General features: G+C 31.7%; 12 protein-coding genes, 2 non-coding genes and 1 pseudogene across 27 annotated transcripts in view; 13 read left to right on the top strand and 2 right to left on the bottom strand.

Annotated features, from left to right (window-relative positions):
- LOC148550267 (uncharacterized) overlaps positions 1-314 on the top strand; it is a 1,875-nt gene extending 1,561 nt beyond the window's left edge. Inside the window, exon 1 of the mRNA XM_088494403.1 lies at positions 1-314. This exon is cut by the window's left edge and continues 1,561 nt beyond it. Coding sequence (XP_088350529.1) covers positions 1-314 — 314 coding nt within the window.
- A 6,793-nt stretch (positions 315-7,107) lies between these two features.
- LOC107609370 (myrcene synthase, chloroplastic) lies at positions 7,108-13,654 on the top strand. The gene is made up of 7 exons (XM_088493635.1): positions 7,108-7,334; positions 7,588-7,843; positions 9,416-9,797; positions 10,280-10,498; positions 10,976-11,117; positions 11,930-12,178; positions 12,866-13,654. Exons 1-7 carry the CDS (start codon positions 7,251-7,253, stop codon positions 13,160-13,162), a joined length of 1,629 nt encoding a protein of 542 aa, XP_088349761.1. The 5' UTR covers positions 7,108-7,250; the 3' UTR covers positions 13,163-13,654.
- A 15,520-nt stretch (positions 13,655-29,174) lies between these two features.
- Positions 29,175-29,806, bottom strand: LOC107608361 (uncharacterized). Its single transcript, XM_016310169.3, has one exon. It carries the CDS (start codon positions 29,712-29,714, stop codon positions 29,271-29,273), a length of 444 nt encoding a protein of 147 aa, XP_016165655.1. The 5' UTR covers positions 29,715-29,806; the 3' UTR covers positions 29,175-29,270.
- A 3,024-nt stretch (positions 29,807-32,830) lies between these two features.
- Positions 32,831-33,277, top strand: LOC107608591 (uncharacterized). The gene has a single exon (XM_016310337.3). The coding sequence runs from the start codon at positions 32,831-32,833 to the stop codon at positions 33,275-33,277; it is 447 nt and encodes a 148-aa protein (XP_016165823.1).
- Positions 33,278-39,180: 5,903 nt separating this feature from the next.
- Positions 39,181-41,208, top strand: LOC148550266 (heavy metal-associated isoprenylated plant protein 47-like). Of its 2 annotated transcripts, XM_088494001.1 has the most exons (3): positions 39,181-39,283; positions 39,399-39,477; positions 40,714-41,208. In XM_088494001.1, the coding sequence occupies exons 1-3, from the start codon at positions 39,269-39,271 to the stop codon at positions 40,986-40,988; spliced, it is 369 nt and encodes a 122-aa protein (XP_088350127.1). In that variant the 5' UTR covers positions 39,181-39,268; the 3' UTR covers positions 40,989-41,208. The 2 variants fall into 2 exon arrangements, with proteins under 2 accessions (XP_088350127.1, XP_088350126.1); XM_088494000.1 differs by lacking the exon at positions 39,181-39,283 and having other exon boundaries at positions 39,299-39,477.
- A 4,753-nt stretch (positions 41,209-45,961) lies between these two features.
- On the top strand, positions 45,962-48,430 carry IQD33 (IQ-domain 33). The gene is made up of 6 exons (XM_016309916.3): positions 45,962-46,212; positions 46,367-46,660; positions 46,789-46,995; positions 47,272-47,385; positions 47,461-47,844; positions 48,058-48,430. Exons 1-6 carry the CDS (start codon positions 46,141-46,143, stop codon positions 48,160-48,162), a joined length of 1,176 nt encoding a protein of 391 aa, XP_016165402.1. The 5' UTR covers positions 45,962-46,140; the 3' UTR covers positions 48,163-48,430.
- Positions 48,431-50,359: 1,929 nt separating this feature from the next.
- Positions 50,360-54,073, top strand: LOC107606694 (lipid-binding serum glycoprotein family protein). The gene is made up of 6 exons (XM_021107661.2): positions 50,360-51,103; positions 51,842-51,981; positions 52,166-52,520; positions 52,620-52,868; positions 53,447-53,572; positions 53,668-54,073. Exons 1-6 carry the CDS (start codon positions 50,696-50,698, stop codon positions 53,863-53,865), a joined length of 1,476 nt encoding a protein of 491 aa, XP_020963320.2. The 5' UTR covers positions 50,360-50,695; the 3' UTR covers positions 53,866-54,073.
- A 16,969-nt stretch (positions 54,074-71,042) lies between these two features.
- LOC148550265 (small nucleolar RNA R71) lies at positions 71,043-71,150 on the top strand. Its single transcript, XR_015892597.1, has one exon. It is a non-coding gene; the product is annotated as a small nucleolar RNA R71 (small nucleolar RNA).
- An 8,020-nt stretch (positions 71,151-79,170) lies between these two features.
- On the top strand, positions 79,171-79,278 carry LOC148550264 (small nucleolar RNA R71). The gene has a single exon (XR_015892596.1). It is a non-coding gene; the product is annotated as a small nucleolar RNA R71 (small nucleolar RNA).
- A 9,727-nt stretch (positions 79,279-89,005) lies between these two features.
- LOC107609845 (uncharacterized) lies at positions 89,006-93,548 on the top strand. Of its 13 annotated transcripts, none has more exons than XR_015892005.1 (6): positions 89,006-89,322; positions 89,391-89,465; positions 89,593-89,667; positions 91,163-91,257; positions 92,044-92,085; positions 93,037-93,548. XR_015892005.1 is itself a non-coding variant. In XM_088492581.1 (5 exons), the coding sequence occupies exons 1-4, from the start codon at positions 89,191-89,193 to the stop codon at positions 91,241-91,243; spliced, it is 363 nt and encodes a 120-aa protein (XP_088348707.1). In that variant the 5' UTR covers positions 89,006-89,190; the 3' UTR covers positions 91,244-91,257; positions 92,044-92,610. The 13 variants fall into 13 exon arrangements, 4 of the variants coding, with proteins under 4 accessions (XP_088348707.1, XP_088348709.1, XP_088348711.1 ...); XR_015892004.1 differs by lacking the exon at positions 93,037-93,548 and adding an exon at positions 92,178-92,610; XR_015892006.1 differs by lacking the exon at positions 93,037-93,548 and adding an exon at positions 92,171-92,610.
- A 1,478-nt stretch (positions 93,549-95,026) lies between these two features.
- Positions 95,027-96,985, top strand: LOC107606695 (protein FAR-RED IMPAIRED RESPONSE 1-like; annotated as a pseudogene).
- Positions 96,986-107,864: 10,879 nt separating this feature from the next.
- On the top strand, positions 107,865-111,508 carry CPZ (Metallo-hydrolase/oxidoreductase superfamily protein). Its single transcript, XM_016310854.3, has 8 exons — positions 107,865-108,405; positions 109,105-109,267; positions 109,338-109,408; positions 109,753-109,848; positions 109,926-110,039; positions 110,189-110,257; positions 110,592-110,666; positions 111,218-111,508. Exons 1-8 carry the CDS (start codon positions 108,013-108,015, stop codon positions 111,305-111,307), a joined length of 1,071 nt encoding a protein of 356 aa, XP_016166340.1. The 5' UTR covers positions 107,865-108,012; the 3' UTR covers positions 111,308-111,508.
- A 12,336-nt stretch (positions 111,509-123,844) lies between these two features.
- On the top strand, positions 123,845-128,471 carry IBR5 (indole-3-butyric acid response 5). The gene is made up of 5 exons (XM_016310855.3): positions 123,845-124,703; positions 126,168-126,267; positions 127,343-127,400; positions 127,502-127,608; positions 127,860-128,471. The coding sequence occupies exons 1-5, from the start codon at positions 124,467-124,469 to the stop codon at positions 128,174-128,176; spliced, it is 819 nt and encodes a 272-aa protein (XP_016166341.1). The 5' UTR covers positions 123,845-124,466; the 3' UTR covers positions 128,177-128,471.
- Positions 128,472-133,115: 4,644 nt separating this feature from the next.
- On the top strand, positions 133,116-133,632 carry LOC107606697 (uncharacterized). The gene is made up of 3 exons (XM_088494402.1): positions 133,116-133,265; positions 133,343-133,474; positions 133,594-133,632. The coding sequence occupies exons 1-3, from the start codon at positions 133,116-133,118 to the stop codon at positions 133,630-133,632; spliced, it is 321 nt and encodes a 106-aa protein (XP_088350528.1).
- A 991-nt stretch (positions 133,633-134,623) lies between these two features.
- On the bottom strand, positions 134,624-136,107 carry LOC107606698 (uncharacterized). The gene is made up of 4 exons (XM_016308731.1): positions 135,640-136,107; positions 135,486-135,539; positions 135,205-135,438; positions 134,624-134,953 (listed from the first exon to the last, which is right to left on the bottom strand). Exons 1-4 carry the CDS (start codon positions 136,105-136,107, stop codon positions 134,624-134,626), a joined length of 1,086 nt encoding a protein of 361 aa, XP_016164217.1.
- Between the last annotated feature and the right edge of the window lie 8,072 nt (positions 136,108-144,179).

Below are 144,179 nucleotides of genomic sequence, written 5' to 3'. Positions count from 1 at the left end.
GGCTGGCTGAGCTATTTGTCCGTAAGGGGAGGGAGGGCGAGGCTCAGATGCGTACCGGACAACAATTCAGTCAATACCTAATAAAGTGTATTGAGGCCAACCTGAAGACAGCCAGGTGCTTCACGGTGACTGTTTATGATAGGGATAACTCGGAGTACACCGTGGCAGAGACGACTCCGACAGGTTCATTCTCACTTGGTACCTACAGGGTCTCACTAGGGTCTCAGACTTGTGATTGTGGATACTTCCAAGCACTTCGTTTCCCGTGTCCTCACGCATTGGCATGCTGTGCTTATTCACGTCTTACTTGGTAGCCCTACGTCCACCAGGTCTATCGCCTTAGTTCGGTTTTCGGTGTCTATCAGATGGGATTTACACCTCCGATTCCGGAAGGTTTCTGGCCACCGTATGCCGGGCCTACCGTTATACCGGATCCGAACATGAGGCGTGCGAAGGAGGGTCCTCCAAGGTCCACACGCATTCGCACCAACATGGATGATGCAGATCCGAACCGGCCAAAGAGATGTGGCCTCTGCAGGCAGCCAGGACACACTCGTCGGAGTTGTCCGCAAGCCGGACGACCCACCGGGACAGCTGGGAATGAGTAGGAGCGTTGGTGCGTCTGTTTTTATTTATTTTATTATCAGCAGATGTATTTTACTTCAGTTATCAAGCAGTGTTCTACGTGGAACTGAGTTGTAATTTATAAGTGATGAAACTTGTAACTCGTACCACATATGTATGTTGAATGTCTTTCTAATTACGGAGTTAACTTACTTAAACAAACTACACAATCTCATGGGATGACTGATAATACATAACATAACATCAAAGCTAAATGCTGGATGAACAAATACATTAACGAAACCATACATAACAATGATAACCAACAAAGAAGGTACATAATATAAACATAACAGAAACGACATACACCACTATCCCTAAATCATCTAAAGAGGTGCGACCCCGTGAAACACCGCCGTGGAACCCGTGTCCTCTGACCTCTCCGTATCATCGGCTCCTCGTCCTCAATGGAGTCGCTGTCGTCATCCGGAGCTGGCTGTGTCGGGGTCCTAGGCGGGACATGGACGGGTCTGGATGATGAAGGGCCGGCAACTGAATGTGACCCCATGGTCTGGGCCGATGCAAGTGTCCCACCAAGGCCAAAAGTAGGCACAGGAGGTACCGTGGCTGGCTCGTTCAGATCTACACCTAGCGGTGCCTGTGTCACTGTCGTGTGAACCCGTCCTGGTGTAGCCTCATCCTCCTGCATGATGGTCCGGATATCCTCAAGGAAATGCGGTCCACCAAACTCGGCGACAACGCCATCACTAGCAAGGAAGTCTGGAAACATGGAGCCCGGACTCACCCATGGAGTACTCTCCTGAAGGGTCTAATCGTCACCGGGAACACCGACGAAATAATCTCCAAGAGGTCCACCCCCAAGCCTAGCGTCAGTGTGACTCGTAGAATCTCCCATACCAGATCCATACCACTCGCCATGATGGGGCCTATCAACCCCCGCTGCGTCACCTCCTCCAGCTGCATCCCCCCAGGCTGATGGGCACCCTCTCTAGGAGCAGCCCCTCTCCTCCTGCCTCGACGACCACGTCGTCTCCCGCCACCCCTAACTGCATCTTCGACGTCATCCATAGCATGCTCCACCCAATTCCACTCACGCTGGCTACGACGTGTCCCGACTCGAGCTCTCCTCTCAATACGACGTCTGTCAGGAACATCATCGACTCGGTCCATCTCTGGAACTCGGCCTGCACCCCTCTACGTCGCCTCCTCTGGAATAGGAATACCTCTCGGATCCCCCAGGAGCATCTCTGGCGATAGGAACCTCTTTCCGTGCTGATGCCACCATGCCAAGAAATCATGCGAGTGACCGAGGTCGGCCACGATGTCGAACTGTAAAATGTGCTCCGCACGCTCCTGCCAGTGAAGATGCCAGTCAGGTAAGTGCGATGGGAACCAACGGTCACCTCCTCTCCCGTCCTTCAACATCAAGAAGTCGATGTTCAGGGCGGGACGTGGTGGGGGCTGAACGCCGCCAAACTGGGGTAGAACTCTATCAACCTGATGCCACTCGACCACCGCGAAATAAATCAGGGACGTCACACACCGCCATAACATCGTATGCTGAGGCTCCAAGACCTCCGGATGGACAACCTGGATGACGTCTACTGCGCTATAGGGCATCCATATGAACTGAAAAAAACCAAGTAAAAACAATTTGATAATTATGGTACAAAATATAAACTGAAAGGACAACTGGATAAAGATATGGGATCAGCGTACTTACATCGCGAGGCTGTAACAAGTCGATCTTCAGGCGAGCCATCTGTACCCGAGGTCCCTTGTTGCTAATCCCAGGATTGTAACCAGACCATCTGCGTAAGAAGTTAAAGATGTTAATGCGTTCATGGGTCACTTTACAATGCATGAAATTGCTTGCATAATCACAAATAAATACAATAAGCAAACATAATACATAACAATAACGGTACCTCGAGGCAAGGGGCCAGCTAAACGCCTCATACCCAGTAGGCCTAAAAGAAGGAAACCTCCAGAAGATCCAAGACTGCAGTAACTGTAAAGGTCCAGCTAACTTCACAACATGTCTGTTGGCGACCCAGCACATGCACCGGTACAACCATGCAAGGGCCGCCGACCCCCAACTGTAGCCACCCATCTCCTCAAGCCGAGCAACATATGGTAGCCATCTGATGTGTATACGATTGCCGGACTTGTCGGCAAACAGCTGCGTGTCCAATAACATCATGATATAGGCACGGGCAAAGCGCCTAACTGTCTCCTCATCAGCCCCCTCGGGACACTCTCCAAATGTCTCCTCGAACCAGGTGCAGTTCACTGCGAATTTCTGAACTTGGTTCTCGGGAGGTAAAACACCAAGCAACTCATGGAACCACTACCAAGCTGGCCTCCCACCCTCAATGTAAAGGTGGAAGTCTGTCAGGCAACCACTGACGTAATGTCCGTCCACTGGCAAACCCAGCTAGTATGCGACGTCCTGAAGCGTGATGGTGCACTCTCCGAACGGCATGTGGAAAGTGTGTGTCTCAGGCCGCCACCTCTCGACGAATGCGCTGACTAGGGGCTCGTCAAGTCGAAACCATCTGTCGTTCAGTCTCGCAAGATGGTACAATCCGGCCATCTGCAAGTACGGAACGTACCTCTCATCAAGACGCATCCCCTGCTGCCGCCTAACGCTGGATATGCAACGCCGAGACTGGGCAGTAGATAAACCGCATAATTAGAACAGATGCACAAACCACTAACATATACAATTTACTTCATACAGAACCAAAAAATAAATCGTGCAACGCAACATATAGTAAACCAGCGATCGACATTGTATACACAGACAGCTAACATAAACCACGTGCAAAAACCATTAACAAATACAACAATCACTAACAAGTAAAACCGTTAACAAAAACCGCTAGCATGTACCTCTATCATAAACCACTAACCTAAACCACTAACTGTCACTAAAACCACTATCCAAAACCATTAACAAAAACCGCTAACAAGAACCAATTACAAAAATCACTAACAGAAACCACTGGCCTGCACCACTATCCTAAACCGCTAACACTCACCTAAACCGCTATATAAAACCATTAACAAAAACCACTTCCATACACCACTATCCTAAACCGCTAACACTAACATAAACCGCTAGTAAAAAACATTAACAAAAACCACTTGCCTACACCAATATCCTAAACCGCTATCACTAACATAAATCGCTATAAAAAATCGTTAAAAAAAACCACTAGCCTAAACCACTATCCTAAACCGCTATGACTATCATAAACCGCTTTCATCAACTACTACCATAAACCACTAACCAAAAAACACTATCAACAGCGCAACATCATAAACCACTAACCTCGTCGTTGATCACCCCGGCGATATGAGCAACTCCATCCAAGCGATAAAGCCTCCCAGGATCGTCCCCCATCGCCTGAATATGCCGCTCCGGTCTAACTCGGCCCGAATGTTGGTCGTTTTCTCTGGGATTTGGTGGGGTATGGGAATGAGAAAGTGATTCGAATGAACTTGGTTCGAACTACTTATATAGCCGAAATCCTTGTAATTCGAATCAAGTAGATTCGAATTACTTTGAGTCACCAAGTTCACCTAATTCGAATCAATTTGATTCGAACCTCACTCGTGTGCCATTCTCCCACTAATTCGAATTGATATAATTCGAACTACACTATCCTAATTCGAAGTTTATTGTCTCGAATTACTAAGGAGTTTTACATGCATAATTCGAATCTTATTGATTCGAATTACGTTGAAATGGTTCTTGAAAGTAATTCGAATCAAATCATTTCGAATTACTTGGAAAATTGATTCAAATCCTATTGATTCGAATTATATAAAAATTAGTTCTAGTGGATTCAGGTTTTAAATTTTGATTTGGTTGATTTGGGACAAAATGAGCTCCCCTTGACTCATTTGGATTTTTTGCCCGAAATTTAATGCGACAGAAATGGCGGGGTTGACGGCAGCATCCTATATATGCATGCGTGGATCCTAATCTCCACATCCATGGTACCTAAAAGAAATTTTAAAACTTAAGAAGACTTGTTAGTGTTGGCTAAAAAATTTAGTTATAAAAGGAACAATATGGTGAAATACCTAAATAAACTATGGTTAAATACGTGAATTTCTTGAATATATTGAAGTTTGGGGTGCTAGAAAAAAAAAGGAAATATAATTTATAAAAAATAAAAAATAAAATGGAAATTTATATATTAATAAATAATAATACGATATATAAAATGATAGATAGATGCTTGTGTATAGAACAAGTAAATAGAATGCTAAGAAATGAGGTAAAGTGTTTTAATTCCTAACAAATAATCCCCATTTTCTCCTACAAGTGGGAAAAAAATTTGTGACATGCTTTTATCAGTTTTATATTATAAAATCATTTCTTTCAAAAATTTAATTTAATAAAAAAATATATAAATAATTAAATTTCTAACACATTTTTGGACAAATTTTTTTTATTTATATAAATTCTTGCATAAGTTTTTTTATTATTTATTTTATATTATTTTTTTCTTTTCATCAGAAATAATAAAAATCGAATTCTAAACTTTTAAGGTTTAGAAATTTTTTTATTATGTTATAAATTATTTTTTAGAAAAACTTAAATTAATAAAAAATCATACCTAAATAATTATATACCTCTAACATATGAAAATTATTTTTTTTCCTAAAAATAATAGTTTGTTCATAAAAATATTAAAACTACCAATGTGTTAGCTGAGCTGCCCTAGTTATAATGAAGTTTCAATTCATGCATGTCTCTTATGAGTTGGTGTCTAAATTTTGCATAACTTACTTTTTATAATAAATTTTGATTTTTTAAAAATAATTTATTATTATATCTTTTAAATTAAATATTATTTTGAGAAAAATCCAAATCAGCCCCTGACAATTACCTCGAAAGACAACGAGGCTCCTGACAAAAAAAAACTCCAACTCGGCCCCTGACAAAAAAAAATCCAACCCGACTCCTGACAATTACTTCGAAAGGACAACGAGGCCCCTGTCAAGGGTCGGATGGGTATTCACTCTATTATTTTTTAACCTGTGGTCCATTGATGACTTGCTAATTGGCTCAACAATGTTTGTCAGATACGCTTGGTGCTCCATTGATGACCCGTGCGCCCGTACAGTTCAGTAATGCATTCAGATGACTTCTCGCCATTTATCATATGAGCCTCCCAATTCTAAATTATACAACACATCTATTTATATACACTAAAAGTTTTATCATTATCCAGCTATAGCTGAGATTCGAACCTGAGATGTGGCTTCTGCGAGGCCAACTAATTGGCCATTGGTGCAATGCCTCGGCCACTCTACTCTAGTGATTAAAGATTATAAAAATGTGTTTTTGGTTTTTTGACTAGGTCTGGAAACATTGCTCTTTTTTTTTTGTCATGAAAACATTCGTTAACATTTAAAACGAGATCACATTAGAAGTGGGCCAGCTAGGTTTTTGGACTTGTATATTGAGATGACACATGAAGCCACCGCGACCATGTTTAATACAATGCTCAGAGATTTTCTTATAAGTTTGACATTTTATTACTCGTGTTGCCCATTTAAAATGCTGCACATTAAACTAAATGTGCCCCTCTTCCTGTCCAAAAATATCTCCCTCTATTTTTTGTTTCCTTCGAAGTTTGTTTGCTTCCTTCCATTACAAAATCGCAAATTGGGTAGCATCCTTGCATGTAAATTATCAGGACTAAAAGGAATTGAAGCTGTCCAATCCATCAAACCCAAAAAAAAAAAAAAGGAATTGAAGCATAATTTATTATTTAATGTACAGTATATTTGGTGTGTTCTTTTGTTGTTAAAAAAAAATAATAATAATAAACACATATATAGATGTTGATAGTTTTTAGAAAAATAATATGAATTATGTTTGTTTTTTACTGAAGTTAGATGGAGTTCACTCACATAAAAACATCTAAAATATCTTTTTTTTTAATAATTAAAATTTAACAAATATAATTGATTATACTATGTTATTTTATCAAAATTAGGCCAAATAAATTAATTTAACTGAAAGAATCGTAAATTAAATTTTGATTTGGTCTAAATTAATATTATTTTTATAAAAAATAACTACAATATTTTTATTATAGAAAATAACTAAAATACTCCTATTATATATATTAATTTTAAGAATCATAAATTTTAGTCCTTTATTTACTTTTCTGTCGTCGTAGGCTTGAAATTTAAAATTATATATATATATATAGGGGTATTTTAATTATTTTTTATAATAGAGATATTGTTGTTGTTTTTTATTAAAAAAATATTAATTTAAACTGGTTCAAAATTTAATTTATTGGCTTTTCAACTAAAGTGATTTATCCGGTCTAATTTTAATAAAAATAATATAATTTAATCGATTATATTTATTGAATTTTAATTATTAAAAAATATCTAAAAAAAAAAGATGTTTTTGGACATTTTTATCTAAGTAGTTTTTAAATTAGATATATTGTATATTTTTTTAATTTACATCCATGGACTAAGAAAAGTCAAAGCCTGGTTATGCTCTTGAAAATCTCTATAAAGGACGATTCACTACTACATACTAGTTCACAGAAAAAACAAACTTCACACAGAGCTAACAATAGCTTTCAAAGTAGCAAGGTCTCAGTCTTTTACATCCATCAATGGCTGCTGAACGAGGATTTGGAGATTTGCAACCTTCCATTTGGAAGTATGAATATATTCAATCACTGAGAAGTGAATATAAGGTATATAGTATTATATATGTTTTTATATCCAACCATTAATATTTATTTAATTAAAATTATAATGACAATAATTAAAATTATTTTATTTAATATTTATATTTTTATGTATATAATATTTATAGATATATGTTTATTATATATATAATCACATAATTATTTTAATAATAATTAATAAATATTAAATAAAATAATTTTAGATTATTTGAACTTATTTGTTTATTATCTCTCAATTATTATTGCAAAATTAATGCAGGAAGAATCATACATAAAGAAAAGGGAAGTGTTAAGGGAAGAAGTAAGAATGATGCTTTACAAAGTGGAAAATCATGTTCATCAACTTGAGCTTATTGATATATTACAAAGACTTGGAGTAGCTTATCATTTTAAAGATGAAATAAAGAGCATTTTGGACAACATTTACAACATGCAAATATTCAATACGAATATTTTGTATACTACAGCACTTGGATTCAGGCTCTTAAGACAGCATGGATATGATATATCTGCAGGTTTTCATTAAACCCTTATATATAATCTGATCCCCTTTTTAAACATGAATAGTTTTTAGAGTCACTAAAAAAATATATTTAGTAGAACAATTTTTATGTTTATTCATTTTTCCAAAAAAATTATATTAGTAGTTTTGACAGTTATTGGTTGTTAAAATAAATATTTAAAAATATTTTTGAATTTATTATTATTAAAATAAAAAATATTTAAAAATATTTTTTCACACTTTTTATCAAAAGTTTTAATAAATTTAAATTAGAGGACATGCCATAAATATGTGGATGTAAATAATAAAAGGAAAAAGATTGAAAATTAATTTTTGTTCAATAATCAATAATATTTTCTTAAAAAAATTCTTTTCTTTTCCTAATTTTTACTCATTTATTACTTTGTTCATCGAATATTATTAGTTAAAGAAAAAAACAGTGTTACATGATTAATAAAATTTTTTTTTTTTGTTAATTAAATTTTAAATTTTAAATTTTGAATACTAAACTTTAATAGTATAAGATTAAGATGTTAGTCTAAAATATTATTAATATTAATAAAAATAATATAATGATTCCTAATATTTTTTAAAAGATATTTTTATTAATAAAACAGATAATAAAATAAGTGAATATATAGCAAATTCCTTGCAATAATAGTGATGGCATGATAGTTGGATATAGTGGATAAAAAACCATGGCAAGTAGCTAGTACAAGTGTTAATTTGTGATCCACACAATTATTGTTGGATATAGTGGATAATATACGTGTGACTGTTCATCAACTATATATAATTAAGGGTCATATGGAGACAATAACAAATTAAAAATGAGTCTAAAATATGTTAAGATTATCTTATTTTATATTTTTTAGTTATTATTTATTTTATTTTATATGTTTGAATATTATTAAAATAATTATGTAATATTAAATATAATAAGTATGTAACTGTTTAAAATGTGGTAAACATTGCAACTAGCTTTCACTTTCTAAATCATTTTACATGGCATCAAAGATTTTTTTACTAAAATATATGAAGTTCAACTCTTGTTAACAATGGTAACATATTGGAGTTTCTTACATGAAATTTATAGGAGCTTCTTACATGAAACATTTATTATATATGCCACACTTTATTAGTAATTTTTAACTATGTTAATGATGGGCTAACATTGAGTGATTCAAATGAAACGTTTGGAACACCAATAGAATGAAAAATAGTTTGAGACAAGATTACTATATACTCCTAATATTTGGAATATAAGTAATAGTTTACCCTTTTTTTTTTTTCGCTTCTATTTTTTATCTATTTTTTCACAATATCTTTTTCATCTTTTTCTGTATAGTTATCAATTTTTTCAAAAGTTACACATTTTCCTATTTAACTACCACATTTTTCCTCAAAATTTTTAATTATTAATTACCATTATTTAAAATTAACTAATTAAAAGTTATTTACCTATATATTTTTTTAATATTTAACTTTATGAAACCCAATTACGGTTGTACGTACAAAAGATATTTAAAAGCAAGTACATAAGTATTAACCTTAATTAAATTACTATCTCTTTTTATTGTTGTAGATGTGTTTGATTTCTTTCTCAAAGAAACAAACAATTTCAACGAACATCAATCTTCACTTGGCATTGAGGGAATTTTGTCACTATATGAAGCCTCATTTTATTTAGTAGAAGAAGAAACTATATTAGATGATGCAAAAAAATATAGTTCAAAAATTCTCAAAGAACATGTAAAAAGAAATGATGATGGTAGCTACACATCCCTCTTAATCAATCATTCATTGGAGTATCCATTGCATTGGAGGGTGCCAAGATGGGAGGCTCTTTGGTTCATCAACACATATGAAAAAAGTCTCAATTTAAATCCTACACTTCTTCAGTTTGCTAAATTGGATTTTAACATCGTTCAAAGCATTTACCAAGAAGAGTTGAAGGATATGTCAAGGTAATAACAAGAGATTATGAATTTAGAAAAGAATCCCACTAGAGAGTCGATGGAATATTTGTACAATGTGTACAATGAGCTATTTATTTAATTTGACCCAATATGAATTAAAAAATGAACTTCCAGGATAAAATACTACTAATTTCTCAAACATAATACACCCATGCTATCCAGAATAACCATCTGGGTATGAAAAATAATAAACATCTGATATCCTACTGAATCGAACATTCCTATACCTCCATTGTACACATTGTATAGATACTCCATTAGCTCCCTATACTTCCTCTTTAGAAAAACACATAAATACTAGCTACTATTTATATTTCTATTATTACAGTATTTTTTAAACTTGTTATTATTTGCTATCATATATAAAATTTTAATAACAAATTTTATTATTTTTCAAATATGAGTTATGATCATTATTTCAAATATTGTGTACTAACCCTAATTATTTTTTTTATTGTATCTTTAATTAGGTGGTGGAAAAGAACCAACTTAGCAGAGAAGTTAAGTTTTGCTAGAGATAGGTTGGTGGAAAACTTCTTTTGGACCGTGGGAATAAATTTTAATCCAGAATTTGGTTCTTTTAGAAGAGCTGTAACAAAAGTCAATTGCTTAGTAAATACAATAGATGATATGTATGAGATCTTTGGCACTTTAGAAGATTTAGAGCTATTTACCAAAGCTATTGAGAGGTAAGTATTATATTATTATTATTATTATTATTATTATTATTATTATTATTGCTAAATGATATTTATTTATAGGTTTAATTACTCTACTGGTCCCTATAGTTTCGCAAAATTTTCAATTAGGTCCCATACTTTTTTTTTCTTTTTTTTTTTTTGGTATTACTTTTTTTTTTCTTTTAATTGAGTTCTTGCACCAATTTTTTTTTTAATTGGGTCCCTACACTTTTTTTTTTCTTTTATTTAGGTCTCTATACCAATTCTTTTTTTTTTTAGTTGGGTCTTTATAAAATTAAGCCAATTACTACTAAGAGGGACTTAATTGAAAAAAAAAATTGGTACAGGGACCCAATTAAAAAGAAAAAAAATATAGGGACCTAATTAAAAATTTTACGAAACTATAAGAACCAACAGAGTAATTAAACCTTATTTATATTATATAAAATTCTTATTAATTCATAAATTTTCGTTCATGAATTCTAGATGGGATATAAGTTTTGGTATGGACAACCTTCCATACCACATGAAAATGTGCTTCCTTGCACTCAATAACTTTGTTAATGAAGTAGCCTTCGAAAGTCTACAAAATAATGAAGTTTATATTGTTCCTTTCCTTAGAAAATCGGTAAGTATATATTATTTAATATAATTTTTGCACAATAATTACCTTTGTTGGTATATATATATATATATATATATATATATATATATATATATATATAATTCGTTAACAAAAGATATAATAAGCCATGCCTGTCATGCAAACCTTTTTACAAATTGAATAACTTTTTTTAATTAATCCAATTGTTGAATCACCTACATTATCTTAACTATTATTAGGCATATATATGTAATAATTTCATAAAATTTGAACATTATAAATAGGATTGTAACCCAATATTTTAAAACCAAATCCTCAATCAAAATAAAGTTTAATTTTATGATGAAGTAGCAAATTACTTTCAAGTTTCGTCAAAATTTATACAACTTTATGGTGAAATTTCTTAATAATTATGATGACATACATATATAACTTCTATGTTGCAATTTCTTAATTAAAAATCTATTTAGGACCTGTTTAAAAAATTTTAAAAATTATTTTTTATTTTTTATTTATGAAAAATAGTAGTATTAATATTTGGTACAATTTTTTAAAATAAAATTATAATTTTTTAAAAAACTATTTAAGTACTTATAGAAAAACTTAAAAAATAACTTCTCTCATAATAAAATTTTTTTATTATATTTTTTTAAAATAAACATTTTTAAAATTAAAAAAATAAATATAAAATAATTTATTTATAAATTATTTTTAATATAAATATTTATTATTTAAATTATTTTTTAAAAAAATTTAATTAAACTGTGTATCTAAACCGGCGTTAATATCATTTTGGGCTTATTTTTACAATTTTTGACCGCTTTTAATTTGTTCAGTGGGCAGATTTATGTAAGGCATATTTTGTTGAGGCAAAATGGTACTATAGTGGTTATATACCGACTTTTGAAGAGTACTTGGAGAATGGTTGGAGATCTATAAGCTCACATGTTCTTTTTCTTCATGCTTATTTCACACTTCCGAATGCATTAAAAAAGGAGCAATTGGATTCCTTAAAAGAATATCCCAACATGATTCGTCTTACGTCATTGTTTTGCCGCCTTGTTAATGACCTTGGTACATATAAGGTACGGAAACTAAAATATCTTCTTCTATTAAAGATGATTATTCATTGGAACAAAAGAATTGTCTTAAAAAAGCAGCACTATCTTCTATTTTACTTGTTAAACTTTTTTATTTTTAACATTTTTTAAGATTTATTTTGGAAGTTTAATTTAATTCATTAATAATTTAAATTTTTTTACCACGCAATCATTCATTTATATATGTTATTTTGAATTGTTATTTATGTAATATATATATATATAAAATAGTTATTATTTGTCATTATAACAATATATAATTAAATAGAAATATAATATTTTTTTATAATAATTAATTATATATTAAAATTAAATTCTCAATTTAAATAATATATTAATAACTGATAATATAAAATATTTTATGCTCTTCTTCGATAATATATACAGTTATGTCCATCATTCCATTTACTTGAATGATAATTCAAATCCTTGAATTTAATTTGTCAGTAATTTAAAATGGTTTAACAATGTTAGTGTATCGATTATGCTACGTTTTTACCGAAATCAGCTACTAAAATTAGTTATTAGTATAAAATGTATATTAAAATACAAATACATATCAAAAATAAATTAAACCACACATATATTTATACACAAATATATTAATGATTGATTTTAGTGACTAATTTTAGCATACGAATAATATTTTGTATTTTCGTTGTTGATGTTTAGCGTGAGAAAGAGACTGGAGATGCTCCTTCATCAATTGAATGCTACATGAACAAAAGTGGAGCTTCAGAGGCAGAGGCATGTGAGCATGTTAGATCAATTATAAATACACTCTGGAAGAACATAAACAAAGAAGCTCATCATTCTTCTCTCTCTCAAGATTTCATAGACTCTATTTTAGGCCTTACAAGAATGGTATTAGCCATGTATGATCATGGAGATTACCATACTTTTCAAGATTCTGAAGCCAAGAGTGGTATATTGTCATTAATCATTCGACCAATTCCTCTTACATGTTAATGTCTTTTGTCTATGAACTACTAAAAAATATAGCAAATTATTTACAAATTTTTGCCTGCGAATTATTTTCACATGAATCTGCAAGTAATTTTTCTGTCAGAGAAAAATATTAGTTGCTGATTTTAATGTGAACAAAATTATAAATAAAAACAAAATTCAAAGGTAAAAATCATAATGTTTCTATTGTTAAATGTGTGTGTGTGTTTAACATTATTTGAATAAGACAAGATATAAAGGAACAAATAAAAGCACATGAGAATTAGATGCAAGAATGGTGGATGAGAGCAAGTAAGATTCTATTTGAAGACTTGCTTCATAAGGTGTTGTTGCTTTATTTGTTTGTCTTTATAATCTTTTTGTATTTTGCATTTAGTTTTTTCATCATTTGTTGTATTGTGGCTTGTGTTCTATCAGTGTATCTATTGTAATACCTGCTCTATAATAAAGATGTATGTTGCTATTACTAAATTAATGTTCACTGAAATTCATAAATTACTTTACTCAATTTAATTAATCATTCTAATCAAGTTCATTTATACTACACAAAGTCAAAATCCTTATTCAATTTTTTTTTTCTATAAAATCGTTACTCTATTTATAAATATTTACAAAACTAAAGAAAATAACCTCACTAAAAAAATTAGAAAAAAGTAAATGAAGAGAGTTTTGTCATGCTAAATTAGATCCGACAATAATACAATTTACATTTGTGAATATTTAATCCACTTCAATATAGTTAAAACAGGTTGATAACTCAATTTATAGCAAGTAGGATTAAGTTTGAATACCAAGCCAATCCTATCCTCTCAATTCACATCTTATTTAATATATAACCTGAATGTTCCTAAAAATATATATATACATATAATAAATGAGTAAATATTTGAATTCAAATTCTTATCTTTTGCATGAATACATCAAATACGATGAGCGAGTAAAGATTTAAATCCAAATTTCTGTCTTTTATACAAATACATAATGCCACTAAGGAAGCAATTGATCAATTCACTAATCATAAATATATAATATTTGATACTATAAATTATGGAAGAAGGACTAAATATTGTATCAGAGTAAAAATAATTTTTTTTTTTTTTGCAAATCGAGTAAAGTAAGATCGAGAGATTTAGAGTGTGAATAAATTTCGAGTTGAGAATTTAAATTCGCTAATAGGATGAAGGTAAAATTTAAGCTCTACTTTATCCTACTTATGTGCCATTTCTATGCTAAATGAAGGATTAAATAATTAATACTTGATATATATATATATATATATATATATATATATATATATATATATATATATATATATATATTGTTTTCGGGTGTGACCTGTAAACTCGATCAACCAACCCAATATGGCTCAATCCAAACACACACTACAAAAAATTATTAGAACAGTGATCGATTTTAGCAACTGAAAAAATTAGTGCTAATAGCGACTGATTTAGCGATCGATATAAGATTTTTAGGACAAAAAAAAATGTTGGTCGTTAAATCGGTCGCTAAGTTTTATTCAGCAATCAATTTTAGCGACCAACAAAAATGGTCACTAATAGCAATCGGTTTGGCAACCAATAATATTTTTCTTTGACCGAAATGAAGTTGGTCACTAAAATTGGTCGCTATTTTTTATTTTAGCGACTGATTTAGCAACCAAAATAGAAAAATTTGTCTTTAGCCACAAAATCGGTCGCTATTTTTAATTTAGCGACCGATTCAGCAACAAAAAAAAAAGGATAAAATTAGCTGGTCGCCAATTTCGTCGCTACGCTAAGTTAGCGACCAATTTTAGTGACCAATTATAAAATGTTGTTATAAAGATGTTGATCGCTAAAGTGGTCGTTATTTCTAAATTTAGCGATCGATTCGGCGACAAAAATATGAAAATAGTGTTATAAACTAATCGGTCGCTAAATCCATCTCTAGTTTAAATAAAAGGGAAAGTACTCAGTTACTCTAGCCCTATCCTAGCCACACTATCTTCAGATTCCTCACACTTCTCACTAACCCTAATGTGACCACCGTCTGAAGCACAACACCCTCTCTATTTGCGCCATTGTCGCCTTAGCTGCCGTCTACTGCCTGAAGCCTTCAACCTTCTTCGTCGCTGGCTCACTATTTCTCACCCTTTTTCTTGATAGCTCACCGTCTCTCACCTTCTTCTCGATGTCAAGCTCTTATGATTTTTCTCATCTCGATCTCACTCTAAAGATCTCTCTCACCTTGATCTCGATCTCACTCTCCACTGTCGCTTCTAACTCGCACCCCTTTTCTTATTTTTCCGTCGTAAGAAGGTATTCTCCTTCTCTTCCCATCGATTTGAGTTTTGCTATGTTTGATATGTTTTTTGTGTGCAATTAATATTTATATCTTTTCGCTGATTTTGAAATTAAACTTCGAATCAGAAAATAAGCATATAATTGTTGTTGCAAAATTTTGCTTCTTGTTGTTGCCTATAATCTAAGGAAGGATTTGGTGCAGCATGGAGAATATGAGTGCTTGCTAAATATCGTAGAAGCATGTGTCATTAAGTTGGTAAGAAGTTAAGAGATTAGGAATTTATCACTTGTCACTTAATACTGATTATTAACTAACTAATTAATTAATTGGACGTTTCTTTAGTTGAGTATGAGGATTGAGGAGTATATGGTTTGTTGAGAAATAATGTTGTTAATATGTAGATGTAGTTACAAATTTTCTTAGTCACTACAAGAAACATCGTTAAAATCGACGGCTTAGCCGTCGATAATATTAATTTTCGACGGTAAAATGAACGGCGGAGGTGGTCACTATAAAGCTTGTCGATTTTTCAAAATTCTAATAAAATCGACGGCTTGCCTAGCCGTCGATAATAATTTAATAAAATCGACTGCGTTACTGTCTATAATATGAGTTTGAGAATTTTATATTCTTACTAAAATCGACAAGGTTGCCGTCGATATTATTATATAAAATCGACAGTGTTTTCGTTCATTATATGCTTACTAAAATCGACAACGTGACTGTCGATATTTGATCCAATAAAATCGACACAGTTGCCGTCGATTTTATTATTTAGATACCGACAAATTCTTTGTCTATATTTAATTTTTCTTGTCTATTTTAAAATTAAAAAGCGACAATCATTCCGTCGATTTTAATAGATATGTTTTAATTATTTTTTCTATTTAAAAAATAGTAAACAATTAATGCAAATAAATATAGAAATAAAATTTATATAGAATATAAATAACAAGACAAATAAACTTTTAAATATAAAAATAAAATTTATACTAAATATTAGATAATGAGTTTACAAACTTATCAAAATAATAAATAATCCTCTAACATAAAAGACTTAAGACAAGATAAATAACTAAACTTAGACTTATATTCGTTTAAATTGCAATCCACTAATAATACAAAATATTCAAAGTAAAATAATTAAATAACCTACTCATACTCGTCTAAATAATCATCCGAGTCATCAAGATCGTCAGAATCATCCGAGTCTAAATAACCTAGGCCTCCCCTTTCGGCCTCGGCCTCGGCCACGGCCACAGCCACAGCCGCAATCTCCGTCTCAAACAACCATATTTATTCCAGCTTTTTAAATTTTTTGATGTGGGGGCTGCTTCTCAATACTGTATTAAAAGGTAAGACAGAAAATTAATGAGATTAATTTATCTAAAAACTAACAAGAATGGTTCATGCAGCTTTGCAAAGGAAAAAAAGCAGCTCCTACAGTAAAATTTAAAAGGATTCAGGTATAATTACAAATAAAACTGCATAATTTCAACAATCAGTAGGCTAACACTAACTGTGATTCATTCATTACCTTGGCAACAAACAGAATAGTCTTTAGTCTTCACCAAGAGCATCTAAAATTGGTTGTGTAATTTTCTCAGCTTCTTCCTACCATTAACAATGACGAGGAAAGGAATTGAGTCAAAAGAGTTTCTTTCTTTGGAGATAAAGTAGAAAAGTAATTTGAACAAAATTCTAACCCTTTTAGGATTTTTCTGATCATCAATGTATAAAAAGTAATCCTCCACAGGAGAAGCTACAACTAAATCACTGAAAAATATAAACCAAGGATTAATACACAGGTTAGTTCAAGTTGCAGAAATGGACCACAAGGAAATAAACCAAGGATTAATACGCAGGTTAGTTCTGGAAACATAAAGTTACAACTTTTTAGTCACAGCCTAAACAAATGGGGCTAAAACTACCATAGTACGGCTAATACAAATTATATAGACATTCGACTACATTAGCAAAAGTATTTGACTCTAGCTCCTACCATCTTAATAGTCTTCCAAATGCAATCAAATAATGTGTATTTTTTAAGCATTTCATACATATGCTTGTACTTTTAATCTTTTATTATGACATCAATAGATGACAATCTCATTAGCAGGTATAACCCTCTTCAATAGGAAAGTCAAATGCAGACTTTGAGATGGAACTCATCTTGCTTTAATGCTATTATATGATTCCAGAGCCTTAATATAAACACAACCAAGAAGGATACAATCAGCAAGAGAAAGATGGTGATAAAGAATGTAAACTTCGGCAATTCGGTCCTTCCAAATTCCAATTGTACTTCACCCTCAACTGGATTTGACTCTTAGGTTTTTCCATTAGTGGACGAACTCATTGAACCTGAAGATAAACCCTTACCTTGAAATAAGACCAGTATTACCCTTCCTCAGCCGAAACTTTATGTACCTGTAATAGAAAAGAATGCAACCTGCAAGCAATCTAGCAGCTAAAATATAACAAAAACAATTCAAATGACATGTGTATAAACACCAGAATCTTAAATTATATCAATAGGCTATAACTGAATTCCACAGCAACATGGCATTGTGGCACCAGTTGCAGTCAACAAGCGCCGTCATTGTTCCCTATCATTAGCACATTCCAAAACATTCATCAATGTTCACAGAAGACAGAACAAACCATAACAGGGATTAACTAACTGCAGTTTCCTTCAACACCAACTCCAATGGCATATATCTAATCAGTTATCAGTTATAACTCCTAGCATCAGGGAACAACCTCTCTTGAACACTTTTACAATATAATTTTCTTGCCTTATTCACATTACAGTTTCAAATAACATTCAGACATCAAAGCATTGTAAGTATCAAAAGTAGGTTTATAAACTCTTTCAATCACATCACACGACACAACACACTGTGAGCATTTTCTTCATCACAAACTAGTAATGCATCAACTATTTACACCATAGAAATTATCAATAAAAGAAATTAAGCTCACAATTCGAGTGATAATGCGATGGAAAGAGGTCATAAGCCTAATATTGTTACCTAAAAATGCAAGATATGATTCTTCCCTGAAAATTTTTTATTGATGAAAAAAATCAATTGAAGAACGAAAGAGAGAGAGTAACTGATTTTGATTGAGCACGGTCAATTGAAGGCAGCAGCAACAACGGCACAGAGAGATGAAGCGATTGATGAAATGTGATGAATTGATTATGCTAACTAGGTTTCAGTGATGCGATTGTTATTAACAAATGCAAATTCAAAATTTCATTATGAAAATAGTAGATACAACAACTGCAAAAATAAGTATAATAATCAGAGAGACTGAGAGGAACTTATATGAACAGGATGGCGCGGCGGCAGGCGCGACAGCGGGCTCGGCGGAGGAGGAGAAGAAGAAGCTCTGCTCTCCGACGAAAGACGGCGGGTTTTCTCAATCGTCGGAGAAGAAGAAGCTCTACTGATCTGCTCTCTGCCTCTCTCCGTGACGGTGACTTCCTCTCTGGTCTCTACTCTCAAGCGTTGGAGAAGAAGAAGCAACAGCAGCTTCACTCTGAACTTTGAGTCTCTGGAGGTTTGGGGTTAATGTTTGGGAAATTGATTGAAACGAAGGACGCGGGTAATAAACGCGGGCATAATTTTTTGTTAGATAAAAATCGACGGCAGGTTCGTCGATTTTAGTTAAAACAAAAATTAACCTATTAACCATCAATTTTATATAATAAATTTAAACCGTTCATCCTATTGTAAAAGAAGATCTCCATCGTTAAAATTTATCGACGGCAAAAAATTGTCGATATTTTAATTATTAAAATAGACGGAAGATCCGTCGATTTTAAAGAAAAACAATTATTATCCGTTCCTTTGTCGGCAATGTGATTGGAGGGAGAAGGTGTTGAAAGTTGCTAAAATAATAGACAGTATTGTCGTCGATTTTAATATTTTATTTTTAATATTTTCTTGTAGTGAGATCGACACTGTTTCTGTTTATAATATGAGTTTGGGAATTTTACATTGTTACTAAAATCGACGCCATTCACGTCGATTTTAATTTGAAAAAAAGTAACGCCTTTAGCGTCTATTTTATACATTAAATCCACACCCTTTCTTTTATTTAAGAAAGCAATCTGAACTGTTTAAATTTATCGACGGAAAGGTTGTCGATATTTTAAATATAAAAATAGACGCAATGTCCGTCGATTTTAAAATAAAAGTATTTTCGCCATCCGGTCCGTTGACAATATGACGATAGTTAATAGGAATTTAATGCATCATAAAAAAATCGACGAACAGGCCGTCGATTTTATTATTTTATTTTTATTTTTTATTTTTTAAAATATCGACAGCAAGCCGTCGAAAAATATCGACGGGAGAGATAGCCGTCGATTTTTTGCGGCGATAAATACGCTTTTTCTTGTAGTGAGTTATTGTTTGCATAATTACCTAATTTTCGTTATACTTATTTTAGTATTCTTTTATTGTAATTGTATGGATTTGTTTGTTGCCGTTGTGTTTATCAATGGTAATTATAATTGAAGCTTAATATGAAAAATTACTAAACCAATATATTTTCCTCTGAGAACATGGTTCTACAGCACACATGAATATTGCTCTCATACCATTAGACTGCTTTATAGTTTACCTCCTTTGCTGTAAAATAATATATCATGATCGCAGGATTTTTCATTTAGATTTTTGGTATGTCAATTTTTTCATTTGGATCTTGATTTTTATGTAATTATTAGATTTTTGTTATTATGTTTTTAATTAACACATTTCGAGAATCTATGCAATTAAATCAAAAACATTATCAGTTAAAGGTATAAATGTTGATCCTGAACCTGATTATAGTTGCATATGGTTATGGTTAATGTTCATCTTAATAATGTGCGATATTGATTAAAATGTGATTCATATTTGGACTAAACTTAAATGTTTTTGTATGGCCTCTCATATGCATTCAGGATTTGTCTTAGGTTCTTCCTTGGCAAATTAGTAATAACATAACACAGTTAGGGCCTGTATTTTTTAGTGATGCAGAATTATCCTATTTTTTAGTTTCTTTCTTTATTTTTTTATTTTTTGGGGGCTTCCTCCCAGATTTGGGTGGATTAGTGATCCTTGTGTTCTTCAACAACATCTATAGATTGGAGCAAATTGCCAGCTAAACAAAAATAACAGTAAATAGGTCATTGATGGGCTGTAATTTCTTATTATCTTTATTCTTAGGTTTTTATTATACATTTTGTTGTACAAACCATTTAGTGCCATCTTAGCTTAATGGTTACTTGCTTATTCCATGCAGTATTTTCTTTCTTATTACAAAACCAAATATCATTTCTTTTTTTTCTCCTTTACTACATAACTCCTTAAGTAACAAATTAGAAGCCAATGGTTATAGATGTCTCAGCTCACAGAAAACTTGCAATCAGATGTGTTAATTTAATTTATTTTGGTTTTCAGACAATGTTTTCTTAAATCATTTGGGAGAAGTTTAAGTTTTGGTTTGCTTTGGTTTATAAAAACATCCCTTTCTATGTTCCTTTTTAAATGTCTATATCAACTTTATTTATTCATTTGATTTAGGGCAAAAAACATAAATAAGTCAAGGGGAGAATAATTTTACACAAATCAGCCAAAGCGAAATTTGATTCATCAATCAACTAAACCACGTTTACATGTAGTTCGAACATACCTGCTTCGAATTTGGATTGCATGTAATTCGAATCACATAGATTCGAATTACTCACTCACACTCAAAGCAACATAATTCGAATTCAGCTGATTCGAATTAGGCAGTAACATGTAATTCGAATCAAGTTGATTCGAACTACTTCCATGCACGCCATTCAACGTAATTCAAAGTGGATTAATTCGAACTACACCTGAGTATTTTTTTTATAAATTTTTTTAATAAATTTATTTAAATTATACCACAAAAAAATATTTTATTCTATACAAAATAATTTAAAAAATGGCTTAAAAGATGTTAGGAGTACTATAAAAATTTGTAATGTTCTAATGACTTAGAATATTAAAGAAATACTCTACATAGTCAACAATAATTTAAAAATTAAAATAAATATAGTTATAACCACTATTTACCTAAATTACTAGAATATTACAAACTTTTATAGTACTCCTAACATTTTTTAAGCCATTTTTTTAAAATTGTTTTGCATAGAAAATGGCTTAAAATGGCTTAAAATGCCCTTTATTCTATGCAAAACAATTTTTAAAAAAATGGCTTAAAAAATGTTAAGAGTACTATAAAAATTTGTAATGTCCTAATGACTTAGGACATTAAAGAAATACTCTACATAGTCAATAATAATTTAAAAATTAAAATAAATATATTTACCTAAATTATTAGAATATTACAAATTTTTATAGTACTCCTAACATTTTTTAAGCTATTTTTTTAAATTATTTTGCATAGAATAAAGGGCATTTTAAGCCATTTTAAACCATTTTCTATGCAAAATAATTTTTAAAAAATAGCTTAAAAATGTTAGGAGTATTATAAAAGTTTGTAATATTCTAGTATTTTAGGTAAATACGGGTTATAACTATATTTATTTTAATTTTTAAATTATTATTGACTATGTAGAGTATTTCTTTAATGTCCTAAGTCATTAGGACATTACAAATTTTTATAGTATTCCTAACATTTTTTAAGCCATTTTTTTTAAATTGTTTTGCATAGAATAAAGGGCATTTTAAGCCATTTTAAGCCATTTTTATGCAAAACAATTTTTAAAAAAATGGCTTAAAAAATGTTAGAAGTACTATAAAAGTTTGTAATATTCTAGTATTTTAGGTAAATACGGGTTATAATTATATTTATTTTAATTTTTAAATTATTGTTGACTATGTAGAGTATTTTTTTAATACCCTAAGTCATTAGGACATTACATATTTTTATAGTACTCCTAACATCTTTTAAGTCATTTTTTTAAATTATTTTGTATAGAATAAAATATTTTTTTGTAGTATAATTTAAATAAATTTATTTAAAAAAATTATAAAAAAATATTTAGGTGTAGTTCGAATTAATCCACTTCGAATTACGTTGAATGGCATGCATGGAAGTAGTTCGAATCAACTTGATTCGAATTACATGTTGCTGCCTAATTCGAATCATGTTGCTTTGAGTGTCAGTGAGTAATTCGAATTTATGTGATTCGAATTACATGCAATCCAAATTCGAAGCAGGTAGATTCGAACTACATATAAACATAGTTTGATTGATTGATGAATCAGATTTTACTTTGGCTGATTTGTGTAAAATTATTCTCCCCTTGCTTATTTATGTTTTTTGCCCTTTGATTTATTCTTAATTTTTAAGAATTAGTAACTTACATGAGCCTTATTCTCTTAATACTTTTCAATACTTCATGTATTTAGTGAAGATTATTTTTTAATGTTTTTGTGTTGTTTTTTATTTGATTTTGATATATTGTTTTGATTTATAACAAAAGCGATTGTTATTATTATTTATTACTGAATTAGGATCCTGCGATCATGAAAAGACGTGATGCCTTTAAAAGAGGCTTAAGTTATACTAGAGTGTATAAGTTAAGATAGATGCAATTGTTTGGTCTAAGTAGATATTAAATAGAGTAGATTTATGTTGTTCATGAATTATTTTTATCATATTTTAGTCTAGATTGTGGATTATAAATTTGATGTATTTAGTAATTTTTAATATTTTAAATTTTATATTTCTATGTAGATATTGTGAGTGTTTTTTGTATTTATTTGAAAAATTAATCTATGTTTAATTCTTTTTTTATACTTTGTGAAAATATAATTATTTATAAAAATTAGGTTTTAATAGTGATAAATGTGAAATTGGTAAAAATTTATAATTATAAGATTAGGAATAGTACTGATTTAGCGACCGATTTAGATTTTTAGTTCCGCCATTAGCGACCGATTTCATCGGCGACTAATTCAGCAACCAAAAAGTTGGTCACCATTTAGCGACCGATTTACTCTGCGACCGATTTAGCGACAGAAAATTTGGCCATCATTTAGTGACAGATTATGTTAGGGACCGATTTAGCAACCGCTACTCTTTGGTGAGAGTTTGGTGATCTTGTTCAAAAATCGGTCGCTAAAATCGGTAGTTAGTCGCTAATTTCTAATTAGCAACCAAGATTTTAGCGACCACCAGAATCAGTCACTAAATTGGTCATTATTCTGGTAATTTTTTGTAGTGAATTAACCTCTCACAAGAAACTATCTCCCTATATGTATACATATTTATTTGTGTTTTATTTAATTATAAATATAAATATAGAATTATTCAATATTTTTAATAGAATCGTTAAAATGGGTTAAATTATTGGGCCAACCTATTTAAATAGGTGAGTTTTGCTTTAAAATTAAGTCGGTTTAAATTTCAGGTTAAATGGACTAGTTTGCAAGCTAAAGAGACCACTCATTTAACTTTTTTTTTTACATTTTTTTTTAAAAAATTAGCACTTTGGGCTAATATTTAATTATTCTGTTGGTTCCTATAGTTTTACCAAATTTGTAATTAGCTAGGTCCCTATACTTTTTTTTTCAATTGAGTCCCTATACTACTTTTAATTTTATAATTAGATCCTTTCTAGTGTAAAAAATATATATTAAATTTAACTGAATATTTCTTTGCAAATTAAAGGTATTCATAATTAAAAATCTAATTAGATTTTTGACCGAATATATTTTAGGAAAAAAAATCTTATTAATTTTAACGTTTTTGGCATGAAAAAGACCTAATTACAAAATTAAAAGTAGTATAAAGACCCAATTAAAAAGAAAAAAGTATAAAGATCTAATTAAAAATTTAGTAAAACTATAAAGACTAACCGAATAATTAATTTTTTTATTTGACCCAAAAATCCAATTCATCAATTAAAAAAGATACTCTTTATTTAAGTTTTTTTTTCAATTAAAGTATTTTTTGTCAAAATATTTTTAAAAATTAAAATAAATAAATAAATAAATTAATACATTTAATTTATCAAATTGGCCATAAATAATCTGAAATAAAAATTTATAGTCCATAAATAAAATAAATCTAAAGGTGTCAGCTTGTTTATTCTATAAATTTAGCTAGGTAGACTAAAACTAAATAAGCTGAATTGACCTGCTTAATTTCTAAGTAACTAATTTTCTGTATTTTTTTTTATATAATATGATACCTTATATTACTTGTGAAGTTTGTCATTTGATTTTCCCTCACAACTGAGTGGAAAGTAATAAAATAGATATAAAAAAAAATAAAGTAAACTTAATTATTTCGAAAACTATGTCAAAAAATAAGAACTGTTTCACGCTTTGGAGTTTAATTTTAGACAATGTATGTAGGACTTAAAAACAGGTGATTTTAGAGAATATGCATAATAAGATTGGCAGACAATCATATTGTTAAACGTATATTTTATTTAATAATGTAAACTTTTAAATAAGTAATTTCATTATATATACTAGCGATTTAACAGTGGGGCGCTTTTTTATTATTTTTAAGAAATTAATTTTATTTTTTTTGTTAATATATTATTTATTTTATAAATTTATTAGATAAATATTTTTTTATTTTAATATTAATGTGACTTTATTTATATCATATTTTATTAAAATTAAAATTATTATAAACTAAAATAAAGTTCAAAAAATAATGATAATAATATTATCCTGATTTAAAAAGAGTATATGTAAATCAAAATACATGTTAATTATTTATAAAATATAATTTTTACTTAAATGTTATAGATATTTATATTTATCTTCATTGTTTTGAAATAGTAGACCAAAATATGGATCTGAATATGAAGAGGCCTTTATTTTTTTATAAATAGTAGAAAAATAGAATAAATGTGAATGCTTATTTTTTTTGTTTTTAAATATCAAATTATAAGAATAATTAATAAACAAAATAGGAGAGTATAAAAATTTTGTATCTGAAAAAAATCCTTTATAATTCATTATACATCTTCTTATTAATAATTTATTGAGTCTTGAAAAATTGTCAGATTTCTTAACCATAAAAATAACTATATAAATGCTTTAAGATTATTCAATTAAAAATTGTGTGCAACAAAATCAAAATAAAAATTTTAAAAAATTATTTACAAATTAACTATTTATAGACGTTATTAAATTTAATTATTTATTTTTAATAGTATTTAATTTGAAACCGAGATAAAAATTTATATTCAAATAAAATACTTTCTATCTTCATGCATAATTCTAATTGTTAAAAAATATTTTATTTTTTTTTAATTTTATATTTAATTTTTTAAATTATCTTTAATTTCATTATTTTTTTAAAATTATTAATTTATATTTTTATTATATTCCATTACTATATCTACTATTATTCTCTATACACATATCTGTCATTATTTGATTGCCATTATTATATTACCTTGTTCTCCTTTTTTCATTTTTTTCTTCTCCTTTCACCTTCTTTTCGTCTGACCGTAATTAATTATCACTAAGTATTATTATCGCAACTTTTAATTTTGTCTATCACTTTGATTTATAACCATCTATTCTATTAACTTTTATGAGTTGTTGAAATTTTGTTAAAGAAGACATAAAACATTTAATTTTTTTTTAAAATTATCAAAATTTGATGTCAGTAATCCTAAAAAATAATATCAAAATATATTATTTTCAACTAAAATAATAAAAAATAATATATTATTATAAGTTTTTTAATTAATAATTATAAATTTAAGTTGCAATTTAATATGATTAATGAGAAGGAGAGATCAAGAAGACTTGGAACTTCTATACTAAATCAAGTAGTGCTGGAAGCAGTGGCTTTTAAGCCTCCGCCTAGGACACGAGCTGGTAAAAGAGGGCGTGTTTACTATTATACACAGGTATGTCCATGTAATGATGCTTGTAATAGTTGCTATTGTATGCCTTTAGCTTAGATGTTTGTATGAATCCCTGTTTGTTGTTCTGTTGCCTTTATTTTTAATGCCGAAGTATTGCCCTTTGCATTTGTTAAGATGTTAAAATGAATAATATATTTTACTGGTAAAAACTTTTACCAATGAGAACATGAATGATATGATTAATTCCAACTGGATCAATTATGAGGTGGGTTGTTTCTGCTTGACATACTCACAAGTCATGCAATTTAATTACTTGTTTCAAATACACTCTTGCTGGGTGTTGTTCCCTTGCAGGCTGCTATGTGGGTGGGGATTTCAAGTGTTTGGTTCATAGAATAAGTCAAGTGATTCTTGCGGATCTGAAATAATTTTAATTGTTCTGTTTTTGGTTGGTTTTGTGTAGTGCAGTTCAAGTTTGAGAAAATTTATGCTATTATGAAATACAACTATTCATATAATTCTAGTATTATATAATTCACATTCTACTATTCACTATTATATAATTCAATTATTTAAATTAGGAAATTACTGCTATCATGAAATTCCCTTGTTTTCAATTTGGCTCTTTTTTTTTTTGTAATTCTGAATTTGTGCACTATGTATAAGAAATGCTTGATTACAAGTAAAGCAAGTTGATTCTGTCTAGTTGGGGTAAAACATACATCTTTTTTATCCTCATTAAGAGCTTCTTTTGGGCATTTCATTAGGAAAAGGGAAACAATGACAAATCTGGAGTGAGTACTATCTGGCAGCATCAAATTTGCACCAATAGGACTAACAAATATGCTCAATAATGGAGGTGTAATTCAAGAAGTGGAATATGTTGAGGGTGTTGCTATGCTCAAGGTTAAGGGTGATGGCCAATTTTTGGCTTACTCAAGTGAACCTCCAAAGAAGTTCCAAGTGAATGGTTCTGATGTGGATTGAGTGGCTTCCTAATGGCAAATTGATGGCTAACTTTTCTTGGATTCAAGAGGATCATGGTGTTTGTGATTTAGCAATTTTCTTCTAGTTTTTATTTTATAGGATTGTGGAGTGGAGTTTCTTATTTTAAAGTCCTAATTTTTCATTTTTAGTTTAGGTCCAGTTTGGGTAAACAACTTAAATAAGTTCTTTTGAAAAAAGAGTTTAACGTATGAGGACTTTTATTAATAGCAGTTTATAAATAAATTATTTTGTATTTGGATTTTTAGTTATAAAAGTTCTTATTTTAAAGTTGTAGCGTTTTAATAAATAATTCAAGAACTTGTTATAACTAACTATAAAAATAATAGCAAGCTATATAAAAATAAAATCACATGTGAAAAAAATAAAATTAAAACTGAGATTTCATATCACACATCATGTTAAATACAAATTTAATAATAAAAATAGAGTGATAAAATGATAAAAAAAAATAATTGGAAGAAATATATGAAGTAGGTGATTCAGATGGAACATTGTTTTAAAATGGTGTTGGAAGGTCAATACTTTCATTAGATAAATCATTACGTGAAAGGTCAAAAGCATCTTCACAGAGCCAAAAATAAAATCAAAGTCAATTTTTCTAGAAAAACGATAAAATGACTTATCGAAGGGGAAGTCATATATTTCTACTTCTTCAAAAAGCTGTGAATTAACTTGAATTAACTTCTCGAAAAGTTAAAAACTTTTTTTTAAATGGTGCCAAACATTCGTATGGTGACTTTTCATAATTCAAAAAAAAAAATAGCTTCTGCTGTTTATAAACAGGCTTAGTCTCGAATTCTGGTTTTGCATAATAATCAATATTGTTCATAGTTTGGGATTGGTATTATATTAAAACCATTCTCTTATGTTGTTTTTATTTTTTATTACTTAATATAAATTATAATTTCTATTTTCTTATCAGCTTGTTTTCACATTATTTCTGCATTTATTTCTTTCTTCACATAAATTGAACAATAAAATTGAACTCAATAAAAACTACATTGTTTGATTTAGAAATTCTTTTTCCTAACAGTATATTTTAGTATCAAATTTTCAATTAAGTCACACATACTTTTCTCTTTTATTTCTTCCTTATAATATCTCCTCCTTAGTGTCAAGTTTTTCTTCGCATTTCCTTCGGTTTTTTTTTTATGCTCAGTTTAAAGATTTCAAAAAATAAGTGTTGGAAATATATTATAATTATAACCCAAAAAATAAGTGTTCATCATCGTTCCTTGTTCCACAAACAAGGTTGCCATCTAGGCATAGACAGCAGCAAAAATGATTCCTGAAGCCCAAATTGGGAACATGCAGAGCAAGATCTTCAGTTCCTCAACTTGTGTCACAGTGCACAGTCTCCATGGATCATGGTAATAATCAATTTTGCTCTCAGCATCAGACACTATAGCTGCTTTATCGAGGCACCTACATTGCATTTAAAACAAAAAACAATTGGAGTTATAGAAGGTGCTGAGCAGGAAAACCTGTTCTGAAGTTAATTGGCCTGTGAAAAATAAAAAGGGCAAAAAGGAAGAATTCTAAAGCAGCTTGGAACACTTGAGCCATTATCAATTGCATATCACTACGTCCCTGCCAGATGAAATACCACACTGCCTCTTTTTAACTACTCTTTTTTCTTCCCTGTTCTTAGCTAATCCAAAATCTCATATCACTAACTGTCAGATGAAATACCACATTAGCATTTTGGCCCTTTTCATGTTCATTTATGATTTACTATTATAACTTTTTCTTATTGACTTTAAGTATTGTTCTTTACAGTTTCAAAAGAAAAAGAAAATAAAAAATAAATATTTAAATTAATTAAATAATAATAAATTATTAAAAGATTAGACTAAAAATTAAAAGAGAACTAGCATTTCTGGTATGAAAAAGTATTGGGAACAACATTTAATATATCATGTATTGCACGTTCACTCCTTCGATACAAAAATGAAGAATAATATAAAACTAAGATTTAATTATTTAAGCAGCATTAGCAAGAAGATTATCATTAGCAGAAGCACCATATGAATATTCATGTTTGACAGCCTTCAAAAGGAGACTATCATGTTCAAGTGCCATCTGAATCGGCAATGATCCAAGTCCGTTCGCCATGGCCAGAAGCATCTTCTTTGTTTCCTTCTTGAACTCATTCTTATCTATCCTCCCATTCATGTCGTGGTCAAATTGCACGAACAGCGATTCGTACACACGCGCCACCTCCTCGGGCTCGCGCTTCACATCCACGCCGAAGTGCGTCTCCATCACCCTCAGCCTCTGCAGTTCCTTCACCATCTCCTTGTAAGACAGAAAGCCATCTTTGTCCGCGTCCAGTTGAGCGAAGAGGTCGTTTACTGACGCGGAGAAGGCCTCCTCATCTTCAACGAAGTTGGCGATGGTGGTGCCGTCTATGATTTCTACGCTCATGGCTGGTGCTTGATTTTCAAAAATCAAAATCAGCTTAATTAGGGATTTTGTAATTGTAACAATAATTAGAACTTAGAAGAGAGACTAGTGAGACTTTTATGTTTTGTTTGATGAAAGGTGGGTCTAATTTAAAGGGTATTTATAGGAATAAGCAAACGTAATATCTTATTCTGAAATTGAATTTAGAAAAAGAAAAAGTATCTGTAATAAAGAATTTCCCTTTTTTAGTTGAAATCTGTTAATCTTTTAAATTTTAAATTTAAATTTTGATCCAAATCAAAACAAAATAAAAAATTGATACAATATAGATCGCAATCTTTTGAAATAAAATTAGATTAGATTGAAAAATTAATTTGTTGAATATGGTTTGGGATGGCGGTTATGAAGCATATACAGGAATGAAAAATGTGTTTGAGAATGTTCCCATCTCGCGTTGAAGAAACGCTTTTGATTTCTTTATTAATGTATTATTGTTCTCAATTCGCATGGTGTGACCGTTGTTTTGTTTTAGTTATAGATTTTGAATTTGAGTTAATTTAATCTAGAGAAAGCTTAGCTTGACGACCAAATTTAATTCAAGCTCAACTTTATATTATTCCTTTGTTCTTTTAATACAGGAGTAGCATTAGGACTTTATTTTTTTATTTTTTAATTATGGGAATCTTTTTTATTTCGTCAGTGTGCACACATTTAATTTTTTTGTTTCGGGAAGGTATTCTAGGATATCATATATATTCTTTGACGATCTTATTATCGCGAAGAACATTTCGTTTTAAATTATTCGATTCATCTGCATTTTAGGCTAACGGAAAATTGAACAGTTAATTTCTTTGGTTGAGTATTGGGAGACAAGCTAATTCAGATCCCCTAATTTAGTCAAATATATATCAAAAAAGTATTCTTTAGTCAAATAAATTGGGAACTTTTGGTAGAAATCAAAATTGTGTAGGCGTAAGTAAAACTTGTCCGTACCTTGCTGAATGCTGAGTTTAGTGGGCTTGATTGCATCTATTAAAAAAAAAAAAATCTAGGAAATAGCAATTTTGTTAAATTTTAGTTATGTAACCAGTAAAAAAAGTAAGTTATTGGATAAAATCTCATACCAATCTCACACCATTAAAATTATTTTGATAGTTATTTGATGATTACAAATCATAAAAATTGTTACCCCCTAAAATTTCTAAAAAAAAATATTGTGTATAGTACCATAGTATAATACCCCGATTCTTTAGTTGGATGTCAACGTGTCAAAAGTCAAAAGACCTTAGTCAATAGTCATCGGAGTAAAATGTGTGCAAACTTAATTTAATTTACTCCCGTTGATTGCCAATCAAATTTGAATGGTATTATTATTAAAAAAAAGTTACATGAACCGTTAATTATTTATAAAACTATTATTTATATAACCAAGTTAGCTGGATTCTGTGATTAACAGTAATTATATACAAATTAATTGTTCATGTAGTATTTGGGTTAATAAACGGATTTTCTTTAATTAATAAAAATGCTTTATTTTTTAAATTAAGGTCTACCGGTGTACCTAATATTAAGATAGTACTAATATTTTGGCAAACATAAACATGTGCAGATTCAGCCAATAGAATTCAACTAACTAGTTAATATTATTACTACCCACTGAATCCTCTCCTGCGTCGCGTCATTTGATGAATCAACGCAGCCGTTCGTCTGTCCTATGGTGATAATAGATATTTTTTTAATGATAAATTTAATGTTTTTTTTATTTTAAGTGGATGTTATTTTATTTTTAGAAAGATATTTTTTTGATTTTAGGGAATTTTTTTTTTTTAAGAATAATATATTTTTTTAAATAAAAATTGTTTCTTTTAGAAGGGTGACGTGAGGGCGAGAGCGCGGTACGATGGAAGATAGCCATGCAAGAGAGGAAGAGGCGACACCGACGATAAAAAAGGAAAAAGAAGATTAGAGTAGAGACATAACAAACAATAGTGTTAAGATTCTGATGTTTCAAATTAATTAAACATTTTTTTTAAATTTGATTTTTAAAATTAATCAAACATTTTTTAATCTGTTTTTTACCTTAAAAGTATAAACATTGTTCTCCTATACTTTTTCTATTATTTCATGCTAAAGTCATATAATTTGATTAGCAATAAAACAATTTTAACTAATATCTAAATAAGTTCGATCAATTAAGAAGTAATATTTTATTTATCACTTGTTTTATTAATTTATAAAATACTATTTCAAACAAGCATATTTGCGATGAAAACACACACATCCAATTCTTAACAAAACTGTTACTTTATGACTTTGGCCAATTGTTTTTGAGAATGCCCACTATAGATTCTTATATAGTGTATGTATTAAAAATATAACGATTAAATAATTGTTAAGGCTTAATGTTGCATTTGCTTGCTAGAAAAACGCGCATATCCTGGTCGACAAACTTTCTAGAGTATCTCAAAATCCAGGACTTAAAGTATAACAACGGTCGCAAAAAGGGAACTTTTTTTTATAACCGAATAAAATAAATTAATTATTTACCGAACTATGTATATTTAAATATTTATATTTTCTTTTTTATTATTATCTTAGTAATAATAACGAGATATTAATACGATTATTGCGTATATTTTAATTTATTGTTACCGTTAACAAGATAATAAGATTATATTTGTACTTTGTAGTATGATTTAGATCAATTTAAAAGATAAAATTTATATAATTTGTTATGATTTTTATGATATCAATTTGATATTTATTTTTTAATCAAATCTAATTTTGTTTTAAAAGATTGCTATGTATATTGTATTAATTTTTGCATTTATTTTGAATCTAATTTGATTGAAAGTATTGTGATTTGGATCAAAATTTAAAAAGATTAATAGATATTAACTAAAAAGAAAAAGATACATTCTTTAATTGAATTCTATTATTAAAGATAATAAGATATTGCGTTTGCTTACGGTGTAACCACCTTCTCCTTATTCCTATAAATACTTCAAATTAGACCCACCTTTCGTCAAACAAAGCAAAAAAGGCTCACTAATTTCTCTTCTAAGTTCTCATTATTGTTATAATTACAAAAATCTTAATTAAGCTGATTTTGATTTTTTGAATATCAACCACCAGCCATGAGCGTAGAAATCATAGACAGCACCACTATCACTAGTTTCGTGGAAGACGAGGAGGCCTTCTCCGCGTCAGTGAGCGACCTCTTTGCTGAACTGGATGCGGACAAAGACGGCTTCCTATCTTACACGGAGATGGTAAAGGAGCTCCAGAGGCTGAGGGTGATGGAGACGCCCTTCGGCGTGGACGTGACGCGCGATCCCGAGGAGGTGGCGCGTGTGTACGAGTCGCTGTTCGTGCAGTTTGACCACGACATGAATGGGAGAGTGGATGGGGATGAATTCAAGAAGGAAACAAAGAAGATGCTTCTGGCCATGGCGAATGGGCTTGGATCGTTGCCGGTTCAGATGGCACTTGAACATGATAGTCTACTCTTGAAGGCTGTCAAACGTGAATATTCCTGTGCTGCTGCTTCTACTAATAATAATCTTCTTGCTAATGCTGCTTAGTTTAATTAATTAAAACACTTGTTTTTGTTATTATTATTCATTACTAATCTAGCTTAGTGTCTTGTTCTTCTATTAGGTGTTTTTGTGATTTCATTATTATTCTTGTTTAATTTTTGTGCTTCTAATAGTGCACGTGACTACTCTTTCATATAATGTTACATACATACAAAGAAATCAAGTTTAAATTTCTTTTCTTGATAATTTAATTTTGATTTTGTTTTTTAAATTTAATTTAATTTTATTCAAAAGATTGCAATGTAAATTATATTTATTTGAATTTTTTATTTTTAGAGTATGTACGAGACAAAATTTGAATTACTAATATTTAGCTTAAGAGAAAGTATAATGGTTTAGGGTGTGTTTGGCAACCACGTTGAAAGAGAAAAAGCACGTTACAGCTTCTTGAACGCTTCCATTTTTGGTTTGGCTAATTTTTCTATTTATAAAGGCAAAAGTGATTTTGGTTACAAAATCACGTTTACAAGAAGCAAGAATTTCTAACTTCTGCGTTGCACTAACTGGCTTTTAGCCATTGACATTTAATCTTTATTTTTCTTTTACCAACTTTATCATTTATATATACTATTGTATTATTTATAGAATTCTTATTATTTTTCTCTACATGAGTTCTTTTTTTCTATTATTTATTATTTATATTTTTATTAATTTTTATTTGACATTATATATTTTTATAATGGTAATTTTTGTGTATTATATTTATTATTATCTTTTTATAATATAATTTATTGATCCCATTAGGTAAAATAAATTAAACAAAAAAATTAACCATAAATAATAATAATAGTAAAAAATTATAGCGTACTAAAAATACTAAAAATATACTATATAAAAATATATAAAAAATAAAATAAATTAAATATATATAAAAAAATAACATTATAATTTAATGTCACGTCCTTTTTAGTAATTATTTATCTAAAAGTGATTTTAACTAATATTATTCAAACAATATTTATTTTATCAAAATCAATTTTAGTATAAAATTGTCAAACATAAATCATGTTGACACAAACTTATTTCTATCCAAAATTAATTTTATAAAATCACTTTTATTCAAACTTAAGTTTTATCAACCACAATATAAACACACACCTAATTGTTAGCTTAAACAACTAATGGTCTAATTGTTAGATTAATCCAAGTTAGTTAGTTCTCTTTTTATTTTTTTGTGGACATAGGGTCTAAAGGCCCAAAAATAAAAAATAAAGATTGCTAATTCTCCAAAGGCCCAGTGTCATATATACGGTTTTCTGACCTAGAAAAAAGGTAAAGTTACGAGGCTCAAAGTATAGGTCCTAAGTTATCCTACAATTAAAACAATATATACACACAAAGGTGGTCATCGTTTAATTCAATTTCAACAATTATTTTGTGAGATTTTAGATACGCTAAGTTTTTGATAAGGGTAATAATGTGTTTTTGTTAAAATTAAACTTTAAAGTCCCATCATAATTATCACTGATATGTAAGTAGGACTGATAATATATACTTTACCTATAGATATTTAATTCGAACCAATTCGTTTGGATAGGGTTGTCTATCTTATTCGCTGTCCTAATATATTATATAATATATATGTAAATGTTATGCATGTAGTGAAGATTGTGAGTTCAAAATCTTTCTCTTATAAAAATTTAAAATAATCACTAAATTAGTTGATGATTATATTATTTGTAATTTTATGTTGAATTTTTTTAAAATTTTATTGTTTTTAATTTTAATTTGAACTTAATTTTTTATTTTTTATTTATTAATATATATAAAATTTGAAATGGTTGAATTTTATATTTATTTAAAATTTTTTTATTTTTCTGCGAGTTGGGTCGGATAGAATAAGGTTTAGAACTTTAGAGCATGGGTAGGGTTAAAGTTGAGATATTCTCAATCCGCGAGTAGAGTATGGTAAAATTTTAAAAAAAATTTTAATCCACGGATAATGTTAAGGTCGAGTCTAAATCCTATCCTACCTTATCCATTGCCAGCCTATATATTAGGTCCCGTGTTGATTTTTTGGTATTATGTATCAATTTAATTAGTATGTTTCTGTGGAAAGTTAATTTTTTTCATTATCAACATGAACAAATAGAACAATGGTAAATCTAAATTCAATTGGAGATAAATTCTTCAATTGAAAATTACATAAAGTTTTTTTTTTTTCATAGGACATACAGTTCTTTTAACATGTAGATTTTTTAACAAAATATACCTGTTGTCAGTTGACGAGTCAATAGATATGGCCATATGGAACATGGAGCACAAACTCTTTTTTTTTTTTTTTGGACAGGTGGAGCACAAACTTTATTTTTTTTTTTTTTTTTTGGTTTTCCACGGTATCCCCCAACCCGGCAGGTCAAGGACTAATCCGTCGCGGTACTGAGCTCCATTTAAGGGTTTGCCGCTGGCCAATGGATTGCTGCATGCACAAGGCGGGATTCGAACCCCCGACACTTGCTTAAGCGGACTAGTGAGCTAACCACTAGACCAACCCAACTTGGTTAGGAGCACAAACTTTATTTACTTTTACTTTTGTTGACGAAGACTATATACTCTGAAAGGCCCATTTTGACTTTGCATTGACCTGACGGAGAAAATACCAGCGAAATAATCTATTGTGATTGAACACCCCCCAATAATAATAATAATAATAATAATAATAATAATAATAATAATAGAAAATTTTACTCTCCTTTTATAAGAGATGTTAAAATGATATTTTTTTCTATATGTAAAATATATATTTTTTTCTTATAATTTTTTAAAAATTTTCTTTTTAATTCATTTTAATTTTTTTTGTGTTAACTAATATTAATTTTATCTATTTTTTTAAAAAAAATTATTTTTTACAAAAATATTCTTTAACAAAAATGTTATTTTTGTGTCATTAAATTTTACTTATCAAAATATTTTTTAATAAATTATTTTTTATTAATTAAATTGTATTTTTACTAAATTATTTTTTTCTAAGATACTCTTTAATAATCTTTTAATTATTAAATTGTGATTTTACCAAAATTTTCGTTAACAATTATTTTTATATTTTATTATTAATTTTTTAATATTAATATATATTATTTTAACATTAAATAAAAAAATCTTACCACTATTAATATGTATAACAATTAATATATATTGATATCAGAAAATAATTTTATCAAAATTTTTTATTTAATATTAAAATAATATATATTGATATCGAAAAATTAATAGTAAAGTATAAAAATAATTGTTAACGTAAATTTTGGTAAATTATAATTTAATAATTAAAAAATTATTGAAGGATATTTTAGAAAAAATAATTTAATTATTAAAATTTTAAAAAATATTTTAGTAAAATACAATTTAATCAATAAAAAATAATTTATTAAAAAGTATTTTGGTAAACAAAATTTAATGATAAAAATAAATTTTTTACTAAACAGTATTTATATAAAAAATAATTATTTTTTTTTTTAAATGAACAAAGTTAACTTTAGTTAACACAAAAAATTTAAAATGGATTAAAGAGAAAGTTTTTTAAAAGATATAAGGGAGAGAAATGTACATTTTATAAATAGAGGAGAGAAGAGTATTATTTTAGCATTTTTTAAGGGAGGAGAGTAAAATTCTCTAATAATAATTTATGGTCTATTCTACTGTGATTGCGGTTTAAATAAATAATATTACTATTTCTGATTAGAAAAAACAATGGTTCCATTTTAATTTTTTTCCTTTCCATGTTATAAAAATTACATAATACTAATTATTTTTTTAGTTAGACCCTTATTATTAAAGGGATTTATTGTCTTTTTGGTGAATTATTATCAAAGAGATGAGAGTTGAATATATGCGTCATGACTTTGTATTTTATTGTTATTATCTATACTACTAGTAATAGTATATTTAACTATTTATACATTGTAGTTTATGGCGTACGGCAAAAGAAAGAGCATGCATGTTGAAAACTCTTCTCTGTTTGAATCAAATTCTGGAATTTGGGAAAAATACAAATAATGGAAGAATATTAGTTGTACAATCGGGGTGGAGTTAGGCCTTATTGAAATGGGGTCAAATTAAAATATTTAGATATCTATTTTTAAATATTAGTCTCATAAGTATATATCTATGAAATAATAAATATACGTATAATTTACCCCTGTTAGTGAGGACGCATCAGACATTCAATGTAAAAAGAAATATTAAAGTTGTAAAATAATAAAAAATTTGTGTGCTATATTTCAAAAATTTATATGTTATATCAAAAAAATTTTATAATTTGTATGTTACAGAAAATGCAAAAGAGGAGAAATAGTATATATGTTCGACATATGCCCATATTTTTTTTACTGGGCTTATCCAATTTAATTAAATTTAGTTACAAAAATATTTATACATATAAGATATAAGATGACTCAAATTTATATTAACTAAATAATCAAGTGTAAAAAAAAAAAAAGGGAAGAGAGGCAACATAAAGAAACTTGTAAAAAAGAAAAGAGACTAGCAAATATGCAAAAAATAATTAAGAAGGGGCCAAAATGAAAAAAATAAGAGGGTCAAAATGAAAATATTAACTATTTACCATAAAAATATTAAAGTTTGGACTCATCATTATATAACTAATTAGATAATTAAAAAAATATTTATTCACGTATTCTTTTATTAATTTAAATTTTAAAATAAATAATTTTAGGATATAATATTAAAATTTTTATAATTAAAAAATTTAAAATTTGATAACTATTGAAAAAATAAAAATATTAGTGTACATAAAAATCGCTTATCATTTATTTATATATAAATATATGTATTATTTAATCTATTTTTAATTATATTTAAATTAAATGACTAATTTAATAATTAATTTTTAATATACATGTAATATAGTGACAAAAAATATCATAACACAAATAAAAAAAATATATATCTAACTAATAATGATCTAACTCAAAGGACTTTGGCCTTTTCATAAAGTCCCATCCACATCCAATGAGAATGAAGTAAACTTAAAATAATAAATTAAATAAAATCAAAGTAATTAGATCTTTTGAAAGAGTCCACATACACTATTACATGCCTTTTATTCTAATAACCATTTTCTTAGCTTCCTCTACCTTTTAGTAATAATAGAATAATAATAATTTTTGTTGGTGCTACTTTTAGCAGTGTTGATTAGCTATACCAATATATTTCCTAACAGGCTAATTTTTTTGGTTATAGAAGAGGGGTAGGTGTTGTATTCGGTTATGGAATGTGGGGGTACTACATTAAATTATGGGAAGGAAGAAATTGGACCCTTCGAATTTTTTGTTTTGAAAATTTTATAAGTAAATCGGAGGATCCGTTTTGCTTGTATACAAAATTCACATGGGAGAAATCGGACTGTGCGATATGTCTTCATCAAAACAGAAGGTCCGTTTTTTTTGTTGGTTTTTTTTATTTTTATTTCGTTATATTAGTCGTTGGGTCCGATTTCTGCTTGAGATGAATTTTTTTTTAATTTACAAAAAATCGGAAGTTCCGAGTTCCCATCAGCAACTCGCAGGGTCCGATTACTGAATTTCTGACACCACAGCCCAATAAAACTCCCCTCCTCTTCATATCTGCATCCTACACTAACGATCCCTCCATAATAAAATTAATTTGCGTTCCTAACAAACACGTTTAATTTCAACGGCATACCACACCTAATCTCCCACCCCAAGTGTAAAACGGAGAATAAAGTCATTAAAGTCTGAAAAATCTAGAAATAAACTATAGTTTCCACGCCTTACGAAATTCCCCATGAAATTACCAATTTACCAATAATATATATAGTCAACAAAAAAATAATACTAAAATTCACTTGACTCATTCTTGATTCATATATATACAACGCACAAATCTCCCTACATACATAATCAACACACAATTATTCCACAAACACATACATAGCTAAGTAGTAGCTAAAATTTCTTTTGCTTCTTCAAATTATATATATATATATCAATAATCATGAGCATGACGAAGGTAGTAAGATCACTTTGCAATGATTAATTACTAAATTAAATTACATATGCTAGCTGGCTATATATATGTGCATGCAATTTTATTTCTAACAATATCCTATGCTACATATATGCAGAAAATAGTAATCCAGGTGCACAATATGGGAAGTGACAAATGCAGAAGTAAAGCCATGAAAATTGCTGCAGTGTGCCAAGGTACGTGTGTGTGTCTATATATATCTATTGAACATAATGGATTCATCCAATATCCGTACCTCTATGTTTCGTATTTAGCTTTTCTATGTTTTCATAATATTACTTTTTAAGGTTGATCACGTTTAATTTTTTCATGAAATTACTTATTAAACTACTCTTTCATTTTAGTCCATAACAACAATAAAAAATTCGTGTGGTCCACAAATTCAACCCAACAGAATACATAAATTCAGTTACAATTTTTGTCTTTATTATTTTATCTTATCTTATCTTTAGTTATTCTTATCTTATCTTTATTTGCTTTTATCTTTCTTAGGCCAATGCTCTATATATATTTAGTTTTACCTTCATAATACAATTTAATTCAATCAATCAAGAAATATAAGTATAATATTCTTCCTCTATTCTTTTCTTATTTTTTTCACAATTTTATCATTACTTACTTACTTTAAAAAATTTAAAGTACATATTTAAATAGGTCTCTAAATAATTTTATGTCAAATGATTTGTCCTAAAAAAATTTAATTATATTGAGATTCTTTAATTTCACAAAAATAAGATATATAAATTCCTATTTTGGTTAAATTCGTATTTTTATTTAGATAAATAGATCTTTAAAAATATATTAAAAGGACCTATATATATATCTTATTTTTATAAAATTTAAGAATTTTTTGGAAGACAAAAATGTCTAACACAAAATTTTTAGGGATCTATTTGAGTATATATTAAAAAATTTAAGTTAATAAGTATGGATCGGACTAAATAGTTATATACATACCTAACACATTTTTTTGTACAAAAATATATTTTTAAACTAGTAGTGTAAATCTTTTTATATATAGTTAAACTTTCTTTCTTTTTCCTTTTTGTTTTGTTTTATATTTATTTTTTTTTTTTATGATTAAGAAAGATCAATAAACTCTTAATCTTTTTAGTCATGCTATGTAGGACAAATTTGATATACAGTTATGTGTAAAGGAAAAATATAGGTAAACCCAGCTTTAAACAACTGCAATTAATACTTGTTGATTTTATATTTTTTCAAAAATAAAATTTAAATAATTATTAATTAATGACAATTTAAATAATAAAAATTATTAATTAATGATAAATTAGTAAATAATTGACTGATTGGGTGTTGGTTATCTAGCGGATCGGAGTTCAAAAATGTAGCCAATTTACATTCATAAAATAATAAACAATGATCGAATTTCTAATAATAAATTGTTACAGGTGTAGAATCAGTGGCAGTAGAAGGCGAAAGCAAAGACCAATTAGTGGTAACTGGAGATGGAGTTGACTCAGTTTGTTTGACTAATCAGATTAGGAAGAAGTTCCGGGGTGCTTCCATTATAAGTGTTGAAGATGTGAAAAAAGAACAAGAACCACAAACTGAAGAACCATCTTTTACTACTTATCATCATCATTATGATTACTATCGTCCACCCCCATATTATCCCTCATGCTACGTCTATGATTCATACCCCAATAGTTCCTTCTTCTTCTAATTAATATTATCAATTAGCTTATTATTGTTGTCATTCTCAACGGTCAAAGACTTCATTTCTATACATCAAAGGGGTGAATCCATGCATCTATACTATACTATACTATATATACACATATATAACTTGTGTGTATAAACAATTTTCATATATAGTATAATAATATCATGTGTTATACATGATGTTTGTGGTGTAATATTCTCCCTTTAATTTTCTTTGTAATCCTTTTACCATCTAGCTATAGCTATAGCTAGTGTAAGAAATGTAATGAAATAGATGCACTTTATTTTCTATAAATTTATTATTATAGTATCAGAGTTCATAGAATTTTGCTGGTACTCACCATAATCAAAACCTTCAATCCAAATAACCAATCTTCTTTTTCTTCTGTCTCACCTACAATAGAAGAATCCACTCACTAGCCATATTTTTTTCCAAGACCCAATCAGTCTTTTCTACATATATTAGGCTATGTTTGAAATTGAGAATAAGATCGAGAAACAAAAATTAAATGATTGATATTAAAAAATTGAGACTAAATTAAGTCTTTATGTTATATTTAATGTAAATTGTATTATATTGAATTATATTTGATTTAAGATAAATATAAAAATTGAACGATAGATTTAGAATTTGAAAAGTTAAATAAGAATATTTTTAAAAAAAAATATTATCAGAATTTTAGTCTTTAGCCTCAAAAATTTTAATCTCCTCCTATTCCACTTTCTAAAAGTACTAAAAAGACTAAAATTTTAGTTTCAGTTTCAGTACCAATCTTTAAAACAAAGATCAAGATCTTCTAAAATGAAAAAATTGGTAAAGTAGTAAAGTGAGGAGTTAATCACTCTTAAATTAAGATAGTGGGGCACACATTTCTTAAAAATTTCAAATCAATAGTAATTAATCCCTCGGTTTATCACTTTATCAACTTTCTCACTTTAGAGGATCTAAATTCTAAAAACAAACACTACATTTAGAGTGAAAATTCTACTTCAGTCTTTGTCATTCACGCCCTCAAAAAAATAACTACCATTTCTAAAGTAGTTCATTTTCTATAATAGTAATTTTCAAAAATAAATTTGGGTTTCTCACTGGCATTGTTATCTTCTTTCTCTTATAATCATTTCTTTTCAGTTTGAGAGAGAAGTAATAACTTGATCGTCTTATAGTTTTTTTTTTTTTATCATTTAAATTGTCATTTATCTCACAACTACTTTTTCAATCTGAATAGATTTTTATGAGTGATCTTTTCAGTTTAGTCTTCTTCGTATAACAGAATTACAAAAAAAAAAAGTGTACGTACTAAAATAAGATATTTATTCTGTCACAAAAATTTTTACTTATCTGAAGACCTTATGGAAGGAACGGGTCTGAAAAATTCAAAGCCCTCTTGATATACACATGCCTAACAAAGAATCACTGGATCCAATATTTCATCATCCAATTTCTAAAGAGACTCAACAAATGCCTTTCAGTATTCAAGTAAGATAAATTTTTAAAATCTAATATAAATTTTTAAAATCTAATATAAGCAATATTAGTTAAAAAGAAAAAATAATAAATTCAAGTAAGATAAATTTGTAAATTTTGAATGATAAAAATAATTTACATTATTTATATGTCACAATATAAATATATCAAATCAAAAGCTCTTATTTACTCATATATATATAGCCACTTGTATATTTTATCCCTTCAGGCCTTCCTTACACAGAAAAGCATCGGTGTATTTGAATTAAGCAACGCAAATAGAACATATGAGAAGTACATAATAACGAGGAAAAAAATAGCATGTTCTCCAATAATTTTGATGTACTTTAAAAGTTAATAACGTACATCATGCTATATATAGTTCTACGGTCCCTATTCTACTACTCTAAGCTAAAAAAGTCCACCTTCTTTAGTATGATGCACATGCTAATTAAACTTTTATATTAATTATTATTATTTTCACAATTCGATAATATTCATGCTAATTCCACACCGTATGCTTAATTAAAAGAGGGCATGGCATGGCAGAACATAAATAACCAATCTTTTGTTTTCCACATGCAATATTCAGAAACAATCATTTTAGATAACGTGGTTCATCAAGAATAAGAGATAATTAATTAGTATATAAAACCTGTAAAGGTTGTGTAGATTAGTAAATTTTCAACATGATTAATACTATTTTGTGACTAAAATTTTATTTTGGTTCCTAAGATTCACGTGATTATTCAATTTGGTTCTTAAAATTTAAAATTATCTATATTAATCATCCAGATTTAAGTTTGGGCACCAATATAGTCTCTCGACTCTTTTCGACAATGATTAGGTAAACAGAGTGCTGAGATGACACTTTTTTTACCATGCTGGATGATGAGTAAACAACGTCGTTTGCACTTGCGCTCAAACAAGTCAGAAATGAAAAATAGTAGAGGTAGAGAAAAAGAATACTTTATTTTGGGTTTTCATCGTTTCTTCTCACTTCGTATACAAAGCGACAACATTTCTGACTTGTTTGGGTACCAAGGATAAATGACATCGTTTACTCATCATCCAGCGTGGCAGGGAGAGTGCCATCTCAGCATTCTGTTTGTCTAGTCATCGTCAGAAAGAATCGAAGAATCACATTGGTGCTCGAATTTAAATCTGGAGAACTAGCATAGATAATTTTATATTTCGGAGACTAAAATGGATAATCGCATAAATTTCAGGAACCAAAATAGAGATTTAGTCTTATTTTGCACAGGAAGCATTATATTTAATTTGTAAGATTGTTTTAAAGATTTATATTTAATAAAAATTTTAAATTATTTCACATAATCTCGTATAAATTTATATGAATACTATTATTACAATTCAGCTTTTGAATTGGAACCAAAAACAACTGTCCAAAAACGTCTTTTTAGGCATTTCAAAAATTTCAACCCATAAAAGACATAATTTATGTCAAATTCACGCAGATTTTGTATACATCTTGTATAAATCTATCTAGATTTTTTTATAAATTTTCTTTTAAACACTATAAAAAATTTAATATGTATTTGTAATTTTTATATCTCTTAGATTATTTATTTATTACTGATTTGAATATGAAAATCTCTAGTAAGTATATTCCATTGGAGTGAGAGCCTCTTGAATGTAAAATTAACATTTTCAAAATAAATTAGTGGTTCACAATTTCAAATAATTATTAACATTTTGTTTTTTTGGGTATTGACATAATTATGAACACTTGTACAAATGTATGGTTAAACACAGCTATAGAGAGATGTGGACTTTTCTTCCTGAGGGGGTAGAGTGTGAGTGTGACAATCCCAAGAGATGCAGAGTTTTTTTTTTGTTTTTTTTTTGGGATCAATTTTAACTTTAAAATTGATTTGGACCACCAATGATGGATTATGTGACACCTTTATTCCAGGCCTATTAATTAATGCCTTTGTTTTTTTTTTCTTTTTTTTTCATCCCTCAGATATCTTTTAATTTCTTAGCCTGAAAATTTTGGCACTTGAGAACTTTCTTCAAAGCAAAAAATTCAGAAATAAACTTGGTTTCATCATAGTGATGCTGTTATTATTATTATTATTATTATTATAAAGGCTATTAATGTTTACCAAAGCTTTAATTTAGAAGATAAGTTAAATCCTTTATTTTATTGCATAGAAAGAGAGGCCTAATCAAGAGTGTATGTGCATTAAGTAATAAGCAACCCTAATTCTCAAATTAGCATGCAGATTATTTGATCCGTACCATGTTCCTGTGCTTAGCTAAAGACAAGCAATAATCAATCATAACATTTTAATAATACCAAAAAGGAAAAGAATCATAGCATTCTAAGATCAAGTTAAATCAATGTTGCTTTAAATAACTATTACACCACATGTTTAATACTTTTTGCAACTTTGTAAAACCTAAACTATATGTGAAAATTTTCAGACTACTTCATTCCTTTATTATTATTATTATTTGATTAATTCTACTCAAAAAATTATAGTAATTTTTTATGGTTCCAACTTTTTTTTTAATTCTAAAATTCCTCATAAAAAGCACTGCACACCACATAAGAAACTTGCCATATGAAGTATAAGCATTTCACATATTTGAACTTTTGCCACTAAATTAGTTTCATTCCAAAATCATGAAACAATCTAAGCACAAAAACATTGCAAAAAATTGACATTAAAGAAGAATCCTTAAGGGAAAAATAAAATAAAATAAAATAAAATTGTATATATGCTAAACCTGTCCCCAAAATAACTGGCATCACCTAAAGTAACCTAAAAAAAAAGCAGCTATCCTTAAAGGACAGAAGAAGAAGAAGAAAAAAGAAACAGTAACAGTAGTACTAGTAACCAGAAAGGAATAAAAGAGAGTACATAACCCCAGCATCAAGCAAAGCTTTTTTAGAAGCCTATCCTCTACAAGCCATGTGCAAAAAGTATATATGCAAAAAAAAGCAATAAAAACATTGCACTTAAATCCATATATCCTTCTTCTTTTTTTATTTTTTTTCTTTTTAACTTTCCAGCTTCTATTATTTTTTCCTTGATTTAGAGCCAGCATTCCAGCTCTGCAAATCCCTGCATATAGATCCCGATCATATTCAATTCTAGCTAACATGTGATTTCACCATATTATATGATAAAGTTAGTAACAATAATAAGTGTCTTTCAAGTTTTGGTGTACATAATAAGAAAATATTAAGACTAAGATTACATTATTATTACAGAGGACAAAGTGGTTCTTGACCATAAAAGAGTTAAAAACGACACCATCCTTCCTTTGTGATAATGGATAAGGACCGAATTAAGTGTTTACTAGAAAAGAAAAAGTTACGTTGTTCTAAACAATGTGACTTACTTTGTAAATCGTAAAATAATTATTAAAGTGAAGGACCGAAATTCTTAATCATAAATATTTATGAAGGAGAGAGTAAATGAGATAGCAGATTGTTGTAAGCTATAAATACAACTTTATTTATTTTTGTCTAATATTGTGAGGACAAGTGAGAATGTAGCTTGGCCTTTATCACTTTACTATCTAATAATGTAGAAATGCTAAAGTTAGTAGCATCATCCTCTATATGCTATATCTTTGCATTGTCCATATTAATATAAATCTCATTCTTATTTCTTCTGATCTCTTCTCAAATTCATAAAGCTAGTAAGATATGGGTTTTACTGGAGAATTGGTAAGAAGTGTCTTCTCCAGAAACCGTTCTGCTGCATCATATGAAAGCAAAGTGAGTCTCTCAAAAATGCTATCTATTTATATATATATATATATATATATATATATATATATATATATATATATATATATATATATATATATATATATATATATATGCTGCAAGAATTCTTGATCATATCACAAATTTTGTTACTTTTTCTCAGGGTAGGCGAAATTCGACAGAAAATCGAAGATGGGGTTCTGTTAGATCATACCTGTGTGGAAATGAATTCAATTCAGTTGTGGCAGAGGAGGATTCAGCTTCACTTAAGAGTTCTGAAGTTACAGTTACACAACCAATAATACAAGAGAACTTGAGTGATAGAGAAGATGCTAAAAGTGAAGAAACTGTGGAGAATGTAATAGAACAAGAAGAAATGCCAATTTCAAGTAGTTCTACATTCTTGAGTGAAGAAGCAGCAGCAATTCGGATTCAATCAGCATATAGAAGCTTTCTGGTTAGCTCAACAAACTTCAATTACATCAATTTGCATATATTCACATCAGTTACATCAATAAATTCACTATTTATGTGATGCATAGTGTTTTTTTCTTCTTCTTATGATTAGTGTGCTGTAAATTTCAGTTAAGGCGTCGAAACGATGAAATTGGAACCAATAATGGTGAAGTTCAGCTCAATTTAGTAACTGAAAGTCCAGATAGAAAGTCCATGGGAACATCAATTGAAGTTCAAACTGCAAATTCGGCTGAAATTTTCTCGGTTGAAGGCGAAAAATTGAGCATTTACCAGCATATTCATCGCCGGACAAGGAGTCATATAACAAAGCAGAAGGTATAACAGAAGACAATGTTAAATTCACGAAACTAGCAAGTAGCAGCTCATGATTTTGTTAGAAGAAAAACAACTAACTTTAGTTCACTTGAAATGTTGTCATAAATTTAAAGACTTGAATTCAGATTAAGCTTAAATAATTCACCAAAGCTCATCTTATTCTTGCATTAATAAAAAAGTGTTAAAAGAGTGATTGAAGGTGCTAAGCTTATCAATTTAGCTATAACTCGCCATCAATCGAATTCTGTTAACTAGCATAGTTCATGAGATTTTCAGGAAGAATGGGATGATAGCACTGTGAGTAGCTATGTATCGAAAATGCGAATGCAGAACAGAATGGAGGCATCAACCAGAAGAGAAAGAGCACTAGCTTATGCTTTCTCTCAACAGGTAAACATCTTAAAACTATTTGCATAGAAGGAATGGATAGTGCAGAAATCAAAACATTGGTTCTGGTTAATGCAGCTAAGAATCTGTTCAAAGAGAAGACCAACAAAATACAACAGCATTGAATCGAATATGAGCTGGAGCTGGCTCGAACGATGGATGGCAACACGTGTTCCAGACACTGCTGCATTATCTGTTGAAAGCCATGCTTTGAAGCAGCATGATCCTCTTAATAGTAATTTCACAATCAAGACTAGATTCTTGGATGCTGCTTCTGGGGAAGAAAAAGAGAGCTGTGGTTCGAATGAAGTGCTGCCTCATTTCGATAGCTATTCAGTAAATTCAAGAGAAGAAAATTGTAGCATCAAATCACCAAGATCAAAGACCAACTTCAAAGCTAGGAGAACTGTGTCAAGGCGAAAAACAGTGCCAAGCTATCAGTTCCTTGAAGAACAGCCAAAGGTTTATAGTTTTGGAATCTTTAGCATATCTATGATTCATGATTTTCCTTCCTCATTGACTTTTAAATTCTTAGATCAATCACCAACACTAAAAGCTATGGCTTCTTTTGGATGTACAACTTGATTTTCTTATATAGTTTATCAGAAATGCATCGATATGTTGCTTGTTCGTTGATTCCTTCAATCGTCTAAATATACTTTTATCGTTTTGCAGGTATGCAAGAAAGAAGGCTCAAACAATGCAAGCAAGGATGTTAAGCAAAAACCAAAAGCAAGTAGAAAGGAAGATGAAACTGAAACTGAAACTTGGCATTCCTAAAAGCTTCAAAATCCCAATGAGTAACTTCTAACATTAATCTGCTAAATAAAGTCATGTGTCTAGTACTTAAGATTTGGTGTAAGCTCTGCATAAATGGTTGGATTCTCTGTGTAGATTTTGTTGATTCATCTTGTGTCTTGTGTGTACAATTTCTCTTCAGTATAGTGCCTCAAATGCATGGAAAGAGATGTTTGTTCCAACTTCCAATGACTTAGGAAGTTATATTATATCCATTCTTAAGCAATAAAAGCAATATATATAAAGAAAATTGCTTGCATAATATAGTTTTTCCTTTCTTGGTAAGACACATTACACACAAATAATTTTGCTACCAAGAAAGAAGAATGCTAAATATTAAAGATCCCACTTTGCATACAATGTCACACAAAAGCAGAACATGTAAATCCAATGAGGTGGACTATTTTCATATCATAAAATAAATCATAACAATAATTTTTCTGTTATTGGAAAAACAGGTAACTGCACTGTAAATAATTATGTTTCAGTTCAAATATTTAATATCCTTACAGAAGGGAGGAGTGAATACAAACTATACAAAGTACTTAAGAGTTTGAGCAGAATGTGCATATATATTGTTCAGCAGTAACTAACTTGGATCCAAAAGAGGTTGATCCAGTAAAACGGGGTTGGTACCTGCAAAAAACTCGACGATCAAGTCAGTTATCGCCCAGAAAATATAAGGATTAAGGAAAAATTGTATCCCTCAGAGTGGATGTTCCATAGAATTCAATCAGCATGCCAGAAGAGGAAGCATTGCCTTTCAATTATAGTTATGGCAGTTAGTAAATTTTCTCTTATAAAAAATAACATTATTTCTTTCTCTATAAAAGTTATTATGGCATTATCATCGAGTATCCTTTATTTTAGAGGACTCAAATAAGAAGTATGTGGATGAATGGAAAGGTTTTGTCGAGCCCCCAAAATTTTGATGGCATCAAATGTAATCTTAAATTGAAGCATAGTAACTAATTAGCATGTCAATAAGCATAAAACTCATCTGGCATGGCTGTCTTTTATGTTATTTGTATAAAAACTTTAACTCAGTTGAAATATACAAATAAGAGAGAGTTTAAAGTTTAAAATTCAAAATATAGGATAAATATTAATTACAATAGAATAAGATGTAAATAATAATTTAACTTGCCATGCCGATGATTAGTTTAAAAGTGATAACTATTAAATTTTCAAGAACAAACATTTTTTATATATGTAATGAACAACAAAAATAATTTGTATTTTATAGAAATTAATTTTTAAATAATTTTTTCATCGATATAATACATCAAAATAGATGATTAAGTCGATGGTAGGTGTAATGCATTATTTTTCGCAACATATAAAATGTCTTTTATATCAGAAAAAATTGGAAACGGATCCTCTGAAGTGGAAAAAACACTTGAAAAAATAAAGTGTGATCTTTTACTTTTAATTTTTAAGTGAGACCAAAATTAAATAGAAGAGAGAAAGCAATGAAAGGTTAGATTATACACTAGATAGCATCCAGTTTTTTTTTTTTCACTGGAGAAAATTTATTTTCGAAAAAATTTCGCATAAAAACATGTCACAATATACCGTGTATGTCCATTTAGAATATGGAAATTACTAATTGTAAATTCATATTCAAATTTCCAAAATTTATAGGCTAATTTTTTTGATAATGGATTGAAGAGGTGTGTTTTACATCGTTATAGAGAATTAGTGTATTTTTTATGAATATGGAGATAATTTTTGTTTAAATTAAAAACTACAAATTAAAGGCTTAAATTTGGGTGAGAATAAAAAATTGAGGATCAAATTTTGGGTAGAGTAAAAAATTGAAGATTAATTTTGAGTAGAAATAAAAAATTGAGGGTAAGATTTTACGTAAAAAAAACAAAAAAAAATTTCAGAAAATCTAAATCGAAAGATTCTATATACATGTTCAAAAATTTTTTAATATCAAAATATAAATTTAAAGGTTAAATTTATAAATTTAAAAAATAAAATAAAATGCATATAAAAAAAAATATACTAACTATTCATATTATTAAACAACATCAGCTGTACTCCAACACAAAATAAAAAGCGAAATTTATAAGCATGTATTTTATTTTTATTTTTATTTCTTAGTAAAATACTAAAATTACAATCCCAATCTTTAGGTATATAGTACAATCTAAATAGCTCAATTATTGATGACAAAAAGTTAAAAGAAACCAAAACCCTACCAATAAAAATAGAAAATTACCAAGCACCAACTCATCTCGGTGAAGGGGGGGATTGGGATTTGGGAACTCAACTTCACCCTCTTCCCTCTCTTCTCTCTTCGATCCCCATTTTTTCACCCTTCTCCCACTTCCAAGTTCCAACAATCACATGCAGGCACAACAAGGATGGGCAATTTTGACATTTCACTCCATTTACAAGTGTTTTGAGTCTTCAGAAAGTTTCATCCAACCCTGCCTCCATTACTCTGTTTCTTCTTTCCCTATGAGAAACTCCAATCTTTTTCCTCACCTACCCATAAACCAAAATGGCACCTTTCGTTATTCTTCTTCTGCTATTCTCCTCTCTGATTCATGGGCATGCTCAAATTGAACCAAAAAACGAAGCTTTCATATCCCTTCTGGTCACCCAAAACGGCCTTGATTTCGTGAAGGAATTGTTGGTGAAAAGGGCGATTTCTTCAATAATCTCACTCCGGTTGCGGGATATTGAAAAAGGAGCAAATTTTCCAGTTGTTGGTAATGTGTATATGTCACTTTCCAACATCACAATATACGAAATCGATGTTGCTTCATCAATTGTGAAGCCAGGGGAAGCAGGGGTTTCAATTGTGGCTTCTGGGGTTACTTGTAATTTGAGCATGAATTGGTATTACTCTTACAGCACTTGGCTTGTTCCTGTGAGGATTTCTGATAGAGGTAGAGCAGAAGTTCAGGTATTGAAGCGATTCTTTGTTTTTAGTTCATATAATGGTGTTTTGAGACTTTTGAACTTAAGAACCTGTTTTTTGTATGATCACTGTTAAGTAGCAATGTATGCTGTTAGAAACATGTATTGATTCTATATTTCATATAATGGTGATTTGAATGTTTAAAACCCCCTTCTTCTTTTTTTGTATGATCACTGTTAAGCACTTTTGTGTTGTTAATTGAAGCATTTCCTTTTATGGACAAGAGTTAGATTGTTTGGTTAACTTTGTTATTTTCTTTGAAATTGGAAGAGTTGTTGCTGCAAATTGGATGCCTTTGTAGCTTTCCCTTTTTCAGTTTGCTTTGTGATGTAAAGAATGCTGTGTCCTTTTCTGTTGTGATACCTGGTATTGTCGTTTTACAATTTTTTGGTAAGTAGATTCCTTGCATTAGTAAATTATTCAAAGAAAAGAGATTTAGGTATAAATGGGCTTAACATACATATACAATCTATGATACGGCACTATGATGTCATTTGATTCATGTAGCCGACCTTAATTAGTGGGATAAGACTTGGTTATTGTAATTGACTAGATGTTTGCAGTAAACCACCCTATATCAGTGACTATTGTCATGTATCATAAGCTCCAAATGATCCCTATTTTTTATTTCTTACTAGTATGTGTATTTATCTATCAGTTTTCTTCTTTGCAAGTCACAACTACTATAGAAAAGGGAATTTAATTAATTCTATTGCTTGAAAGGTTGAAGGCATGCAAGTCGGCCTTACGCTTGGTTTGGAGAATCAAGAAGGGTCTTTGAAGCTGAAACTTGAGGACTGTGGTTCTTATGTTAAAGATATTTCAATAAAATTGGATGGAGGTGCATCTTGGCTTTATCAAGGGTATCGAACTATCTGTATTTGATTATCTCAGGGTTCATATTTCCTCCTTCCTTGTTGCTGGGTGTTGTTTTTCTTTGCTTTATAGAACTTGTGTTAGAAGCCAATAAAGGTTCTTCCTTTTTTCAGTGTAGTTGGTCTTGTCTATGAATACCTTATTGTTGTAATTTTTCCGTTTTACTAACAGGATAGTTGATGCTTTTGAAGAGGAAATCGGGTCAGCAGTAGAAAATGCAGTTACCAAGAAACTTAAAGAAGGGATTTCACAACTGGACTTGTATTTGGGAAGTCTTCCAAAGGAGGTTCCAGTTGATGATCATGCATCTTTGAATGTAACTTTTGTTAATAATGTCTTATTAAGCAATTCATCCATCGGATTCGAAACTAATGGGTTATTCATAGAAAGAAATAATTCTGTCCCTATTCCTAAGTTATGCCATAAGAAATCAGAATTCCCAGTTTCCTGTGCATATTCTTCAAAAATGCTAGGCATAACCATGGATGACGCTGTCTTTAACTCCGCATCGGGATTGTATTATGATGTAAGTACGAATGTTTTAGCTCGTCTTTAATCATAGATTTATTAAATACTACTTTTGCATTTGGGTTAATGTCAATTGAGAAATTGTTTTCGGGTTCAGGCAAAATTTATGCACTGGATAGTGGACAAGATACCAGATCAATCTCTATTGAACACTGCAGGATGGAGATTTATTGTTCCCCAACTATACAGGAAATACCCAAATCATGACATGAACTTGAATATATCTTTATCTTCTCCTCCGGTTGTGGAGATATCAAATCAGAAAGCAGGTGCCAACGTGTTTGCAGACCTAACAATTGATGTTTTGGAAGAACATGAAGTAATACCAGTGGCATGCATCTCATTGGTATAATATTTAATGTTCAAATTTGCTATATTTATTGGGTCTATCTGTTGTTATGGGTTTGGGAATTAGTACTACAGAGAAAATTGGGCTTTGCACCTAATTGCAAAAGTTGGTAGTAGAATCTCACCATATATGGTTTCAGAACACGTAGAGAGAGTTCCAATTAGGAGAGTAGAATAGATGAAGTGTAGTCTATAGCTAGAAGTCAAGGAGTTCTCACCTTTTAGGACCTGTTTGGTTTTGTTTTATTTCCTATTTTCTTTTTTTGTGTTTTCTGCTTTCAAGTTTTTTGTGAAAAAAGAATGTGAAAACAAGAAATACAACCGAAAACCAAACAGGTCATTATAATGTTCATAGTCTCATTAGCCACTAGGTCAGGCTTGTACTTGTTGTGCCACTAATTATTAGTATAAATATTGGACTTTGCATCACATAACACATAATGTCATCAGAATATAGATAATTCGGAATCTAACTTGTAATGTATATACAGCTTAGCACCTTGCTATGAATTGTCCTTTCTTGTTTGTGGTTGTAATTTTGATCCTTTATTGCTCCATCTCATCGCGTTTGCACAGGTGATTAGAGCCTCAGGCTTGGTAAAAATCAACGGAAACAACCTCGTAGGTGCCGTGAAATTGGATGACTTTTCAATGTCATTGAAATGGAGCACCATTGGCAATCTGAGGATGTACCTTGTTCAGGTGCTTTTGTATTCTGTTTTCTACAAGTGCATAACAATTCAAAATCTCATTTTTATTGATTCAAGTTATTGTTATACTTTTTTTTCCCAATGCAGCCAGTTGTGTGGACTCTCATTGAAACTGTGTTCTTGCCATATGCAAATTTACATCTCAGCAAAGGGTTCCCTTTACCCATCATTCATGGCTTCACCTTACAAGAAGCAGAGATAATATTGTCAGATTCAAGAATCACGGTTTGCAGCGACGTGTCGTTTTCCGATTCGAACAAGCTTCTCTTCAAATTCATTCAGTAGAGATAGTGTTTGTTGATGCATGTAAATAGCTCGGTTTAGAAATCTGAATTGTTATCTGCTTGTACAATTTTCATTCATTTGTTAGGATAGTCAACAGTGCAAGTGTGCAACTGTCAATAGAAAAAGAAAAGGGGAAAAATTAAACATTGATATATATGTACTTACACCATAAATTTTTATGTACAATGAAGGTTATATTCGTGATGTACATTGTTTTCCATACATATATTTCATGTCACGAGTCAATAAAGAAGTTATTATATATTTGGATATAAATATACATATTATTTATTTAATTTTAATGTGTATTTTATATTTTACCATGTATTTAATATAAGCAGTTGATTTGATAAATAATTCAGTGTACACGTAATATGATTAATTATGTAATTGCCTAAAATCTGAACATCTTGAGACATCAAGATTTAGTTGTATTTTTTTTTTTACTGTAGATTAAATTCACAAAAGACTGATTATAAGAGTCATTTTTAGTCACAAATGAAAATGATGTGATAATAATTTTATAAATAAAGTTAAAATAAACCAAATCACATCATAACAACTCACAAGCTACAATTCACACGACAAATTAAATTAAATTCAAGTAACAAATAAAATAATCAAACTATTAGAAGCTTAAATTCGTGGTTCTGTTTACATAGTTAGAATTCTCCTAATTGACCAAGCCATAATTTTTTTCAGATCTAATCAGTCTTTTTTACATATATTAAGCTGTGTTTGAGATGGAGAATGAGATCGAGAGACAAAGATTAAATGATTAATACTGAGAAACTGAAATTAAATTAAGTTTTTATATTGTATTTGATAAATGTAAAATGTATTAGACTAAATTATGTTTAGTTTAAGATAAATAAATATAAAGATTGAATAGTAGATTTAGAATTTGAAAATTTAAATAAAAGTATTTTTTTAAAAAAATATTATTAAAGTTTCAATTTTCAGTCTAAAAAATTTTAATTCCCTCCTATTCTACTTTCTGAAAATATTAAAGGAACTGTATGTAATTTTGTATTCCAAAACTGAAACTTTAATTATAGTCTTAGCTCCAATCTTTAAAAACAAACATTATCTTAAAGTGAGAATTCTACCCCTCTTTATCATTCATGTCCTCGAGAAAACAACTATCATTTCTGAAATCATTCATTTTCTATAATAGTAAATTTCAAAAATAAATTTGAGTTTCTCACTAGTAATGTTATCTTCTCTTCTTTCTCTTATGACCAATTTTTTCCGGTTTGAGATGAGAGAAGCAATAACTTAATCCTCTTATAGTTTTTTCATTTTTTTTTCTATCATTTAAAATGTCAAGATTTAATTGTATTTTTTTTACTGTAGATTAAATTCACAAAAGACTGATTATAAGAGTCATTTTTAGTCACAAATGAAAATGATGTGATAATAATTTTATAAATAAAGTTAAAATAAACCAAATCACATCATAAAATAATCAAACTAATAGAAGTTTAAATTCGTGGTTCTGTCTACATAGTTAGAATTCTCCTAATTGACCACATAAAAATTGAATTAAATTCAAGAAACAACTAAAATAACTAAACTATTAAAAGGGTACGGTTCTATCTACATGGTCAGAATTCTCCTAATCATCTGAGCTCATCGACGAGGATGACGATGACGATGTGGGAGAAGGATCATTTCGTGGCCATGGTTTAATTATTTTCTGTACTTCTTTTCTTATTAGAACGTCATCTTATCTCTGGTTGTTAGGTTGCCGAGGATTCAGTCTTGCCAGGGATGGTGCAGATATCTATGTGGACTCTAATATTAGCTTTACGCAAGTGAGTCCTAAAATACTTACTCTTTTAGAACAGTTTTAATTTTTAACTTGTGTTATACAAATTATAAAGAGTTATGTAGCTTTTTTTAATTCTTGAAGTTGAAATTATTTCAAACTTTAAATTGTGATAAGGTTGAAAATAAATCAAATTGTAGTTAATGAAAGAAATTCAAAGTAAAAATTATTTTCTATAGAAGAATAGGTGAAGTTTTGCAGATAAACAGATTTAAAACATATAAAGAAATCTTAGAATCCTGCTTCCCATTGGAAAGGGATTCCTTTTTTCATGAGTTTAAAGGAAGGAATTGCCTTTTGGGCCGACGCGCCGAGAAACCGGGATAATGTGGTTAGTCGGCCGGTGAGTTTCTGGCTATTTTGAGGTTTTTTGGGCTTGTCATTTCGAGGCCGGCTCTACATTTTTTGAGGTCGTGATAAGAACCGACTTCTTTGGAGGAAAGGTCGGTACAGAGTGAGGATCAATCCTTTGGATTGAGCCTCTCATTGGATCCTGAGCCTTAGCATTGAGGCAGGGTATGAACAGTGCCCAAGTGGAAGGAACATGAAGATTTGAATTTTGGGAATCTCAGCATGGGCGCGCACGCGTACCTGCGGGTGCGGACAGCTGGAAGCGGCGCGCGAAGATCAGCGCATCCGCGCGGATTAGAGAAATCCACCCCGACGCGCACGCATACATGGCGCGCGTGGATCGCAAAATCAATCGGCCCACACGCGTGCATGGCGCGTACGCGCGACAGCTCATCGACGAGGATGACGATGACGATGTGGGAGAAGGATTACTTGGAAATTGAAGGCCTTCATAGTGATCCAGGATCTCTTCCTCAAGAAAAACACAGGGACAATATAATTAACAATTTCACTGTAGGGAATGGTGTAAAAACCTTCATCCCCCACCTTGTGCCGAAACTATTCTAAAATATCCAATTCCCATTAGCATCATATCCAATTAATACTATGGCATGAGAACTATCAGGTCGAATGCTTTTGTCACATACATATGACATTTCCATCCTTCGCGCATAGAAATCCCCGTTTATCCAAATGATCGCAAACATCCACATTCCTGGATGTATTCTTTGACTTCTTCAATTCCTTCGTCAGTGACACCGGATAAATCACGGACGGCTTGGATTTCAAACCGTTTGGACCACGGCCTCCTATGGACTCATCGTCCATCTTGAGTCAACTTTCTAACTTTAATGCCTTATCGCATCACCTACCTAGCCGCAAAGTGAACCTTATAGGTTTTAGCCCCCATTCCTGATATTAAATCTTGAACGTTAAGTTCAAGGAGATCTTTGTCTTTATCATTTGAGGCTTCCAGCCTGATTCTGCTCTCACAGGATATCCTAAAGGTATGGGCAGTGCAAGTCTCTGTTTTAAAATAAATTAGAATAATAAGATTTTAATTAAAAAAATTATGAAATAATTAATAAAAAAATAAATAATTAAAGTTACCTTTCTTCCTTTGATTCTCTACATTAGGAAGGATCTTTACTCCTCTAGCACCATTCGTTCTTTTCTTCAAATGAAACATCCTTCTCAAGGTTGAGTCAAATTCTGTCGTAACTTTATAAAAGAATAGGACAAGAAGAAAATGAAGAGGCCAAAGGTTGAGCCAATGCAACCATATCTTTGTAGAAGAATAGGAGAATGAGGAGAAAAAAAAATGCACAAATGAAGAGGAGACTCTGCAGCAGTGTTTTGTAGAAAATGAAATGTGAGAATGCTTCATGTACTATGCACTCTGCTAATGGGGAGGGAGGGAATGCTTCATGTACTATACACTCTGCTAACGGGGAAGGAGGGAATCGGCTACGGCACATCTTTTTTTTCATTTCATTTCCACCCTCATTATTTTCTCATATCTCAATTAGCTTTAACTTAGAATTTTATTTGAACAAGAAATTTATATACTAGCTACTTTTTAATTCAAATATTAATTTTACTGATGAAAATAGTGTGCATATGTTTCAAAAATATTAAAATAACGTAGATGTAGTGAAACAAATTAAATAAATCGTACTGGTTCATCAAACCATCAACATTACAGTTTGAACAATTTATATACTATGTACTCTTTATGTACACTTACTAAAAAAATAATTACTGGTTCGTCTGAACACTAGGGAGGCCGAGCTTAAGCGCTTCCGAGTGAGTCGTCACTAAGGAGGAAGAGCTTTACGTCGGCCGAAGTCAAACACCGCGGCGGGAATACCTGCACAAGATACTCGGACGCTCAAGTCAATAGTGATTCACGGTGAGTGAGTTAAGAGAAAAGAGTGAGAGAATAAGAGTGATAGAACCTGAGACCTAGCCGAGCATATTAGCTAGGTTTTATAGGAGTTGGTTTCTACCCGTTTAGTGGATAAGACCTAGTTTGTAGGTTGGTTATGATCTTCTGTTTTGTTGAGCACGTTTCCTATTTCTTCGGATGGGCGAAGCCGAGCTTATCTGCTCACGTGCCGAGTATTCTGGGCGGCTGGTACGGTGCTCACGTGCCGAGTATTCTGGGCGGCTGGTACGGGGCCGAGCTTTATGATGCACGTGTCTTTTTATTCGAACAGGTGAGGCCGAGCTTACCTGCTCTTGTTTCGAGTTTGTTTGATGTGATGCCAGCCTCAGATATTTGCGTGCCGAGCATTGCGGTTGACCGAGGATAAGGGTGACGTATCAATTACAATGGTTTGATGGTTTGATGAACTAGAAAGAATTAAGAGAGGGAGAGAAATAAGTTCTTCTCATTGTTGAAGAGAATGAAAAATCCCCCTTAGAAAATATTTGTTGAATTATTACACCTTATAAATTATGTACTCTTTATGTACTCTTATTAAAAAAATAATTACAATGGTAAGCCTATTATTGATAAAGAAATAATCTACATAATATATAACAACTAAAATAACTAAGCTATTAGAAGGGTAGGCGCGGTTCTGTCTACATAGTCAGAATTCTCCTAACCATCTGAGCTCACCGACGAGGATGACTATGACGATGTCGTAGATGTCGTAGTTGGAGGTGGAGAAGGATCACTTGGAAATTGAAGAATTTCATAGTGATCCAGGATCTCTTCCTCAAGAAAAACAGGGACGATATAATTAACAATCTCACTCTAGGGAATGGTGCAGAAACTCTCATTCCCCCACCTTGTGCCGAAACCATAGTTAGCAAAACCGGACCGGATCGGTCAGTTCGACCGGAAAACCGGTGAACCGGACCTAACACCGGTCCGGTCCAAACTTCTAACCGCTTAAGGTAGAGAACCGGAACGAACCGATCAAACCCGTACTAAACCGGCGAAAACCGGTCAAACCCGGTGAGCATCGGTCGAACCGCTCGGTCGCAATTGAAGGAGAACCTACGGCGCACCAGCGTTCCGCAACTCCACTGTGCTCCATATGCTCATTCGCTGCCAAACTAAAGATAGCAAAAACGCTAGCATGACCACCAGGCTGCAATGCTTCTTGTCATTATATGTACAAATTATAATACATATAGAATGTTTTAGTTTACTTATATTCAATTTATTTTCATTTTAATGTCACTCATTTTTAAATAATTTATATTTTATTTAACTATACTTTTATATTTAATATAAATTTAAAAGATAAATAAATAAATTTTATTAATCACAATTTATTTATTTTTTCATGATTATACGATATCTATTAATATTATTTTTTCAACAAATATTTATAGTATATAATAATAGGTAAAGACTCACATACATTTGTCTTCATATGAAGTTGATAATTGAAAATCGTTAAATGATAATTTAGTCAAACTTGTCAAATCATCTAACGATTCTTAAATATAAACTTCACATGAAAACAACTATACGGGAACAATGACAGAGACAGAGACAGAAATTGACAAAGATCAACTCCTGATTAGGAATTTAGGATGGCTTCATCAAATACTGATCATGCATGGGGCCATTTGTTCAATGCGGTTAATTCAGCTTATTTTCATTGTGTTAAATTGAGTTGTTTATGTAATAGACTAATGGTACTAACAAATTTTATGTTTATTTTGGTATTACTACTTATTTTTAGGATTTGAGACTTAATGTTTATTAAAATGTTATTGGAGATATGTTTTTTAACTGTTAATTTTTAAGTTTTTAGCTATTTTATATGTTTTATTTATGCGGGACCGGGTTAACCGGTTCAACCAGTGATCCACCGGTTGAACCAGTGACCCAATAACCTAATAGTCTGACCGGTTCGATCACCGGTTCGGTTCTGACAACTATGGCCAAAACTATTCTGAAATATCCAATTCCCATTAGCATCATATCCAATTAGTGGTATGGCATGAGGATCATAAGGTCGAATGCTTTTGTCACGTATATACCGCATTTTCTCACCCTTCGCCCATAGAAGTCTCTGTTTATCCAAATGGTCGCAAACACTGCTACACATTCTCTGATATATATACTATGTACTCTTTAGTCTTTATATACTCTTACTAAAAAAATAATTACAATGATAAGTCTATTATTAATAAAGAAATAATCTAGGTAACATGTTGAATTATTACACTTTATATACTATATACTCTTTATGTACTCTCAAAAAAATAATTACAATAGTAAACCTATTATTGATAAAGAAATAATTTAAGTAACACGTACATACCACATTTTCACCCTTCCTACATACCAAATGGTCACAAATACTGCTCCACATCCCCGAATGTATTCTTTGACTTCTTCAATTCCTTCGTTAGTGACACTGGGTAAATCATGGACAGCTTGGATTTTAAACCGTTTGGATCACGGTCTCCTATGGACTCATCGTCCATCTTGAGTCAACTTTCTAGTTTTAACGCCTTCTTGCATCACGTACCTAGCCACAAAGTGAACCTTATAGGTTTTAGCCCCCATTCCTGATATTAAATCTTTAACGTTAAGTTCAAGGAGATCTCTGTCTTCGTCATTTGAGGCTTCCAACCTGATTCTTCTCTAGCAGGAAATTCTAAAGACATGGGCAGTGCAAGTCTCTGTTTCAAAGTAAATTAGAATAATAAGATTTTAATTAAAAAAATTATGATATAATTAATAAAAGATAAATAATTAAAGTTACCTTTTTTTCTTTGATTCTCTATATTAGGAAGGATCTTTACTCCTCTAGCACTATCCGTTCTTTTCTTCCAATGAAACATCCTTCTCAAAGTTGAGCCAAATTCTGCCGTGTCTTTATAGAAGAATAGGAGAAGAAGAAAATGAAGAGGCTAAAGGTTGAGCCAATGCAACCGTATCTTTGTAGAAGAATAGGAGATTGAGAAGAAGAAGAGATGAACAAATGAAGAGGAGACTCTGCAGTCGTGTCTTATAGAAAATGAAATGTGGAAATGCTTCATGTACTATGCACTCTGCTAATAAGGAGGAAGAAAAGTGGCTACGACAAATCTTTTTTCCAATTTCATTTCCACCCTTATTATTTTCTCATATCTCAATTAGCTTTAACTTAGAATTTTATTTAAACAAGAAATTTATATACTAGCTACTTTTTAATTCAAATATTAATTTTACCCATGAAAATAATGTGCATATGTTTCAAAAATATTAAAATAACGTAGATGTAGTGAAAGAAATTAAATAAATGGTACTGATTCATCAAATCATTAACATCACACTTTGAACAGTTTATATACTATGTACTCTTTATGTACTCTTACTAAAAAATAATTATAATGGTAAGCCTATTATTGATAAAGAAATAATCTAAATAACAAAGCTGTTCAAACTGTGATATTGATAGTTTGATGAACCAGGAGAAATTAAGAGAGGGATAGAAATAAGTTCTTCTCATTGCTGAAGAAAATGAAAAATTTCCCTTAAAAAATATTTGTTGAATTATTAGACCTTATATACTATGTACTCTTTATGTACTGTTACTAAAAAATTAATTACAATAGTAAGCCTATTATTGATAAAGAAATAATTTAGATAACATGTAACAACTAAAATAACTAAACTATTAGAAGAGTATGCGCGTTTCTGTCTACATAGTCACAATTCTCCTAATCATCTGAACTCACCGATGAGGATGACGATGACCATGACGATGTCGTAGTTGGAGGTGGAGAATGATCACTTGGGAATTGAAAACCTTCATAGTGATCCAGGATCTCTTCCTCAAGAAAAATAGGGACGATATAATTAACAATCTCACTGTTGGAAATGGTGCAGAAATCTTCATCCCCATCTTGTGCCGAAACTATTCTAAAATATCCAATTTTCATTAGCATCATATCCAATTAGTGCTATGGCATGAGGACTATCAGGTCGAATGCTTTTGTCAAGTACATACCGCATTTTCACCCTTCGTCCATAGAAGTCCCTGTTTATCCAAATGATCGCAAACACTGCTCCACATTCCCGGATATATATAGTATGTACTTTTTATGTACTCTCACTAAAAAAAAGTTTATTATTAATAAAGAAATAATTTAGATAACATGTTGAATTATTATACCTTATATACTATGTACTCTTACAAAAAAAAATAATTACAATGGTAAACCTATTATTAATAAAGAAATAATCTAAATAACACGTACATACAACATTTCCACGCTTCGCGCTTAAAAGTCCCCGTTTATCCAAATAGTCGTAAACACTGCTCCACATTTTTTGGATGTATTCTTTGACTTCTTCAATTCCTTCATTAGTGATATGGGTAAGTCACGGACAGCTTGGATTTTAAACCGTTTGGAACACGGTCTCCTATGGGCTCATCGTCCATCTTGATACATACCTAGCCGCAAAGTGAACTATATAGGTTTTAGTTCCCATTTCTGATATTAAATCTTTAACGTTAAGTTCAAGGAGATCTCTGTCTTCATCATTTGAGGCTTCTCTCGCAGGATATCTTAAAGGCATGGGCAGTGCAAGTCTCTGTTTCAAAATAAATTAGAATAATAAGATTTTAATTAAAAAATTATGAAATAATTAATAAAAAATAAATAATTAAAGTTACCTTTTTTCCTTGATTCTCTACATTAGGAAGGATCTTTACTCCTCTAGCACCATCCGTTCTTTTCTTCCAATGAAATATCCTTCTCAATAAATGCTGTGGCATGAGGACCATCAGGTCGAATGCTTTTGTTACGTATTGTTATCTAGATTATTTCTTTATTAATAATAGGTTTACTATTGTAATTATTTTTTTAGTGAGAGTATATAAAGAGTACATAGTATATAAGGTGTAATAATTCAACAAATATTTTTTAAGGAAATTTTTCATTCTCTTCAACAATGTGAAGAACTTATTTCTCTCCCTCTTTTAATTCCTTCTACTTCATCAAACCATCATCATAGGTTGAACAACTTTGTTATCTAGATTATTTCTTTATGAGTAATAAACTTACTATTGTAATTATTTTTTAGTGAGAGTACATAAAGAGTACATAGTATATAAGAAGTTATTTAGGAGCTTATAGAGAATTTTAAAAAAAATGACTTCTCTCATAATATTACTACTTTTTTTTGTCACATTTTTATAAAATAAGCACTTTTAGAACTAAAAATCCAAACACAAAATAACTTATTTATAAGTTATTTTTAATATAATCATTTATTATTTAAATTATTTTTTCAAAAGAACATTATTTAAGCTCTTTATTCAAACTAGACCTACATCTATTAATTTTCTCGTTAGTTATAATTGATTATAATTGATTTAGGATTTATTGTGATATATGCATTAATTAAATTAATTAGTTGTATAATTTATTTTTTATAATTGATTTGATTTAATTTATTTATTACAATTAATTAGTTGATATAAATTATAATAAATTGTGTGATACTTAAATATTTAATTAAATTAATTAATTAATATAATTAATTTATTATAATAAATTAAATTTAATAAATAAATAATACTCTCAGATACGTTAACTATTCAACTCTATAATTAAGTATAAAAATTTAATTTTTATATAATAAAATAGATAAAATAGATAATTACTACCAATACACCACATTAGCATATCTGTTCATTAGTCATTACCTTCATCAAGTGAAGTACACTGTAACAAGCCTGCAGCAAATGTAAATTTTGTCCCCTAATAGAACACTTGTCATCCAATAAGACCATATATTACATTTCTACACATATAGACAATAATTTATACACTGAAGAATTCACTAAAAAATATAAGCCCCAACACCCTACCCACCCTCAACGCTAACTCATAGCAAGTTTTGGTGAATAGTTGGACTTCTCTTCGTCATCTTCTCATAGAACACAACTTCTTCATCAAGTTCTTGTTTTATTTGTTGATAGCAAATTCAATAGGATATGGTGTTAGGTGCGACAATTTTTAGAGGTTTTTAGAATGGATGATTTGAATTAATGAGGTTAGTGATGATTCTAATATGAATGTTGTTTCTGAGTCCTTTTTGATTGGGTTGGGCCTGTTTGGCCCGTACCATTTCCAAAAAAGTTAAAAAGAAATACTTTTTTAGAATTTATAATAGCTTCACTAAAAAAAAAAAATTTATAACAGATTTAAGGGTAATTTACTATAATAACCCAAGGCGGGAGAAAATTTACACTAATCAGCTAAAAGCAAAATTGGTTCATGAATCAATCAAGACACATTTTTATGTAGTTTGAATTAACCTAATTCGAATTTCAAACTCTATGTAATTCGAATCAGTCTGATTCAAATTACATACACAGGCACACACCCACTAATTCGAATCAATTTGATTCGAATTACACACACGCAATCCAAAGTAATTCAAATTGGGGTGATTAGAATTCCTCAATTTTTGGTGCTAGTAGTAATTCGTATTTCAGCTAAATTGATGTAGGAGTGGAAGGGTGAGTAGGTCGCTGGATGAATGAGAGAACTAGTGAATGAGTGAACGAGTGAGTAATCAAACTCAATGATAAAATATAGCACCGAACGTGACTATAATCAAACTCAATAAACATTTATAATCAAACTCAGTAGTGAAATATAGCACCAAACGTGACTATAATCAAATTCAATAAAAATTTATAATCAAACTCAGTAGTGAAAAATAGCAACGAACGTAATGACTATAATCAAACTCAATAAACATGTATAATCAAACTCAGTAGTCAAGCACTAAACCTGAGTTTGCACCGAACCTGACTATGATCAAACTCAATAAACATTTATAATCAAACTCAGTAGTCAAATATAGTACCGAACTTGACTATAATCAAACTCAACAAACATTTATAATCAAACTCAATAGTCATTTATAATCAAACTCAGCGTCAAGCACTGAACCTTAGTATAATCAAACTCAGTAGACATATATTAATCAAATTCATTAGTCAAATTTAGCACTAAACTTGAGTATAATCAAACTCAGTAAACATGATAATCAAACTATGGTTTATGGTTTAGGGTTTAGGGTTTAGGGTTTTAGGTTTATGGGTTTAGGGTTTAGGATTTAGGGGTTAGGGTTTAGGGTTTAGGGTTTATATTTTCAATAAAAACTATTATAATCAAACTTAGTAGTCAAATATAGCACTGAACTTGAATATAATTGGTATCCGAAATCGTGATCACTCAGATCTAGATTTGTAAAATTTGTTTGTTCATTCTTTCCCTGGCAATGGCGCCAAACACTGGTGCACAGAACCATGGTCCAAACATAACTTCACAACTTCGCACAACTAACCAGCAAGTGCACTGGGTCGTCCAAGTAATAAACCTTACGTGAGTAAGGGTCGATCCCACGGAGATTGTTGGTATGAAGCAAGCTATGGTCACCTTGTAAATCTCAGTCAGGCGGATATAAAATAGTTATGGAGTTTTCGAAGATAAATAATAAAATAAGGATAGGAACACTTATGTATATCATTGGTGAGATTTCAGATAAGCGCATAGAGATGCTTTCGTTCCTCTGAATCTCTGCTTTCCCGCTGTCTTCATCCAATCAGTCTTACTCATTTCCATGGCTGGCTTTTTGTAAGGACATCACCGTTGTCAATGGCTACTTTTAATCCTCTCGGGAAAATGGTCCAAATGCTCTGTCACAACACGGCTAATCGTCTGGAGGCATCACCCTTGTCGATGGCTGCGTCCTATTCCTCTCTGTGAAAATGGTCCGATGCGCTGTCACTGCATGGCTAATCATCTGGAGGTTCTCGATCATACTGGAATAGGATTTACTATCCTTTTGCGTCTGTCACTACGCCCAGCACTCGCGAGTTTGAAGCTCGTCACAGTCATTCAATCCCAGAGTCCTACTCGAAATACCACAGACAAGGTTTAGACTTTCCGGACTCTCATGAATGCCGCCATCAATCTAGCTTACACCACAAAGATTCTGATTAAGAGATCCAAGAGATAATCATTCAATCGAAGGTAGAACGGAAGTGGTTGTCAGGCACGCGTTCATAGGGAATGATGATGATTGTCACGTTCATCACATTCAGGTTGGAGTGCGAATGAATATCTTAGAAGCGGAATAAGATGAATTGAATAGAAAAACAGTAGTACTTTGCATTAATCTTTGAGGAACAGCAGAGCTCCACACCTTAATCTATGGAGTGTAGAAACTCTACCGTTAAAAATACATAAGTGAAAGGTCCAGGTATGGCCGAATGGCCAGCCCCCTAAAACGTGATCACAGGATCAGAATACAATCCAGGATGTCTAATACAATAGTGAAATGTCCTATTTATAATAAACTAGCTACTAGGGTTTACAGAAGTAAGTAATTGATGTATAAATCCACTTCCGGGGCCCACTTGGTGTGTGCTTGGGCTGAGCTTGAAGTCTACACGTGGAGAGGTCATTCTTGGAGTTGAACGCCAGCTTTTGTGCCATTTTGGGCGTTGAACTCCACTTTGCAACTTGTTTCTGGCGCTGGATGCCAGAATTGGGCAGAAAGCTGGCGTTGAACGCCAGTCTGTGTCGTCTAAACTTGGGCAAAGTATAGACTATTATATATTGCTGGAAAGCCCTGGATGTCTACTTTCCAACTCAATTGGAAGCGCGCCATTTTGAGTTCTGTAGCTCTAGAAATTCCATTTTGAGTGCAGGGAGGTCAGAATCCAACAGCATCAGCAGTCCTTCTTCAACCTCTGAATCTGATTTTTGCTCAGGTCCCTCAATTTCAGCCAGAAAATACCTAAAATTACAGAAAAACACACAAACTCATAGTAAAGTCCAAAAATGTGAATTTAACATAAAAACTAATGAAAACATCCCTAAAAGTAACTAGATTCTACTAAAAACATACTAAAAACAATGCCAAAAAGCGTATAAATTATCCGCTCATCACAACACCAAACTTAAATTGTTTCTTGTCCCCAAGCAACTGAAAATCAACTAGGATAAAAAGAAGAGAATATACTATAAATTCCAAACTATCAATGAAACATAGCTCCAATCAGATGAGCGGGACTTGCAGCTTTTTGCCTCTTGAATAGTTTTGGCATCTCACTTTATCCATTGAGGTTCAGAATGATTGGCATCTATAGGAACTCAGAGTTCAGATAGTGTTATTGACTCTCCTAGTTCAGTATGATGATTCTTGAACACAGCTATTTCATGAGTCTTGGCTGTGGCCCTAAGCACTTTGTTTTCCAGTATTACCACCGGATACATAAATGCCACAGACACATAATTGGGTGAACCTTTTCAGATTGTGACTCAGCTTTGCTAAAGTCCCCAATTAGAGGTGTCCAGGGTTCTTAAGCACACTCTTTTTTTTGCTTTGGACCTTGACTTTAACCGCTCAGTCTCAAGTTTTCACTTGACACCTACACGCCACAAGCACATGGTTAGGGACAGCTTGGTTTAGCCGCTTAGACCAGGATTTTATTCCTTTAAGCCCTCCTATCCACTGATGCTCAAAGCCTTGAGATCTTTTTTATTTGCCCTTGCCTTTTGGTTTTAAGGGTTATTGGCTTTTTGCTCTTGCCTCTTGGTTTTTAAGAGCTTTTGGCTTTTTCTGCTTGCTTTTTCTTTTTCTTTCTATTTTTTTCGCTACTTTTTTTTTATGCAAGCTTTGTTCTTTGCTGCTTTTTCTTGCTTCAAGAATCATTTTTATGATTTTTCAGATTATCACATAACACGTCTCCTTGTCATCATTCTTTCAAGAGCCAACATATTTAACATTCTTAAACAACAACTTCAAAAGACATATGCACTGTTCAAGCATTCATTCAGAAAACAAGAAGCATTGTCACCACATCAATATAATTAAACTAAGTTCAAGGATAAATTCGAAACTCATGTACTTCTTGTTCTTTTGAATTAAAACATTTTTCATTTAAGAGAGGTGATGGATTCATAGGACATTCATAACTTTAAGGCATAGTTACTAAATACTAATGATCATGTAATGAAGACACAAACATAGATAAGCACTTAACATAGAGAAAATGAAAAAAAAACAGAGAATGTAAGAACAAGGAATGAGTCCACCTTAGTGATGGTGGCGTTTCCTCCTTGAGGAACCAATGATGTCCTTGAGCTCTTCTATGTCTCTTCCTTGTCTTTGTTGCTCCTCCTCATTGCTTTTTGATCTTCTCTTATTTCTTGAAGGATGATGGAATGCTCTTGATGTTCCACCCTTAATTGTCCCATGTTGGAACTTAATTCTCCTAGGGAGGTGTTGATTTGCTCCCAGAAATTTTTGTGGAGGAAAGTGCATCCCTTGAGGCATCTAAGGGATCTCTTGATGGTGAGCTTCCTCATGTGTTTCTTGAGCTCCATGAGCGGGTTCTCTTGTTTGCTCCATCCTTTTCTTAGTGATGGGCTTTAGAGATGAATCTTTCCATCTCTCATGGCTCAGAGGTGAAAGCACTTGCCTTCCCTTTCCTCTTTGAGGTTTCTCTGGCCTTAGATGCCATTAATGGTTATGGAAAAACAAAAAGCTTATGCTTTTACCACACCAAACTTAGACTGTTGCTCGCCCTCGAGCAAAAGAAGAAAGAATAGAAGAAGAAGAAGAAGATATGGAGGAGATGGAGGGATGTGTGTATGGATGTGAGTGGTGAATGGAAAACAGAAGGGATGACCATAAATGGAGAGAGAGGGTGAGGTGGGTGGGGATCCTGTGGGATTCACAGATCCTGAGATGATTCTGTGGTGTCCACAGATCTTGAGGTGATCCTGTGGTGTCCACAGATCCGGAAGTGTCAAGGATTTACATCCCTGCACCCATTAGGCATGTAAAATGCCCTTGCACACAACTCTGGGCATTCAGCGCCAGGTTGGTGCCCATTTTGGGCGTTCAACGCCCATTTGTTGCCCATTTCTGGCGTTGAACGCCAGAACCATGCTTCTTTTGGGCGTTCAGCGCCAGCTCTTCTCCAGGGTGCAATTCTGGCGTTCAGCGCCCAGATGCTGCCCATTTTGGGCGTTCAGCGCCCAGATACTGCCCATTTTGGGCGTTCAGCGCTAGAACCATGCTCTGTTCTGGCGTTGAACGCCAGACAGGTGCTTCCTCCAGGGTGTGATTTTTCTTCCGCTGTTTTTGATTCTGTTTCTAAATTTTTCGTTTATTTTGTGACTCCACATGATCATGAACCTAAGAAAACATGAAAAACAAAAATAAAATTAGATAAATAAATATTGGGTTGCGTCCCAACAAGCACTTCTTTAATGTCAATAGCTTGACAGTGGGCTCTCATGGAGCTTCACGGATGTTCAGAGCTTTGTTGAGACTTCCCAACACCAAACTTAGAGTTTGGATATGGGAGTTCAACACCAAACTTAGAGTTTGGTTATGGCCTCCCAACACCAAACTTAGAGTTTGACTGTGGGGGCTCTGGTTGACTCTGTAGTGAGAGAAGCTTTTCATGCTTCCTCTCCATGGTTGCAGAGAGAGATCCTTGAGTTTTAAACACAAGGTTATCCTTATTTAGTTGAAGGATTAATTCTCCTCTGTCCACATCAATCACAGCTCTTGCTGTGGCTAGGAAGGGTCTTCCAAGGATGATGGATTCATCTTCATCCTTCCCAGTATCTAGGATTATGAAATCAGCAGGGATGTAAAGGCTTTCAACCTTTACTAACATGTCCTTTACTTGTCCATAAGCCTCTTTTCTTGAGTTGTCTGCCATCTCTAATGAGATTTTAGCAGCTTGCACCTCAAATATTCCAAGTTTCTCCATTACAGAGAGTGGCATGAGGTTTATCCCTGACCCAAGGTCACATAGAGCCTTCTCAAAGGTCATGGTGCCTATGGTACAGGGTATGAGGAACTTTCCAGGATCCTCTTTCTTCTGAGGCAATCTCAGTAAATCCAATGCATTTAATTCATTGGTGAACAGGGGATGTTCATCCCCCCAAGTCTCATTACCAAAAATTTGGCATTCAGCTTCATGATTGCACCAAGGAACTTGGCAACTTGCTCTTCAGTGACATCCTCATTCTCTTCAGAAGAGGAATACTCATCCGAGCTCATGAATGGCATAAGGAGGTTCAATGGAATCTCTGTGGTCTCTAGATGAGCCTCAGGGTCCTTTGGTTCCTCAAAGAAAAACTCCTTATTGATCACTGGACGTCCCAGGAGGTCTTCCTCCTTGGGATTCACGTCCTCTCCTTCCCTTACAGGTTCGGCCATGGTGATTAATTCAATGGCCTTGCACTCTCCTTTTGGATTCTCTTCTGTATTGCTTGGGAGAGTACTAGGAGGGATTTCAGTGATCCTTTTACTCAGCTGGCCCACTTGTGCCTCCAAATTTCTAATGGAGGACCTTGTTTCATTCATGAAACTTAGAGTGGCCTTAGATAGATCAGAGACTAAATTTGCTAAGCTAGATGGATTATGCTCAGAATTCTCTGTCTGTTGCTGAGTGGATGATGGAAAAGGTTTACTATTGTTAAACCTGTTTCTTCCACCATTATTAAAGCCTTGTTGAGGCTTTTGTTGATCCTTCCATGAGAAATTTGGATGATTTCTCCATGATGAGTTATAGGTGTTTCCATAAGGTTCACCTAAGTAATTTACCTCTGGTATTGCAGGGTTTTCAGGATCATAAGCTTCTTCTTCAGAAGATGCCTCTTGAGTACTGTTGGATGCAGCTTGCATTCCATTCAGACTCTGAAAAATCATATTGACCTGTTGGGTCAATAATTTGTTCTGAGCCAATATGGCATTCAGAGCATTAATCTCAAGAACTCCCTTCTTTTGAGGTGTCCCATTACTCATAGGATTCCTTTCAGAAGTGTACATAAACTGGTTGTTAGCAACCATGTCAATAAGTTCTTGAGATTCTGCAGGCGTTTTCTTTAGGTGTATGGATCCACCTGCAGAAGTATCCAATGACATCTTAGCTAATTCAGATAGACCATCATAGAATATATCCAGGATGGTCCATTCTGAAAGCATGTCAGAAGGACACTTTTTGGTCAGTCCTTTGTATCTCTCCCAAGCTTCATAGAGGGATTCACCTTCTTTCTGTTTGAAGGTTTGAACATCCACTCTAAGCTTACTAAGCTTTTGGGGAGGAAAGAACTTGGCTAAGAAAGCCGTGACCAGCTTATCCCATGAGTTCAGGCTATCGTTAGGTTGAGAATCCAACCAGATTCTAGCTCTGCCTCTTACAGCAAATGGGAAAAGCATGAGCCTGTAGACTTCAGGATCTACTCCATTAGTCTTAACAGTATCACATATCTGCAAGAATTTAGTTAAGAACTGAAAAGGATCTTCAGATGGAAGTCCATGAAACTTGCAGTTTTGCTGCATCAGAGAAACTAGCTGAGATTTCAGCTCAAAATTGTTTGCTCCGATGGTAGGGATGGAGATGCTTCTTCTATGTAAATTGGAATTTGGTGCAGTAAAGTCACCAAGCATTCTACTTGCATTATTGTTGTTGGGTTCGGCTGCCATCTCCTTTACTTGTTCGAAATTTTCAATAAGGTTGTCTCTGGATTGTTGTAATTTAGCTTCTCTTAGTTTCCCCTTCAGAATCCTTTCAGGTTCTGGATCAGCTCCAACAAGAATGCCTTTTTCCTTGTTCCTGCTCATAAGAAAGAGAAGAGAACAAGAAAATAAGAGGAATCCTCTATGTCACAGTAAAGAGGTTCCTTATTGTTAGTAGAATAAGACAAGGAATAGGGGTGAAGAAGAATGAAGAATCCAAACACAAAGGTAAGGATAGGAGCAGTGATTTGAGATGAGGAGAAGTGTTAGTAGATAAATAAATAAATAGAAGGAGATGAGAGAGAAGGATTTTCGAAAATTATTTTTGAAAAAGGGTTAGTGATTTTCGAAAATAGTTTTTGAAAAAGGTTAGTAATTTTCGAAAATTAAAATAAAAAATTAAAATAATTAGTTAATTAAAAAGAATTTTTTTTTGAAAAAGAGGGAGATATTTTCGAAAATTAGAGAGAGAGGATTAGTTAGGTAGTTTTGAAAAAGATAAGAAACAAACAAAAATGTTAGTTAGTTAGTTGAAACAAATTTTGAAAATCAATTTTGAAAAGATAAGAAGATAAGAAGTTAGAAAAGATATTTTGAAATCAAATTTTTGAGAAAGATATTTTGGGAAGATATGATTGCAATTAGTTTTGAAAAAGATTTGATTTTTAAAATCATAATTAATGACTTGATTCACAAGAAATCACAAGATATGATTCTAGAACTCAAAGTTTGAATCTTTCTTAACAAGCAAGTAACAAACTTGAAATTTTTGAATCAAAACATTAATTGATGATGTTATTTTCGAAAATTAGGTGATAAAGATAAGAAAAATATTTTTGAAAAATATTTTTATAATTTTCGAAAATAACTAAGAAAAATGAAAAAAGATTTGATTTTTGAAAAAGATTTTTGAAAAAGATAGGATTTTTAAATTGAAAATTTGATTTGACTCATAAAAACAACTAGATTTTAAAAAGTTTTGAAAAAGTCAAATCTAATTTTCGAAATTTTAAGAGAGAAAAAGGGGAAGATATTTTTTTTTTGATTTTTTGAATTTTTATGATGAGAGAGAAAAACATTAAAATGATGCAATGCATGAAATTTTTAGATCAAAACAATGAATGCATGCAAGAATGCTATGAATGTCAACATGAACACCAAGAACACTATGAAGAACATGATGAACATCAAGAACATATTTTTGAAAAATTTTTAATGCAAAGAAAACATGCAAGACACCAAACTTAAGAATTTTTCATGTATAGACACTATGAATGCAAAAATGCATATGAAAAATAAGAAAAGACACAAAACAAGAAAACATCAAGATCAAACAAGAAGACTTACCAAGAACAACTTGAAGATCATGAAGAACACTATGAATGCATGAATTTTTCGAAAAAATGCAAGATGAATATGCAATTGACACCAAACTTAAAAATTGACTCAAGACTCAAACAAGAAACACAAAATATTTTTGATTTTTATGATTTTATTATTTTTTTGGATTTTTGTATATTTTTTTCGAAAATATTTGGGAAAAAGGAAGTAATGAATTCATAGTCCTCAATCAAAATCCTGGGAATTAGACATGGCTTAATAGCCAGCCACGCTAAAACATGTTATATGAAACTCTAGAATTCATTCTTGAAAATTTAGAAAATTTTTTTTTCCGAAAACAAAAGAAAAATTTCTGAAAGATTTTTGAAAAGTTTTTGAAAATAAAACAAAAAGAAAATTACCTAATCTGAGCAACACGATGAACCGTCAGTTGTCCAAACTCAAACAATCCCCGGCAACGGCGCCAAAAACTTGGTATGCGAAATCGTGATCACTCAGATCTAGATTTGTAAAATTTGTTTGTTCATTCTTTCCCTGGCAATGGCGCCAAACACTGGTGCACAGAACCATGGTCCAAACATAACTTCACAACTTCGCACAACTAACCAGCAAGTGCACTGGGTCGTCCAAGTAATAAACCTTACGTGAGTAAGGGTCGATCCCACGGAGATTGTTGGTATGAAGCAAGCTATGGTCACCTTGTAAATCTCAGTCAGGCGGATATAAAATAGTTATGGAGTTTTCGAAGATAAATAATAAAATAAGGATAGGAACACTTGTGTATATCATTGGTGAGATTTCAGATAAGCGCATAGAGATGCTTTCGTTCCTCTGAATCTCTGCTTTCCCGCTGTCTTCATCCAATCAGTCTTACTCCTTTCCATGACTGGCTTTTTGTAAGGACATCACCGTTGTCAATGGCTACTTTTAATCCTCTCGAGAAAATGGTCCAAATGCTCTGTCACAGCACGGGTAATCGTCTGGAGGCATCACCCTTGTCGATGGCTGCGTCCTATTCCTCTCTGTGAAAATGGTTCGATGCGCTGTCACTGCATGGCTAATCATCTGGAGGTTCTCGATCATACTGGAATAGGATTTACTATCCTTTTGCGTCTGTCACTACGCCCAGCACTCGCGAGTTTGAAGCTCGTCACAGTCATTCAATCCCAGAGTCCTACTCGGAATACCACAGACAAGGTTTAGACTTTCCGGACTCTCATGAATGCCGCCATCAATCTAGCTTACACCACAAAGATTCTGATTAAGAGATCCAAGAGATAATCATTCAATCGAAGGTAGAACGGAAGTGGTTGTCAGGCACGCGTTCATAGGGAATGATGATGATTGTCACGTTCGTCACATTCAGGTTGGAGTGCGAATGAATATCTTAGAAGCGGAATAAGATGAATTGAATAGAAAAATAGTAGTACTTTGCATTAATCTTTGAGGAACAGCAGAGCTCCACACCTTAATCTATAGAGTGTAGAAACTCTACCGTTAAAAATACATAAGTGAAAGGTCCAGGCATGGCCGAATGGCCAGCCCCCTAAAACGTGATCACAGGATCAGAATACAATCCAGGATGTCTAATACAATAGTGAAATGTCCTATTTATAATAAACTAGCTACTAGGGTTTACAAAAGTAAGTAATTGATGCATAAATCCACTTCCGGGGCCCACTTGGTATGTGCTTGGGCTGAGCTTGAAGTCTACACATGGAGAGGTCATTCTTGGAGTTGAACGCCATCTTTTGTGCCATTTTGAGCGTTGAACTCCACTTTGCAACTTGTTTCTGGCGCTGGACGCCAGAATTGGGCAGAGAGCTGGCGTTGAACGCCAGTTTTCGTCATCTAAACTTGGGCAAAGTATAGACGATTATATATTTCTGGAAAGCCCTAGATGTCTACTTTCCAACGCAATTGGAAGCGCGCCATTTTGAGTGCAGGGAGGTCAGAATCCAACAGCATCAGCAGTCCTTCTTCAACCTCTGAATCTGATTTTTGCTCAGCTCCCTCAATTTCAGCCAGAAAATACCTAAAATCATAGAAAAACACACAAACTCATAGTAAAGTCCAGAAATGTGAATTTAACATAAAAACTAATGAAAACATCCCTAAAAGTAACTAGATTCTACTAAAAACATACTAAAAACAATGCCAAAAAGCGTATAAATTATCCGCTCATCACAACACCAAACTTAAATTGTTGCTTGTCCCCAAGCAACTGAAAATCAACTAGGATAAAAAGAAGAGAATATACTATAAATTTCAAACTATCAATGAAACATAGCTCCAATCACATGAGCGAGACTTGCAGCTTTTTGCCTCTTGAATAGTTTTGGCATCTCACTTTATCCATTGAGGTTCAGAATGATTGGCATCTATAGGAACTCAGAGTTCAGATAGTGTTATTGACTCTCCTAGTTCAGTATGATGATTCTTGAACACAGCTATTTCATGAGTCTTGGCCGTGGCCCTAAGCACTTTGTTTTCCAGTATTACCACCGGATACATAAATGCCACAGACACATAATTGGGTGAACCTTTTCAGATTGTGACTCAGCTTTGCTAAAGTCCCCAATTAGAGGTGTCCAGGGTTCTTAAGCATACTCTTTTTTTTTTTGCTTTGGACCTTGACTTTAACCGCTCAGTCTCAAGTTTTCACTTGACACCTACACGCTACAAGCACATGGTTAGGGACAGCTTGGTTTAGCCGCTTAGACCAGGATTTTATTCCTTTAGGCCCTCCTATCCACTGATGCTCAAAGCCTTGGGATCCTTTTTATTTGCCCTTGCCTTTTGGTTTTAAGGGTTATTGGCTTTTTGCTCTTGCCTCTTGGTTTTTAAGAGCTTTTGGCTTTTTCTGCTTGCTTTTTCTTTTTCTTTCTATTTTTTTCGCTACTTTTTTTTTTATGCAAGCTTTGTTCTTTGCTGCTTTTTCTTGCTTCAAGAATCATTTTTATGATTTTTCAGATTATCACATAACATGTCTCCTTGTCATCATTCTTTCAAGAGCCAACATATTTAACATTCTTAAACAACAACTTCAAAAGACATATGCACTGTTCAAGCATTCATTCAGAAAACAAGAAGCATTGTCACCACATCAATATAATTAAACTAAGTTCAAGGATAAATTTGAAACTCATGTACTTCTTGTTCTTTTGAATTAAAACATTTTTCATTTAAGAGAGGTGATGGATTCATAGGACATTCATAACTTTAAGGCATAGTTACTAAATACTAATGATCATGTAATGAAGACACAAACATAGATAAGCACTTAACATAGAGAAAACGAAAAAAAAAAGAGAATGTAAGAACAAGGAATGAGTCCACCTTAGTGATGGTGGCGTTTCCTCCTTGAGGAACCAATGATGTCCTTGAGCTCTTCTATGTCTCTTCCTTGTCTTTGTTGCTCCTCCTCATTGCTTTTTGATCTTCTCTTATTTCATGAAGGATGATGGAGTGCTCTTGATGTTCCACTCTTAATTGTCCCATGTTGGAACTTAATTCTCCTAGGGAGGTGTTGATTTGCTCCCAGAAATTTTTGTGGAGGAAAGTGCATCCCTTGAGGCATCTCAGGGATCTCTTGATGGTGAGCTTCCTCATGTGTTTCTTGAGCTCCGTGAGTGGGCTCTCTTGTTTGCTCCATCTTTTTCTTAGTGATGGGCTTTAGAGATGAATCTTTCCATCTCCCATGGCTCAGAGGTGAAAGCACTTGCCTTCTCTTTCCTCTTTGAGGTTTCTCTGGCCTTAGGTGCCATTAATGGTTATGGAAAAACAAAAAGCTTATGCTTTTACCACACCAAACTTAGACTGTTGCTCGCCCTCGAGCAAAAGAAGAAAGAATAGAAGAAGAAGAAGAAGATATGGAGGAGATGGAGGGATGTGTGTATGGATGTGAGTGGTGAATGGAAAACAAAAGGGATGACCATGAATGGAGAGAGAGGGTGAGGTGGGTGGGGATCCTGTGGGAGTCACAGATCCTGAGATGATCCTGTGGTGTCCACAGATCTTGAGGTGATCCTGTGGTGTCCACAGATCCGGAGGTGTCAAGGATTTACATCCCTGCACCCATTAGGCATGTAAAATGCCCTTGCACACAACTCTGGGCGTTCAGCGCCAGGTTGGTGCCCATTTTAGGCGTTCAACGCCCATTTGTTGCCCATTTCTGGCGTTGAACGCCAGAACCATGCTTGTTCTGGGCGTTCAGTGCCAACTCTTCTCCAGGGTGCAATTCTGGCGTTCAGCGCCCAGATGTTGCCCATTTTGGGCGTTCAGCGCCCAGATACTGCCCATTTTGGGCGTTCAGCGCCAGAACCATGCTCTGTTCTGGCGTTGAATGCCAGACAGGTGCTTCCTCCAGGGTGTGATTTTTCTTCCGCTGTTTTTTATTCTGTTTCTAAATTTTTCGTTTATTTTGTGACTCCACATGATCATGAACCTAAGAAAACATGAAAAACAAAAATAAAATTAGATAAATAAACTTTGGGTTGCCTCCCAACAAGCGCTTCTTTAATGTCAATAGCTTGACAGTGGGCTCTCATGGAGCCTCACAGATGTTCAGAGCTTTGTTGAGACTTCCCAACACCAAACTTAGAGTTTGGATATGGGAGTTCAACACCAAACTTAGAGTTTGGTTGTGGCCTCCCAACACCAAACTTAGAGTTTGACTGTGGGGGCTCTGGTTGACTCTGTAGTGAGAGAAGCTTTTCATGCTTCCTCTCCATGGTTGCAGAGAGAGATCCTTGAGTTTTAAACACAAGGTTATCCTCATTTAGTTGAAGGATTAATTCTCCTCTGTCCACATCAATCACAGCTCTTGCTGTGCTAGGAAGGGTCTTCCAAGGATGATGGATTCATCTTCATCCTTCCCAGTATCTAGGATTATGAAATCAGCAGGGATGTAAAGGCTTTCAACCTTTACTAACATGTCCTTTACTTGTCCATAAGCCTCTTTTCTTGAGTTGTCTGCCATCTCTAATGAGATTTTAGCAGCTTGCACCTCAAATATTCCAAGTTTCTCCATTACAGAGAGTGGCATGAGGTTTATCCCTGACCCGAAGTCACATAGAGCCTTCTCAAAGGTCATGGTGCCTATGGTACAGGGTATGAGGAACTTTCCAGGATCCTCTTTCTTCTGAGGCAATCTCAGTAAATCCAATGCATTTAATTCATTGGTGAACAGGGGAGGTTCATCTCCCCAAGTCTCATTACCAAATAATTTGGCATTCAGCTTCATGATTGCACCAAGGAACTTGGCAACTTGCTCTTCAGTGACATCCTCATTCTCTTCAGAAGAGGAATACTCATCCGAGCTCATGAATGACATAAGGAGGTTCAATGGAATCTCTGTGGTCTCTAGATGAGCCTCAGGGTCCTTTGGTTCCTCAAAGGAAAACTCCTTATTGATCACTGGACGTCCCAGGAGGTCTTCCTCCTTGGGATTCACGTCCTCTCCTTCCCTTACAGGTTCGGCCATGGTGATTAATTCAATGGCCTTGCACTCTCCTTTTGGATTCTCTTCTGTATTGCTTGGGAGAGTACTAGGAGGGATTTCAGTGATCCTTTTACTCAGCTGGCCCACTTGTGCCTCCAAATTTCTAATGGAGGACCTTGTTTCATTCATGAAACTTAGAGTGGCCTTAGATAGATCAGAGACTAAATTTGCTAAGCTAGATGGATTATGCTCAGAATTCTCTGTTTGTTGCTGAGTGGATGATGGAAAAGGTTTACTATTGTTAAACCTGTTTCTTCCACCATTATTAAAGCCTTGTTGAGGCTTTTGTTGATCCTTCCATGAGAAATTTGGATGATTTCTCCATGATGAGTTATAGGTGTTTCCATAAGGTTCACCTAAGTAATTTACCTCTGCTATTGCAGGGTTTTCAGGATCATAAGCTTCTTCTTCAGAAGATGCCTCTTGAGTACTGTTGGATGCAGCTTGCATTCCATTCAGACTCTGAGAAATCATATTGACCTGTTGGGTCAATAATTTGTTCTGAGCCAATATGGCATTCAGAGCATTAATCTCAAGAACTCCCTTCTTTTGAGGTGTCCCATTACTCACAGGATTCCTTTCAGAAGTGTACATAAACTGGTTGTTAGCAACCATGTCAATAAGTTCTTGAGCTTCTGCAGGTGTTTTCTTTAGGTGTATGGATCCACCTGCAAAAGTATCCAATGACATCTTAGCTAATTCAGATAGACCATCATAGAATATATCCAGGATGGTCCATTCTGAAAGCATGTCAGAAGGACACTTTTTGGTCAGTCCTTTGTATCTCTCCCAAGCTTCATAGAGGGATTCACCTTCTTTCTGTTTGAAGGTTTGAACATCCACTCTAAGCTTACTAAGCTTTTGGGGAGGAAAGAACTTGGCTAAGAAAGCCGTGACCAGCTTATCCCATAAGTTCAGGCTATCGTTAGGTTGAGAATCCAACCAGATTCTAGCTCTGTCTCTTACAGCAAATGAGAAAAGCATGAGCCTGTAGACTTCAGGATCTACTCCATTAGTCTTAACAGTATCACATATCTGCAAGAATTTAGTTAAGAACTGAAAAGGAACTTCAGATGGAAGTCCATGAAACTTGCAGTTTTGCTGCATCAGAGAAACTAGCTGAGATTTCAGCTAAAAAATGTTTGCTCCGATGGTAGGGATGGAGATGCTTCTTCTATGTAAATTGGAATTTGGTGCAGTAAAGTCACCAAGCATTCTCCTTGCATTATTGTTGTTGGGTTCGGCTGCCATCTCCTTTACTTGTTTGAAATTTTCAATAAGGTTGTCTCTGGATTATTGTAATTTAGCTTCGCTTAGTTTTCTCTTCAGAATCCTTTCAGGTTCTGGATCAGCTCCAACAAGAATGCCTTTTTCCTTGTTCCTGCTCATAAGAAAGAGAAGAGAACAAGAAAAGAAGAGGAATCCTCTATGTCACAGTAAAGAGGTTCCTTATTGTTAGTAGAAGAAGACAAGGAATATGGGTGAAGAAGAATGAAGAATCCAAACACAAAGGTAAGGATAGGAGCAGTGATTTGAGATGAGGAGAAGTGTTAGTAGATAAATAAATAAATAGAAGGAGATGAGAGAGAAGGATTTTCGAAAATTATTTTTGAAAAAGGGTTAGTGATTTTCGAAAATGGTTTTTGAAAAAGGTTAGTAATTTTCGAAAATTAAAATAAAAAATTAAAATAATTAGTTAATTAAAAAGAATTTTTTTTTGAAAAAGAGGGAGATATTTTCGAAAATTAGAGAGAGAGAGGATTAGTTAGGTAGTTTTGAAAAAGATAAGAAACAAACAAAAATGTTAGTTAGTTAGTTGAAACAAATTTTGAAAATCAATTTTGAAAAGATAAGAAGATAAGAAGTTAGAAAAGATATTTTGAAATCAAATTTTTGAGAAAGATATTTTGGGAAGATATGATTGCAATTAGTTTTGAAAAAGATTTGATTTTTAAAATCATAATTAATGACTTGATTCACAAGAAATCACAAGATATGATTCTAGAACTCAAAGTTTGAATCTTTCTTAACAAGCAAGTAACAAACTTGAAATTTTTGAATCAAAACATTAATTGATGATGTTATTTTCGAAAATTAGGTGATAAAGATAAGAAAAATATTTTTGAAAAATATTTTTATAATTTTCGAAAATAACTAAGAAAAATGAAAAAAGATTTGATTTTTGAAAAAGATTTTTGAAAAAGATAGGATTTTTAAATTGAAAATTTGATTTGACTCATAAAAACAACTAGATTTTAAAAAGTTTTGAAAAAGTCAAATCTAATTTTCGAAATTTTAAGAGAGAAAAAGGGGAAGATATTTTTTTTTTGATTTTTTGAATTTTTATGATGAGAGAGAAAAACATTAAAATGATGCAATGCATGAAATTTTTAGATCAAAACAATGAATGCATGCAAGAATGCTATGAATGTCAACATGAACACCAAGAACACTATGAAGAACATGATGAACATCAAGAACATATTTTTGAAAAATTTTTAATGCAAAGAAAACATGCAAGACACCAAACTTAAGAATTTTTCATGTATAGACACTATGAATGCAAAAATGCATATGAAAAACAAGAAAAGACACAAAACAAGAAAACATCAAGATCAAACAAGAAGACTTACCAAGAACAACTTGAAGATCATGAAGAACACTATGAATGCATGAATTTTTCGAAAAAATGCAAGATGAATATGCAATTGACACCAAACTTAAAAATTGACTCAAGACTCAAACAAGAAACACAAAATATTTTTGATTTTTATGATTTTATTTTTTTTTTGGATTTTTGTATATTTTTTTCGAAAACATTTGGAAAAAAGGAAGTAATGAATTCATAGTCCTCAATCAAAATCCTGGGAATTAGACATGGCTTAATAGCCAGCCACGCTAAAACATGTTATATGAAACTCTAGAATTCATTCTTGAAAATTTAGAAATTTTTTTTTTTCCCGAAAACAAAAGAAAAATTTCTGAAAGATTTTTGAAAAGTTTTTGAAAATAAAACAAAAAGAAAATTACCTAATCTGAGCAACACGATGAACCGTCAGTTGTCCAAACTCAAACAATCCCCGGCAACGGCGCCAAAAACTTGGTATGCGAAATCGTGATCACTCAGATCTAGATTTGTAAAATTTGTTTGTTCATTCTTTCCCTGGCAATGGCGCCAAACACTGGTGCACAGAACCATGGTCCAAACATAACTTCACAACTTCGCACAACTAACCAGCAAGTGCACTGGGTCGTCCAAGTAATAAACCTTACGTGAGTAAGGGTCGATCCCACGGAGATTGTTGGTATGAAGCAAGCTATGGTCACCTTGTAAATCTCAGTCAGGCGGATATAAAATAGTTATGGAGTTTTCGAAGATAAATAATAAAATAAGGATAGGAACACTTATGTATATCATTGGTGAGATTTCAGATAAGCGCATAGAGATGCTTTCGTTCCTCTGAATCTCTGCTTTCCCGCTGTCTTCATCCAATCAGTCTTACTCCTTTCCATGGCTAGCTTTTTGTAAGGACATCACCGTTGTCAATGGCTACTTTTAATCCTCTCGGGAAAATGGTCCAAATGCTCTGTCACAACACGGCTAATCGTCTGGAGGCATCACCCTTGTCGATGGCTGCGTCCTATTCCTCTCTGTGAAAATGGTCCGATGCGCTGTCACTGCATGGCTAATCATCTGGAGGTTCTCGATCATACTGGAATAGGATTTACTATCCTTTTGCGTCTGTCACTACGCCCAGCACTCGCGAGTTTGAAGCTCGTCACAGTCATTCAATCCCAGAGTCCTACTCGAAATACCACAGACAAGGTTTAGACTTTCCGGACTCTCATGAATGCCGCCATCAATCTAGCTTACACCACAAAGATTCTGATTAAGAGATCCAAGAGATAATCATTCAATCGAAGGTAGAACGGAAGTGGTTGTCAGGCACGCGTTCATAGGGAATGATGATGATTGTCACATTCATCACATTCAGGTTGGAGTGCGAATGAATATCTTAGAAGCGGAATAAGATGAATTGAATAGAAAAACAGTAGTACTTTGCATTAATCTTTGAGGAACAGCAGAGCTCCACACCTTAATCTATGGAGTGTAGAAACTCTACCGTTAAAAATACATAAGTGAAAGGTCCAGGTATGGCCGAATGGCCAGCCCCCTAAAACGTGATCACAGGATCAGAATACAATCCAGGATGTCTAATACAATAGTGAAATGTCCTATTTATAATAAACTAGCTACTAGGGTTTACAGAAGTAAGTAATTGATGTATAAATCCACTTCCGGGGCCCACTTGGTGTGTGCTTGGGCTGAGCTTGAAGTCTACACGTGGAGAGGTCATTCTTGGAGTTGAACGCTAGCTTTTGTGCCATTTTGGGCGTTGAACTCCACTTTGCAACTTGTTTCTGGCGCTGGATGCCAGAATTGGGCAGAAAGCTGGCGTTGAACGCCAGTCTGTGTCGTCTAAACTTGGGCAAAGTATAGACTATTATATATTGCTGGAAAGCCCTGGATGTCTACTTTCCAACTCAATTGGAAGCGCGCCATTTTGAGTTCTGTAGCTCCAGAAATTCCATTTTGAGTGCAGGGAGGTCAGAATCCAACAGCATCAGCAGTCCTTCTTCAACCTCTGAATCTGATTTTTGCTCAGGTCCCTCAATTTCAGCCAGAAAATACCTAAAATTACAGAAAAACACACAAACTCATAGTAAAGTCCAGAAATGTGAATTTAACATAAAAACTAATGAAAACATCCCTAAAAGTAACTAGATTCTACTAAAAACCATGCTAAAAAGCGTATAAATTATCCTGTCATCAATAATCAAACGCAATAAACATCTATAATCAAACTCAGCTACAAGCACTGAACTTGAGTATAATCAAACCCAATAAACACTTATAATCAAACTCAGTAGTCAAATATAGCACCGAACTTGACTATAATCAAACTCAGCAACGACCATTATTTGGTGATAACTCTGTTTTTTTTATAGATAATTGTAGTTTATTTGGAGATATTTTTTTATCAGTTTCATTATATATTTACGTATTTTTATTCTTGCTTAGCTATGATTGTGGAATATTCGAATTACTTTGGATTGTGTGTGTGTAATTCGAATCATCTTGATTCAAATTACTGTGTGTGTAATTTGAATCAGGTTGATTCGAATTAGTGGGTGTGTGCATGTGTGTAATTCGAATTAGACTGATTCGAATTACATAGAGTTTGAAGTTCGAATTAGATTAATTCGAACTACATAAAAATATATCTTGATTGATTCATGAACCAGTTTTGCTTTTGGCTGATTAATGTAAATTTTCTCCCTCCTTCGCTTATTATAGTGAATTACCCTAGATTTAACGTTAAAAAAAATTATAATAGACTTTGCCAATAAATACCTTAACAAGTATCTTTAAAATATAAAAATAGAAAATTTGTATATATTCCTACATCTTTTTCTTCAAAATGAAAATGAGAACTTCAACTAAAATTTTAATAAAGTGAAAAAAAGTATTGGATGATAATTTTTGTTTTCTATTTAGAATTTAAATAGCAATACTTTTTTATTTATAAAATTATTATTTCAAAAAAAATAAAATTACACACTACTAAGTATTCAAAAGCAATGGAAGATATTCATATAGTCTTTACTTAACAAACACATTATTTGTTAGTTTTATAATATTCTTAGACAATAATAATTATAGATTCATCAAACATATCTTATTTTAACAAATAAATTATTTTTATAAAATATTGTAAATTATTTGCGATGCATATAATTCAATATATCCATATTAACTTATTACATATTTTATGGTGTTTCTACCAACCATAAAATTCTAAAAATTGTGCTATATTACAAATTTATTTCTTTACTTTTTATCTTGTATATATAAGAGTATTATTTTCATTGATCAATACAAGAAAAATATTCATTTTTACTGTTGTTGAGTTCTGTTTGCTTAGTAGGTGAAAATAAAAGACTTGATAAAATAAAAGTTAAGGTAAATAATATTACTTTTTACCTATTTTTATACAAATTATATTTAATTTGTTCTCTTTTATGTGGTTTTATAATATTTATTTTTTAATGATAAGTGAAAGTATATATTTACTTTTAATTCTCTTTTATGTGCTGCTTAAAAAAGTTTGGTTTCATTGAGACAGTTGCTTTTCGGGTTTTAATTTCTTTTTTCTTTAGTGTTGTTTTGTTTTGTTTTCATCTTTTTCATTTCTTTATTTATTTATTTTTAACTGATTCTATGTGAATGATTATTTATTTCTATCTTATCTTTGCACACAGCGTCAAATTGGAGATGATCTTCACGGAAATTTTAAAGTAGAATATTGTTTTAAGAAAAGTTTTTGAAAAAATTTGAATAATTTTGACAAGTGATACATTTTTATGCATTTAATTTTAAAAAGCTTTTTCTTTAGTAAAAAGAGAAATATTCTATAAGAATTAATGCAATGCACCTTCTCTTTATAAGTTTTTTTAATTTCTATAAGAAATATTCTCTCTAATATTCTATAACAAACAAGTCAATACATTTATAGGATGCAATTTCAGCTACTAATTTTTTTAATTTGTATATTGAAAAGTCGTGATGTGTTTTGTTACTATTCTTTATTTTGTTCTTTTTTTGTTTCTCTAATTTTTTATATTTTTATTTTCTTGAATATTTATTTTATAAATATATATTTTTTTTCGGAAATAAAATTAGTAAGCAACTTATCCTTATTTGCATTATTCTACACTACTAGAATTGTACTTGGATACTATTTAGATTTAGTTAATTTTTTTTCTATAATTTGGGCTACAATTGATTGAGCTATTTTTATGAGTTATAGTAATGTATATATTTTGGTGCTATTAGTTTTTTTTGTAGTGGTGATTTTTTTGAGGGGGGTGGTTTGTATTTGTTTTCAATAGTCCGCAATTGTTCGTGATTTTCGTTGTTTCTATTGATTTTATGCTTAGAAAAGTAACCTGATTGCTTTAATTGCAGCTCCCATCACGAAAGGTGCAAAATGGAATGGCGAATTCAACAGATGTGATGCTGAATAAGTGTGATTAATTTTCGTTTCGATGTTGGTTACTCTGTGTGATTAGTTTTCGTTTCGATGTTGGTTACTCTATTTTTTTTATCTAACTCGTGTTTTAGTGTAAATTAGACGAAATAATTAGGGTTTGCCTTTTTTTAGCTAAAAACTATGAATATAATGAGTTGGTCTAAAATTGAAGGTGTTGGATATTTGTGTTTAGCTTTTTGTTGTGCTATTTTATGATTTTTCTGTGATGTTGACATTATGTATAAGAATTTTGTATTGGTTATTGACATCTTTTATATCTTTATGGTTACTTTTTTGTTATTGTTTGTGGGCCTTACTCTCTTTTCTTTATTTCTTGATTCAATGATTTATTTTTCTTTTCTTTTCTGTTTTTGTAGTGGTAAATAATGGGAATTGTTATTTCTATATGAGGTCCATGTTGACTTGATAAGTATGATCAAGATTTTCCTTTTTCTGAATTTTTGTGTAGAAAGGAATTTATAGTCAAATTTATCTTTGTGCCTGTAGAGAATTGCATGAAGTTGAACGTGAATGGATCATTTTTCAAGCGAGAAAACAATGCAGCTTGTGGAGGAGTGTTTCGTAACCATCTTGACAGATTTGTTGTTGGCTTCTCTTGCAATTTAGGTAGCTGCTCCATCACACAAGCTGAGCTCTGGGGCATTATAAAGGGTCTGCACATTGCAGTAGCAAATGGATTCTCATGTTCTCATTGAATCTGATTCAGCCATGGCTATTAATTTTATAAGAGAAGGTTGTACTAATTCTCATCCTTGCAAACCTCTCCTTGATGATATAAGCTTGTTAAGTAGCCGCATTCATAAGATTGAATGAAAGCATACCCTGAGAGAAGCGAATACTGTAGCTGACACTCTTGCCAAGAAAGGACAGTAGCTTTCTCTTGGTCTTCATCTGTTTGATACTCCGCCTCCTGATATTAGGAATTCTCTCTTGTTAGATAGTTATGGTTCTCTAAGGCTGAGAGGCTCTTGTTAGTTTTTGTTTTGTTTTTTTTTTTTTTCCTGTTTTTTTTGTCTTTGACCTTCCTTATCCACCAAAGAAAAAAAAAACTTAGTAACCAAATTTCATTTGTATAATAAGCAATGTTACTGTGAATGTGGTATATCCTTATATATATAATTTTACACCACTTGAGTTTTACTTGGATGTTATTTAGATATATTCCTTTCTTTTTTGACTCGCCCCTTCTTCCATTGAGAAAAGAAGCTTTTTGAGGAAGTTAACGCGAATAATACCACTTTTTTTTATTGTTGTTTCATTTAATTTGTATGAATTATACATTTTATTTCCTTGGTCGTTGATGCCAAATTTGATACAATTTACTGCAATTGTTGGAATGTGAGTTTTCATGATCATATTTGAGTCCCGAAAAAGGTATAAAATGAAATTCTACCCTACTTTTCCATTTTATTAAATTGGTATTTAATTTGTCTCTTTTTTGGTTTATTCACATTTAATAATGTCCTATATTGGATGTGATTTGTATTGTCCAAGGCTAAGTTTGTTCCAAAAGGGAAAGGATCATTTGAGGACCACTCTAAAATTACCAAAACATCGGATGTGGAGTTGATTCCTTCTAGTTGTTCGGAGCTCTTTGCTGTTTCATCTTAGTGTATGCAGAAAGAACCAAGTATTGTTGACTTAAAAGCTGATGAAGATACGAAGGTTCTATGTTTTTCATTTCTTCTTTCACTATTCTATTCCATTTTTTTTCCTTTTTTTTTTATCCAATGTAAATTCAAACTATTCTTATGTGTGCTATAATATTGTCCTTGTCTCAAGAGAAAGTCTGTTGATGCTGTGAGAGACATGTCAAATAAAGTTAACCATTTTGATAATTCATGTTATAAAGTTAATGAAAGTGAGGAGGCAAGTATTGTCAAATTATTTCTCTGATAGGGTGCTGACTTTTATTTTTGAATTCTTTTGACTACAACTATTTGTATTTATCTATCTGATTTGGTTTTAATTTTCGTGCAAGTTTTGAAATTAGAAGTATGTTTTTGTTCTTAAACAAGGTTGTGTTGAGGGTAAGAAAGAGGTGAAACCTCCCTTAAAGAGGTTGAGAAGATCGTTAAGGCTGGAGTTTGATGAATCTAATGAGCCTCATGCCTCTGGGATGAGTGTGCATCTGGACAAGGGGTTAAGTGACATGGCTATCCATTTAGGACTAATAGGAAATTAGATATGGAAAGTGCATATAGTATGCATCTTTATGGTGAAGAATGTGAAGTCTTTTTGTTGTGTCCATATAATAGCATTTGATAATTTTAGGTTGTAATGCAGGAAATATGTGGATTAAGATGTTTTGATCTTTTGTATGGAATGCTTTGTGTCTTTTTGTTAGGTTTATTTCTCATGTAATTGATCAATTGGTAGGGTGTGGACACAATATCATTAGCCACTAGGCAAAATTAATTATGTAGCCCTTTATTTTTGTAGTTCAGTTACTTCTTTGAAATTCAATAAAATGATAACTTAAAATCTTTTATTCCACAGTTTAGGTTATTGCTTTACCTGTTTGTTTTTGGCAAATGACTGTTTTATAGGATTTAGATGAATGCATGTTCACATGTGCTTGAATCGTTTATGCAGTTTTTTTATATTGAACAATTTGAAACTGATCCGTCACTTTTTTTTGAGACAGCTCTCTTACATACATGTTGGTCAAATTAGTTAACTTAGTCTAAGTAACGAAATAGTAGATTCTATTTCTGTTTTAACTTTTTATATTGGCACTTTCTTTCAATTTCACTAGAGTATTCATCCAAGCATCATCCTCACAACATTTAAGAATAAAGAATAGAAGAGAAAGCAAAAAGGAAAAAAGAAAAGGTAAACTAACATTCTTTTGAGAGCACTCTCTCTTTCTTCTAAGATGATTTGGATTAAAAGATAGTGGTTAAGAAATTTGTAGGAATGAATTGAGGTTGGGTCAAAATAAGCTTAGCACTTATCTTTGTATTTCTTTCTTTTATCTTGAAAAATAGTAACTTTGCCAAGAAATTTCGAACATCCATTTCTTTTTCTCATAGGCTAAAACAATAGTTTTTTCAAATCCTTAAGAATGAGTATAAACTTGTCCCATTTGAAAAGGTTTCTGCAAATTGTGGAAAATTAAGAGAGAATATTTTTGTATTTTGAGTATTGTGTCTGTTGATGGACAATCAATATATGCTTTTGTTAAGGAGCAATATAAGTGATGAATGAAGTTACTATTAGTATGATCAATGTAAATATATTAGTCTAGATACTTTTACTTTCAGAGTATGAATAATTGTCATAAAAAAGGTGAACTCTTTTGGTAATAGTTGTGATGAAAAATGATTTGATAAATAATCTATGTACATCACCTTTTACCTTTTTGGAGGGCGTTAACTTGGATGATGGTTCTATCTTTCACTATTTCAATGAGGTATATTTGTTTGATGTGTATTTAAAGACATAAAGATTGGATGACATAATTCGAGAGAACGAAAAAAAAAAGAATCGAAATAAAGAACAGAAATCGCACGGGTTTACTGCTAGTTTAATAAAAATAAAGAGGTTAGCTCTATTACAAAAATAAATATAAAGAACATAATCATCTAAATAATAAACAGTTTGCTTTGCTCTCATATTTCATATTTGCTAAGAAGCGAAGAATGCAATGGATTCTCAGTCTCAGGTTACAGTAGCTCTTGCTCTTTCCCTTCTTGGTGGCCTCAGTACTTCCCTCGGTACTCTTTCTCTCTCTCATCAGTCTTACAAGTCTTCTGTTCTTCAGCTTCACTTATTACAGGTGCCCCTTTCTTCTTCTTATTCTTTTATTTATTACTATTATTATTGTAACCAATTTTCCATTGCAAGTTGGAGGGAACACTAAAGAGGAACAAGCAGAGTTGCTTCTTCAGTCCTCCAATACAGCCACTACTTCTGCTCCTGGTACTCTTCTTCAGAGCCTTCTTGTGCTAATTTAATTCTCCTATTTTTATTTTGTTGACTTTTATTTTGCACTGATTGGAATAATGTTTTAATTTGATTATAAAATTTGTGTTTTTTTTTTGGTCAGTTAATTGGAAGTGAGGGCTGGGGTGGACTCTACAGTGGCCTTAAGCCTTCTATACTTGGAACTGCTGCTTCACAGGTTATCAATTTCAATATAATTGGGTGATATGATGATTGTGTTTTTGTGTTGTTATTGTTAGGGTTTCATATGGATTATGCTATTCAAATGGTGCCAGGGAATATACTATTACTTCTATCAGATTTTGAAGAACAAGGCTGTGGCTATTGCAGCTGCTAGAAAACTTAAATTTTGGAATTGGAATGCATTTATGGTGTTTGTTGATTTGCCAAACTAAATTTGCCTTTAGCACATGTATCTTTAGCACCTTAATCCATGCTGTTTATCATCTTAATTCCACCATTTCCCATTCCTCTCTTGGATTTTTTGTTTGCTTTGAAATTTATAATTTCTCTTCATGTTATTGTAGGTGTGTTTACTATTTGCCTATCTTTTTTTTTTTTTTTTTAGCTGAACCATACATGTCATGTTACATTTTGCCAAGACGCATTTTGTTCATAACAATCTAGAGAATTCAAAATTGTGCACTATTTGTTTCTTTGGATAACAGGTTTACTCACATTGAAGATTCAAATAATTCTTGGTTGGTATTAGATTATTAGTTTCTTTAAAAGCAAATATTTGTACTGTGTAATATTCAGCCTTTGAATGCACTTGCTTTTTAATGTGTAACTTTAATGAAGAAAGTTCAAATTCATACAATTCCAGTTTCTTTCAATTTTCAAAAGCAAAGTCACACAACTTTTCACTATGAAATCAAATGCTTTTACCCTCTTTCCATTAGGTTCAAGTCAAACACAGGCCTGGATTTACTGAATTTTATTTTATGAAAACTTACAATTTTTATTGTAACTGGACAGTGTAATGTAGAAAAATGTCCTATTAGTTTCTTTGGAATGCTGATATTTGATCAATGTCTTCGCCCTTCGGGAATGGACAGATTCCTAGAGTTAACGTTGTTGTCATAGTCTTTGTTTTGAAAAGGGTTTTTAATTCTTCGATAAAAAATGACAGTGTTTTACTTTTGAAATTCAGTTGTAGCTCCTTTAGGATGATTTTGACAAGGTCTGCTGAGTTTGGTTTGGTTTGGTAGCACAGCTTTTTCTCTTTGTTTTTCAAGGTAGCACATGTTCTGGTAACACTACCATACTCATTCTCACATTAGTTGATTTTTATTTTATAATTAGTTTAGAGCCTTCATTGCCATACTCTATTGTGGCATATCTTTTGGGATGCATTAGTTAGTTTCGTTGATTTTTATTTTACAGTTTTAACTCTTTGCAAGCTGAGTACTTTTGTCATTTGCTTAAGCCTGTCACGTAGATGGATCAATTTTGTTTATCATTTGGCTGAAGCCTAAACTTTGTAGTTTTCTTTTACTATTATTTGCCCATGTGAGAAATCACTTTATTGAAGATTCCATATCAAAGCACCGTAGCACCTACGTTGGATGAGAATCCATAAATGAATGTTATCATGTTCCTAATAAATGAACCGTCAAATGAATATGATTAAAGCATGGGGTTGATACCATTTAATTATTTTGGTTGAACAGGATTTGAAGGATATGAAGAAGAGGCTGAAGGAGATTGAGAAGGATACTAGCGCCCTCCAAGAAATGGAACATTTAAAATGAAGATCTTGATAGATGTATGTATTTCCTTCAAAATCAATAAAGCTCTTTCTGCCATGAAAGTAAAGGGTATGTATTCCCTTCAAAATTAACAAATCTCTTTCTACCACAACCAAACCTTACTATTACAATAGTTTATTAGAATAAAAGAAACCTATAGCTAAATTACATGTGTGAATGAAATCTCACTTTTCATTAAGTTTGAATTTGTTGATTTTCCTGCATTAATAAAATCTATCATGAAAGCTGTTTTATAGATTTTCTCTCCTCTAGACCTTTTTGGTTTATTAAGTTTTTTGTGCATTTGATAGTTGTTTATTTAGTCTATTTATTGTTTGTAATGAATATATCAAAGTGGCTAGGAATCCCAAAAATAAGTATTTGTTTTCAGAACAAAATCTCAAAGTATTGATTTTGAATTATTTTCTATTGATTAAAACAATTATCAGATTAAATGAATCAAAGATTTAAAACAATTATGATTAAAATACAAAATGATTGCTCTTTCTTCTCCCTCTAACCTTCATGCTTTAAAGTTGCAAGACTACCTTTGTAAGGAATGGAAAATAATCTTACTGCTTAACAATCCTTGGGTAATTACTTTCTGTAATTTTGCACATAATAGAAATAGTTTTTATGCCATTATTATTTACTTAGGACTATGATAATTGCGCAATGGATTCTCAGCTATATTAGTGCTTGAGCTTATTCCCCCATCTTACGGTTGAATTTTAGTATACTATGCAAAAGATTTTTTGTTACTATTAGTATATGAACTTGATCACTGTCAATTATGTAAATAGGTAGCATATTTGGTATATTTGGAAGATTCCCCTTATCATCCTGTAAGCTTCTAGTTATTATTTGGCATATTTAGTTTCCTTTCCATTTTTGTAATTGGGTTTACTTCAAATCTGGACCTTTTTTGAGATGGAAGATGGACAAGGAGTGAAAGGCAGAGGAAGACCTAAGAAGACCATCCATAAGGTGGTCAAACGAGATCTACATGTAAACGGTCTCTCTGTAGACATGATACATGATAGAGTTCAATGACGTCGTTGGATCCATGTAGCCGACCCCATCTAGTGGGACAAGACTTTGTTGTTGTTGTTTCTTTTTGCCTCTTGTTATATGAATTCATGTTCATAATGCTGAGAAAAACTCGAGTTTTCAGCTTCTCGAATCTGTCGCTAAAGTGGTTTGGGGAAGGAAAATGGGTGGGTAGATGGGAGGTGTCATTCCGAAGCATAGCAATGGGTTATATTTAATTTAGGGCTTTTGCCTAATTATAGTAAATTGCTTAGTAATTGCTACTAAAGGTGTGAACTTGGTTAGCTATATTTCTTGAGAATTTTACTTCATTTTTTTCACTTGGAATTTTGATTAATTGTGAATTAGGATTTAAATATAACTCAATTCCTTTCGATGGGCAAAAGCATATCAAACAATGAGGTCTGATTTGATGATGAAATTGTTGTTGAACACGTGTCTATATATCTGAGGTTAAACTAAAGGATTCAATTCATGATGAAGTTATTCCAAACCAATTAATTCAAATCGATTCCGTAATTTTAGTTTTCCAAACTATAATAACAACAGTAATGTTAGGTTCCTGTTTCCAGGTGGAATTGAATGAATTATATCCAATTATGACATTCCAAACTCCCTCTCTATGCACACACTACATTGCATGAGATCATTCTTATTTCTTACATGTGAGCAATCAAGATTTTAATCTACGTTTGAGTTACTTTTGTTTACCCATTTTTGCTTTTTTTTTTTTATTATTCCAACAGATCGATCTGAAGAAACCATTTAAGTGCCTCCATAAATCCTATACGGACAGATTTAACTTTTCTCACCTCTCACACTTTCTGGTTTCTGCAAGTTACGGTTTTTAAGATCAAGTCAAAAAGGACTCATGGGTTCATAGTTTTCAAGTTTGAGGAGAATCAGAAGCAAGTCATTGCAGAGAATAAGGAGCTCAAGGCTATGAAAGATTTCATTGCTTGCCTCCCTCCTAATGAGTGCCGCGATGCTTCCATGAAGTAATTAGGAAGTGTCACTTATGTTATGGTCTTTCTATAGGTTCTAATGATTTATAATTTTATTTATGCATTGAACATGATTTATGATTTAATTGCTGTATTTCTGTTACCACTTGCCTTTTTTAGACTTGGATGCAGGGAAGTAGTAACCTTCAGTCCTTTTGAACCATTTGCTAGGAAAGTGTGTAGGTTCTTGCCGAATTACTATTTTTTATTGATGAAGGGAAATTCCATCTAGAGGGTGTGGTATTTCAAACTAACTTTGTTTTAGATGTTTATTTATCATTTGTAAAATTTGTTGTAGGTAAAATTAGTTCTGACATAATTAAAGTTAGAGTTGGTTTTGAGTTACTTATGTTCGACAGTTTCTATAAGTGATTATGGCAGCAAGTGAAGAATTTTCACTTTAATTAATTATTAAAGTCAATTTTGGAGGCAAGAATTTCTTATGGTACTTGAGAATTAGGCATCAAAATTAGCAAAATTGTCTGTATTGGTTTTCTTTTTCTTCATGTGTTTCTATGCTTCCCTCTAACAATTTTATATTCGTCTTTTATATTCATTTCATTACTGTTTGTTCTTTTTTTTTTTTTGGTTCTTATGTCTTAGATTTTAATTTAATCCATTCAATCTCATTTCACGTGCTATAAATAAAAATATAAACATAATTCATAAAATATAAAAATATAAAAAAAATTGACCACATAAAACTAATTTTATAAAGGAAAAAGCTCTACATCTATGTAAAAATTATATGGATGGTATCCATATAACTTTCACTTCACGCTCCACTCTCCCGTTTGTTATACACGCGCCTTTTATAACCTATATAAGGGAATTCTTATTTTGTTTTTTCAACATTTCTCAACGTAAACCTTCTCATACAACGTAAACCTCTTTCACGTTCTTCTTCATGTTCTTTTTCTTCTTCTTCTTCTTAAACCTAATTAAAATCGTTGTTCTCCTCTTTCGCGTTTTTCTTCTCTGCATTATGGATCTGGATTGATTCAACGCAATTAGCTTCGTCGTTCATCTTTTTCTTCGTTTTCTTCTTCGATCTGCACTTCTGAATTGAAACAATGAATGAATCAACTTTAAATAAGCTGAATGAGTGCGATTTTGATGATTCTTCTGAAACGCATCAATTTGATGAAGTTTGGATTATTGAATTTTGAATCGAATTTAATGGAATGAAATTGCTAATTTTGTTTGAAGTGAATTGAATGGACTGAGGTGATCTACATCTGAATTGAATTGAATTGACTTCATAATATGTAACTGTGAGTAACTCTGAGTAAATTTGAGTAACTTTTCGGTTCGGTAAGTACTAAAGAGGTGGTTCATCACTTTTATGTTTTTGGTTCGGTACGTAGAAAGCAGTCTAACAAAAATTAGACCAACGTGTTTTGTTTTCTTCCCTAAGCACTATATAATTGTTTCACCGTAATTAAGATTTCGGTTCACCATACAGACCAGCTGTGTTATGGACGAAAAATTTGTCCCAAAGGTGGGAATGATTTTCAAGACCCTAGAAGAAGCTAGAAAGTTCTACAAACATTATTCCAAACTTGCTGGTTTTTCCACCAAAATAAGGAACACGACTCGGGATGGAGACAAGATTAAGAATTAATTAATTGTATGCTCTAGAGAGGGGAGGTGGAAATTAAAGATATCTCCAACTTTGAAGACAAACCCTTCAGCTGGGTTAAATTGTCCGGCCAGAATTTACGTACACATAATGAAGGATGTTGGTCTTTGGACAATTTCCAAAGTTGTTTTGAATCACTCACATCCTTGTTGTCCAAACCAGGTTGAGATGCTCAAACAACACAGGGAGCTTAGCATGTTCGTGCGTCGCACCATTGAAATCCACGAGGAAGCTGGAATCAGACCGAGCAAAACCTACCAATCATTTGTGGCAGCAGCTGGCAGCCACCGTGAACTAGGTTTTATAGAAAAAGATGTAAGAAATTACATCACAAGGGAAGTACGGAATATTTCAGAAAAAGATGATGCCAAAGAATTTGGGAAGTACCTAGTAAGAATGAAAGAAAAGAACCAAAATTTCTTCTTTGAGCTCAACCTTGAAGGCGATCACTGCATTAAATATGCATTCTGGGCTGATGCAGGAAGCAGGGATGCATTCGATTACTTCGGAGATGTGGTTTCATTTGATACCACATATAACACAAACAGGTATTCGGTTCCTTCAAAGATACTTTTGATGTTCAGTGGCTGTACATATTTTGATTCACCATAGTGTGCTTGTTATTTATGCAGGTACAATTTGGTTTTAGGTTCTTTTGTTGGTGTAAATCACCACAGGCAGTCGACACTTCTTGGATGCGCGCTGATGAAAAATGAGGATATTCAATCATTCAAATGGCTATTTGAGTGTTGGCTACATTGCATGGGAGGGAAGGCACCAAAAGGTATTCTTACCGATCAATCCGCATCGATCCAAAGGGCAATTGAGCTATGCATGCCAACAACAATTCACTGTTGGTGTATCTGGCACATCATGAAAAAGACCCCAAGCAAACTAAATGGCTACAAGGGACACATTGATATTGAACAAGAGATGAGCCATGTTGTTTGGAACTCGTACACAAAAGATAATTTTGACAGAAACTGGAATAATTTCCTCATAAAGTATGGTCTCGGAGGCAACAAGTGGCTTTCAGGTAATTGAGATTTCAATTCGAATAATTTTTATGCTTATATATTTTTTTCCCAAAAGCATGCACTATTTTCGGTTCACCACAACTTATAAATTCGGTTCGATTTGCAGAGCTGTACGAGGATCGGCATATATGGATTCTGGTTTACTTGGATCACCACTTTTGGGCCGGGATGAGAAGCACACAAAGGAGCGAGAGCATGCATTCATTTTTTAACAAGTTCATCACACAGAATAGCTCCTTGAGACAATTCGTGAAGCAATACGACAATTACCTCGCAAGCAGAGAACAAGCAGAGAGAGAATTTGATGTTGCAGATTTTCACACTGTGATACCGTGCACAACAAAATCAGCAATAGAGGCACAGTTTCAGTGTGTATATACCCATGAGAAGTTCAGGGAAGTTCAAGCTCAATTTAGAGGTAAAGTTAATTGTATCACAAGATCAATGCATTCCACCCTAGGTTTCACAACATATGAAGTCATAGAGCAGGTTTCCAACTCCACATTCAACAAGTTTGTCGTCACCTATGACGCAGTATCACGAGATGTAAAGTGTCATTGCTTGCTGTTTGAGTCTAGGGGCATATTGTGCCACCATTCCCTAAGCGTTCTAAGCTTTGAGCGAGTGGATAACGTGGCACCGAAATACATATTGGAACGCTGGAGCAAGAACATAAAGAGGAGGCATACACACATCAAGAGTAGCCAAGATGAACCTGTACTGGAGCCAAGAAGTAAGAGATTTGATGAATTGGTATTTCAGTCACACAATATATGTGAATTTGCATCCGAGTCTGAAGAGTTGACCGGAATTTTGCACCGAGCATTTGACAAGGTCATGGCAGAGATGGAAGAATATCAAGAGAGAAGGAAAAGAAAAAGTTTGTTAACCCACGAAGAAGTGACATTAAGCAATGTGAACAATCTTCAAAGCCCACCACGTATCAAAACAAGAGGTCGGCCCAAGAACAGACTTGGATCAAACCTGGAAAAAAAAATCTCAAATGCCATGAAGAAAAAGAAAAAGACAGCTCCAAGTGAGGTAAAACTGACTTGCTTTTGATTAGTTAAAAATTCAATTGTTCAATTTTCTAATATACAATTATTTATATCTTTTGTAGTTGAACCTTTTAGACTCCGGATCATTGATTCAGTCAAGCTCCACTCTTTTCAATACACCAGATATGAATTATCTAAGACAGGATTTTACAAGTTTTAGTTTTTATTAATGTAAATTTTTGTTCACGCATGAGCAAATTTCGGTTCACCATGGTTATAGCAGGTTTAATTTCTGAATGTTGATAGTCTTTAATGAATAGTCACTTTTTTGTGAAATTCTATATTGATATATGTATTTTTTCGATTCGTCTAGCATATTAATTTCTAAGTTGAATAATAAGAATTTATTTTTTGGTTCGTGGTTCAGAGTTCTGAGTTCTGATAGTAGCATTCTTATAAAATTATAGGTGTTATGTTGAGATATGCACTTTTGCGGTTCACCAGTTGCATTAATTTTGGTTCATTGTGTTTTTACGGTTTAGGATTTAGGGTTTAGGTTTTAGGGATTTAGGGTTTATGGGTTCATGGTTCAGTGTTCAAGGTTCTGGTTTTAGTGTTTAGGTCTAGGGTTTAGGGATCAGGGTTTAGGGATCAGTATTTAGGGATTCAGTGTGTTTCTACTTTTTGGTTCGCCTAGTGTAGTAATTTCGGTTCACTTTGTTCTTTTGGAGTTTATAATGTATTAGTAATCACCCTGATTTCTTTCACTGTGAACCTGCAACAAAATAGCAGTCAGGCAGTTCCAACAGGTATATAACAAGACAAGGAGTAATCCATCTTGAATCAGTATATACATTAACATTAGATCCATACATTAATATTAACATTTACATTAATGTTGACATATATACATTCAAAAGAAGCAGTGTCTTCAAACTGCACTGGTTTTGAGATTCACTTGATGTTTCTGAATCCGTTGGAACAATTTTTTCTTTTTTCATGAGCCTCTTTTGTCTTGTTCTTTCTGCCAGCGTTATATTGTCAAATTCCGATTCTGATTTGGATTCCGAAAAAGATTCTTCTTCCGAAGAAGAATCCACAACAACAACTTTCTTTTCTTCTTTCTCCCTTTTTCTTTTCTCTTTCCCCTTTATTTGCTTTCTATACAGAAGTCCCTAAAACATAAAATTATTTAGTTAGCAGAGTATTTGAAACGAGGAAATACAAAAACAATTAGGTGAATCAAAATGACCATAACCACTCAACCGAATTCAATTCATGTGATGAATAATACGTGATAAACATTCAATTATCAAAAAAAAATATTTCTGCATTCACAATGCTTCAAATCAACACATTACCATTGTGTCTGTTGCTTCCTTAGAAATCCGGTCGAGTATCATCTTCTTTGTCCAATAGGCCACCCACGATGCCGGGGGAGCATCAAGTCCATCCAAGTGAGGGAACTTGGTTTCATGGAAGTAAATCAGCATCAAAACAAAAACATAGCCCTCAACGGACTATTTCTTCCCCTTTCTCTTGTTTTCGATTCCTTTTCTCAAGAAGCTGAGCACATGACATACCCAATCCCACTGTCGGATGTTGTCCACACAAAAGATAGGCGGCTTATGGATCGCGGAGGCCACGCTTATCATCGTTCGCAGCAAGAAGCACTTCTGTATGAAGACGATAAAAGTCCTGCTGAATTTTTGCCGGTTCTCCTCCCCTTCAACACTCATATTTAGGATAGACTTTGTCAAAGTCGCCAACGTAACACATTTGAGGCTGTCGAATATTGCCTTGTCTTCCGCATTCAGTTTGCGATAGTCAACCTTTTTAGGAAAACGATCCCCTACAATATTTTAATAGCAACAAATGAGCCAAAAAAGTTCAGTTTAATTTTTTACATACCAATGAACCGAAATTAAAGGTAGCAATGAACCAAAATTAAAGGTAGCAATGAACCGAATTTAAAGGGAGCAATGAACGGAAAATAAGCAAGAAGTGGAAAGTGTATTATCGTCGTGGCTTATCCCCAGTGCAGCTGCTACCTTGGCAGGTGTTATGTATATTTTTCCATGGAGAGTTTTTAGGCAACTATGATACTCATCATAGCAATCAATCAATTCTCTTAAGAGGGCGTGAGATACCTTCATTTCTGGGACATATGCCAAGGCACCGAATCCTATTTCTTCAACTATAGCTTTCTTTTCCTGAATCATATTCTTGAACACTATTGCTAAATGATAGTATTTCTCCATGCAAAAGAAGTACTGAACAAAGTAACAACCAATTTCAAAGCCCTAGTTACACTATCCACTGAACTGAATGAAAATAACAACAAATTTCATTCCAAGCCCTAGTTATACTGTAAAAATACATTCACAATAGTTCAACTTTCTAAACAAAGCAAATCAATCCAGTAAACCTAACATGCAACTAGGAGAAATGCGACATTGCAAGATTTTGAGTGAACAGTAGTTTTCTCATACCTTTGGTAGTCTCTGTTGTTGTTTTTGTTCATTTGTGGTTGTTCGTTGCCAAATCTTCTAGCTATTCTTCTGCAGTCGTTGTTTTCGCAGAGAATGTGACTGAAATTTGAGTGATTTTGAGAGAGATTTGAAGAGAAGGATAGGTTTTGTGCGTTTTGAAGAAGAATTTTGTTTTTTTATAATGAAGCACGTGGAAGTCACGTTTATTTTAGTGACGTTGGAGGCGGGTAAATTTATCTAGGCGTGGGTCAATTTAGGATTTAAGGTTTATGGGTTCAGGGTTCATTGTTTAGGGGTTCAGCGTGTTTCAAATTTTTTGTTCGCCCCGTGTATTAATTTTGGTTCACCGCTTTCATGGTTGAGGGTTTAGGGTTCATGATTAAGGGTTTAGGGTTTAGGGGTCTAGGGTTCAGTGTTCAGGGTTCTAAGGGTTTACGGTTTAGGGTTTAGCATTTAGGGTTCAGAGTTCAGTGTTCAGGGTTCAAGTTTAGAGTTCAGGGTTTGGGTTCAGGGTTTAGGGTTTAGGGTTAGGGTTTTGGGTTCAGGGGTCAATGTTCAGTGTTTTAGGGTTTGGGGTTTAGGTTTTAGGTTTTAGGGTTTAGGAATTTAGTGTTTAGGGTTTAGTGTTTAGGATTCAGGGTTTAGGAGTTCAGTGTGTTTCAAAATTTTGGTTCACCCCGTTTATTAATTTCGGTTCACCCCTTTCATGGCTGAGGGTTTAGGGTTCAGGATTAAGCGTTCATGGTTTAGGGGTCTAGGGTTCAGGGTTCAGGGTTCTAAGGGTTTAGGGTTTAGAGTTCAGTGTTCAGGGTTTAGGTTCAGAGTTTTGGGTTCGGGTTCAGGGTTTAGGGTTCAAGGTTTAGGGTTTAGGGTTTAGGTTTTAGGGTTTTAGGTATTTAGGGTTTATGGGTTCAGGGTTCATTGTTCAGTGTTTTAGGGTTTAGAGTTTAGGTTTTAGGTTTTATGGTTTAGGGATTTAGTATTTAGGGTTTAGGGTTTAGGGGTTCAGTGTGTTTCTACCTTTTCGGTTCGCCCAGTGTATTAATTTTGGTTCACTGTGTTCTTTTGGATTATAAATGTATTCATAAATACAGTGATTACAATCACTGAGAACCTGGAATAAAACAGCAGCCACACAGTTCCAACAGATATATAAATATTAACATTTGATATATACATTGATATTAAGAATAGATATATACATTAACATTGACATATATACATTTGAAAGAAGCATTGTTTGCATTGTTTGATACATACATTGACATATATACATTTGAAGTATGCATCTTTTGATCTTTAAACAAGTTAAACAAAATATTGTTAATTACAACTAGTATATGCTATTTGCTATCTAAATCCCCAGATGTGTATTTACAATAAGGGCTGGAGAGGAAAGCAGACGGCTTGGGGAGTCTTATTGCTTCAGATTCTAAAATTACTTAGTCTCTCATTTTATTCATTTCATGAAACAGAAAATGTAGACCATAATTGTATCTGGAGTCATTAATTTCTTTTTGCATTTCAATTGAAATGAATTAGTTACATAAGAAATGAACCCAAATGAAATAAGAACAATATCATTCAAAGCCCTAATCATACTGTAAAAATGCAATCACAATAACCCTACATCCTGAACACATTAAAGATCAAGTAAATCAAAACCACATTAAATAACAACAAATTTAATTCAAAGCCCTAGTTATACTGTAAAAATGGAATCACAGTAACCCTAAACCTAAACAAATTAAAAGGAGGCCACCGAACCGAAAAACATTCACTTGGTGAATCAAAATTATATGAGCCACTGAACCGAAAATTTTATATGTGGCGAATAAATGGTGATCAATTTTCAATCAACAAGAATAGTATTTTCTGCATGGAAAACAACTATTGAACAGAATAACAACCAACTTCAGAGCTCTAGTTACAATATCAACTTAACTAAATGAAATAAGAAAAGAAAGAAGTTTATTAATTTAGAAAGTACTTACTTGTGTCCAAGCTTTATATTTATATCTCTTGCCGCTCTTTATTTTTTGTGGATCTATTGTTTCCAGCCATTTCATTACGAATATTCCACAATCATAGCTAAGCAAGAATTGAGTATAATACGATCATTAGTATATAAAATAAAACACATTAAAAATAGCACTATAGAAGAGAAAGATTCTTACTTTGTACATTGACCATTCAATGGGATATACTCTGCTTCCTCTCCCAGTGCATCCTCTATTAAGGGTTCCGCCCCAGCGTACACCCTCATCTGGAAAATTATTAAACTCTGAAAGAGACAAAAAAAGTAAATAAACAAAAACCAACAACAGTGAACTAAACTCCTCTCATGTACAGAATAATTTCAATAATTTACAAGAAAATAACTTACAACAAATTTTTTTATTTCCTTTCTCGAATCAGATATTTCTTCTGGCTTCTTGTTGATAGGGTCAAGGACATAGAATTTCTTATTGTTTACATCAGTAATCCACAACCACCAATGCCCTCCATTACAAATTGGGACAAATAGCTGAAGTTTCGGAAAATTATAGAATATTTCAGTGGAAACAATAGCAAACAAGAGAATTATCAAACAATTTTAAATATTACAACTTACAAATGGATGGGATGCAAGTTTCCTTTTGTCAATAAACTGCCAGTGGTGGTCATACTGCTGAATATTAAAACTGTGGACTTTTTTTTGTGCTCTTATCATAGTACTTGTCGCCATATGTTCCCACGATAAAATTCTGCAAAATCAACATCATTTAAATCATATTTCACCGAACCGAACAAAAATTATATGCTGAATAAAACGTGGAAAACATTCAATCTTCAAGAGAAAAGTTTTCTTAATCCAAAAGTACTCAAAAGAAGACATAAGAATCAGGTGAATCAATATTAACATTCTCACTGAACCGAAAAGTAAAAAGCAGTGAATAAGAAATTTACTTACCACAATATCCATCGGCACAATGTATATTTGTTCTTGATACTGTTTAGTTTTTATTTTGTTGAGAATCAAGCTGTGTATACTAACCACCTACAGGATGAAAATTTATGAGACATACTATATAAGAGTGTTTAAAAAAATCATTAATGTTAACGCAATTGGCAAAGGATTTTACCACGGCATGCACTTGTTCTTCGGGCTTTAGAAACGTGAAATATTCTCTTAATCTCTCGTAGAGTCTCTCATGTTTCAAGACAAATAATGGTTCATATTCATTGGTACCATCTTTTGTCTGTTTTACATGTGTCATCCAATGATAACACTTTTCAATCAGCTCATTCGTGATTTTTGTCTTTTTCTGTGGGGTTTTGTAAACTTGAGCCGCTGGTAAGGTTGGTTCTGAAGATGTTCCTTCGCCAAATTTTAATGCTGCTTCCACTCTAGCCTCTATCACCGCCTCTGCCAAGATGTCAAGCTATGAATCACTCTCTTGAGAGGGCTGAGTTGGTTGAGATGTTGGTGGACTTATCCCAAGACTAAAGGAAGGCCTTTCATCTTCCCTTTCACTAGGTTGAGCAGTACTGTAGGATAGTAGATATTTAACAATGATATTAAACAAAAATGATATTTAATCACTATAGTGAACTGAAATCCAAACAAATAGTGAAGCTAAATCCAAACTAACAGTGAACCGAAATGATATTAAACAAAAATGATATTAAAGAAAAGCAAGTAACATACCTGTCAAATGATGATAAGATTAGAGTTTCTTTTTCTGATTGCCATGCCACCGGAGGTTCTTTGGATTGTTCTTCATCAGAAACTTGATAGACATCGACATCCTTGAAAAATTGTTCAATAACAGAGCTTGTAATAGACCCTGTAACACCCTGCTTGTTGGGTTCTGGAGGGCAGCTATAAGAAACAGAAGAGAGTCCAAAGACAACAAAACATTGAATTCATTTCTGGTTTCAACCGAACCATAATTAAACCATGTATAAGCAGTAAACATTATCGATATTTATATAAGCAGTAAAACTTACACATCAACAGGTGCTTCTTGTTTGGATTGTTGCTCTGTTGGTTCTTCGCAGGGCTGTTCCAGAGATTTGCTTCATTAAATAGTAAACATTTCTATAATTATCCCAAACTATTATCATATTTAACAATGATATTTAACAGAAATTACACTAATCATTATAGTGAACCGAAAACCAAACTTATACTGAACCAAAACCAAAACGTACAGTGAACCGAAATTATATTAAACAAAAGTGATATTAAAAAATTTAATGCTTACACATTAACAGGTGCTTCTTTTTCTGATTCTTGTTGCACCGGTGGGTCTTGGGCTTGTTGTTCTTGTTCTTTTGCAGGGATGTTGCATTAAACAGTAAAGATTTCTATAATTATCCCAAACTATTATCATATTTAATAATGATATTTAACAGAAATTACACTAATCATTATAGTGAACCGAAAAATAAACTTATACTGAACCAAAACCCAAACTTATAGTGAACCAAAATTATATTAAACAAAAGTGATATTAAAGAATTTAATGCTTACACATTAACACGTGCTTCTTGTTCTGATTCTTGTTGCACCGTTGGTTCTTGGGCTTGTTCTTGTTCTTTTGCAGGGCTGTTGCATTAAATAGAAAACAGTTCAATAACAACCATTAAAATTAATAAAAGGAATTTTTATGTGAAACTTACTCTTCATTAGAAACTTCATACACATAGTCATAAACACAATTTCCTTTTGATTAATTAAACAAAAATTATTAACTAAATTTAAAAGAGTAACATAAATATTTTAACTTATACTTGTGCAGTTTTAGACGTCTTTCTTGGAAAGATTTTCTTTTTTCTAAAATATTTGACCGGGGTTTTCGGGATATTTTTCCTAAAAAAATAACAAATTAAAATTAGAAATCAAGATTAAAAGCAGAGGTCTAGAAAGACATTAAATTTATTTTTGGGCAATCACCGAACCGAAAATATAATATGCACTGAACCAATTTACCTGGTATTGCTTGCAGCATCTACAGAAGTTGTAGAGGTTCTTTGTGTCTGTAAAACTTGCTCACTATCAATATTTACAGTCAACACCCTAAGCAATATAAATAAATATTAGTAATTGAATCTAGAGGAATTAGAAAAGGTTGTAGCAAAAGTAAGCCAAGTAAGAAAAAGAATTCGAGAATAATAAACTGAATCTTACGTCTGAGAGAAATCATTTTTTCCCTGTGAAAAGTCAAACTGATCCGGAGCAATGTTTGTTGACTGAGCTCCATCATTTCTTTTTTTTGATCTTTTCTCCCTTATTATCTCCAATGCTCGTTTTCTTTTTTCGGCAGCATTATCTTTTTCTTGTTCAGTTATGAAAGTTCATAAAATAAGTATCAAGAAACCTAAAATGTAAGTATCAGTAAAAGAAAATATAATTCGAGAAACTTACTCCTTCTTAGGTTGGGTTGGTGTTTTTGCCACTCTTTCTGGTTGTTTTCTTCTTTTTATTATGGGTGTTTTCTTAGTTTTATTTTCTCTGTAAAACAGATAAACACATTGAATTTATACCAGAGACAAGACACTAACAATGAAGTCAACCAAACCCAAAGATAACACCGAACCAAAATAAGTTAAACTGCTAAACCGAAACCTAGAACCCCACCGAACCGAAAATAGATATATATGCAATCAACAAAAATACTTACTCGTTTTCAGATTCGTTTGTGCTCTCTAAATCTATAGGCACAGACTTTTTTTTTTGTTTGTTTTTTAACCACCTTCAATGGTTGTTTTCTTTTTTTTGTTGTGGTTTTTTTTATTTCTTCTTCTCTACAATATATAAGAACAAGTGCATAAGAACAAATTTAAGCAAATACAAATTAAATGAAATTGATATAAAAATTAAACTTACTGGGTTTCGGATTCAGACTCGGAAAGTCTTTCCTCTTCTGAAGAAGAATCCCTCCCAACATTTTTCTTTTTTATTTTCTTTTCTTTTTTTTTCCAAATTACTTGTTTTTGTTTTTTCTTTCTTTTTTTGTTTTTTGTACAGAAGTCCCTAAAACAGAAACAAGATCTCAATTAATTAATCATCAAAATAATAATTTAACAATTCGGTGAACCGAATAAAGTAATCCTACCGAACCGAAAAATATTCATATGGTGAATAGTACATGACAACTATTTATTCATCAAGAAAAATATTTCTTAATGCAGAAACATTCAAATGAACAAAACTAACAATTGCAAGTGGGACAAATAATTTAATTATAACCTAAAAGCATTTCAAAGCAAATTTTTCGGGAAATTTTAGTATAGTACTTACCAATGGTTGTGTTGTTTTGGATGAAACCCGTTCAATGATCTTTTTCCTTGTCCAATAGGCCACCCATGGTGCAGGGGAGCATCAAGTACAAATGGGCGGAGGAACTTTGTTTCATGGAAGAATATCAACATCAATACAAAAACACAACCATCAACAGACTGTTTCTTCCCCCTCTCTCTTGTTTTCAACTCCTTTTATTAAGAAGTTGAGGACATGCTTTACCCAATCTCATTCCCTAAGGTTGTCCACATGAAAGATCGGTGGCTTGTGGATTGGGGAGGCCACACTTACTGTTGTGGGGAGGAAGAAGCACTTTTGTATGAAGACAACAAAAGTCCTCTTAAATTTTTTCTAGTTCTCCTCCCCTTCTACACTCATATCCAGCACATTCCTTGTCTGCTGGATTCAACTTGTTGTAATCAACCTTTTCAAGAAAAAGATTTCCTACAATATTTTAATAGCAAAAATAAGACAAAAACGGCCAGTTTAATTATCCGGACACCAATGAACTGAAAATAAGCAGTAAGTGAAAAATGTATTACCTCCATTGGTTATGCCGAGGGCAGCTGCTACCTTCCAAGGAGTTATGTTTATTGTCCCCTATTTTGTTTTCAGACATCCTCTCTCTCTATATCAAACCGATCAAGCAATTCTATCAGCAGTGTATTAGAGACGTTCATTTCTGGTACATGTGCCAGACCACCAAATCACATTCCTTTCACAATATCTTTCTTTTCTTGACCCATTTTCCTGTACACTATTGCTATTGCCTTTGTTTGGCATCTGCAATAGTGAGTTTTCTGCAAGTTTTGAAACAGAATGTGCGGATATATTTATAATACAAAATAGATAATATTCAAATGAAAGTGGATAAATATATTTAATCTACTTACGTTATAATGTGTCTTCTCCTTCATTGTTGGCATTTTCTTGTTCTGTTTTGTTGCAATAAAAAATTTTGGTTAATATTTCATTCAATACATCAACAACCACAAGCATGTGTATGTTAAACAAGTCAATTAAAATGCCACAACCCACCGAACCGAAAATTCTTCATGCACAGAACCAAAATAAAAAAGGCTACCGAACCAAAAAATGTTCATGTGGTTAATAAATTATTATCAGCTTTCAATCAACAAAAATATTATTACAATAGTATGGCTTATCAAAGTGAAAGAGTTGTTTCTAATGTAACTTATCCTAAACAAAACTCATTCAATACATCAACAACCACAAGCATGTTTATGTTAAACAAGTCAATTAGAATGCCACAACCCAACGAACCGAAAATCCCTCATGCACAGAACCAAAATAAAAAAAGCTACTGAACCGAAAAATGTTCATGTGGTTAGTAAATGATGATCATCTTTCAATCAACAAAAATACTATTACAGTAGTATGGCTTATCAAAGTGAAGAGTTGTCTCTAATGTAAATTGTCCTAAATAAAACTCATTCAATACATCAACAACCACAAGCATGTGTATGTTAAACAAGTCAATTAGAATGCCACAACCCACCAAACCGAAAATTTCTCATGCACATAACCGAAATCAAAAAGGCTACCGAACTGAAAAATATTCATGTAGTTAATAAATGATGATCAACTTTCAATCAACAAAAATACTATTACAGGAGTATGGCTTATCAAAGTGAAAGAGTTGTCTCTAATATAAATTGTCCTAAACAAAACTCATTAAATACATCAACAAACAGAAACATGTGTATGTTAAACAAGTCAATTAGAATACCACAACCTACCAAACCGAAAATCACTCATGCACAGAACCAAAATTAAAAAGGTTACTGAACCGAAAAATATTCATGTGGTTAATAAATGATGATCAATTTTCAATTAACAAAAATACTATTACAGTAGTATGAATTATAAAAGTAAAAGAGTTGTTTCTAGTGTGAATTTTTTAAAATAAAACTCATTCAATACATCAATAACCTACCGAACCAAAAATTCTTCATACACAGAACTAAAATCACAAAGGCCACCAAACCAAAAACATTCATGTGATTAATAAATTATTATCAATTTTCAGTCAACAAAAATAATGTTCTTCAATGAAAAATAAGTAGTAAAGATAGTAATAAAGCTCTAATTAAACTATCCAAACCAATTGAGCGAGTTAGTGTATTAAACCTTATCCTCCCTCCACCAGAAACCACCACCATCAACCTCTGCTTTAAACCCATTCTAAACCCTTTCTTCTTCTTCTTCTTCTTCTTCTTCTCAATTTCAGCACCCAATAATGCAAATCTCTTTAAGCAATTCACCTTTTAAAACCCCTCAACTCTTCCCATTCCACCACCCCATTTCAAAACCCCTCGCAAACCAGGTTCCCATTCAAATTCAAAGCACACATGCCACCGTTACCAGCGCCATAAAGGGTCCCACTTCCGGTTACTTATCCGAAATCAGCAAGGCCATTGATCACGAAGAGCAATACCGGTTAGCCCGGTCGCAGGTGAACCGGAAAGGTTTGGAATTGGAGGGTTATTCAATCGAGGGTATCTCAATTGGGGGCCAAGAGACATGCGTTATTGTTCCTGAATTCAAATGTGCATTTGATATTGGGAGGTGCCCAGTTAGGGCTATTCATCAGAACTTTGTTTTCATCACTCATGCTCACCTCGATCACATTGTAAGTTGAAATTCATTTTTACCCTTTTGTGTTGCTTTGTTATGTATGAGCTACTGTTGATGAATGATTAGGGTTCTATGTCTGAGAAAAACAGCTTAACCTCTTAAGGGAAAAAAAAGAGTAACTTTTTACTGGGGATAAGATTAAAAGAAATCCCTTTTTACCTGTTTGGATAAATTTTAAAAACTAATCAGGATTTCCAAAAAATATGAGTTTTCAGCTTTGTTTAGAAAATGAAACTAGTAGCTCCTAAAAAAAATTGTCTTTCAGGTTTTTCAATTATGTGGAAGATTTTAATTATATCAACTTTTAACTGGACAATGCCATTGTTGTTTAATCAAAGTAGATTGTTCTGATTGCATGTATGATAGAAAAGGCCGAATTTGCAATGGCTAAGGCTTGTTGTGCTTGCTGGAATAAAACAATGTCGCAGTAACTTTACAGTAAAGCATTCAAAATCAATTGGAATTTTTAAAAATAGCTTTTTTTAGCTGAAATCTTACTATTTCTTATAAGTACATGGGTTTAGGCTCTCAAAGACTCAGTTTAGTTTTGCATATCATATCATGTCTTATTTGTTCTGCATGTGCTTCTGCATCCTAATTATTTTCTTGTGGATTTTTCACTTTCTCCACCTTTTGTACATTGGATGTTGAGTGTAAACTTTGTATAAGCTTACATTGATTGTGAATGATATAGGGAGGGTTGCCAATGTATATAGCCAGCCGTGGATTATATAATTTGAAGCCTGCTACTGTCTTTGTGCCTCCTTGCATCAAAGAGGATGTTGAAAAGCTGCTTGATATTCACAGGACCTTGGGCCAAGTTGAATTGAATGTTGAATTGGTTGCTTTGGATGTGGGTATGTTTCATTTTGTCTTCCTTTAATGACAGAAGTTATCCGAGGAAATGATATCGAGGTTTGATTTCAGGGGAGACGTTTGAGATCCGCAATAACCTTGTTGTCCGGCCGTTCAAGACAAATCATGTTATACCCAGCCAGGTAAGTTTATTCTATCATTTTGTTGCCCTTACAAGTTGATGTTAGCGCACTCATGCAAAAGATTTTGAAACAAACTTGGACCAAAACTAAACAGGTTTTGACTTATGGTGTAGTCTTTTGAATCTTATTATGTATTTTCCTGGTAAATCCATCCTTTTTTGTTTTGCCAGAACAATCTTCAAATTTATATTCTAATATTATTTTTGCGTGTTATACATCTCTTTTTGTATGTTTTGTTAATGATAGTGTTTTTTCGAGTTTATGTAATGTCTGTACTTTGAACTTTGCAAAATTTCTTTGGTCTCTTGGGATAAGAATGATGCTAACCTTGTATTCTTATGCAGGGTTATGTAGTCTACTCTATTAGGAAAAAGCTGAAGAAACAGTACATTCACCTGAAAGGGAAACAAATTGAGAAATTAAAGAAGTCTGGTGTTGAGGTTTGTGATGTTTGCTAAGTTGTGATTCTGATATAGAACTTCTTCGGTCTTTACTTTTAATGAACTCTCCTTTCTAGATTACAGACACCATATTAGCTCCTGAAGTAGCCTTTACCGGTGATACAACACCCGATTTTATGCTTGACCCGCATAATGCTGATGCATTGAGAGCAAAAGTTCTTATAACTGAGGTACTGTATAATCTTTTAATGAAATGCTTTGAAGAAAATGCTAGAGCATTTTCTTTCTTTGTGGTGTCTTCTGACTTCATATCCAATCTTCGTTTAGATGTCTTAAATATTCTTGTTTGATTGGTTTATTGTTTAAACTTTTTGTACAGGCAACTTTCCTCGATGAGTCCTACAGCATAGATCATGCTCGACAACATGGCCATACACATTTATTCGATGTAATGTGACATCTTTCATTATTTTATGGCTTCTTTATAGGTAGCTTGATGAAATCATGGTGCACAAGATCTACTTTTGTAGCTTGCACTTTGTCTTTTCTCAAAAAGCTTTGTGGTTTATATTCAGCTTTTACTGAATAGATTAAACGAGTATATTGCTGGTTATCCTTTGATTCCATGCCATATTCAATGTTAAGAACCTAGAACCTCTATATCTGCTCTGATAAATTCATGCTGCTTGCTCGTGTGATTAATTATTTCTCAAAATTGTGACTCGACTGAACTCAATGTGGATTAGATCTTGATTTGAAGTAAACTTGTCTTATCTTTGTAGATCATGGAAAATTCTCAGTGGATTCGAAACAAAGCCGTTGTATTGACTCATTTTTCATCAAGATATAGTATAGAGGTAATGTTCCAGTGTTCCTCTTATTGTTGTTCAGTGGACTTGCATCATGATTTGTAACTTGTTCAAGGGGCTTATCATTTTGTACCACCTCATTAAGGTTTCATTTAGGGTCCTGTTCTGAGATAGAAATGACAAAGATTGTGGGGGTTAATAGAGATGTGTCTTCTGCTTGCTTTCTTTTTCGAAAATATAGAAATTGGTTAAAAAATATCCCCTAGACATGTTTCTTATGCCTCTCAATTCTGATATAGATAAATTATTATGTTTAATTTTTGTTTTAATTTTCTGTTTTCAGGATTTTGTGAAGGAAAAAGAAAAGAAAATAGGAAGTGCAAATATTTTCTGTTTTAATTTTCTGTTTTTACTTCCTATTTTCTTTTCTTTTTCCTTCACAAAATCCTAAAAACAGAAAATAAAAGTGTAAATCTACACTATCCTAATATGCATATTATATGCATGTTTCAAAACCTAAGTGCATTTTATAAATTCAGTATATAAATAGCCTTCTATTTTTTTTTTTAAAAAAATATTTATTTAAGTGTGATCCTCAGGATATTCGTCAGGCTGCATCAAAATTGCAGTCTAAGGTATCAGCAAAAGTGGTTCCTCTGACTGAAGGTTTCAAATCAGCATATCAATGAGTACCGTGAAAATGAAGAAAACAAAGATAGTTTCATTGTCTGTGTTGTATGTTTCATAGTTTCTTGTAAAGTAGAGTTTTTTTTTTTTAATTATTTTTTAAATACAGCAGCACTGATTAGTTGTTAGTTGTTACCCTATAAATGTGTTGTAGGAACCAACAACCAAGTAATGATTCTATATATGCTAAAAAAAAGTTATTTAGCAAGGGATTAATTTATTAAACAGCGATAAATATTGAGATTTGATTTTTAGGTTGTATATACAATAATTTATTAAACAGCGATAAATTTTTAATTAAAAATTAAATTTTAGACAAATTAATCTTTGAAATAGAACTAAGGGATATTTCTTTCTAAGTATTAAAGAACGTGGGATGAGCAGGGCGAAGCGTAGTGTAAGGAAAAGGGGGTGGTGAACCCCCCCCCCCCCCCCCCCCCAAACATGAGTTTTCAAATGATTTTTTAGTTTCAAAGTTGGCCCCCTCTAGCTCACTCGAGTAAGAGCTTTCTTTTTCTATCTCTCAAGTCTTAACAACAAAATATGAACAAAAGTTATATTCTTTCCTTCTCTCACATAAATTTTATATTTATATAAGTTACTGATTTTTACTCCCTTTCCTTTTTAGCTTCCATTAGACAAAACAAGCAAGAAAGAAATATTATTTTATTTGAGTTCTGTAAAACATTTATTTCTGTCATTAAATATAATAAAATTAGTTTAAATCTAGCAAGGTACATGTAAATTTCACAATTTTTCTTTTTTTTTTTGCATGTTTTTTTTTTTTTTTTTGAAAAAGTATAGGTAAACAATGAGAATACTAAACAATGTGAACAATGGATATATTGAATATTCAATTCAATAGGTATTCAGATAATTATGTTTATTATTTTTAATTAGATGGTTATTTCTTTTGATTCGATTTACTTATGCACAGTTAACAAAGGTTGGAGGTTTAATTCACTAGGTGTGCAGATGGTTATCCTAATATTAAGGTTTATCAGTTTATGAGGTAATTTGAGAATGGAGTTTTTTTTTTATCTTATTAGGTTAATTCTAGAGCACATTATTTACATTGTTTACAAAAGTCATTGTCTACCTAACAAAATCGTTTTTTTCTTTATCGTTCTTCTATTATTGTCATTGTTGTTGCAGTTTTTTTTAATTTCTTCTCATCCTCCTTCTCTTTCTAGTATTATTACAATATTTTTTATTTTTTATTTTTTTCTTATTATTATTCTCTTTAAGAAGATAAAAGTAAGAAAAATTATAAGAGAGTGAAAAAAAAAAGGAGAAGAAGATAATGATGATGAAGAAGAAAAAGTGAAAAATTTTAAAGTTTATAAAATTTATCAAAATAATAATATTAAAACATTTTAAGCTTGACACATAAATTTTTTTAATTTTGACATTAAAATTTTTTAATGAGAATATAAAAATTTTCTTAATTAATTAAAAGTTATTAGAAACAAGAATAATATTAAAATTTCTTCCAACATATCTTCTTCTTCTATCTCTTTTTCTTCATATTTATCCTTTTTATTCATATTTTAGCTTATTTTTGTTTCTCCCAACATGTTTTTTTCATGTTTTGTTATTGTTACAAAATTTTTTCTGTATCTTCTTATGTTTTGTTTTAAAAATAAAAAATTTTATCTAAACAAATTTATTTTAAAGTTAAATTATTTATTCTTAAGTTCTAAACAATAAATTATCTTATAATGTGGCATGAAAATAAATTCAAATTTTGTGTTTATTGTGGTCAAATTTTTGTATTTTATATAATAAATTTCAGTGTCATTTTTTTATGTCTGTATTTTATATAAAAAATTTTTTATATTATTTTTCTTCTTTCTTTTATTATCATTATTTTTTATGTTCTGTTTTTTTTATTTGTTTTTTATATAAAATTTTTAAATTTACACAAAAAATAAACAAACAAATAAGATAAATAAAAACAAAAAATATATATAAGAAAAAAAATAATACTAATGATGATAATGATAACAATGATGATAATAATAATAATAAAAGAGGGAAAAAATAAAATAAATAAAAAAAGAAAAAAGAGAAAGAAATCAAAACGAAAAAAAAATTCATATATATATATATATATATATATAGGATTTAATTACATAAAAAATTTGATTATCTAAAATTACTGATTTTATTTTTACTTCCTTTGGATAGAAATAAATACTCTCCCTTTTTCATACACAATTATCCATTTCCTTCTTTTATTTATTATGTTATAATGTGCAAAAGATAAACAGCTTAATAATGACTAACAGTTTGTGCTTAAATAAATCAGTCAAAATGAAAAGATTAATTAAGGAGAAATCGCATAACCAAACCATTAGAGTTTTTAATTTATATAAATATCCTAAAAGAAGAAATATTATATGCATGTTTTGATTGGCATTTATATATAATCAAATTTATTAAATTTAAATTAGTTATTCTATATCGAATCAATAAAATTCGAAGCATTAAGTTTAAATATAAAACGAATTTAATAGTATCAATTTATTATGATATGAAATTTGAATTGAGTTACCCATAGTAAATCAAAATAACAAACTTTGATTTAAGCCTATGATTTAGACCCTTAATAAATCGAATGGAGTGAATTCAATTTATAAACTCCTAATAAATCGAATGGACTGAATTTGATTTATATATAACGTGTATTAGTAGTAAATTGAATTTACTAGATTCGAGTTAACATTTGTATCTCTATATATAAAATTCGAATTCACTTATTTCGAATTACATTTCACTAAACCCCCACCTCCCAAAATGCAGTATCCAAAAAGAGAAGTGAAGAAAGAAAACCACAAGATTCAAACTGCGAAAATGGAAGACGATCCGTCTCCATAGTGCTGATAGCATTCATGAAGAGGTTAGTGAATGAAATTTATTTTCTTTAAAAATAAATAATTATTTGTGATATTAAATCATTTAGAATTTGATTATATGCGTTATTAGAATTTTTAAACTACAAATAGTAGTTAGAGTAGTGATTTAGTAGTTTGTTAGAATTTTAAAACTACAAATGCAAGTTGGAGTGATAAATAACTGTTAATTAGAATAGTGATTAGAGGTTCTGTCAGAATCGGTAAGTTTTAAATGTTAAAAATTTAACTAAATTAGAAGTTTTGTTGGAGTTTAATTTAATTTAATTTAACTTTCAAATATTACATTAACTAGGCAGAAGAAATTTAGCAAAGATTTAATTTAATTTAATTCTTAAATGTTAGATTAACAAAGCACTAAAAGTTTATTTACAGTTTAATTTAATTTAATTTAATTTTTTAATTTACGTCTCAAATATTATATTAACTATATTCTGTTAGAATTTAATTTAGTTTAATTTAATTTAATTTAGTTTAATTTAATTTAGTTTAATTTAATTCTTAAATGTTAGATTATCTGTATTTAGATTTGTAATATCTTTTACATTAAAGTTAATTTTTATTAGAATTCTCCGCTTTAAGTTATTTTTTGTTTAGCTTGATATAATTTTCTTTAATTTGTTAGGGATGAGTATTGTAAGACTTTTGTTAGGATTTAGTGTATTTTGTCAAAAAGAGCCTGCATTACTTAATGGTCGTTGAGTGAATTATTTTGTTAATTGTTATGGTTTTTAGAGAATTTTTTTTATCGTTATGCATTCCACCGATGTATCACCAGTATGAGGAGGCAACATGGTATGCTCCTTGACGACAGGATTATACCGTATCTGCAGATGGCCGGCTTAGGCCATCTCGCGAGGCTCAACGACCACTGGTTTAGGTTGAATGAGCCGCTGGTTAGTGCATTTGTCGAGCGATGGCGTCTCGAGACGCATACCTTTCATATGTCACGATTACGCTATAGAATATTGCGTACTAGTTATACCTCCTGATCGACGGACAGTACGTCAGTGGATGTCTGACGGACTTCGAGCGTACATTGAGGGCGGCCGACCTGCATGAGTTTGGTTCGAGGAGTTATTGGATGTGTTGCCTTCGGCGGATTGCATCAACAAGTTCATGTGAAGCACACTTGGATGCAGAAGACATTCAGTGACCTTCCTCAAGGCGCAAACGAGGAGACAATTAGGAGGTACGCGAGGGCATATATCATGATGTTGTTATCGATGCAACTCTTTCGTGACAAGTTCGATAGACGTATACATATTCGGTAGCTACCGTATATAGCGAGATTAGAGGACATGAGCAGATATAGCTGGGGACCCATTGCTCTCTCGTGGTTATACTGGTGCTTGTGCCGTGTGACCAACAGGAACGTCGTTAAGTTAGTCGGTCCATTGCAACTTCTTCAGTCATAGATCTTCTGGCGGTTCTCAGGTTTCAGGCCCGATGAGTTTGACGCCACATTAAGAAGTTATCTGTCGAACTAGTCTCGGCCATATTAAACTCCGAATTATTTCTATCATATAAGATTACCGTAAAACACCTTGATGCTTTTAGATTTGTCTCTATTGCTTTCACCAGTGACTGAATAAATTGCTGTCCTATCCCTAACCGTGCTTCATCCTTTCTTTCCTTGTGAACAAAGAGCTCTGCCAATCTCCCATAAGTAGACTTCACCAAGGAACAAACTAGAAGGTTCCTGACACACTTGAGTACCGAAAATAACACATTCGGATATATTTTTAGTCATATGACCGAATCTACTACCCTTGTCCCAATGCTAAGTTCACTTATCATACTCCATCTTGTTGGACCAGTCACATATTGCCAGGTCTTTAGTCCAGAGGATGTCAAACCAATAATCAAACTCCACCTCATTCTTCGCCGTAAGCAGCGTTGACTAGAAATCTCCTTGCATCCTTTCCCTTGAATCTTAGTGCAAAATTCGCTGCAACGTGCCTAACACAGAATGCACACTAAACAGCAAGCAGAACCCATCCACCATCAGGAACCTCCAAGGTGGCCTTGATTTCATTGTGCCTATCTAATATCACGAGAATGTCGAGTTGAGGAGTCACGTGCTGTCGTAGGTAAGACAAGAAAAACGACAATGACTCCCCATTTTCACCCTCCACTAAGGTAAAAGCAATAAGAACGATATTAGAATTTCTATTCTGAGCAATCGCAACCAGCAGAGTTTTTTCATATTTGCCATACAAGTGGATCCCATCAATACTCACCAATGGCTTACAATACTTGAATGCCTCGATGTACAGTGGGAACAACAAAAAAAGTTGGTGGAAAAACGATGATGACTCGTCAACCTGGCCTCCAACTTAGGGATGTCAACGGGGCAACGCGGGGGTGGGGGATGCCTCCCTGCTCCCCATCCCCGCCCCCAGATTTACTCCTCGTTTCCGTCTCCATTCTCCGCCGTGGAGAAATATTGCTCCCCATCCCCATTTTTCATAGGGCCCATTCTTCACGGGAACTCCATTCCCTATCTCTTTGATAGTTTTGACTAATTATTATTTTCTATAGAAATAGAGATGAAAGTATCCATCGTATACAAAACAGCAAGATTTTATAAAAAGTCTAAACGACAAGATGGTGACTTCTTTCAAAATGACGCAGTGGAGGATGCCACGGTGAGCTAGAGCACTGAGAAGTAGGCGAAGTGGGGGACATGACAGCAGAGAGGAGAATGGACATGATGACATAGTTGTGGAAAAGAACACCACAAATATAGAGAATGACGCGATGAGGGTGATAGAACAATGAGGGTGACAATGCAGTGAAACGGGAGAGTGGCGAGGGGGTGGCTGCAAAAAGGTTAGATGGAGTATGGACAATGTTAGGGATCTATGAATTGAAGAAGGGTTATGCAAATGAGGATTAGAAAGTCTCTCTCTCTCTCTCTCTCTCTATATATATATATATATGTGTGTGTGTGAAATGACTAAAAAATATATATGAAAAATAAACTATTAAGAATAATTAAGTAAATTTATGAATTTTGGGATTAGCAGGGATGGGGCAGGGATCCCCGTGCATGCCTCGGGAGAATTTTGTCCCCCATCCCCATCCCCGCAGAAAAAATTCTTCACAGTCGAATCTTCATTCGGGGCAGTCTCCACAGGGATTCCCGCGTCTCGGGAAGTTTTTTCATCCCTAGTCCAACTCGCACAGGACTGGTCTTCAATACTGCAATACTACCTGACATTGTTATCCGCACACCTAGTACCCATCTTGGTAACTCATTATAGGCCTCCTCCCAATCCCCATATATCTGCGCACTGCCCTTCTGCTTAGCCAATCAAACACTCCTGTACGTAGGTTTAAACCCAAAATGTGCCTCCATCGGATTTTGCAGTATCTTGATGGACACAGTCGCATCAGCTCTGATCATAGGAAGAATGAAAGCAAATATCACATGATAATCAAGCTTTTTGTGATCACTGGAGATCGACGTGGCCAGACATGTATGAGGTCTGTTATACAAACTGACCTCCCAAATATCCTTCCGTTGTCGAAGAGTGATCCGAATCAACCATCTGCAACTATTTTCAAACTCCTTACACTTTTTGTAGTACTTGGCATGACTTCCTCTTTATTCCGAAATGGCCTACTGACTTGGAACTCAACTAGACTTGCGGTGTCCTATGAATCTCTAGCCCCGAAACTGAATTCTACATCTAGAAACCCCTGCTGTCTCATGGTATCTAAGTCTAGAGTCGAAAAGTACAGCGGGTATTGCTGAGTTTCTGAGCTTGATACTCCACCAGTCCCAACAAAAATACTCCTCCCTATATCATCGTCACTATCATCATCACTATCATCATCAATCGTGGCGGAATCAACATCATTGTCATCCCTTAGTACATCTTTCATGGCATCTGGTTCTCCAACCTCCCTAGAAATCGGGATTATAACAGGAGTATTCCTGTTATCACCTATTTCTACAATCTTATCGTGGTGTAGATTAGTTGTGAAGGACGGAGATTCCATTACAGATAGAGATGAAGACACAATATCAGGGGTTGAACTAGAGGCTGGTACCATTGGTATTGATTGGTGATTCCGATTCGATCCTCCTGAACTAGAGACCAGATCCTCAAACTTGGCCAATAGTTCATGCGTTCTCACTTCGGAAAACTGGCGACGACAATGAAATAAAACTTGCAAATTCTCATCGCTGTCTCTCACAAACGAGTCGTACTTCACCCTATCGCGACAACAAAAATCAGAATTCAATAAAATAACTTCTCTACCCGTTTCATTCTATGCAAACCCGATTTCTGTAGTATGGTATTTTGAAAATCAACAAAACTTGTAGGAGGTATGATAAAGACACTCAACGGATCCTTATCAACAAATTTTATTTTCGCTCGCATTTTTTCTTAATCGTGCCTTTGTAGTGCACTATAACTAAAAAACTATTTTTACTGGTCATTATAAATTTACCTCTATCGAACACTCCACGTTCTGATCCTATTTATATAGCATACGCTACTTAGTAAATCGAATTAAATCAATTCGATTTAATCAAATGCATGTCTATGCTAGTAAATCAAATCTATTAGATTCGGTTTATCATGATCTACCAATTCATATAAATCAAAACAACGTAAATCGAATTGTATTGTTTCGATTTATACGTTATGTGTCTCCATAATAAATCGAATCATATTGATTCGAATTATATGAATATAACGTAACTCAAATTGTATTGTTTCGATTTATATCAATACAAGATAAATTGAATTATAACAATTTGATTTATATAAAATGAAGGTAAATTAAATTAGGTTGCTTAGACTTACATAGTTTTAAGACTTTGGAGTAGTCTCTTTGCTTTTAGGATCTTCATATAAATTTAAAATTTTAATTGTTTGTTTATGTGATTTGCCCATTAATTAATGTATTTAGCAGTGGAAATTTGTCTTTTATAATTTATAATAGTTACTATTATAATATTTATAAAATTTTGACAATATTTAAAAATAAGAGTTAAAATTAGGCTCACATCTTTCTAATACTTGATGATAAAAAAATAAAAAAAATGTGATCTAACTAAAAAATATTATCATATAATAAAAAATATGAGTTTAATTTTTAAATATTACTAAAATCCTATTACCACCAATAATCAAATACTATCACTAATAATAACTAATGATAGATATTATAACATGTTAACTACTAAAATAATATCTAAAAATTTCTATTGTTGATAAAAATAATTTTTAAAACATGTATGATAAATAAGTTTTTAAATAATTTTAAAATATAATAAAAATAATTAATAAATATTATATTTTTTTGTAAATAGTAAAAAAAATTTATATTTAACAAATAAATTATCTATATTGATTCAAATTAGAGTAAAATTTGATTTCTAAAATTTTTTATTTTTCAAAAAACGTGGTTATTCACAATAACCATTTTTAAAAAATTTATTTGATATAAAATTATCAAATTTTAAAAATAAAAAAATTATTTTTCTAATAATGTTTATAAAATATTACATAAAAAAATGAACAATTTACATAATTAAATTATTTGGCCTCCAAAATTATATAATTGTAACTTTACGAAATAGAAGACATAAATACATTTTTTCATATTTCTATAATTCACAGAGGCACGGAATTCGACAGATTACGTTGGTGGGTACAATACAAAAATTACTGAAGACAGTCAGACAGTAATAATTTCTGTTGAAAGAAGTTTGTGCATAAACATCACTGGCAGTAATAATTTATGTTGAGTGGGCATATTTTATGGAATTTCAACTTTATAATAAGACTTTCCGGAATTATTTCAACTTCATAAATTTATTTGATTAATTAAAGACGGCTCTTGTATAATTGTTGACCGACGAGTCTAGAAAATTTAAATAATCTAAGCAAAAATATCAATTCTTTTATAATTTTATGGGTAAAGAGATTAGTTTATTAAAAATTTGTTTTAGAAAAAAGGTTACTTATTCTTGTTCAGCAATTTTAAAATTCTGATTTTAAAAAAAGGTTAGTTATTAACTAAATAAAATTTAATTTTTTATTTTTTTATTGATAAATAGAGAGTATTCAAATTTTCTTTTGGAGTTTAAAATAATAAAAAAATTTAGACTTAGTTAATAGTCAATGATACCTATAAAACATTTTTATTGAGAAAAAAAAATTAGAATTAAAAAATAATAATGGTCTTTTTAAAGATTTTTTTTTTCTAATAAAATTATAAAGTTAAACTCTCCTTAAAATTCAACCTAACTTTGCTTCATTTTATATATATTTCTTACCTTACAGTTCACATACATGATATTTAATCCTTCTCATGTATTATTCATGATGTCGTGGTTTATTTGGCATAGCATCAAGGAACTTTTGTTAAGCACCAACTTTTGATATCCTTCTTAAATTTCTAACAAACTTTTGTCTTTCATATTTGTTATTTGTTATATATACGATAATAAAGTATATAAGTTAGAAAAATGTTAAACCATCCGAATTTATTAATTTTATTATTATTTAGTTATTAATTTAATTATTTTAATTTAGTAATATAATAATATATTTTATTATATATTTTTAAATATTAATAATTAAAAATAATAAATTCTAATAGTTTTTAAATATTTTTTATTTTTTATTTTATTTTTCAAAAAGCTATACCTTTTCATTTAAATAATATTAAAAATTTAAATTTTTTTATAAAAAAATTAATTTATAATATTAACATATATGCCTACTCAACGTGAACCACTACTACCTTTACGCTAGTATTCCCATACACATAAATCACTACTGCTTCTAGTGGTTTTTGTATTGCACTCCACTAACAAAATTCGCGGCTGCCTGTAGTAGATTACGTGTTTTTGTAAACCGTTACTGCGTGGTTTTTATAGAGATATAAAAAAATGTATTTATATTTTCTATTTTAAAAAATTGTAATAATGTAATTTTAGAGGCCAAACAATTTAATTATGTAAATTATCCTCAAAAAATTATTTCTAAAATATTTTTTTTGAAATATATGTTCAATATCTAAATATTTTTATTTTATTTTTAAATTTTTTAAAATTTTATTAATTGTCCATATTTTTTAAGATTATTTTGTCAATGTGAATTTTTGAATGCTATCTTAGTTGTTTATCTTATTATAGAGAGACAAAAAACAAATTCTAACTATTGTTGACTAATTCTTTTTAGTTATCAAACATTTTTATTATCCAATATTTTCTTTATGAATTATGACACTTAATTTTTAGTACTTTTAGAAATAAAAATATTTAATAACAAAAGAATATTAACAAAAAATTATTAAAATTTATTATTTTTAGTTTTATTTAATGTATTTTATAATAAATAAATATTAAATAATATAAATTTTAATAGTATAACTTATAATGGAAAATTAATCTCCCTACATTACCCTTTTAGAAAAATTTCTAGGACGCAATAATATAATTTTTGGTAGTAAGTCATAATGGGAAATCAATCTTTTCATTTCTTTTCAATTAATGTCATTAAATACTAAATATAATTTTTTATTATATAATAATTTTTTACTTATGTTTTCTTTTGTTTTCATTTGAGAAATATATAATAAAAAATTATACTTGACAATATAATTTTAAAAGTTATGAAAATATATTTTTAACCAATATGTAAATAAAAAGATACTAATATAATAGACGTTATAACTGATACTAAGTAATTTAATGTACAAGGGAAAACGAAAAAACATTTAGTCAAACAAAATTATTTTAAAATACGATATAAAAATTAATATATTAATGGATAAGGATAATTTATCTTTTATATATTAAATATGTATAAAATAATAAATAATATGAGATTAACAAAATAAATTTATAAAAATAAATTTTTTTTCTTTATATATAATTTATAATAATAGACTAACTAATGGCCCTTGTATATAGTAAATAATTACTTTTACACGGAAAGAATTTACTTGCGGATTTAAATTGTATTCTTCTTGGGCTATTATAAAAATAGATATAGATAAGGATAAACAACGAAAAAAAAGAGAAAGTTTTTCATTTATCATTTATCCACATGACAAATCACTATGAGATAAAAGCAATTTCAGAATTAAGTGTTAAAAAAATGACAGTGTTAAAAAAAAATGAAAACTGTTTTTATTAAAAAAAATAAAGTATATATTTTATCTTTAAAATTTAATAAAAATTTAAAAGTATTCTTAAATTTTATTTTATTTTATTTTATTTTAATTTTTGATTTGCATCAAATATATTTTTGATAGTTAAATTTTTAAAAAATTTAAGATCAATTTAACAAAAATGATGTATAAAAATTATACTTAATTTACTTGTATTGAAAGTTATTTTTATGAAATTGTTGTTGAATTAATTTTAAATTTTTTAAAAAATTAGCCGCAGCCAGAGGTATAGTTAATATAAATCGAAAATCTCTAAGATAAAATTGAAACAAAATAAATTTTAGAAATATTTTTAAAACTACTACTAAATTTTAAAGACTAAAATTATACTTTACCCTAAAAAACTATAAAAGCAATTTCTCATTGACCATAAATAAATTATAAAATGATAAAATTTAATGCATAAATATTTAACATTACAATTTTAAATAAATTAATCTATTCTAACAACTTATATCAGATCAAATAGTTTAACTATTAAGACGAAAAAAAAAAAAGTTTTACCATTCCATATCAATATCTATTCCTATAGAATTTTTTGTTTATAAAAATTATAACTAAAATATAAACCTATATTATATTAATAATTTAATTAAATATATTAAATTATCTAATATTTTTTAAGTAAATATTGATGTACAGTTATATTCATGTAAAGTTAATAGTTAAATATCACTAAATGATTTAATAAATTTGATTAAATTATTATCTAATGATTCTTAACTATTAATTTTATACGAAAAAAAAGAATAAAAATACATGTACAATTAACTTTATATGAAGTGGATATGATATGGAACAGAACTAAAATAAGTTAAAAAAAAAAAGAATTCTTCTATCTCAATTTAATTTTCTGATGCAACAGTTAAAAGAAGTTTGTTTACAATTAAGTTTCTCAAATAAAGTAAAAAAAAAATTATTTATAAAAAATTAATTTAAAAAGAATAATAATGAATCTTTAAATAGATTCCTAATAGATCAACCTAAAAAGAAGTCAAATCTTTTTAGATATCTAATTTAAATTTAAATCTCTAAAAATAATTTAATTTAAATTAGATTTAATCTTTATTAGATTAGATCATATTTAATTTAAATTTAAATTTTACTACTAAACAAATCAAAATTAAATCAAATCTTCTAACAAATTTTAACAATAAAATAAACTAAACATAAACTAAAAAATATTTCTAAATACGTATTATAATAATTAAAAATTATTAAATAATTTAATAAATTTAATTAAATTATTAATAATTCTCAATTATAAATTTCACATAAAATTAATTTTAGCAAATGATGATTTACAATTTTAACTTTTTAAGTATATTCCTCTGATTATATTCCTGATGAGTGTTAGTGAAGTGTGTTTGTACGAGATCTACGACAATAAGAATAAGAAACCTGGATTTCTCTCCTACACATGTCACGTGCCAAAACCTAGAATCTCGAACCTCCCAATATCCAAATCCAACCAATGTAAAATTAATCGAAACCACTTTCACATTCACACACACCTTAGTCACTGCTAACAAATTCAGATATAATTTCACCGCTTTGAGTGAGTGAAAGCGTGAAACACATTAACCTATCTCAAATTCTCAGTTCTCAGTTCTCACTCTACAACACAGATTTTTTACTGATCAAAATCCAAATTCCAGTTGTAAATAGGTTCTGACAAAACACTGTGTTTATCAACTTAAAAGAAAAAAACAAAGAAAAAAAAAAAAGAGAAAAAAAGGAAAGAAGGAAAGAAAGAAACTTCCTTTGATCCCTTCCTTACTTATAATCACCACTTCTCTCTCTCTTCCCTTTATTTTCACCAAAGCTCTAATCTTTACCCTGAATCCTTGACAACCCACCTTCTCTTTTTCTCTTGTTGATCCGGGTCTTCATCCTTTTACAATTCTCAATCAGTCTCCAATTTAAAAATCCGATTTTTAAGTTTTAACCCCCTTTTCGTTACCTAGCATCCTTGTTACTCTGCTGATTATCGATCCGAAAAGGGGGAAGTAGCTGTTTTGTTTAAGTTTCCGTGATTATGAGGAAGAGGGAGAGGGAAAACCCCTGTGGAGTGTGTGGGCACTATCACAAGTACGAAGAAGGTGAAGTGTGTTCGGTTTGCGGTCACCGGATTCCCGTTGGATCGGAGAAATCATCAGTGCAAGTTAGCGCCTTCCCGTCGGTGATCTTGCCGGAGTTTCTGTACCTCGGTAGCTACGACAACGCATCGCGCTCTGAGCTTCTCAAGACTCAAGGAATCTCTCGTATCCTCAATGTAAGAAAGGAGGGTTTTGTTCTCTTGCTCTTTTTTTTATGTGATTGATGGGTTTGGAAAATTAGGTTAATTTTTTCCCTTTAATTGTTCTCATTGTTGTGGCATTGATATTATTTGAATGCTTTCTATGGTAATGCCTTGGATTGAATGATTATGATGATGATGGTGATGGTGATGGTGATGCATGTTTGATGTTCTTGATTAGTGAAGTGGTGTATGTGTTGTTTGTGTTTTTTGAGATTTCAGCAGTGGAGGAGTGGAACCTTTCATAGTTTAGGTTACAGGTTTGCGAAAAACACACTTTGGGATTTCTGAGTGGCCAATGCAAGGTGGTGATTTCAAGTTAATGATTTCATTCTTGGTTGATGTATAGTTAGGGTTCTGAAGATGTGAATTGGTTGGGCTAATTGGGAAGTTAGGTTTTTCTTCGGGTGACTGGGGGAACTCATGAAATATGTCTTGATACATTGCACTAAGAAAATTACTTAAATGGAAATAGGATGCCCAACAGTCATACCGAATTTTCAAATCCTAGGCGCGGCGATGATAAATGCATTGGCGCGCGTGGTCGAGAATTTGAAGAAAACACTTCACCTCATTGTTAAAAAGTGCTTGAAAGTTTTAAACAAACAAAAACTTTTAAATAGTTGTCTCTATGTTGTGTCCTCTAATAGGGGGAACACATGAAATTTGTCTAGTTACATTGCACTAAGAAAAGTAGTTTAATCAATATAGGATGCGCAACGGACATACCAAATTTTCAAATCCTAGACGCGGCCATGATAAATGCATTGGTGCGTGTGGTCAAGAGTTTGAAGAAAACTGAAAGTTTTAAACAAACAAAAGCTCTTAAATATCTATGTTGTGTCCTCTAACTCGTGTTGTCGACACGGTACTTAAGTGGTTTTTTTGTTCTTTATAATAGCTGTCAATATTAATTGCTTAGGTGTAATGAAATTGGAATTTTAGTTCCAACTTCTAATTGGATATATGGGGGGAGGGGGGGGGGTGACTGAATTTAATGGAGGAAAGGTTGAAGGACCTCCAAATATGTTACACATAACTGTTGCTTTGCTCTCTTGATTGAGAAGTTTGAGCTTTGAGGACATCAAAATAATGACATTAAGATTAAATGGGGGTAATGCTTGAGTTAAGTTTTTTATTTGAAGAGTTAATGGAGTTGTAATTTTTTCTCTAACGATCTACCAAGAGAAAATAAACAATTATTTTCTTTGAATAGTAACACAGAATGAGTAGAATGTAATAGCAGACATGGTGATAATTATCGTTTTTAACTAATCATGGTAAATTCTGTTTCTCATGATGATTGTTGGTAAATTCTGTTTCTCATGATGATTGTTGTATCCATTCCCAGAAAGAAAAGATTTATAAGGTTGATTTATATATCCAAAATTTTCCGCAGTTAATTTTTTTATTCTACCTTTGAATTTTTTACTCATGCAGACTGTTCCTTCTTGTCAAAATCTCTACAAGAACTCATTTACCTATCACTGCCTACCAGATGATAAAACTTTGCCATTTGAAGAAGCAATTCAGTTTTTAGGTATGTTCTTTCTTGTCCGTTGAAATTTAAAGTCCTGATCATTTCGTTTCCAAGGTGCATTTTTTAAACTTCTTGTTGGTTTACCATTTTTATGAATACTTATCAAACATGATGATTGCACGTTTATTGTCTTTTGGGATATCAGCTAGTATCGGCATGCTTTATTTCTTTTATATATTTATTTTCGCACCCACGAGACTCAGATATTTACTTATCTTCAGCCAGGTGTGCATTCTAGAGTGACGAATTTGCGATTCATTTATAACTTTCTTTGTTTCAATGCATGTGATAACATTAGTTATATATTGCTTTCTTCTGTCTTGATACTTCTATTTTATGTTAACCCCCCCCCCCCCAAACAAAAAAAAGAACAACACAAAAAAAAAAAAGAAACCAAAAACCATGATAAGAGCTTAAATGCAATGTCTCATTAAGGATTTTATGTTACCTTCAGGATGCCTGTTTTAGAGAGGTTCATGATCTGCTTTTGCTCATGTTCACAATGGGCATACGTGTGCCTACTTTTCTGTTTCTCTACTGGTGGTGTCTGACAAAAAATCAAAGCAATGTATCATAGTGATTTATTATAGTTTTCTTACCTTCCAATAGTCCGTTGTCCAAATTGCGAACAAACAAGCACAATACTGAGTGATGTACCAGGGTGATAGATAGAGATAGATGTTCTCTGTTTATTTGGATATTGGCATGGTCGATGGAAAATTGTACACAATTTTTTTTTTTTTTAAAGAACGCCACATGATGGGTTCTGGAGAGGGTAGAGGTAGTCTTGCCCACATACAAATGATGTTGTTTTCAGGTTTTGAATCAATAATATGCAGGCAATAAGGTACCAGCTTCACCGTTAGACCAAAGCTTGTCATAAAAAAAGAACCATAAATTTTGTATTCTCTCTCTATGATCATCTGTCGCGGATTTCTTTTCTATGAAGAAAACTAATAATCACGCGACAACTATTTGTAGCTCTATCCTAAATATTCATTCCATTATCATGTTTTAATAAATCTGTAATAATGATCATGTACAACAAAACCAAAACTGGTTGCTTTTTTTGCAGAGCAATGTGAGAAAGATAAGGCTCGTGTTCTGGTTCATTGCATGTCTGGAAAGAGTAGGTAAGATATTGCGGCAATCCTCATAACTGTATACTTGCCTTTGAGTATGCTGTAACAACATTGATATTTATGGTAATTTTCTGAATCACATCCTACGACAGGTCTCCAGCCATCGTGATTGCATACTTAATGAAGTCAAAAGGATGGAGACTCGCACAAAGTTATCAATGGGTCAAGGAACGGCGACCATCTGTGGAATTAACAGAAGGTATGTTTTGATCTTTCTTCCAATACAAGTCTCATATTTCAACAGTGTTAGTCAATGGAAGAAAATGCTCTTTTTTATGAAGAGAAATAACATGAAACCTTCATGTAAATGGTCAACCAAGCTTATGAATTACTGAATGAATCAAGGGTCAAATGAATTACTGAATGAATCTAGGGTCAAATCGACCACCGGCAATATGTAATAGTGCAATTATCATCATTCTGACATGCATCCTTTCTTCCATAATGTAGTTGTCTTCCAGCAACTGCAGGAGTTTGAGAACAAGATGTTTGGATCAATCGATGGTGGCGGCTCTGTTCTGGCTGGTTTCTCTCCTGCTTCAGGTCCGATCAACTTTGGCTTCCCAAAGATCAGTGAGTCGGCTCCATCACATCCTGCCTTCACTGCTGCTGGAACTACTTCAATATTCGCCCGACCACCCTTAGATATAGCTCCGGCCGAGTTCACATTTGGAGCTGGCCAAACACAGAAGGTTGTGACTGGAATCCCATTCAATGCAAATCCACCAAATCCAAATGGCACAGATATCCAAATGGATGGTTCTTGACTTCTTGATCATGATCACAAGTTCACAACCATGTTTCAATAATCATCAATGACTTGTGAAAGTATACAAAGTTTTTTTTTTCTTTTAATTTTTTCTTTTGTTTATTTAAAATATTTTCATAGTTTTTTTTTTTTCAAATTACAATTACCTTGCTTTGTAGTGTTGACTTTTACACCATATTGTAGTTTTACTGCTCTAATGTGCACCAATAGATCTGCACTTTTGACATTATCCAGTTTTTTAATATTGCTGTCAATTACCATCTATAGAAAGCATACAAGTTTAAACAACCAAATCCAAGTGTTTAGCATTTCTCTTGCAAAATTCAACTATGGATGAGGGTCAGTTTTTTTTATATTGGTTTAGAATGATGTGAAAAAAAATTGTATTAATTTTCATTGTAATGTTGTGAATCAAATCTGCTCATGAATTGTTCACTGATATTTATGTAGCATGCAATTGATCTATAATAATTAGAACACTAATGTGTCTCTAATATTTTCATGATTTGAACACCAAAAAAATTAATTAGGATAGACACATTAACCATTGTAAATTAAATACTCTCGTGTCTCTGTGCGTATATTATTGTTATAATAATAATAATAATAATAATAATAATAATAATCTAATTCAATATCTATAATTTTACTATGTAATATTTATAATTATATATTTATTATATTTAATAGTATATATTACTTTAATAATAATTAATAAATATAAATAAAAACAAAAAAAATTATGACTATCTTTAACCTTCCAAAGTTTGGTCTACAAATATATTTTTTTATATAAAATAGGTAGTGAGTGAGTACTAGTAGTGACCACCGGCCTTTGACCCTTGGTGCATTCAGTAAAGTGCAGTGACTTGTCACTGTAACTACTAACTACTGCCACATTCATCATCAATTTCTGATTTCTGTTGCACATTCATTCAATTTTCTTTGTGCTACATTACTCATTCATAGCTGTAACATGCAATTTTTAATATTAGAATATTGAGATATATAAATTGATAAAAATATTTAAATAATTATTCAAATTAAAATATATTTACATAAAAATAATGGTTAAAAATAATTAAGTTATTTGATATACGTCTGACAAAATAATTTAACATAACATATATTAGGGTAAATATTATTTTCAGTTCCTAACCTTTTTTTTGTGAGACAGTATTCTCTAATCATCCTTAAATTTTATTCAGATTTTTATCTACTGAAAAAATAGACAAAACAACCCCTACAACTGGATAATAAACGGTTGTCTGTATCAGGTATCAGATCTTTTGATTGGAGGGACTAAAAACTCCCTCTTATTATCTTCCTCTTCTTCATCTTCCTCCTCTTTTCCGTTTTCTTCCTCTTCTTCTTCAGCTTTCTTTTTGCATTTTTATCTCCATCACCATCATTGTCGAGTTTCATCTTCATTACTACTAGCGTAGTTTCCTCTTCCTCACCTCTTCTCCTTCTCACCTAAACCACCACCACCCTAAACCAACTTTCATTGGATCAGTCCAAAAACTGCCACAAACACTCAATTTAAATTGTCTTCTATCCAAATCTCTCATCTGTCGTAGACACCACCAACCTCAGACTCAACACCGCCATCAAGTAAATCTCCAAAAACAAGGCCATGGCCGGCACGAAGAATGATATGACAGGGGAGGGGAAAGAAAACAACAAGTTTGATGTGAAGGAGAGAGCGCCTCTTGGCCAAACTCCTTGAAGACGCCATGTGCCTCAATAGGGGTTTTCATGGCGATTCGCATATCTGCGGTATTTATCCGAGTTCGATCTGAAAATTATGGATATAAATCTAATCCGATCAGCACACTAATAGAAACAAATTGCGAATTTTATGTATGTATCTGTATATCCGATCCACATATCCACGAATCGGCAAAAATAAATAAATAAATAAGTAAATATTCTTTTTATGTTTTATTTTAACTAATAATTATCATATATGTTTATATTATTTTATTTTATTATTTAAGAAAAGTATGTTTAATATTATTTTAAAAGTAAACATGTTTTAAAAGAATAGAAAAATGAGCCAATGAGTTATAGCTCAAATGGCATAGTCTCCCCATACTCAATTAAGAGGTTGCGGGTCCGAGTCTCTTATATTTGGTAAAAAAAATAGAAAAAGGAATTTTATTTATTTTTTTAATAAAAATAAGTTTTTAAAAATATTTTTATGTTTTGCAAATATATCTGATATCTGATATCTGATCCGATTTATAAATGTGCAGATTGGATCTAAAACCTACGGATATTTGATCCAATTCGATTCGATGATTTTTGTGTGGATCGAATCGAGATTTTGGTTATATTCGATTGGATCCGCGTTCACCCCTATGCGTGCCTCGAAGCGGGTGGGGCACATTCCACTTGTGATTCTTCACCATTGTTGTTGTTCCCTCTCTGATACTTCTTTTGCTAGTTACTTCTTTTTCTCTGTCACAGACACTTCTTCTAACACCGATGGTGGTCGCTGTGAAGGAGAGGTGTAATTAGTAAAGGAGTGGTACTGAATAAAGGTGTGGGTTTTGGATTGTGTGGGTTTTCAGAATTTTTGTTTATTTATTTGTGAGTAGCTATTGATGATGATTTTGAAAAAAAGAAAAAAGTCATTCATGAAGTCTCTGAAAAAAGAGAAAGAAAATGAAGGAGAAGATCAGAAAAAGAGGAAGATATTAAGAAGAGATTTTTAGTCCCTTCAATCAAAGGACTAACATTTGGCATTGGCAACCATTTATCATTCGGTTGCAGGGTCGTTTTATCCATTTTTCTTAGTAGATAGGACCTAAATGATGTTTAAGGATAAGTAAAGTGCATTATGTCTCACAAAAAAAAAATAGAAATTGAAAAGAATATTTACCCTATAATATTAATATTTTAGTTATCATCTTTATTATTTTTATATACATTTTTTAATCATTTAAATAAACAAAAAAATTAATAAAAAAATATAAATATAAATTTAGTTTTAATATATTAATAGTACAAAAGATTTTATATATTTATCTAATTGTATCAATGTATTTAGACAACTTCTTAAATAATAGATAGAAAAATTAATTATTTTTATTGACATTACAGTAAATAATTAGTTGACGGTAAAAATTAAGTTCCAAATATATATTTATTTATTTCACCTTTAACTCATCAGTATCTTTATATATTCTTTTGAATTTTGAGATATCACTCTGAGACAAAGTAAAAATGGTAAGAAGGATATAGAATGAAAATAGAAATACAATACATTCCACTCCGAGATTTGTAACCCTAATAACACCCATGCATATATTCTCCAAGAAAATGACTCATATCATAATAATTTATCTCATCCAAATTCCATAATAATAACAAGAAAAAGAAACATATAAATAACTCTTACCACATCAAAATTACTAACGAAAAAAAAAAAAAACAAAAATGTGACAAATTGATGATTAATTAATTACTCAAAGCAACATAAAAGAAAAGAAAAGATGATGATGATTCCGTTGTTGATCAATGTCCCAAGACATGGACATTGTTGTTACCACTGTGTGGTGAGTCATGCTCAGCATTTTGATGATGTTTGCCATGATGATTGTTATGATTATGATTATGAGTATGAGTAACCTTAACATGGTGCTTGGCCTTGAAAGTGTCATCAACATCAGCATACAAACCAAGATGATCATCCTCACTTGTGCATTCCTCTCCTCTCTCTGAGTTCTTGCCATGGTGACACCCTCCATGCTGAACCTTTACATTCACTCCTACTTCATGATCCTTATTTGCCATGCTGCATTTCATGTTGCACATTAGGGTAACAAGAAGAATTCCAACACCAAACACAACAACGACTCTTCTTGATGAGTATGTAGCCATTGCTTGTTGTTGTTGTTGTTTTTAGTTACTAGGTTGTGTGTGTGAGATCAATTCAAGTGATTGCATGGAATTTTAAAGCTAGTGCTTGCCTTGCTATTATTGGATAAATTAAGGTTCTGTGGTTAGGGATTGATGTGGTTGTTATATATTGACTTGGAACTAGTCTTAAGGTAATAATTAAAAAATAACGACTAAAAATTAGGAAAAGGAAAATAATAATGTCATGTTATTTATTTATTTATAATAATAATAATAATAATAACAATAATAATAATAATAATAATAATAATAATAATAATAATAATAATAATATAATCCATCGCCATGTATTTGGTATAAGGTTTTGACTATTAGTAGCTACAAATATGGGGATTTGATTATTGATTATTTTTGTTGATCAGATATGTATGTGTTGTCACGACTAACCAATTCAATGAGTACTCTTATGTTTTATACATGATCATATTTAATTATGTATTATTACTTAAACAGAAGTGTGTATTCAGACTCTTGAATAAAGTTATCTAGCATTACTGTGTTTTATTATAAGTTTAATATCTTTCAAAAATAAAATTTTTAAATAATTTATAAATATAAAATATTTTTTACTTTTAAATGAATATCTTAGATTGAGCGAAGATCACTCAATTTCAATTCTAATGAGTTTAATATATATTTTCTTTAGAGTCATCGGTAAATATTTTTTACTTGGTTATATACTTATATATATGGGATAAGTATTGTTTTGGTCTCTAACGTTGAGGGTCAGAATCGAAACCGTTTCTGATGCAATTTTTTATTTAAAATCATCCTTAAAGTCGTATTTAACCTTTATAATTTTTTCGGACGTAAATGCCCTTTTGTTGTTATAAGACAATTATGACCATAGAAAACAATTATAAATATATATATATATACACACATACATAATAAAAAAAAAAAGGAAAAAGCTTTATAAATATACATTGAATTGAAAGGAAGAAAGTGTAGCAACGTGGAAGCCACTGTTGCAGAGTTCACTGTCGAGGACCTGCTGGAGGGAGAATGCCATGGCTGCACAAAGCTCAACCTCATCTCGAAGCAGATCTTCGTCACACGGTAGGCTGCTACTTTGTTCCCATGGTGAGAAGCCGGTGTTGCGAATCTCGGGGACCAAGGAGAACCCAGGTCACAGGTTTTGGGGTTGTGTCTTCTTTGAGGTTTGTTTTTTTGCTTTTCCTCTGAATTGGGTCATTTGGGTGATGGAATGGAGAGTGATCACGGTGAGTATGTGCAGGTGCAACAAGGCTGCAATTTCTTTCGTTGGGCAGATCCAAAGACAGAGGTGGAACACTCAGAAATTGCTAGAATAAGGAAGAAGGTTTCGATGCTGAAATCAAGAACGAAAGCGGCAGAGTGGAAGTTGAAGGTCGTTGCTGTTTTAGGACTTTTTGGGTGGGTTGGGTTTGTATGTTTGCTGTTGCAGAATTTTTCTAAAGCAACGCAACCGTGTGTAATTCCATTGAACCTGGTATGAAACATGTGTAGGTGTATTCTGCTGTTGTTGTTGTAGGTAAATTGGGCTAGGGTTTATCTATTAGGGGGGTTCCTGAATCTGTTGTGTTGAATCTATTTCAACATGTATAAATGACTATTTTGTAAGCATGGTTGGTGAATGAAATGAGAGTGAAATTTTTGCTTGGCAAATACATGAGTTCCATTATTGAACAATACCATAACAGTGTCATTAACATGATAAATGTCAAAATACATAATAAGCATAGTGTTTCTCATTACCAGAACCTTAAAAGAAACTTAACTCAAAATAAACTAAAAAACAAAAAGATTGGCTGCTCCAAGCCAATAATTCAGTACAACAGTCAGTAGCACATAGGCAAAATATAAGCAACAAAAAGTGGCTAACAAGTCCACACTGATTTAACTAGAACCTTAACACAAACTTAAATCAAAATAAACCAACATGCATGGTATAGAAATATGACAAATTGATGTTAAGTTTTTTCATTTTTCTAAAGCAATCCCCATTTTTTTGGAGGCAACTTTGCCATTAACTTAAGTTTTCTTGAAAAAACATGAGGTCCTCCAGAAAGGTTGATAGAGAAGTGTCCAATGGGTTAGCTTGAAGCTGTGGCAATGGTTGGCTGAGATGCTGGAAGAGTTCTGGTGGTCGGCTGTGATGAGGATGTAGAAGGTGCTGAGCTTTTTGGGCTGGCAATCCTCTTGAATTGTGGATCATGTTGGGCTGAAGAGTTGGACTTAGTGGTTTCCTTGGGCCTGCCTCTAGGCCTTTTTGGCTGTGTTGCAGAGTTGGACTAGACTGAAGTTGGTGGCTGTGTTGCTGCAGCAGCTTTTCACTTGACAGTAAGTTTAGGAGTGGGCTGTGTAGATGCAGTCTTCTTTCCTCCCTTAGCAGTTGGAGGCTGTAATTTATTGCTTCCCTTCTTCTACTTACCTTTGCTTATTTTCTTGGAATTTTGGGTCTATGAAACAATTGCAGTCAATAGAGATGAACATAAGGCTTATGGAAAAATCTCAGGCAAGCAAAGTGAAAAATTAATCAACATATCTCATCCTCAATAGGTTTAGGACATCTATTTTTATTATGTCCAACTGAGTCACATATAGAGCACCTTTGTTTCTCCCCCTTCCTTGACATGTGAGTGCGGCTACTCTGTTCTTCATCTTTAGCAACTGTTTTCCTTTTTTTGACTCGCCTGTGACTAGGCCTTCTATATGGGGGCGGCATAACATCAGGATGTGCTGTTCTCTCCCACAGATCAGGTTCGTTCAATGGGTGTATGACTGCCTCGTAGCACCTCAAGTATGCTTCTCTCTTGTAGCAGTCGGCCACATAAGATTCCAAGCCAAGCCTTTGAACTTGATGCAACTAATAGCATGGACACAAGGTATTCCACTCAACTGCCACCTTCTACATGAGCACTCATAAGATCCTAAGTCAACAGCAAACTTCTCTAATCTATTAACAACCTCATATTTCTGAGCTGCAGACCAATATGGCCGCCATTCTCCATCAGATCTAGACCTCTTCTCCAACTTGATTCTAATCCTAGGTAAGATTGTTCCTGAATAGTTTTGAGCAAGATCCCTATTCTCTGCTCATCTAGTCAATAGTTTAACCCTGATATCCTCTAACATTGTAACTATAGGCTTCTCTCTAGCATCAACTATGGCAACATTAAAGCTTTCAGACATATTGTTAACCAGTGTATCTACTTTGGAATTATAGGTGAACCTAGATCTAGACCAATACCTAGGAGGGATAGCATCTAGATACCTAAAAGCTTCCTGATTCACAGCTTTCAGTTCGACCATGTACCTGTCCCAGTCCCTCCAGTGAGTCACCTTAGCACACTTCCACATGAGTTGCTTCAAGTGTAACCCTAGAATAAGTGCCTCACACAGAATCGATTCTCCACACCTGGTATAACATCCTCGTATGCTAGCAACAAACCCTGCAATCAGTAAATCGAGGAGCATACAGTTAGTGATACTTGAAATGCAGTAAATCACAATGTCAGTGTGCATAAGTTAAATGTGGTGAACCATGCTTACTTTCTGCTGGTCAGACATGAATGTGGTTCTTCTCATCTTCTCAATCCCAATGTCAGATGCAAGATGATTTAGGAACCAAGTCCATGAGTCCTTGGTCTCGGCCTCTACAACCGCATATGCAATGGGCAGCATTTGGTCATTCGGATCCCAACCAATGGCAGTGAGCAGTTGTCCTCCCTGGGGTGTCTTCAAAAAATAGTCGTCTAGACCAATGAAGCTCCTGCAATGCTGGAAGCTCTGCTTGCATGCTTTCAAGCACACGTAGATCCTTTGGAAGATGCAGTAATTGGTCATGGATGAGGCTTGTGCTGCATTATCAAGATCAGGGGACCTTTGCACTTGTATGCGAACAGAGGACCCTGGATTTTCCCGCAGGAGCTCATGTGCATAATGATATATCCTCTTATACTGCTCTCGAAAGGTTCCCTGAATTTCATCTAGTGCAATCTGCTTGGTCCTCGTTGCCATTGACTTATTGACAGTCAAGTTCCACTTTTTTTTTAGCCTTTGACACCAACTCCCGTATCTTCACCTTGGGATTTGATTCAACCTTCTTCTTAAATGCCTTGCCAAGCCATCTCAAGTGTAAAATCCCCACCCTGTGTGCTTGTGTACATGTGTGAGTCAAATTCATGCTGCGAAGCTGCCAAGTATCATCTTCTCGAATTTTTGCAGCATACAGCCAAAAGGGACACTCTCCAGTACAAACAGCCCTAACCCTCTACAGATCACACTTCCTAAATGTGATTGCCCTAGCGGTCTGCACGGCATATGCAGTCACAGTGTCCTTGAACTCTTCCCGAGATACATACACTGTGCCCACTTCCCACTTGTATTGGCTCATGTCTTTTTGATGCTTGTGAACTGGATACCTCTGTCCCTGGTGGTCTGAATCTGACACATCAGTTCTAACCTCGTGGTCGATTTCTAATTCATCACTCCTTGCTCCCTCCTCATCTTCAAAGTTGTCAGTTGCGACACCCTTCTTTTTCACTGCCCTAATTTTTTCATTCATGACGTTAACATCCTGAAACCCACTAACAGCAGGATCAAGCTCATCTTCACTGTTGGTAAAGTGTAAATCATCTTCAGTGTCGTCCTCTTCTTCAGATGGTTTATGCTCTAAATCAACACTGTCACTATCACCGGAATTACCCATATCAGCTTCTTGATTAACATCATCATCACTCTCCCTATTCTCTGCCCCAGAGTTATCAGCACCTGGTTCAGATTGGTTTAAACCAACATGTTCTCCACCATACACAACCAGCTGTTGTCCCTCACTTTCATCAACCATCCTATGATCCCCCCTCCCCCAACATCAATGTAGCCAGAAGTAGGAAACACATCTTCCTCTTCAACCTTGTACACAATATACAACTCCACATAATCTCTCAACTCAGTTATTTTACACATGGCAATCGAATCTGCATCAGATTTAAACAACTTCAAATTTTCTTCCAAGTCTTCCTGTGTAGGATCCTTGAACCACAACGAGGGGATATTCTCCTCCACATACCCAAACTGTTTTAACTCTGCATATGCTTCAAATACGGACCACCGATCACCATCAATCTCTTCTATCACTGTTGTTTCTCCTCCCACATACTGTAACGGCCCATTCTGATAGGTAAACCATCCCCCATGGTAGACTTTCAGTTTAAAATAAACCATTGTCTTCTCCAACATCCTATACACGGTGCCATATCGCAGAAATAGAAGAAAACATTAAAAAAGGAACCACACAGTGATGTTTATCTCTATTCTCAATAAACAGCGACTCCATTCAACCATTAACAAACTACCAAAATCTAACCTTCTAACCCTAAATTAACTACTACGAGGAGAGTTACCATAGTCAATGGAAGGATGGAAACATACCTGACGGACTGTGCACGACCCTGCCTTCCAGTAAATCGAAATTGCCTGCGATCTTCAGTCCAAGAACAGCTTCTGTCGTTTCTGATTCTTACTTAGGGCACGCTGGAACTACATTGGTGAAGTGAAACGTTGTGATTAATGTTGTGGTTTACATTGAGGGTTTACAGGCATATGAAGCAATGAAGTGTTTCGCGCGAGACACAACAGCTCAGAAGGGTAGCTTCGTCATTTACAAAAAGTTTATATTGCAAAGGACGATTTTAAATTCGAATACGACTTTAAGGATGATTTTAAATAAAAAATTATACCTGGAACGGTTTTGATTCTGACCCTCAACGTTAGGGACCAAAACAATATTTATCCTTATATATATTGATATAATTTTTTCATCAGTTTGGTGTATGAGTTTAATAGCTTTTTTTTTACAGTAATTAAAAACAATTTATTAAACTTAACATTCATATATCACAAGGACAATAAAATTCATAATTCTCGTCAATAAAATAAATAGAAGGGTTGCTGCCGTATGGCTGACTGACTATTACTAGTGATTCCGGCTTCATGTAGGCGGGTTGCAGTCTACAAAGAACGGATTTTTGAAATTAACTTATCCTCGCGGAATCGCGATCGTTTGTCCCGGTCATTGTAGCATGTGTGTCGTCTAGAATGATCTTATGCGTTTTAAATTAAGTTCGTTTAAATTAATTTAAAAAAAATGACAGATTAAACAAGCAAAACAGGCGATCCATTTAAACCCTTTTGTATTTCTTAAAAAATAACACTTTTTTAACCATTATTTATTTTATTTTATCTAAAAATTCGACCCATTAACTAAAAAAATATTTTGTTTAAGATTCTTAACATAAAATAAATTTTTATCAAAATATTTTTTCTAAAAAAATGAAAAGTAATTAGCCTGACTATAAATATCCGGAACTAAAAATTATAACAAAATAAATTTAAATAGATCAGTCCAAACTGAAAAATATTGCTAATAAACAAAATAAATTTAAACAAATCAATGTAAATAATCGTAGGTTGATGTGGGTCGGACCTAAACGGGTCAAGCTGGCCATTTTCACTGGCCTAATAAATAGAATTTAATAATATTAAATTTAAAAGTTATTATATATATAGATACAATAACATGTCACTGTGTTTCAATTAATTTGCAAGAACAAGAAAGTCACTACCCAAAAAGAAAAGAGGGAAAAGTAGAATATTTTGGGGAGAGAAAGAAGGGATGTTAAGGGAAATGTCTTATTCTTCTATTTATATCATTAACTACTTCTGTCCTTTTATATATAAATGATGAAAAATTGAAAATTAAACAAAAACACTAAAATATTGAAGGGAATAGTACAAAAAAACAATACTTTACACTTGCAATCAAATACAGTAGTGACAACCAAACAAATAAATAAAGGAAAAGTATAGAGTACCAATGTATTATCTACCAATTTATTGTCAATAATAATTAATTATTATATTTTAAACACATATATAAAGAGATACATCTAGAAAATATATCTATAAAGATACATCTATTAAACACAGCCATAAAAAAGATATTTTTATTAGACACATTCACAAAGACAGTTATAAATAAGAGTTGACAGATGTTGACAGAAATGTTGTTAATAACGTAGCGGGATCGATCAATAAACGTACTCAGTTCATAAACTACCAAACATATATACAAACTGCAATCACACATCTCAACGACCAAGCTTTAGCCATGTATATATGTGACTTTTCTTATTTTTTATACCCTTGTATTAAATTGAGGTGAAATATAGTTAATTTGTTAAGTGTGTCTGGTTTTTGAGGTGGCATGAGGAAGATGGAACACATGAAGTTGCTTGCAGTTTATTCTTTCTCTAATGGAGTAAATTTCTGACTCAAAATGTGTGGGTGATTGAACTTGGTAACTGGAGTTCCTTGAATAAATTCTGCACCCAAATAATAACTTCGGTGTCAGTAGTTGCCATGCTTCTAAACTCTTTTTCAGTGCTACTAATTGATTCTTGTTTCTTAAAAGATTAAGCAATTATTTACCCGACCAAAATTTTGATAATAATAATAAAAAAATAAAAAACAGTCAGAATTTATTTTATTTAATATTTATTAATTGTTATAAATTTTATTTTTTTTATTTTTTATTTTTCTAACATTACCGTTTATCAAACTACATTGTACAGAATCCAACTGTAAAATCAACTACTCATATAATTATCAAATTGGACAGTTTAATTTATACCAATGGACTTTCAAAGTTTTTTGTTATGAAAATTGATTCTCACGAGGAAATTAAGCATTTTGGTTTTTGCAACAAAAGCTATAAAGAGTAAAGACATATCACCATTTTGGACAATAATGCAAGCATCACGCCCAAGATTCCAGCATTTATTTTGCATTTTTGCATAAAATTGGGTCAACTTTGATCATCTTAACAAACACATGTAGGAGCTATGAACCTCCTTCATTAATTCGAGCTTGCGGTCCATTATTCATATTTTGTATTTTATTCTATGATTTAGCTAACATGTATTTTAAAAAAACATGATAAATTTATTATTAATATTTTTTTTAAAATTTTTTATTTATTAAATATAAAACAAATAAATTAAAAATTTAAACTTTTTGTATTTTAAATAAAAATTTGTTTAATTTGTAATCTTAATATGGAGAATGTTATATTACGTACTTTGGGAGGGACATTGAAGTTTTTCGACTATTAAAGTTACCAAACTTAAAGGACAGGAAAATTTCTATTCTTCATATTCTATTTTATTAATTTTTTTTTCAAAATTTCTGTGTTAGTTATAAAAAAAATTTGTGTTAACTTTATAAAATTTATGTTTTTATTATTTAAAGAAAACAATAACTTTTCTAAAACTTTGTTACCAAAAAATATTTATTCACCCCCTTCTTTCTGTTACTTAATAGACTAAACTTAAGTATTTTGTTAGATATAACTATTCACATATCGTATTTTAATTTTTATGGCTTAAAAATCTTTAAAGTTTCTTGTTGACTCTAAAAAAAATAAATTTTAACATGAAAAAAAAATTATGCAAAAAATCAACGCAAATTTAAAAAGAGTATTTTGTTTGAATAAACATATTAGATGTGCTTCTTCTTATTAGCTTTTGAGAAAAATAATTTCATGGCATATTTTATTTAATAATAGACATTATGTATGTCAATAGAAGTGTCAAAAGAATTAACCTATCCTATTTTAAATTTGTCTCTAGACGGACCGATTTGTCCCGCCTTGCCTAATGACATTCAGGCGAACTTGGTTGCCAACATGTATTTTTTTTATTTTTTATTTTTTAGTTTAAAAATTTTTTAAATTTAATTAACATTAAAAATATTTTAATATTACAAGTCTTAGTTTGGCCTAAAATTTTTATAAATATTAAACAAACATTATTATAAACAGAGTTGATAAATTTTCTTTTCCTTCATATAGAAATTGGGTTGAAATTTTAGAAATTAAAATAAAATAAAATAAAAATAAATGGCCGCTGGGCAAGCTTGCTCTGCCAATGTCCGCATGTTAAACGGACGAGTTAGACCGTTTTTTTTAGGCGAAACTTAATTTTTTAACCTAGCTTAAATTTGTGAGAAAAATTTAAAATAGTCCTGACAATTATTTCGAAAGACAACGAGATCTTTGACAAAAAAAAATTCAACTCGGCTTCTGATAATTTATCTCGAAGGGACAACGAGACTTCTGTGCCAAAAAAAAATCACTGTTATTTTTTTTGGTTCAGAGGCTAATCAGTCCCAAAAAAAATATCAGGGGCCGAATTTGATATCTTTTTTTTCTTGGGGACCTCATTATCCTTTCGAAGTAATTGTTAGGGGTCGGGTGGGTATTCACTCTAAATCTTTTAATGGATTAAAGTGATTGTTCCGGCAGATTTCAGCCGGTTTAGGGTTTACCATCCCTACATGTCAGAGCAGCATATTGAATATCCAAAAGATATCATTATTAAGTAGCCAACCTAATTATTTGGAGCTCATAGTCATATAGTAAGTAGCACATGCACATTACACATACCACAAAAAATACTAAGGTTGCTATCTACCCCCGTGGTGACCACAGGCGCAGCTGGCTGCTGGGGCCTTTCTTAGGAGTATATCTCATCACATTATTATATGTTTTTTAAAATTGGTGTAGCTGGAATTTGTTTTAATTTGTGCCTGAATTAATACCATCAATTGCAAGTGTAACACTTGTACTCAATATTATTAAAATTCAAATATGAACACTATACACTAGTATTTTTGCACTACCTTAAAGTTTAAGTATATATCTTTCATTGTTCGTGTTTGGAGGTTTTTCAAAAATATTTTGGCCAAAAACATTATTGTTTAGACACAAAGAATACCTGCGTTTTTAAATTTGTATTATCAAGTGTGAATATGAGAATGAGCGATTGAGAGGGTCATGTGGGGTGTGAATTTTTTATTTGAAGGTTTGAGGGTTGAGAAAGAGGAAATGAGAAGAAAGAGTAAGCGATAAAATTCTTAGCTTATATTTTTGGTTTTTTTTTTCATAATGTATTATTTATTTAAAGTGGCAATTTTAATATATCAATGGTGGATTATATTTAAAATTACAACCACTTTGACTATGATATTTTTAGTTCGAATACTAATGCACTCCAGAAAAATAAATATAACGTTTTTTAGAAAATGATATATTATTAGAGGTAACAAACAAATTAACAAGGCTTTTATTTTTTTTATAATTTTATTCAGAAAAAAGTATGTAGTTAGCATGATTAGTAAATTATCTTTTTAGATATGAATTATATATCAATATAAAATATAATAAAAAATTAATATTCATTTAATTAACAAGAAATTAAATACAATATGCTTTATTTAAAAAATAATAATACTAGGGAGACAATATTAAAATTATTTTATTTAATTTAATATCTATAATTTTATGTATTTAATATCTAAAATTATATATTTATTACATCTAATATTTTATATTTATTTTAGTAATAATTAATAAATATAAAATAAAATAACTTGAACTGATTTGAGCTGAATTTATTATCTCCCGAACACTTATGTAATAAAAAATATTTATTGACAAACCTACTTAAGTGCATCCGTATTATTCTTTTGTTTAAATGTAACATATATAAATATCTAGATGCTCTTTTATTATTCAAACTACCAATAAATCAACTTGATTAATTCCTACTAATGCAATTTTGCCTTAGATTTTCATTTATAAAACTTGAATATAATTTTTTACTTTAAAAGTAAATAAAAAAATCACTTAAATCTTGAAAACAATTTCCTATATGTTTCATATTAAATACTACGAGTATCAACTTAATTAATTATTGTCATTTGACTCTTATCATATTGCGACAATAATTTAAATACTTCTTCATTAACATGATTGTTATTATTGACGTCTCTTAATTAAATGTCGGCAAAATTAATTAATATCGTTTTCTATCACGCTGCCTTCATTTCCAGTTATAATAACTAATTTTTCGGTGAATTAAGTTTGACTAATACTGTATAAAAAATATGGAAGAAAATTGTTGCAAATGAAGTTTAATTTGCAGTTCGCGATGCCTGCAAATTAGACAATAAAAACAATAAACATGCGAATGGATTTTAGTATACACAAAAAATAATCAGCATAAAAATAAATATTCTTATTAGTTGAAGATAAGATAATAATCTTATAATAATTATTATGCCTTGAATAATTGTTCCCTTAAATATTTTGCTCTATTAGATTTTAATTGTGTACAAAACATGGCTTTAATTAATTAACGGATGTAACAACCAACCGTTTGACAATGTACATGACACCACCTAAATCCATTGATGTCATGTGACTCTCACATGACTTTATCAACACATATATAATCTGACCTTTATCTTATTCATCTATTCTGTTATTACAATCGGACTGATAATTAAATCGGTCAAATTATTAAATTATTAGATTATTAATTTAATTAGATAATTATAAATTAAATTAATTGACTTGATTATAATTATATAATTATATAAAATTTTATTTTATTTTTTATTTTTATAATAAATAATTTTCTTAATTTTTTTGTATTGAATTAATTATTATTTTTAAATTTTAATAATTTATTAATTAGTTTATATTTATTAAAAAAATAAAAATAATAATTATAAAAATAAAAATTTATTTTTTTAATTAATAAATATAATTAATTTTATTTATGTAATACATTTAATAAAAAAAATCATATATAAAAAATAATATTTGACCGAATTTTACCGAATTTGATCGAATCAGTTTTAACTAATTTAACTAATTTTTATTAAATTTAACTAAATTTAATTGAATTAATTAATTGACCGATTCAAATAATGACCTAATCCAAATTAATAACATGGAGTTTCGATTCGATCGACTCGGGACGGATTTGGTAACTACGCGGCTATCGTTTTCTTCCGCTCTTTCCTCTATCTTCCTCCTCAAATATCTTCTTTGACCAAAAAAAATTACATAGATGAAAAAACAACATAAATAACAAAGATAACAAGCAACACCTTTGGATCCTTATAGGAAGGCGAATTCCAGGGAAAAAGAAGTAAGTTAGAAAGAAAAAGAAAACAGAAGTAAT

This window comes from Arachis ipaensis, chromosome B7, assembly GCF_059453495.1.
Source record: "Arachis ipaensis isolate K30076 ecotype BB chromosome B7, ASM5945349v1, whole genome shotgun sequence".
Classification (NCBI taxonomy): domain Eukaryota; kingdom Viridiplantae; phylum Streptophyta; class Magnoliopsida; order Fabales; family Fabaceae; genus Arachis; species Arachis ipaensis.
Note: the sequence above shows the minus strand (reverse complement) of the source record. Positions and strands in the feature narration are given on the sequence as shown.

Excerpts from the sequence above, each read along its gene's own strand:
- LOC107608591 (XM_016310337.3), top strand. The coding sequence starts at position 32,831 with ATGAGCGTAGAAATCATAGACAGCACCACTATCACTAGTTTCGTGGAA.
- LOC107606697 (XM_088494402.1), top strand. The coding sequence starts at position 133,116 with ATGGCTGCACAAAGCTCAACCTCATCTCGAAGCAGATCTTCGTCACAC. Across the intron at positions 133,266-133,342 it reads GGGGTTGTGTCTTCTTTGAG|GTGCAACAAGGCTGCAATTT; the intron begins GTTTGTTTTTTT and ends GAGTATGTGCAG. Across the intron at positions 133,475-133,593 it reads CGGCAGAGTGGAAGTTGAAG|GTGTATTCTGCTGTTGTTGT; the intron begins GTCGTTGCTGTT and ends AAACATGTGTAG.
- LOC107606698 (XM_016308731.1), bottom strand. The coding sequence starts at position 136,107 with ATGGCAACGAGGACCAAGCAGATTGCACTAGATGAAATTCAGGGAACC. Across the intron at positions 135,540-135,639 it reads TCATGTCTGACCAGCAGAAA|GGTTTGTTGCTAGCATACGA; the intron begins GTAAGCATGGTT and ends TACTGATTGCAG. Across the intron at positions 134,954-135,204 it reads CAATGTTAGAGGATATCAGG|TTGCATCAAGTTCAAAGGCT; the intron begins GTTAAACTATTG and ends CCATGCTATTAG.
- CPZ (XM_016310854.3), top strand. The coding sequence starts at position 108,013 with ATGCAAATCTCTTTAAGCAATTCACCTTTTAAAACCCCTCAACTCTTC. Across the intron at positions 109,268-109,337 it reads ATTGGTTGCTTTGGATGTGG|GGGAGACGTTTGAGATCCGC; the intron begins GTATGTTTCATT and ends GTTTGATTTCAG. Across the intron at positions 109,409-109,752 it reads ATCATGTTATACCCAGCCAG|GGTTATGTAGTCTACTCTAT; the intron begins GTAAGTTTATTC and ends ATTCTTATGCAG.
- LOC148550266 (XM_088494000.1), top strand. The coding sequence starts at position 39,330 with ATGCTAGCTGGCTATATATATGTGCATGCAATTTTATTTCTAACAATA. Across the intron at positions 39,478-40,713 it reads AATTGCTGCAGTGTGCCAAG|GTGTAGAATCAGTGGCAGTA; the intron begins GTACGTGTGTGT and ends AAATTGTTACAG.
- LOC107609845 (XM_088492582.1), top strand. The coding sequence starts at position 89,191 with ATGGATTCTCAGTCTCAGGTTACAGTAGCTCTTGCTCTTTCCCTTCTT. Across the intron at positions 89,323-89,390 it reads TTCAGCTTCACTTATTACAG|TTGGAGGGAACACTAAAGAG; the intron begins GTGCCCCTTTCT and ends TTCCATTGCAAG. Across the intron at positions 89,668-91,162 it reads TTGGAACTGCTGCTTCACAG|GATTTGAAGGATATGAAGAA; the intron begins GTTATCAATTTC and ends TTGGTTGAACAG.
- LOC107608361 (XM_016310169.3), bottom strand. The coding sequence starts at position 29,714 with ATGAGCGTAGAAATCATAGACGGCACCACCATCGCCAACTTCGTTGAA.
- IBR5 (XM_016310855.3), top strand. The coding sequence starts at position 124,467 with ATGAGGAAGAGGGAGAGGGAAAACCCCTGTGGAGTGTGTGGGCACTAT. Across the intron at positions 124,704-126,167 it reads GAATCTCTCGTATCCTCAAT|ACTGTTCCTTCTTGTCAAAA; the intron begins GTAAGAAAGGAG and ends TTACTCATGCAG. Across the intron at positions 126,268-127,342 it reads AGAAGCAATTCAGTTTTTAG|AGCAATGTGAGAAAGATAAG; the intron begins GTATGTTCTTTC and ends CTTTTTTTGCAG.
- LOC107606694 (XM_021107661.2), top strand. The coding sequence starts at position 50,696 with ATGGCACCTTTCGTTATTCTTCTTCTGCTATTCTCCTCTCTGATTCAT. Across the intron at positions 51,104-51,841 it reads GAGGTAGAGCAGAAGTTCAG|GTTGAAGGCATGCAAGTCGG; the intron begins GTATTGAAGCGA and ends ATTGCTTGAAAG. Across the intron at positions 52,521-52,619 it reads CATCGGGATTGTATTATGAT|GCAAAATTTATGCACTGGAT; the intron begins GTAAGTACGAAT and ends TTTCGGGTTCAG.
- LOC107609370 (XM_088493635.1), top strand. The coding sequence starts at position 7,251 with ATGGCTGCTGAACGAGGATTTGGAGATTTGCAACCTTCCATTTGGAAG. Across the intron at positions 7,335-7,587 it reads CACTGAGAAGTGAATATAAG|GAAGAATCATACATAAAGAA; the intron begins GTATATAGTATT and ends AAATTAATGCAG. Across the intron at positions 12,179-12,865 it reads ATGACCTTGGTACATATAAG|CGTGAGAAAGAGACTGGAGA; the intron begins GTACGGAAACTA and ends GTTGATGTTTAG.
- IQD33 (XM_016309916.3), top strand. The coding sequence starts at position 46,141 with ATGGGTTTTACTGGAGAATTGGTAAGAAGTGTCTTCTCCAGAAACCGT. Across the intron at positions 46,661-46,788 it reads CAGCATATAGAAGCTTTCTG|TTAAGGCGTCGAAACGATGA; the intron begins GTTAGCTCAACA and ends TGTAAATTTCAG. Across the intron at positions 47,386-47,460 it reads CTTATGCTTTCTCTCAACAG|CTAAGAATCTGTTCAAAGAG; the intron begins GTAAACATCTTA and ends TGGTTAATGCAG.